Here is a 144179-nt window from a genome sequence, read left to right on the forward strand (position 1 = left end):
ATGTTAAATGCCACATCAAGGTCAATATTGCTAAGAATATCCATGAATGCTGTTTTAAAGTGTCACTATAAAGCAAAGAAAGTGAAATAGCTCTGGGGTTATTCATAATAGCCTTAGGACTTGGATTCCATGGACAAGAAACATGAGATTTTCCCCCAAGAAATCACTATTTTAGGAATCTCATTTCTGTCCCAAACTCACCTATGTATATTGACCGTCAAACCTGGACACAAGGCCTAACTGTTTTAAATGGCCATTTCTAAGTGGTATGGAATGTTTGAAATATAATATCTTTGTTAGATCTGTTTGTGATTTGACGTTCTTATAATATATCTTATTACAGAGGCTATTATTTTCATAAATCTCATAAAACAATGAATAAATATTTGTTAGGAGGGATTAATACATAACATCAAAATGACTCAACAGAGAGTATTTATAAAAACTAGGGCAAGATGCACATGGAAGAGGCTCTCAGAAGTGCTGACAATACTACTAAGGCAGATTACCTTAAAAGAAAACACATATGGTTCCGTTTTATGCCTCTTGCTCAACTAAATCTGTTTAGAGGTACAAGCTTGCAACCTGCTGAGTGAATCCTATTTTATCCACATGTGGATTACAGAACTAAAGAGGAGACAGTTAAAATCATTATTCAGTTACTTTTTTATAATTCAAGATGAAAAACATGAGCAAATATTTGGGTCTCCCTTTTCCTCCTACGGGTTTAGGCCCCAGAATTAACTTCTTTTCCTTCAATGAACTACTCGTTGACACTCCTGCCTCCCCAATCTCTGTGACCTTCAGGCCTCTAAAAATCAGTCTCATTTTGTTTTACCGTAGGACATCTCTAAATTGGGAAAGAGGACATTTTGTGTGCAGACAAATGCAACAATAGCAAATTGTCACTTCACTTTCTATCTACATCAGCATACTCTAATTTTGTCCATTCTAAAACAAATAACTCAGCCCCACTTCTCACTTCGGTTACTGTCCTATCTTCTCTCTCCTTCACAGTCAAACTTTTTGAATGTGTTATTTACCCTCACTATCTCTATTAACTTCGCTACCCATCTTTCCTTAAAATACTCCAATCTAGCTTTTTCCCAAAACTATTTTGAAAAATAACTTTGATTTAGTCCTCAATAACTTTTAAATTTTTGTCATCTCAATCTCTTAATGTCTCAATTTTACTCAATACTGCTGCTTATTCCCTTGCTCCTGATATATTTCCCTAGCTTCTGTGACATAATTTCTTTTGTTTGTTTTACTTATACCAAAGTAAAGGTACTCTTTCAGCTCATCATTTAAGCTTAAAGGGTGGGATTTCTTAAAGCTCTAACCTAGGCTCTGCTATCTACTAACCCTGCATTCTTTTCAACGGTATCCTGACCATTATTCTGGCTTCAATTACCATCCATAGTAACACAATTTATGCATCTTAGGCTAGGCTTCTCTGAGCTATAGACCAATATAGCCCTCTGCCTATTGACATCTCCTCCTCCATGTCTCAAAAGAAACTTCAGGCAGAATGGATCTAAAAGCAACCTACGCATCATGGACCACCTCCTCCATCCCAATGTATGGCATCACCCTCCTTTCAGTTGTGCAAACCAGAAACATGGGAGTAAATCTTGACTCCTCCTGTCTCCAAATCCTTATCCAAAGAATCTTCAAGGTTTTTCAACTTTATCTCCTATATGTCTCGTGAATCCATCCATTTCTCTCCGGCTTCACTACCATTACTCAATCCTGGTTGTGTCACCTATCCTAGCTCAAAAATCTCTCTTGAATTCTGCCTGTCTTTCTCAAGACTCATCATCTTCTGTCATTAACGTGAACTACTGGGACAAGCACCTAACAAGACTCATTGCCACCAATTTTCCTCTAGTTAAGAGAATCATCTACAATGCTGTCAGAGTTAACTTCCTCAAAAAACTTTTTTAATTTTTACAAAAGATAAGAAAATTATTGCCTAATTAAGATATGTGTTTGATCCCTGCTACCAATAGGAAAACTTCAAATTCCTATCTTAGCTGTGACTTCCACAATTTATTCCCAACCTAGGTCTAATCCCATTTCAGAATATTCCCAAACTTCATCAATGCTATTTACTAGCCATAATGAAGTTCTTTGTCACCTTTCATTGGGCTCGCCTATTCTTTTTATGATTCTTCAGGCTTTTATACTTGATGATTTCTTTGTCTTGTATACTCCTCTCTATTCTTCCAGAAACAAGTCAAATATCACTTGAAGCTGTCTTTGACTGCCTCAGGTAGAATTCTTTGTTAGTCTTCTGTGCTTCTCTACCTTTTGATCCATATATCTGTTTTAGTATGTACCACACTGTATTTTCAATTATCTGTTTTTATGTGTACCCTCCCAGGAAGACTGAGTTTCATGATAGCAAGGGTTGTTTTAGTCACTTTTAAGTGCTTACTACACATAATAAATGCTTAAGAAAAGTTTTAAACAGAAGTATCAGAATATTTACAAATTCATAGCACACAAGTAAAGGTATAGAGCATATTTAAGTAGGAATATTGTTATTTATATATATATGTATAAGGCCTGGCTAAATTAAAACCAAGATCACATGGTGGGGAAATATAAAGAGAGGCCAAAACCAACACCATGAAGGAAAGGCAGGTTTAGGGGGTGATTAGCTTTAGACACCAAGTTAGCACAAAGAGAAAGGATGATTTGAGCATAGTATATTGGGAGTTACTCAGTGGTAAAAAAAGGAAAGCTAGTATATATACATGCTTGTTAAGGTACAGCATCTCAGTCATGGCATTTTACATACTTTGATCACTCAACGTACTGACCCTGCCCTCCTTTCCTTTGACATCACACTTCCCAGGTTTTTGACCTGCCAAGGTCATGGATATCACTGGCTTCCTGGCCTCTACTTTGATTTTATGATTGCTGGCTTGTCAGCTTGCTGCCAAGAACTGAGAGTCTACATTATTTGATTGCTGCCTTATCCTGGGGTCTTCTGGACCCTTGGCTAAATCCTGATTTACAGCCCATTCCAGTGAGCAATATTTTGGGGTGGCCACTTTTGAAAGTCCAGATCTATACCCTTCTGAACCCTTTACCTGGTTCCCGGTGACTTTAGTCAAGTGCTTCCACTGTTTCAGATCTCTAAGGTCCAGGGCACAGAATCCTTAGTGTCCTTTCATTTTTTTTTAATACCTATGGGTCTCCAATACTTCCTCCAGAGCCCAAGTGCCTCTTTCAGGCATATTAAACTGCTTGAATATCTCTTAATGCTCCATATTCTTTTCTTTCTCACATCTTCACTTCTTTTTTGCACATACTTTTCCTCTGCCTGAAATACTCTTCCTTCTTCCTCTTTCTTAGAATTGAAGCATCAATTTAGCTTCCTGCATCTCTAGAAACTTTCCATGATTTTGAAAATTAGGTTAGATGCCCTTTTATATATGACCAGAATAGTTGGTATGTCTTCACATCATAGCACATATTACATGACTGTGTAATTGCCTATTTACTTATCTGTATCCTTTCCTAGATTATAAATAGAAGAATGAGTACTATACGCCTTAATTGTAGTTGTCTTCCCAATACTTATAACCATCCCTGGCACTTAGTAGGAGTGCAATAAATGTGTGTTGAATGATTACCTAGCATCTGTCAGAGAACACCTTTGTCCATAATACTGTATTTTGTTAGGGACCTGTCATTTCTCCCTGCTTGTGCTAACAAGTACAAGGCCACATGCTGAGCAGGAAGAGGCCAGACATAATCTCATTCTGTTCTCTACATTTCATTATTGGGGCTGCTCTCTTACAAAACCAGACATCTCAGTCATGGCATTTTACATACTTTGATCACTCAAGTTACTGACCCTGCCCTCCTTTCCTTTGACATCACAATTCCCAGATTTTTGACCTGCCAAGGTCATGGATATCACTGGTTTCCTGGCCTCTGCTTTGATTTTGTGGTTGCTGGCTTGTCAGCCAAGAACTGAGAATCTACATTATTTGATTGCTGCCTTAACCTGGGGCCTTACGGATCCTTGGATAAATCCTGGTTTATAGCAACCTTAGGAAACTTCATTCCCAGTTTCATGATCTCAGACTCAGGTCTCAGTCCAGCTTCCTGTTGGTTCCAGTCCCTTGTCCAACTAAATCTGACCTAGGTCCTCTTGCAGAAATGACTCAAAAAACTGGTACCTATATATAATTAAGAAAATCTGGACTATATCAAAGGCTGAAGGGTGGCTTAAAATAAACATCTAAAGTAAAAAGTGTTAATAAGATGCTTATTAGTCTTCCATTAACATGTAAAATAGAACTAGAGCACATTAATATTTTGTTTTTCTACATATGATCTTATGAGAGACAAAAACATTTATTGTCAGAATTATATGAGTGTTAACAAAGGAAAGTATTACTAGTTTAATGATGAATATTTGATTAAGTTATTATTAGTAGTAGATTAAGTATATGTTCTAGTTGGTTTGGTATGAGTCTGTAGGTGGGATATATGACACCTATATGGAGGCATGTGTCCAGTGCGAAGGATGGTAGGTATTTTGTCCTGAGATTATGTACTCAAGTTTGCGAGCCCCAGTTGAAGCTGCTAAAAGGCTTACAAGTCAGCAAGGCATTGGCAAAATATATCTGGAGCCAGGAATAATCATGATAAATAAGAAGATATCATTCAAGATCAGGACAGAAACTGAGAGAAAGTCCCCAACCAACATCTAATAAAAGACAATGTTAATGTCCACTGAGAGAATTTCTACTCCCATAAGTAGAGTAACGAGAGTTTGTGCATTGGTCCTGTGAGGGGAGTTCTAAGAGAATACAACAGACAATAATATACAAGACTGGAGAGGAGTGCACACATTTGGTATTTCATGACAGGGGCAGTGAGAGAGAAAATAAATTGTTTGCATAGATCCTTTGCCTTAGGATTACAATTGCCTGTAGCAAGATTACAAAGCTGGCTCCCTTGCCAAGGAAAACAAATAGGAAAAAAAGGTTTTTTTACATTTCTTTTTTCCTGACAAAGCATTTCTACCATCGTTGTTTTTTTCTTTATACATTATCTTAACCTTTCGAGACACTGACTCCCTGGGAAAGTGGCCTGTGCTGTCTTCAACTTATGGCTAATTTTTATATTTCTTTTTGTCATGGAGAAATTTAGGGCTATGTCAAAAAAATTAGATAGCACATACTGAAGATGCATTGACATCTAGAATTTACAAAGTTGTAATACTTAGGAAGTGTTCAATAATGATATTGCTTTGGAAAAATTATATTGTGATACTTTGGAAGCCCCATTAAAATACATAAATATGAAATAAGTTTAATTGGTTATGCTAAACACTACTGCAGAAATTACCCAAAGCAGAAGAGTTCATCCAAAATCTGTTATTGTAAAGTAGGTGATAGGTGGACATTAACTCCCCAAGCCTCCATGTCAGTATGAATTGATGGCTCACAAATTGCATTTTAGGTATAATTGTTTGGCCATAATATAGATTTTCTTTGAACCAAAATATTAAGCACAGGATAAAGTCAGTCAGTACATTATTTCACAAGAAGGGCACTATTTCTGAGAGCCTTAAACTTCATATCCATTTGCATTTATAATTTCAGTGGTGCTTTTGGTACCTTCATAAAAAGACCTTTGTAAATATGTAAATTTGAACTTCTTAGTATAAAAATTATGTGTTTTTTCTTACTAAGTCATATAGTATTTCACTATAATCATATACTATAATCATATAGTATAAAAAAGACACTGACCTTTGACAGTGCTCAGAGTGCCAAATTAAGGTCGGGATTCCAATATAATTTTTGATATTTGCCCCTACTGCCAATGTATGCAAGAAAAGGACTTGAGCTTAATAAAAAATTTTTCCAACACCACCTTTTGTTTTTTTCTCCCCCAATCCCCCCAGTACACAGTTGTATATTGTAGTTGTGAGTCCTTCTAGTTGTGTCATGTGGGACGCCACCTCAGCATGGCCTGATGAGCGGTGCCATGTCCGCGCCCAGGATCCGAACCGGAAAAACCCTGGGCCGTGGAAGCGGAGTGGGCGAACTTACCCACTCCGCCACAGATCAACCCCTAAACACCACCTCTTTATATTCTCTTATTTCCAAAACTTCGACAGAAAACGAATGAATGAATGAATGAATGAATGAATACATACATACATACACACATACAATTAGAGCCCTTAAATGAATCACCTCCTTGTTGTGAGTTCCTTTGGGAAACACTCTGTGGACTTCTGAGGACTCATCACCCTCTCCAAAGTATACACATGCACAATTTCCCTACCCCAAAACACGCACGCACACACACACACATATATATATATACACCCTACTGTCCTATTTTTTTTCACAATTATTCAATCAGGAGTCTTTATGTATTTTTTATCATTTTATTTGTGTTCATTTTTCCCAGTAAGCCAAATAACCCTACTGAATTCTTCAAGATCTCTATTATCAAATGCATTTAGAAATTCAATAGAACACTTACAGCAAATTTTTATAAATATATATGTACAGTAGAACACGTGTAGCTACTTCTGTAAATACATATCAAAGCATATATACACCCACACCAGCATAGAAATAGTAGAGCTAATTAACATTGGTATATATTTAGAAAATTTCTACAAAATGTACAAAGATAGAGACTTCTGAAGTAACAATCACCTTTAAAATTAGTTAAGTTTATGCTGAATGAGTATACACTCAAGGCAAGGTTTTTGCAGCTGTAATTAGTAAATTATTGAGGATATAATCCACTTTCCAGAGTTAATATAGGCATTTTTAGTGACAGAGAATTGAAGCTCTTTCAGGGAAGTAACATATAGAAATTAAAGTAGGAGCTATAAACACTATAATCCAGAAACAATTAAACATATAATAATTAAGACTAAGTACAGTCCATATATATGGACTATATATATATATGAGTATGTAACTTGAAACACTGACAAAACCTTCTTTTCAAGTATTAAACTCTACTTAAAGTAGCCTATGATGAAAATAAATGAGTTACTGCATTTCTATTTGTCCTGGCAATGGAAAAGTTGTACAAGAATTGAGAGAGTTAACGGAAAATTAATAATAAAGAAGAAGGGCAAAGAATGATGCAAGTAGTGTGTTGGATGAGATATATATATAGGGACATAGACATTTATATAGTCAAGAGAGGAGAAGATTGAAGGGGATTTGATCACAGTCTATAAATACCTTACAAGTATCTGTATAAGTGAAAGAATGTGATTATTCAAAGCATCAGACGATGGAAGGACAAGGAGCACTGATCTGAAACTAAAGAAAAAACTGTTTCAGCCTTATATTATATTAAGAAATACTTTGCAATAGCAAGAGGATTTGGCATTAGAAATAAAAATCAAGGACAATACATAAAGTTTAGAGAAGGCCTGAAAATGATGTGCCTATGAGTACAGAGAATAAATCAGAAACGATGAAGGGAAGAATGGGAAACAGGGAAGTTCACAGGCTCAGAAGATACCCTTGTTCGGGATGTGTGAAATGTGTTAGCTGCTGATCTTTTTGTTATGTATGATTCTCCTGCAAGTCTCATCCTAGGAAACCATTCCAAAACTTGGAAAGCAGTTCAAATAAATGAAGAATGTTAGCCTATACTGTGACCAACTATTCTACTATACTCTGACACGCAATAATTTCCCGTTATTGGTTATATTCTTGTGTTTAATAAAGAGCAATGCATTTAAGTGCTGATAGCTGGAGTTTATCATAAGAGATTTATATACATTTCTTGACACATATAGGGAGATCTACACATAGCATACACTTTATAATTGCTTTAATCATACAGGTTCATACCCTCTTCTAAAGAAAATGTTAAATCATAGTACAATCATAATAAAGAGATCACGAAAAACAAATATATTTCTTTTTATAATACTTTTCCATCTTAGAAAAAAGGAAAACCCAGTAGTAAACTATATATTTCCTTTTCTTAAAAAGATAATAGTATAGAAATAAATGTTAATTCTCTAATTAAATAATGAAAAAATCATTGTTGCTTTCAGACTACTTTCAATCATTTGTTTTTTTCATTGTTCAAACTTCAGATTTTACCTGCTTCCTCTATTCTTTCTTCTTATGAGTGGACCTTCTATTGCCTATCAAAAGCTCTGGACTTTTTTAGTTTTAAAAGAGATGCTTTAAGGAGTAACAAAATGCCTGCTGCTCCCTTGGCCTATGGTGTAGTCAAAGATGAATGAGGGGATTATTGCAAACAACAAGGAGCTTAGCTGAAGTCAAATGAAAGAAATTTGCTGTGGACCCAATTCATTAATTCACTTACATTAAAACAGACAGAAAAGGAAATAAGAAATTAAAAGTTTTATAGTCACTTTCTATGTATTAAGAACTGAACTAAGTAGATTTAAGAGTATGAGAAAGTTCTAGCTACAGATGATTTTGATCCAATCCAGGTGTTCATCCTGGTTTGTTTTCAGTTCCCTAGTTTCCTCTACATATTTTACTTTACAATGATCAATATTTTGCACGTGGAGAAAGTGGAGATTTATCACAGGTGAAGACTGGTTATGTAGGAAGTTTTGATAGGGCAAGGAATCTCTAGGATGCTAGTCCTTATACTGTTGACAAGGAATCTCTAGGATGCTAGTCCTTATACTGTTGACAAGATTGACTATGTTTAAAGGCTGCGTAGGAAAGTAAGCGAAACCAGAAAGGATGATGTCCTTGGAGAAACTCAGAATATTTAATAAGACCACATGATAAGGAAAAAGCAGATTCGGGAGAAATTAAAAATTGGAGAAGATGGAAATCACAGAGATAACAGTCAGAAGGAAGGTTTTAGAAATTCAAAATTATAGAATTTATAATCTGAATCAGAATGGAGTGGTCACTGGTTGCCATCATGGAGTGGAGATGCAGGTGACTGTCAGCAGGGAAGCCCCAAGTTCTTCACTGGTGAAATAAAGTATTTTAATAAATGATACCTTAGAGTTATGTGGATGTTCTTATATACTTTAAGAATTGTAAACAAAACAGAATATATCGTAATAATTTAAGTGTCCAAGTGGAGTTATTTCATCTGAATTTATCTTAAGAGCATTAAAGCTCAAGTTAACCAAATTAAATGTAATTCATTCTTCTGTCAAATATTCTTCTGCAGCACGTGATTAGAACAACACTTGATTATGAATTTCACTGTCTTGGGCTTAACACCAAAACATGTAACAAATGTTTAAAAATGAATAAAAGAGCTGGAATCTAAAAAAGGATTCAGAATTTGTAATCTTACTATGCTTTACTTTAGCTCTATGACTTCTTTTTTGCTCCTACTAAAAAATATATATATATATTGCTTTGATGACTGATGAAACAGCACAACTGCAAATTCCTTCTCTTTCTTCCTCCTTTCTTCCATCTGTCCCCCCCATTTCTCTTAATCATCTAATTTGAAATGTTGCTTAATAAGTTTAAATCAATTATGTGTCCCACACTTAAGAGTGGCCTATAATATTATTTCTTAAATCACATATTTTAGAAGACTTCAGTGCCTAACTAATGGAATTCTTGAAAAACCTATCAAAGTGTTTCAGAACATAAGAAATATATCAATCGGACAGAAACAGTTCTTCATTATGCTTTACACACAATTTTGCTCAACTGCTTATTTTAATTAGAGCAGAACTCTAGCTTCTGCTCATTGGTTTAGCAGGAGCAATAAAATGAAGTTTATTTAATTTTCTAAAATAAGTAAAGCAGAGTAAAGTTAATTAAAAGTTAATTACAGAATAATGAATCATCTACCCTCGCTGTGCTGGTGTTGCCCAGATGATTAGATGCTGTCCTTCCTGAATACATTTCCATTCCCATAAGCTGGCTATTCGCTTTGCTCAATATAGGGATCTTCATTTGTGTACTTAAAAAGTTTATGCTGCTTTTTTCTGAAGGTGTCTTTTTCAGGAAATACACACAGACATAGAGGTCCATACACACACCTTCCCAGTTTCTCTCCTTTTATATGCTTTCCTTGGGCATAATTTTCATTTAGACTTCTGATTGCCTTTTAAATTTGACAGAATATACCTATAAAATTCGTTAGTAATTGTTTCATTTCCCAGCATGGCATGTGTAGTTAACCTTGAAAGACAGATTGGGCGTTAACTGTAGTGAACCCAACCTTTGCCAGTATCACAAAGGTCATGGATCTGTTCTCCCTGGTCCTGTGTCTTCAAATAGAAGGTTTTGTACATATTGGAATTAGAATGCTTTTACTGCTCATTAATTCATCATTAAAGTGATGTTAACTAATCATTCTCTATAAGACTCTGGTGTACAGATTTTCTGGCATGAACTGCTGTAGCTTGGCTCCCAGCCACTTACAACTTGCTGAAAACAACAGCGTTCATGCTTTTGGTAGATTTAAATCTTTTTGTAAAATTTTATTGTTAAGTAGCTGGTCTTATAAATTTTCATTGGGAATATAGTATGGCTTATACTGAGAGTATCTTAATTTTTATGAATGGATATATGTATGGAAATACTTGAATTTGAACTTCACAGGAGACTTCTTGTAGTATAAGAAATAATGTATAGTGAATATTACGTCCACACCTCAATCATGTGTCTTGCATGTTGACATCATAAATACTGAGGCATTATAACAAATACTGTTACTTAAAATAGGGAAAGAAAGCGAATTAGGGTGAGTTGGGGTATTTAAATTGATACAACTCATTTGCTTTAGGTTTTTTAGTCATTGATTATGTGTCCAGTCTATGTAAGAAGGTACAGACTATTGGTTTTGCAAAATTATATGAGATTCAACGGTACGAGTGTGTTATAAGTAGCAACTGAATTCCTGAATCGTTCTTTAAAAGTATATTCTATATTCCACATCCATAATTTTTCAATCTTCAGCTAAGGGATACACATAGAGCCATTTATTTGCCCCACATGGTAATCAGATGTTAAAAAAGAAGAAAACAGGTGAAAAAGATCTGAAAATAAAGTTTCCAGAGTATCTTTTAAACAGGGACTATGAGAAGTTGGAAGAGAGGGGGCAATCCTGTTTCACAACTTCTTACTTGCTGTTGTGTTCACTGTTATCTTCACCATTCTAACACTTTTCCTCATTCTTCTTGTACGATGTTTTTCCCTGTCTTTATATTTTAGTTATATGCGCAACTTCTTCATTATAATATTCTAATTTCCTGGTTCTCAATTTTCCAAACTTTAAAATGATGAGCATAGACACTCAGAAACTGCTTCAGTTTAGACATGCTGACTTCTATTTCAACTATCATTTTCGAATGTTGATTCAAAACTTCATATTCATATCCAACTTGCAAACACAGATATTAGCTGTTCTTTTTACTTGCCTATGAAAAATATGCCAAATTAGAAAAGTGTCATTTTGTAAGGGGGGCTGTTCATCATTTTTTTCTTGATATTACACTGTTTTAATGGTAATGCTATTTAGATCCATTGGTTCAGATGTCTCTCTGCCTGAAATTCTTGGTAGAGAAAAATAAAATAATTCAACCTATGCTTTAAAGTGAATTATTGGCAGTTTACCATAACTGAATAGAAGTAAATAGTGTCCACTGAATAATGGAAATTCTGTCTTTTAGCTTTTTGGTTAGAAAGGCAGATGGTCAAATGGATGCTAAATGTGCTGAGTTTTTATAAATGGCTTCCTATTGTCTTCGTTGCTGGAGTAGAGCTGGGTTTAAAAGTGTGTCTTTCTCCACAAAGACAAGTCTGTAATTAAACACGCCAATCTTAACATCCACAAAACATTTCTATGAGAACACAATGGAAAAATTGTTATATATCGTAAAGCATTCTGCATATATAAGGATCTATTTTTTTGTAGTATTACCTTTTATTATTACAAGCAATTTTTACATATATTTACAGTTCAAGTTTTATTACTTGTATGGGATTACTCCAGTTAATGAATAAACAAACATCCAGTTGATATATCAAGATCATCCAGTTAGTTTATACATTTAACACAAAATATGACTGGCACGTAGTGATACTATCAAACACTTAATTTCTCCTCATTGAACCACATGTGTCACCTATTTGGATAATAATACAGTATACAAATATGTTCATGAGAATTTTTAATACACTCAGCCAGTTATTTTCTAGTGTTTTTGAACACTTATTTACTGAACCAGAAGTTTAAACATTCTAAGAAGGGTAAAAATGGCAGTAACAAGTGTGGAAACAATGAGAAACCATAGATGAAATAATAATGCAACAAGTGCTCATATAAATAATGGGCCAGAGTGTGTTTCAAAAAATATATATATATATACATGTATTAAATAAATAAAATGTGTTAATATTACATTAATAATAATTAAGATGTACTACAACAGCTAGTTTACAGTAATTATTAACCATATAGAGTGAGGGAAGCAAGTAGATAAGTAACTGAATTCTAACCCACTTAGGACGGTGGGGCAGAATGTGTTTCATGTGTACGTAACACAAATGAATAATGGGAAACCAACAGACATAATATGTTTGTTAACATTTTTTTCTCTGCTTCACAGAAACTTACTGCTCAATATGCTGTAAGAAAACAAAAATTATGCAGAATTAGTCTCAAATGTCTTTAACTTTGCCAGCTAAATTAATCTCTGAAGGAAAATACAAATTCATAAACCATTGCCGATCTGTGAATGTTGTTTAGGGACGTGTAACACAGTAACACACTGAACAGACCGACAAAGCGGTTCTTCTCCAATATAGTATTTGCAGACAGAAAAAACTTTTGCTGGATTCATTACCCAATATTGACATTCCTGCTTTTAGAACCCAAATAAGAATCTGTACTGCCTTTTTCCAGGCATGATGATCTCCAACTCTGTGATCAGAGGGGCATGGCATGAGCACTTCTAAAAGGGAAATGGCAAACCGATGACAATTATAAGAAGAGCATGTTGCTACAAGTTGGTATACTTTCTAACCACCATCTCTTACTTCACTTAATGTCACTCACTCCCCTCTAGTCTCGTTGGTTTCCTCTCTACCCCTTAAACACACCCGTCATGGCCCTCGTGGCTGTTTCTTCTTTGTGGAACACTCACTTCCTGGATATGTGTATGTTCCCTCCTTTACCTCCTTCAGATCTTTGCTCAAATGTCAGCCTCTCAGTGAGACCTTCCTTGACGCCCTGCTTAAAACTGCAATCCCTCCTCAGCCCTTCCTATGGTCCTTCCCTGCTTTACTTTCTCCGTAGTGTGTATCACCATCTAAGATACTACATAATTTACCTATTTGTTTTATTTATTGCCTATCTCTAACCACTAGGATCTAAGCTCCCTGCAGACTGGGGTTTTTATCTCTTTTGTTTAGTGATGTATCCCCAGTTCTATAACACTGCCTGGTACTTATGAGAACTCAGTAAAACTTTTTTTTTTTTTTTTTTTTTGCTGAGGAAGATTCACCCTGAGCTAACATCCATGCCAATCTTCCTCTAGTTTGTATGTGGGACACTGCCACAGCATGGCTGATGACAAGTGGTGTAGGTTCACACCTGGGAACTGAATCTGGGCTGCCAAAGTGGAGCATGTTGAACTTAACCACAAGGCCATGGGAACGGCACCAAACCATTTTTTTTTTTTTTGAATAAATGGATGTGAATCATTAAGATATCTCATTGAAGGAAAAAGGAGAAATTCCTTCTCCCAAAAGAATAGCATGAATATAAAATATTCCTCTTACTATTAGTCTAAGTACTACACTTTGAAGCAAGCTAAGCCAAGCTCCTAGGTCATTTCTGAGTCTATCATTGACTCAGCCAGATACATTTTTCTCTATTTGCAGACCTTATAATCTCTTCTGCTCCAGTTCCATTCATCCTACACATCAAATACTACTCTGGTTGCCAACTAGAGCTCATCACTCACCTTCATAGTATTAAGACAATGGAGAAGAATTCAAGTGGGCATCCTTCCCTTTGATGATAAAATTAAAACACTAGGGGCTGGCCCCGTGGCCGAGTGGTTAAGTTCGCACGCTCCGCTGCAGGCGGCCCAGTGTTTCATCGGTTCGAATCCTGGGCGCGGACATGGCACTGCTCGTCAGACCACGCTGAGGCAGCGTCCCACATGCCACAACTAGAGGAACCCACAACGAAGAATACACAACTATGTACCGGGGGGCTTTGGGGAGAAAAAGGAAAAAATTAAAAAAAAAATCTTTAAAAAAAAAAAAAAATTAAAACACTAGCCTGTGTTTACCCGGCTGGCCACATCCCACACTTTTTCCATTCCCACACTCCTTAAACACCAGGGAACAGAAAAGAAGCAGGACAATTTTAAGTTTAATATTAATTAAAATGATTAACAAGCCCAAGAATTTCCTACAATAATTCTTCAAGTTTTATGTCGACAGATCCATACTGAAGGCAATTAAAGTCACATACCCTAACAAAACCTAGCCAAAGAAATTCTTAAACATTTCCTTTTTCATTCAAGTATGAAATTATTTATAGGCATTAGTTGACCCACAAAAAATGATCAAATGTGAAAAAAAATAGAGTTTACTAGTTTTATAAGCAGCTACCGCCACTTGCAATCTACCAGATTAGATGAGTTGAAGACCTTAGCTCTGTTCCATATAACAGACAGGTGTCCGCATCACAGGAAAAGCCACTGCTCTTGAAACATTTTGAAAGGCTCAGCAGAAACCAAAAGGCAGACTGACCTTCAGATTAAATTAGACATTGGGATAAAAAATGTGAACCATATCATATAGGAGCATATTACCTTCTTGTTGCAAATAACAGATCAAAAATTACTAGATCAGAAGAAATTAGACCTATATTTTTAAAAAGAGACAATGACATATATTTCCATTTCTGAAAGGAAATCCATTCAAATTAAAAATAACTTTAACTATTTTACCTTGCATTTTCATGTACCAATCAAAATACAGAATAACCCCCAATATTAAAAGTTATAGAGAATAATCTAATAAGTCTATGCCTTCTTAATGCTTTCACTATGCCAAAACAATGAACTTCGAAATTAATCCTGTGGAAGTAAATGAATCAGCTTTGCTTACCATTTTAAAGACATAAATGTCAGTCACTTGAGAGGAAGTGTCCAATATTGGTTAAGGATACGGTCATTGGAGCCATTTTCCCTGGGTTTAGATCCTGCTTCTGCTAACTGAAAGCTCTGTGACCTTGAGAGAGTTACTTAACATCTCTGTTCCTCAATATACTCTCTCAAGTGACAACAGCAATAGTACTTAATTCATAGACTTGATTGAGGATTAAATGATATAAAGCAAGGAGGGCTTGTGCTGATGTCTGGGAAATAGTAACTGTTCAGTGAATAAATTTTAGTTTTAGCCAGATAGAGTAGCAGGCAGAGGGGCAGGGCTCAGCATATCCTGAAAGTTGCCACAGATTACATTTCTTACTAAAAGGAGAGGAGGAAATCCATGTTTTTCTTAAAAGAACTTCCAGGAAGTCAGTACAGAAGTGATCTTAGGCCAGGTGTTGAGGGTTAAGGAGCCCAAATTACCCAGGATCATGGAGCCTCTATGCAACGTCCTCCTCCAAACCCTACAGGTCTGTCAGGGTAATGGATTATGGAGATAAAAGAAAAGCATTTTTAAAAATTATCCCTTAACCATGACTTTACAGGTTTTTATGTATGGATCACCTTATCCAAAATTTAGCTCAGGTTAACTTCACATCTCCTTTTAAAAATATATACATTCATTCTATATACTTACAAGCAAAGTTTTCAAATAAAATGAGAAAATTGCCTCTGTTTTCTATAGACCTCAGAGTCATATAGATGTCAACTCAATTATTACACACCAATTGACTTAATAGGAAATTTTACTTAAAACATATATGCATAAAGGTTGAGAAGTCAGCACTGTCCAGATGAAGATTTTCTCTTTCGTTTTATTACGTAAATTAAATTACAGAATACACATGACAACGTGACACTAGTGAACCTGGTAAAGTCTCTTTTAGTGGCGCTCACGCAACTGTTCAACAAATACCGCCAACTCTGTAAATATTTACTTTCTTATCATAATTGTGGAAAAGTTAACAATGCCAAAGTGGCTAAATTAATTTTCATTTAAGATATTTTAAGTTTTTAATTAAAGGCTCCATACTTCCAATGTGACATCTCATACTTAGCTGCAGATATAAACTTATTTATAGACATACAAAGTACACTGCCTATTTATAGGTGTTTCTATATATTTGGTATATATTGAATGAAGGTCAAGGATAAAACCGCAAATGAGGTTTATGGGAGTGTTGTAAAGGTTCATGATTGTCATTGTGTGGGAAAGTATAATTTTCTTAAGAGAAATGATGACATATACATAATAAGGTCCCTGTCCGTGTCATGACAGCTCAAGAGCATGCCATCGTTACCACCTATGTCACACCGCAGGTGTGCCTGCTATATGGGTGACAGCCGCTGACTTCTCTGATCAACACATAATTATCTCTGAATAAAAATGCACGTTGAAGTTAGCTGGACATAACAGATTGAAGACCTGGGGCAAAATTATCTTTATCATGGCACACAGCACCACCTGGGGGTAGGAGAGGGCTAGAGAGAGGTGTTGGCAATGATGCAACCTTGAGAAGCCTGCTGTGGTGTGGGTACTTCTGGGGTGTTCATGTTTATCTGGTGTGTCTTCTTTTGGATAGAAGAGGTCACTCGGCTAATGGTTAGGATGCTCCTGGCAGAGAAAGGTCCCGCTGATCAGTGCTATTCTCCACTGATCTAACTGTATATCTCTCCCTCAGCATCTGGATAGTTTCCATTTGCAGAGTCCCCTTCCCCCATAAGATAATAAATATCATATCACAAGGATGGCAGTGCTCCTTCATGGAACACTGACTGTTTATTAGAGGCAAAAAAGTTTAAGAGAAATGCTAACAATGTTCATTAATGGCCCGCATCCAGGTTTAATGAGGCATGTCAATATGCGGACTGGGCAACATCAGTGGCATAATAGTGGTGGTAAATGGGAGTAATTGTATCCAATTGTACGGCACAGCTTCCAGGAATGAGCCCGAACTGCCAACTGACAATGACAGAGCAATTATGGGAAGGCAAGCGAGCTGTGTCAAATTAGCACTTGGTGAGAACTCATTTTTCAGAGCTGTGCTTGCTCTACACCACCACAAGTGATAGCTACTTTATTGTGAGTGATAGGAAGACCAGCACTTAGACTGATGTTCTGATTTGTCAATAGCTGTATTTGAAAGCTTAGTGTCACAAATATATAGAGATATTCAGGGAGAGAGGCACACTGCTCATGATCCGAAGGATAAGAACGTTGCCGAGAAGGTCATCTGTCAGTGTGAGCTGTCAGAGAGAGATCACACTCTATGAAAAGGGAACATTCAGCCGACTTAAGTAATTACCTTTGACTGAGATTTGAAGATGTCTTCTTTTGTTGGCCTACATTGACTGCATAATTTATAATTTACTGCAATCAGAAAAGAGCCAGGAATTGTAACTAAGAAAATTCTTATTTTATTTCCCATAATTACTTTTCTCTCTCTCCTTCTCTCTTTTTAACTCCTTTAGCACTTTAGAAGTGTAAGTGGGAAACTGACGAAATTGATTTTTTTCTTTCTTTCTTAACTGACTCAGTCTCGAGTACATCAGAAACAATATATTTACTTCCGACTGTTGCCTCACAGGGCCACAGCTCTCTACCATCACCCTATAAAAGGGAGAAAATACCCCGTCATCCTTGATGTATTTTTTCTTGCTTTGTGGGATTACTAGTTAAAGAGGATAAAGGAATAATTCAATTTTGTCTCTCTAGTGCAGAAGAATAAGACAGAAAAAAACAGATTTGGAGTACTGAGCACTGAAACTGTAATTCACATCCTTAGATAGTCATCAGTTTGATTGAGTTGTCAGAACTATAAAAAGATAAGTATTACAGCAAATATTTCAGAATTATGGATTAATAGAATTTTCAATTCTTGTTGTATTTCCCCGCCCCGGGACACATCACAAGATCAATGTTTGTAAAATAATTCCTTTGCCTTTAATAACCATATGAAAAAAAAATGTTTTGTGACCCCTTATATTCTGGAGTGAAATAAGCACTAAAATTTTATTTTTCATATTTCTAGAAAAAGTGATTACTTAATTTTCTTAGCTAAAATATAATAAGGAGTTGTTGACAGTGTAGATTTTGATTTTTTAATTCTCTGGATTAAAAGAACGACCTCTAAAGAAATATTAAATTTCTATTATTTGGCATTATCAAATTCTTGCTGCTTTGGTTTTCTTTTTCTAATAGTGACAAATTGATTAATGAATTGTAACTAAACATTACCAAGATTAGCCTGCCTTCTGGCAAACACTGTTGTTTAATTCTACGTGCATTGATTTACTGTAGAGATATTGACAAAAGAATTAATTTAAGTACTTTAAATCAATATTACTTTAGTGGAAATGCCTCCTTTTGGGTATAAAAAATACTCCTAGAACACTCTTATATGGTGTCAAATTACTGTCACATAATAAACATTCATTTCTTCCCATCTTAAAGTCTGCATAGGTTCCCATTGCTCTTTTTTTTTCCCCAAGACCCATCAAGCACTCATATTTGAAATCACTAATTGTGGGTTTTTGGGTGTTTGCTAATGTATTTAATGTTTCCTCTACACTAACAATTTTGCTAAAAAATATTTATTTTCCATGGTTTACCATTTACTACCTGAGATGATTTTAAATTATGTACTTGATGTATGTGAAACACAGTTTTTAATTATTTTTAAAAATATCTCAGAATTCTTTGGACCATTCAGTTTCCTCGTTGTAGAAAGCTGTTTAATTCATGATGCCTTGAGTACAGGCCCGTCATCTATTCTATAGTGACTGTGCCACTTAATAATGGAATAGTGCATCAAGGTGGCACTTAGGTCTCAAATTGTTATGTATGACTGTCAAAGCGGTAAGAAAAAAGGAATTAAAAAAGGAGGGGGGGTAGAAAAACCCTTGATTTGTCTTTACTACTGAAACGTGAATTTGTCAGCCAGGTTCAGAAATCACAACAGCATTGCATCCCCAGCGAGATGTTGAAAACTTGACAGGTACATATTTTTTCAACTACAAGCACTTCTATAATGTAAACTAAATACACAAATCTTATTTTATTTTATTTTTTGATCTTGACAGATAGTTGTTGCCAATGGGATTTAACGTTCAGGTTCAAGTTGTCAAGAGAAATAACCAATAAGCAATCCAAGGAGTCACCATACAGATATTCACCGGCAAAAAGCCAGGCCTCTGTGATACACTGAGAGAGTACCTGAGAGTATAATCAACCAAATCAGAACCACAGGCACTTAATCTTCCCCCGAATGGCAAGTAAAGCCCATCACAGCCTTTCTCGAGGGGACAAACTGTAACTTGTTTGGGAGTCACCAAAGCTTTTGATCATCATTGTTCTTTTTACTTCTTCATTTAAAGAGAGTTTGCTTTGGTCTGGCATTTTTTCATTTATCACTGCTTATTCTCAGAAAGAATAAAAGTGTAAACCATGATCCAGTATTGGAATTCTGTCATTCTAAGTATTCTTAAAATCTCCCTAAACACCCATATATCCAGAACAATCTACTTCTGAGTTTGATTCAGAGCATAGCCTGTACATACAATTTCTCTGGGTGTATTTTGTGCACACTGTAAGTCCCCTGACAAACAATATTAATATCCACAATGAAGCTCAATGTGTGGTGATTATTTACCTGCTGGCAGCTTAACTATACTACCAAAAACTTTATAGGTATGCCCGGATGTTCTGTGTAGAGAGAAGGGAGAAGACCTGCAGTTGTAGTGCTATTTCCTAGAAATTAGGAATTGCAACTGGTTGTCACCCACTGCTCTATATAGATCAGTCTTACACAATTGCATTCAACCATTTGCCTGGAGCAAATGATACTTTTGACAGGTGAGTGGAATTTTGCAAAGCTAGGCAACGCTACACAAACCACATATGAATAACTCTGAAAACTACAACTCCCATCATGCCTTGCAATTGAATATTAAATAATCATGATCTCGTCAAAAGTACTGTTTCGTGTTTTTTTTGAAGTTTTTTTTATTGTGGTAAGAATACTTAACATGAGATCCACTCTCTTAACAGGTTTTTTTAAGTGTACATATGGCAATATTATCTCCATGCACAATTATTACCTATAGGCACTATCTTATTGTACAGCAGATTTTTAGACATTATTCATCTTGCATAACTGAAATTTTATGCCCATTGATTAGCAATTTCCCTTTATCCCCTCCTCCTAGCCCCTGACAACCACCATACTATTTTTTGCTTCTAGGAGTTTGACTATTTTAGATACCTCACATAACTGAAATCATGTAGTATTTGTCCTTCTGTGACTGGCTTATTTCACTTGGCATAATGTCCTTCACTGTCAACCATGTTGTTGCATATTACAGGATTTTTTTTCTTTTTTAAGGATGAAAAATATTCCATTGCATGTATATATCATATTTTTTTATCCATTCATCCACTGATGGACATTTAGGTTGTTTCCATATCTTGGCTATTGTGAATAGTACTGCAATGAATATGGGAGTGCTAATATCTCTGTGAGATCAAGATTTCAATTCTTTTGTATAAATATCCAAAGGTGGAATTGCAGGATCATATATGGCAGTTCTATTTTTAAAGTTTTTGAGGAATCTTCATACTGTTTTCCATAGTGCAGCACCATTTTGCATTCCCACCAACAGTGTATAAGTTTTTCCACATCCTTGCCAACACTTGTCTTTTGTCTTTTTTAATAGCCATTCTAACAGGTGTGAGGTGATGTCTCACTGTGGTTTTTATTTTCATTTCTCTGATGATTAGTGATATTAAGTATCTTTTCACATAACTGTTGGCTATTTGTATATCTTCTTTGAAGAAATGTCTATGGAGTTTCTTTGTCCATTTTCTAATGGGTTATTTATTATTTTGCTATTGAGTTGTATGAGTTCTTTATATATTTTGGCTAATAACTCCTTATCAGATTATATGACTTGCAGATATTTTCTCCCATTCCATAGGTTGTCTTTTCATTCTGATGATTGTTTCTTTTGCTGTAAAGAAGCTTTTCAGTTTGATGTAGTCCCATACCACAGATGTTCAATAAATTGAAGCTGTATTGACTTGCTTGACTATTTCATTTCTGCATGTGCTTGCCTTCTCTCCCTAACAATGCCCAAGGTTGTTGTGACAAAGAACAGCGGTGTTCATACGACTGGAACCTTGTTTTGCTCATCAGCAGAGACAAAACCAAATTATAGACTGCTTGATTTAATGACTGATTGATTCCTTTCCTGATGTAGTCCCACCTGTCTACTTTTGCTTTTGTTGCCTGCGCTTTCAGTGTTATATCCAAGAATCACTTCCAAGACCAACGTCAAGAAGCTTTTCCTCTGTGTTTTCCTCCTGGAGTTTTACAGTTTCAGGTCTTAAGTTTAAATCTTTAACCAATTTTGAGTTTATTTTTGCACATGGAGTGAGATAAGGGTCCACTTTCATTATTTTGCATGTGGACATCCACTTTTTCCAGCACCATTTCTTGAAGAAACTATCCTTTCCTAATGCGTTGTCAAAAGATTAATATGGGCCTTTTTGAATCAGATCTCAACTCGCAGAAAAAGAATCAACATGACAGTCTTAGAAATGAATCTTAGTATAATTCAGCTCTTCAAATTATCCCAGAAGTTTCTATGTTCTCTTTCCCTTTTAGGAAGTAAAAATTAGTATGCTCCTGAAACTGTTTTCAAAAGACTAATGTAACTTTGAGTCATTTTAGTGTTTATGCTTTCAAACGTACACTGATATACTCATCTTTGATTTTTTTCTCTTTCCCTTATTGTTCATATGTAATTTATCAGCAACTCATTCTACGCCACTTTCAAAATCTCTCCAGGAATCTTTCCAGCTCCATCACCTGGATCACCATAATAACTCTTTAACCAGTCTCCCTGCGTTCACTAATGCCACTTCTGCAATTTGTTCTCCACGTGAGCTGGAGGGATTGTTTTAAAATAAAAATCAGCCACGATCATTTCAGCTGCTCCCATTATGCTTATGTGAAAATACCATCATAGGTCCTAACTGACTTGATGTTTACAGTAGAAAGATCAAATCACTTTAAAATTCTTGATAGTCCCTGCTTTTTCAGCTCCTTACTATTACGTGGCTGCTTTCTGTCTGATCCACAGTTCCACCAAACTAACTTCTCCTGCAATCCTCAATGTCAGTATTCCTCCTTTGAGGAAGATTTTACTTCCTTCTCCAACAATGTACACGAGCCCCCCGCAATGTATTGTTAGCACAGTGCCATATGTGTGCCTCTATCACAACATCTGTTATACTAAATTGAATTTTCTATTTGGGTGCCTCTCTCCCCAAAAGAATATGGTAATCTTGAGAACTGCCACTGAGTTTTATTCATAGTGTTTTCTTCTGAGACTGGCAGAATATTTGGCATTGCAGACACAATAAAATTGGCTGAATGAATGAATGAATGAATGAATCTTTCCCTGAGGCAGGAGCCATTATATTACATTTAATTGAGTAGAATTATAACATCTAAATTCAAGACCTATTTATATTACCTTGAGGAAAAAACTTTGGTTCTTGGCTTATCACTTAAAAATGGGGAAATGCCATTTGCATCACATCCCTCATAGAGTCTCATAAAGTTGTTTGGTGGTTAAATAAGACATTACAGAAAATCAAGTGCCTACTGCTCAGCAAGCCTTCAGTAATGTTTGCTTCATGTTGCTGCCTTCTCCCTTTTTTAACTGAACTCCTCTATTTAAAACTACATTTTCTATTAACTTATTGAGGAAGAATGGAACCGCTCATAGGACGATCATTGTGAAAAGAGTAGAGGACAGGAGGAAAGATATTTATTTAGTATTTAGTCTAAACATGACATAGCTGTGATTTTTTCTTATCCTATACATTTTAAATCAAATAAGTCTGATTTGTCCATATGTTTATAATAATCATGGCACTCAATTTTGACTGTTTCCTTAAAAGGCTTTAGTATTTGCTAATAAATGTAAGGTAGGGGCATTTCACTTGGCCACTTGAAATCTGAATAGCTCAAGGTTACAGGACCCAGAGAGGTAATGGGATGAGATTTGTGGTTTAGCAGGCAGCTTTCTAACATACTGTCATAAATGAACTGAATGAAATACTACTGGCTGTCTTCTTCTAAAAAAGAATCTTTCAGCTGATACTTATTTCAAAAAAGTTACAGACTTCTGAATATCCTATACATTAATGTATAAAGGTTTATAAGGGAAATCATGTGAACTAATCATTCTCACAAAGAAAATCCATGTTTATTTATCTGATAGTTTAAAGAAAATGACTCTACATTTTATTTGGGCAAATAAAAAGATAAGGAAATGATTTTCATTAAAAAGTCATATTTATACAATCTACAGAAATACATTAATATCAAAGCTATATTCTCAAAATCAGTCACTATAGGAAATTATAGTATGTTTGATCAACTGATGCCCAGTCTGGAAATTCTGCTTTTCTAACTCTTTATACAACTTGCAAGGTGTTTCAAGATTTGCAGTGCTATAAAATCTTAATGTATATGTATTTAACAAAAAATTGCACAGAATGCAAACCAGGTTAACAAGCGAGTATTTATGGCATTGTTTTTCTTGGTTTTCCTTGCAGGATTTACAATCACATATTAACCCAGTTCCTTAGGCACTCTTTCTTAAACTTGGAATGACTGTACAGAATATGGAAAACAGATTAGCATATTCAGAAATTAGCAGGTTATTTGGTCCTGTCAGATTAGCATAATCTGTAATACTATGGAATGTATTACTATAATGTAATACTATGGAAAAGTTTTCCTCACATCTTCCAACCTTCACCATTTCCATCTAGAAGGAATGTTGAACTAGGCAAAGCCACAAGTGAAAAAGTCCCTATAGATTTTTAATCCTACTAAGCTTCAGCAAAACCTTCTCTGGTTCAGAAGGTACATGAAATTAAGAAGCAATAATAATACATGGCTTGACTTATTTTTGTTTTATCTTTGATCTGGAAGACACAATTAGTCTGTCTGGTAACTGTGAAATAAATCAAATCTAGTGTGTTCACCACTTGAAGCCTAAAGTCAGTGCTTTAAAACAAACAAAAACCACAAATGTTAACAATGTTTTCCTTTTAATTCTGATACCAGTTTATTCATGGCTCTTGGAGATTAATCTCTGGGATGACAATGTCTGATGTGCCAATTTGACATCAGAGGAAGATTGAAACCAAAAGCAGGTGAACACCTATTATTTTTAAATGGTGTAATTTTTACTCAGGTAAGTTTTCCAATGTATTTAAGAGTTGACCTCTATCATGATTTTTTTCAAGAGCAAAGAGAAAATATCACAAAAATAGAAAATAAAGCTAGCCTTCATAAAGTAGAGCATGGACTTTTCAAACAGCAATTCTCTCACTTCCCTATGAACATCAATGGCATTGCAAACCAGACATATAACAAAAAAAGAGAAATACAATATACCCTGAAAGTAGAAAACAAGGTCAGAGGTGACCTTTAGCTAAAAGACTTTCTTTAGGCGACAGAGACAGCAAATCAAGCTTATGCTTTTTTTCTGTTCAAATCCTCATAAAAAAGCCTAATACCTCAGGTTTTTATTTTTAATTTTCCTTCCATGGAGTGCTATATTAACACTTTCCTGCATTGGTATTTGAAAACATATTATACATAAACCAGCAATGAAAAAGACTATTAATTAAATAAAAGGAAGAAAAGAAGGAAGAACAGAGGGCAAGAGGGCTAAAAGGAGGGAGAGAGGACAGAAGAGGGAAAGGGAAGGAGACAGAAGGGAAAAAAACAAAAAAGGAGAGGGAGGGACGTGGGTAGAGAGAGACAAGATAGAGAGAGGAGGAAGAAAAGGAAAAGGAAGGAAGAGAAGAAAAATTGGAGGGAGAGAAAGACATGTTTTATGTCAATCTGGTAAATCTGATTTGGGTAAGCAAGTCTATTAACAGAGAAATCTAAAAATGCTTCATGGCATAAGGCCACTCTAAATAATCTTACCAGGTATAGAGACCAAATTTCCATAGTTTTTCTCTTTTATCTACTTCATGATTTTGAAATTTATTATTCTTTTGTCCCTTTTATTAGATAATTCTCTCTCTTTCTCCTCCTAAGCTAAGACATCATCTTATGATAGTGATATGTGGTAATATTATTGGTTTTTTTTGTCTGGTCTTAAGGAATGGGCCAAAAGCAAAGTGGAATCACTAGGATAATAATCTATTTCAGTGCCCTGAATTAACCTTATTCAAAGCTCACCTCCAAAGGGTAGCTTGTTGTTTTATGGAAATAAATGTACTTATTCATAATCAATAATTGTGTAAATATTTTACAGTTAATCAAGAGTAATAGAGAGAGAATATAAAGCTTCTTAACTTTGATCTGTTAAGCTAATAAATAATAAATTATTTCAATCATTTGTGAGATTATTATTCACCTATGCAACTGCATCTGATTTTCACTGATTTTATTCTATTCTAAAATGTTACTAGCCAATAACAAAGGTATCTATTGTGTAGTAGCAATCTTTGTGGTGAGCATTTATTTGTATCTAAGAAATAGAGTGAAGGGATTGTGACAAAATTCATAGTAGGGGGAGGGGAGCAAATGGTTCTATTTGTAAAGAAGAGGGACACGGAACGCTGTACAACAATTCTTCCTGAAACATCTGAAAATTGATCTCAGTTTGAGCTGAAGTCCTTCCCAGCCTCACCTCAACAAAGTGCCCAAATGACTTTTTAAAAGGGTACAGCTCAAACCAGGGGAGAATGAGGGAAAGGGCAGGTTTGAAACTTACAGTGTTTCTATAATCAATACTCTGCTCCTGAACAAAAGTGTAAAGAGGCGCACAAATGTACTAAACCGCATTTCAAAAATGACATCGTAATTGCTGGCACTGCCCAGCCTACCCTGGCCTCAGCATTGCCAGGTTTTAAATTTATTTCAAACTGTTCTTCCCAAGTCTGCCTAATTTTTTTTTGTCCAAATAGCAGCAACTCGCAGTTAGTGAACAAAGCTTCAGGATTTTTTTTACTTACAGCTAAATTTAACTTTACCCATCCAATAAAAAAGAAATAAGGGAGCCTTTATTATCTCCCTGGATTTCTGGGTATGATACCACATCATAGAGAAGTGGTTATTAGAGACAATGGCCTACCAAGGTGAAGTTTGTAATAAAGCCTATTATGTGGTTTCACCATTGACACTAATGGAATGTAACAGTGATTTAGAATGATTTAATGGTTCCCAGGTTGTGCTCTAATAGTGCTCTTTATATTATGATGTATATCACAAAACCTAATGTGGCTGTTGTGATATATTGACAGTATTCATGCTGTTTCATTTTTTTAGGGGAATTTTAAAAACTGTCAAAGGGGAAAATTAATAGGCTGCAACTGCTTTATTTTCAAGGGGTTCTGTTTTTTAAATGTATGTGCATAAATTTCCATTTGGTGCCACTCTTAGGCTAATAAATTCATTTGCATTTTTATTCTGAGGTAATAAAGAAGTGTGCATGTGTGTACGTTTCTGTGTGTGTGTGTATTTACGCATTGTATAGCTATACATATATATTTGTGTTTGAAATCCAACTTGCAGAAGACTGCACTGTCATTTTACGATATGTTTACAAAATGGTTCTATTAGATTAAAATGCACCTGAAAGAATATTACAAAAGAAATCATAGTTTTATTATGTAAGATAAAATTATCTAGTTTGAATGTGAAACAAAAGGCTAGGATTTTAGTTCTAGCTCACTAACAACAAAAACCAAAACCCTTGGTTAGCTGTCATGTGAGCTCTTGGATTTCTGAGTAAAAGAAGAATAGAATTATTTGAAAAAGCAGAAGTGAGGCAGCAACTGTACTCTTGTAGCCTGTGAGCATCATGATGCCTGATCTTTAAGTATTGAGGCATATTTTGAACTTAAATAGAAGGTGGACAACATTGCAACATTTAAGCCTATTATTTGTTGAAAGTTGTAGAGCTGGAGAGTTGCAGATGAAAGGGAAAGAGGCAGGGCTTTCAAGAGCCTCCATATTCCACCTCTCAACATTTTGATCACTACTTCTTAATATCTGTTCAGTCTGTTCTCTTTCTTTGGAATGTTCTAAGTTCCCCATTTCCAGATAGTAGGCATTTCTTAAGAAATCTAAAAGACTTTCTATAAATCTTACTTAAGTTGTGAGATCATCGTCTTCCTTTCCAGCCCACAGCAATTTTCACGACTCTGATCTCCTTTTACAGTCAGTGAATAGCCAGTTCAGTCATTTGCTGTTTCATAAGTATATTTTAAGTAAACACATGATAAGAATTCAGCATATACTTTCTAGTTATTCGATGGATTGATGTAATCACATACAACTTCACCCAACGCTACTGCTATCCACCCAGACCATGCCTTCTTGTGGAAAAGGAGGCTACCTTACTATATTGGTTGGGTATGAGACCTTCAGACACTGGATTACTTCAACAAAAAATAACAACTTGAGCAGGACAAGAGCTTTTTTCTTAGAGGAAATATACTCCCAAACGCCATAATTAATTTACTATAAACTTGTACAACATAGAAAAAATATTACTTTTAATTCTTAATTGAGGTACTTAATTTTCATGTTGTTGTTGACATTGTATCTTAAATGTAATCACAGTTATATGTGAAGACATATATAACTTTTATTTTGAATCCCTCCCTCCACCTGTAGAAAGATCACCAGCTATGCAGACATCATATACACACAGGTATATATGCCCCTATGTATATAGGTTGATTTCTGGTGGGTCAGGAGCATTAACTACAAGAGAAACAGTGTGTTTTCATTTAATACATACAGAAAAACATATTTATACAAATACATGTATTAACTTCAGGGCATTTTAAAACTATAACATTTGTAAGTGTATGGCATTCAATAATGAGCTACTTATTAAATTGGACTTATCTTTAACTTTTCATTTGAAACCTAAAAGTTAGTGTATCCAACTGGCCATCTTAAGACCTCTTTGTCAAATTTGGCAAATAAAAAAAGTAAATAGAAAAGGAAAATGAAAAGAAATTTTTAATAAATGAAAAGACATCCTATTCTTGGCTGAGAACACTCAATATTGCAAAGATACCAATTTTCCCCAATGTTAATGTATAATATAAATTTAATATTACATGAATTTTGGTAAGAAGTCAACAAAATGATACTAAAGTTCATCCAGAAAAGTTAATGTAAAAAAGAATCTAGGAATATTTTGAAAGAAAAAGAAACTACTATCAAAACACATGAAAAAACAAATTTCATTATAATAGTTCATAATTAGCATCAGAACAGACAGAAAAATTTAACAAAGCAGAGTGTCCAGAAATAAGTTTAAGTATACAATGAATTTAGTGAATGACAAATGTACAATTCAAATCAGTAGAGAATAGATGTATTAATTGAGAAATGGTATTTGGACAACTAGCTAGCCATTTGGGGAATAAAAAATGGAACAATAAATAATTGCAGTATTTTTTACTCCAAAATAAATCCCCAGTAGATCAAAGATTTAAGTGTAAAAGTTGAAACCATAAGAAACCTAGAAGAGATCATCAGCTAATTAAAAAATAACAATAATTTGTGGTGATTTGAGTAGAGAAGGCCATCACAAGTATACATAAAACCCTAAAACCATACAGAAAAAAGATCAATAAATTTGGCTGAAGAAAAATGAAAAACTTTTGCATCACTAAAAAAGTATAAATCAGAGGGCAAACTAGAGAAAATAGTTGCCATAGACAGAAATCTTAGTAAATCCGTAATAATTTTTGGAAATCAAAAAAATAATCAACCCAATAAAAAACTGATCAAAGGACAGGCATATATATCACAAAAAAACGGCAAAAATGGTAAAAACTAAACATAGAACTATACTCAAAGTCAGTCATACAAAAGAAATGCATCACAGTAATAATGTGATTTTTTTCACTTGTTTGATACTTCCCAATGCTGTCAAAAGTGTGAGGAAATATGCATTCTCTATTGTTGATGATATTAGTGCAATTTTTTAAGGCCATTTGCAAATTTACCAATATTACCCAATAAACATGAAAATGTGCTTATCTTCATCAGTAATCATGGAAACACAAATTAAAACCAGATACCATTATATGCATCAAAGAATGGCTAAAATTAATAAGAGGCTTAACAACATCAATTATCAGTAGGGTATAAAACAGCTGAAACTCTCTTATACTGTTGGTGGAGGAATAAGTTGGTACAACTAGTTTGGAAAACTGGCATATTTTCTCGATTTGAACATATGCATAATTTATGACCCAGCAATTCAACTTCTAATTAAACACACAACTGAAAAACTTGCATATGTGCACTGTGTTTAGAACAGCATTATTTGTAATATCCCCAAACTGGAAACCCAAATGTTTTCATTGGACATAGAATGGATAAATTAATCAAGTGGTCATAAAATGAACACTGTATAATGATAAAAATGGCCCAACTACTGATATACACAACTACAATGAAGGATCTCTCAAATATAATGTTAAGTGAAAGAGGTCAGATACAAAATCGATTCCATGTATTTAAAGTATAAAAACCAAACAAAATGTAACTTTAAAGTTAGAAGTCAGAATAGTGCTTACCTTTGTGGGAGAAGAAGAAAAAAAGGCGGCAGTAGCAATTGTCAATGGTTCAAAGGTTGCTTTTGGATTGCTGTCAATTTTGTATTTCTTGACCTGCCTGGTGGTTATTCAGATGCTCACTTGTGCTTATTCTTTGAGCCTTATATTTATGTTTTATGCAAATGATCTGAATGTGCATTATACTTTACAATAAAAAGTTTGAGGAACAAGACAGGGCAGGTTAAAGAAAAGAGAAAGAATAAAGAGATACTATTCATAGTTTTTAATAATCAAAAAAAATGTTTTTGAGTATTATGTTGTCATAATGACCCTTAATAATAATAATAGCTTCTAGGCCAGTATTTTAAGAATAGAAATGTAAATATTGATATAACTAGTTAGTAGAGTAATCATCCATTGATTTTAACCATTTGGTACAATTCTGCCATTAAATGTGGAGTTACGAAATTCACAGAAAATGATACTTACTTTTTCATACACTTAAGTTTTCTGCCATCTTATCCTCATATTTTAATTTAAAAAATGGAAGAAACCATGATAAATACAAATAGGTTAAACATTTTGATGGCTAATAAGCTTAACGGCTTTTTACATCTTTGTACCTTGGTAAGATTATCTTCACTCTCTAGGAGTTGTGCTGGATGTTAATCTCTGAAGAAAATTCCAGGCCTGAGGAGAATAAAGATGTTTTGTAGACCCATTTAACCAGTTCAGTGTTTATTAAACTCCTGCTATATTCTGATTACAATAAGACACAGTTTTTGATCCCATGACCTTAGAGATCAATTTACTAAGAGAAGAGCCCACATAAAGATCACTTTGCTTGCACTGCACCACATGGTTGACCTTTGAAGTCTTACCTTTCCTTAAAATGAAAAATAGAATTTCAATTTGGAAGAGCATAGGCTAGCTTTCCTCACATGTGGGAATTATAGCATCATTGCTCCTCTTACAGAAAAGATGCAGTCTTGCTGGGAGAGCATAGGCCTCTGAGCCAGAAAGAACTTGTTTCAAATACAGTGCTGGCTTTGTAACAAGGTAACTTTTCTGAGCCTCAGTAAAGACAGCTTAACAAATGAAAATGAGTATCTCAGAATCCTGTGCCCATTAATTGGAGGTATTTAGGCTGACTGGCTAGCTGTAGGTGCTTAATAAACTTCAGTTACTTCTCCCCCTTCAACTGTGTGCTATAGTTATTTGTCTAGCGTCTCATCTCCCATATTGGTCTGTAAGCTTTTTGAAATTAGGGATCACATCTTATTCTTCTTTATACCCCTTATAGAGCTTGGCATAATGCCACGTACAGAGCTGAAATTCCATATTTACTGAAGGAATGAAATTTTTTCAACCACATATTGACTATGAGAAATGAAGATAAGATATATGTGCTTAATTCTGCTGAAGCTAAAGAAGAACCTACTCAACCCAAATCGAATGATTCTTTACTCACATTCATCTAGAGAAGACTAAATGTATGTTTAACAACTGTCATTAAGAACATGAGGTTATTATACAAAGACTAAGAAGTGACTCTCTGATTTTCGTAAGGAGATAGAAGAAAAAAGTTTCAACTCATTGAAGAAGGCTATAATACAACGTGTAGCTATAAAGACCGATTTTTTGTTTTGCTTGCAGAATCAAGTTATTACTTTAGAGTCATAATGCTTTTTGCAGATATACATGATGCTGAATTTTGGAATTCTGTATAAAATATATCCTCATCTGAAATAGCTTAGCTCTTTGATGCCAGGACATAGAAGGTGTAGACAAATTAACGTCCATGTCCTTTGAAGCCCTATGATTCTTTGACCTATTTGGTTTTCCCTTCTATTTCACCTCTTAGGAAAGCTTTGAAAACTTTAAACAGATAATTAGACAACTAGAGAAAGAACTCTAAAGCTATCCAACCATTCTTCTTATTCCAGAATGGTACATCATAATGAAGAGTACCAATGTTCTAGGTGACAAAGGTCACATATATATAAGATAGGTAATAATCATACCATTATGTGTTAATAGCACACTATATCCCATCCTACTGTATTTGAACTTCCTGTGAAAACAATAGCCTGTGGTGAAACAGCTTGTCATGGATACTAATGAAAAATTGCCCAAGATATCCTGATGGGAATCCTCCTGCATTCACTCTGCCCCCGAGGTCTGGGAATTCACTGAACACAAAAGTAAGACTTTCCTCTGTCTCTTATATTCTACCAAAAATTTTACACAAATTCAGAATATCTCAAGTGGGAAAAGTAGGTAACATGTGCAGAATGGTTTTAGAATAAATCATGCATTGCTTAATTATTTTAGAATGCTGAAGGACAAGAGGACGTGATGGAGGGGGAAAGTCATTTGTTTTTGACATCTATGTTATTTCAAACTTACAAGCAAATAGATGTTCACTTTTGTTTCTCATTTTGTATAGCACCTTCCCTGTAGAGAGCTGGGCAGATCCCTACAGAACAGAAAATAGGCAAAATTTCTCCCCTATGTAACTTGAATGTTCTCTGAAAATAATAGTGTATTATCATCATCGGAGCTTTCTCTTTCCAAAGATTCCATATACTAGGTTTGGAAAAGTAAACGGAGGAATGACTGAGAAATACAAAGACTCTTTGTAAGATAATAAAATAAGATTTGAATAATTATTATCTCATTTTGATTTTGCAACTATAGGGACTCTATATGGGGCAATTTTTAGTGCCTTAATTAGCAAAATCAAAATAACAAAAAATGGCAATTTCCTGTACTCTCTCTTAGGTTTTTTTCATTTGCAGCCTGTAGCAATAATTATATTTTCCAAATGCAAAACACCTCATTTAAAATGCAAGCTTCCCAGAAGTTGGCCAACTCTTACTGGCTCAAAGTGACAGAAACAAGTGAATCTTTTTTTCTGACATCTTCCCCTGTTAAAACTCCTTTTGGCATGCTTACTGAATATGAATCAGCCACCATGTAAATAAGTTTCTGTGTCAATATTTTGTATTGTAAAATATTTTGCCCATTGGAGTAAAAGAACAAGGGTTTGCAAATCAGATTACCAACACACTTCTAATTTATATCTTGCAAGGATAGCGTTTAAACCACAGTTGACCTCTTACTTTTTATATCTATATATTAGCTGGAAACAATTCATCAAATAAGATACTCCCTTTCCTTTCAAATCCACTTGTATTACTAAAAGGTTGAGTAAAGACCTCTGGGGAACAAGGGCAATTTTTGACATGGGTCTCAACAGATTAAACTATGCAGGGACAATATAGAATACATTGGAGCAATAACATTATCACATCATAGGCTGATTGAGAGGCATTTCCTTGCATTTCTGTCCTTTTACCATAAGCCAATAGTAGCCACAGGCATTTGACTGGAGAGCCTGGAGGATTGACAGGCCTGGCAGTCATTACACGCTGGATTGAATACTAGATTACTCCAAAGTGGCTGAGGGTCAGGGATCAGTGTGTTCCCTTTTGGCACTAAATGACTTTAATATCCTTACTGTATTAGTCAATTACTTTAAAGCTGCTGCTCTCTGAGCTCTCTCTGCCCCCCTGCAGTTTACTATGGACATTTGAATTGCTCCCATACTTAACCCCCACATCTGCTTTTAGCTGTCAAAAGAACAGTGCTATCAGTGGAGCTATTGACAATATGAAAAGAACTGAGATACTTGCTGGAGGTGTCAAGTGCCTCTTTCTTTTGGCTGCTTAGTTTAAAAAAATAAAAAAACTAAACTCAGTTATAAAGGTGGTCCTCAGAGAAAAGGAATTCAGAGTCTTTTCATCTATTGGCATGTAAAGTGACCAACAGGAAAAAAAATGGAGGAGTTGATTTTTTTTTTACCACTTACTTCCATAAACCATGCACCATCCATGTGGGTTTTCATTAATTTTTGTGAACACACACTTTGTACGTAACTGTGAAAGAGTGTGCACCTGAGTGAGGACCTATATCAAAGCCTTTATTTCTATTTCACAACGGTTCCGGTGATAGTGGAGAATTATGCTGCAATTCTCAATTTATTGGTGCAACACAGTGAACAATTTTATATCACAGCCACTGAACTTTAAAAGGGCTGGTGTGGCTTGGTGTTAAACCAACATGTCTAGATTAAATATGAACTAAGCTGATTTGAAATTTAAAACTACTTGAAAGTCATGCCTTCAGTGTTCCAGAAAAAGTGATATGATTCCCACACAAGAGCACAGCTGCTGAGTGGGCCCTGACGTTCTCGTGTGTTTACGTGTGTACAGAATCTGCTTGCTCGTGAGTGTCAGTGGGAGCGTGTGTAAGTCACAGTGCTACAGTGATAATAAAGAACACCACAGGAAATTGCTAAAAGATTCTTAAAAGCTATTTCATATAGAAATTTTTTAAAAAGGACAAGACAGATACTTACAGAAAGGTTAACACATTGCCACTAGCTTACTTATATCAGAATCTGAGAAAGTCACTGAATTCTTATTAAAGGGCCTCTTTTCAGTAAGATCTGATTATTTGATCAAAAAATACTCCTTACGTATTTTGCTTAAGTTTCCATTATTGATTTGACTTTTGTGTATAGTTATATATACATGTAAGCAATTCTTCACAACATACAATTTAAGCAAGAGCTTTATTTTTCTAAAACAAAGATTAAATTAACAAACAATGAAAACTTTTTACACTTGCTTCTAAAAATCTGAACCTATAAGCTATGATTTCAGGGACCATCCACCTCTCTTACTTTGAAAAGATTCTTCTCAGATATAAAAACATACCACAAATACAATGTCAGCAGAAATATGCTATAGCCAATCCAAGTCAAAAATCGTAAAGAAATTGTAAGCTTAGATTGTGCCAGTCATTAGAAACGACAGTTTTTGTCATCACAGTGGCATTTCCAAGGCAATTTTATGGGCTAACAGTAGAAAATCATAAGATTTGGCACTGTTCTAAATTATTTGCTAACCCTAAAGATTTTGATTTAATTGTTGAAAACAACATCGATCTGATTCTAAAAATTTAAAATATACCTTCAAACTTTGAAATAACACAGAACGGTTTCCAAATCTTATAATTTCAAGCCATTTTTCCTTTTAATTAAAATGTAGTTTTTTCATTAGTCTAGCTTTTATGAGTATAGAATCTAATAAGTAAACATGGAGTAAACTACATATTCTTGGGACTTTAAAAGCTGATACGACTCCTACCATAAGAAAGCAGACAGACCAGAAGACAATATATATTTCCTTTCAGTGGACATCTATTAAAAATATAAAGATCATTGCCTTGGGAAATAAATTTCATGATTTTGCTCATTTAAAAATTAGTCAGCAAAGGACCTTTAAAAACTTAATACCTCTTGGCAATCATGCGTCATTAGCACTTTCTATTCATTTATATTTTGTTGTGTTTGGGGAATTGCGTATTCTGGGGAAGAAAGGTAGTCTGAGAAGAAAGCGATTGAGTGAGCCCCCTTGATGGTTGGGATGACAGAAGGTGAAGGACAGTAGCTGCAGCTGACAACTTCTTTAATATGAATCACTTATAAATATTTACAATTCCTAATTCAACAACAACTCAATGGGTAGCACACAATCAGAAGCGTTTGATGATTTGCTTGGAATCCTGATCATTAATGTTTTAATAAGAGTGCGTTTCTATCAGGAAGTGTTTTTAACCAATTCATTTGGAAAAGTCTAGTCTTCCTATGTCTCATCTTCATTTCTAATAAATAGATAACTTCCTCTTGTAGTTTACTCATCACATTTTATTTTTGTAAGAAACATATAGTTAGCATTACCAAAGATTAACTTCCTCTTCCACTCTGTCACGACATTTAGGTGGATTCATTTAAATTATATTTTCACTGGAATATATTACAAAGTAAATGGAGTATGTTTTTGCAACAACATACACTAGTTATCTTTTAAACATAAGAATGACCATCATTGCAAAACCTGCAAAGTAAAATACTATGAATTGTCTTATGAAATACAAAAATCTACAGCAATCTGTTAGCGTAGCATCTAATTTTCATTTTCACACCTTTCATTATTGCTTCCCTAACATAACCAAGAGGTTTTAAATGACCAATGGGAGTGGATACTCCTTTCTTTCTGACCCAGTGAGTAATGAGGCAGACAACCCCCTAGCCCATTAGGCCTTCCTTGTGGAGTGGGAGTGCAGTTAGCTGGCATAGCGCAGAAAAAGGGTCATATCGCTTATGACAGCGAAAAATAAAACGTAGAATTATAATCTATGCACTGTAACAACTTTACTCAGGAATTACATAGAAAATTAACTAATAACCAGGGTCTTTAAGGGTTTCCTCTCTGTTGTAGTACAAAATGTGAATATTTTAGCGTAGTACATCATCCAATATTTTCTGATTTTAGAAAGAAGAAGGTTATAATTTCTGAAACAGAGAAAATAGTCACTAGAGGGTAATTGGTTTTAAAAACAGACTCCCTCCAAGCAGTGACAAAAGTTTACTTTATAAGTAGCATAAATAAGGATGGGAGAGCTTTTTGAAAATGTGATCTCTTCTTTAACAACTATGTCTGAATGCTTCCCTGATTTTCTTAGAAAATGTCTGTGCATGCATGTGTGTGTGCGTGCGTGTGTGTGTGTGTGCACATGTTTAGCAATTCTGGTATAAAGGAATTGACAGTTGTTTAGGGAAGTATCATTAGAATCATTTAAAATATCTACTTTCCTTTGAAGGTACTTCCTACCTCAAAAATAAAAAACTCCTCAGAACCTGCTTGTCATGTATCGTATTTCAGTATGTAAACAACTTACTAACTGGCTTTCCATGAGAGCAGGGCTCATAATTTTCAGTCTGAAAATGACATATACAAATAAAGGAACTAAAGCATGGAAAGTAACATATTTTGGTCTTGTGACTAATGGTAACCTGGTGCTACTGAATTACTGAACTGTGTCTGAGAACTAATGAGAAAATTTTCCCAGGGGAATCTTTATCCAGTGCACTTGGAGAGCACCTCGGGGACCTATTCCGAGTCTGTCACCTTCCCCGTCTCATTGACACTCCACTTCTTTACCACCATTACACTGTGCAACCATTTCACTTCACACCTCACGATTAGAATATTAAAAGGAGAGAATAGTATACGACTTGTTCCAGATAGCAGAGTTGTTTTTGACACTTAGAATAAAAATTGTCACCAGAATATCACAAAGACATGAGAGTCTCCAACTGAGTAGAACATTCTAAAGCTTAAAGCTGTTTTATTCCACAGCTAATGAAAACTTTCAAGAAACCTCTTAATGGCACATAAGTCATTTACTCAGAGTTACTTAAGGGCTGCATAATTTTAACCAAAAAGAATAATTGTACTTTTAAAGGTAGAAAAAATGAATCTGCCATAGAAATTTAGCTTGGGTCACTATTATATTGATCTTTTGTTGGTTATTGTTTGGTTTGATCTTATGTATACTTGGATAAAAGTATGTTCCTAGACAGAGGGTGGCATTCTTGCATTGGGCAGTGCTTAAGATCAACACTGTTACCACAGAGGTCTTACTGTAGTAACTAAGGACCGTGTTATTACTTCTAGAACTAATAGTGACACACTTTGTGGGATACTCCTACTTTCCGACACAAAGGAACTAAGAAAGGGGAAAGATGAGACCACTTAAAAATGTATTCCACTATTACAATGCTTTACATACACACACACACATATATACTTATACATATATATATTTGTTTTAGCAATGGATTATTAATTAAAGGATTCTCTTCTGATAACTGGGAGTTTTTATCAGAAGCAAAATCCCTGCCACTAAAAAGACAAAATTAATGTTGATCTGTTCTTTTATCCTTTTAAAAGGCATGATGACCACCTCTGTGGTTAGGCTTTGCTATACCCCTGCAGTGGAGTAAGCATTATTACTTCCATTGCTGAGGTCAAGCTCTTAAATTAAGACCATGGCACATTCCTGCAAAAGACCCCCCGTGCACATTTTGGATTGGAATTTATTAGTTCTACCAATGACCTTAGCAGTTAGCTGTGTATTTTGAAAAATATACTTTGCATAATAAATAAAATCCTCTTATTAATATCACTGCTACATTTATTTTTGCCCAAAATTAGACAATGTCCACTCTTAAGAATATACAAATTCATATACTCACATGGCCAAATGTACACAAATATTATTGGAGATAAAATTCTACAGAACAATCATCTTCCAAAGCCATTCTCCTTCCATAACAAAGTCTCTTTTTCCCATAGCTTATGATATTTCATTATAGGAACTTGTTTGGGCTAGACAAGAATGTAGTCCTGCTTTGTTCACTCAGGTTTCCACTATGAACATGCATGGGATTTGGTATTTTTTAAATTTTCATTCTACATTGACCTGCTATGTGGGTATTTCCCTGTAAGAACCTTATTGCAGAGCACAAGGGGATTAAAGCTAATTCTAAAGTTCCCTGGTTTCCTTCAGAACACCCTTAGAAAGATTTATCACTCTGCCAAAAGTAGGACTGAAAACGTTTCAGGTTCAGGAGTCAGTGGAAAGTTTAAATGCTTGGAATCCATTTGTAATAGTGGGCATTTTGGATGGAATTATCTGTGGCAAACTATCCACTTGAGGGAAGACTTGGGAAAAGTATTCATGTAAGTTTATCAGTCCAATACGGTAAGTCCAGGGAAAAGGAAAGGGATGCACTGTAATCAGCATCCTGGTGTCATTCATGCTTTCAGTGTTCACTGAACATCTATGTTTTTGCTACCTCTGATACATTTTATGTCATGGAATAAGACTTGATCTTATTCCTCTGTCTCATGGATCTTTCTTTCCATTGCAAAAAAACAAAAGAGCTGAATTCTGGCTCTTGTCCTCTGCTATGAATTAAAAAAAAATATTCGTTTGATATAAATATAGGTCTGTTACTATGTCTGTTAATTCAATGTGATAGAATCAAGAGAAAGAAGGCTAGAAAGCTCTAATTTCCGGTATAAAATTTGTATTTAGGTTCTCAAGTATTAAAGTGATATTTGCCTGGAGAGTTGACTTTAGAACGCTTTCCCACACAGGTGTCTTGAGCTTAAGCAGATGAAACCCTGTGACTCTTGAGTAGTAATGATTCAAAATATAATTCACATGAGGGAGTTAAACACACACTCATAATAAGCCTACATGAGCCGTCCATTACAAGGGTTTCCTTCATTTTCTATGCCAGAGTCACAAAATAACTTCAAACTTTGTCCCAGAGATGAAATCAAAAGTCCACCTCACACATGAAAAGGACATCTCTACGGATTTAAACCAAGACCTGATTATTCAGGAGCAGCTTATTTGGCTCGTGGCTAAGTCAAAGTTTGCTACTTCTGGGCATGTTTGACTATAGGGAACTCGCCCTCATTTTCATCCCCTAGCCTGTTCTGAAGGATGTAAAAAACACACAACTTTATTTTTACTCATGTGGTTTTGAATGGGCTCTTATTTGACTCATCTTCTTTAGAAGTGGAAAAAAAATAAGAAAGCTTCTGCATGTGCAGGGATTTGGGGATTTCTTCTCTTTCTTCTCTTTTCTACTTCTTTTTCCCCTTGACAGAATTTCTGGTCTTTAGGCATTTGTAAGGTCTCTGCTTCATTCTTTCAAACTAAATGCTGATATATGGGCGGGGAGATGGGGGATACAGGAAACAGGAAATGGTTTCCTATCCATAAGACAACTTTGAACCTTGGGGACTGCAGGTCACCACCTTGGGCAGAACCCTTCAGCTGAAAGTGTCTCAACACAGCTTAGGCTGACACAGAAGGGCAGCGTTCAAGGGGATGGGCCCTTTTTGATGCCAGTCATTGAGGTACACAAGCCCATCCTGGCACATGGCTCTACCTTGCATATTCTTTTAACTTACTGCACCTGAACCTCCTCCAGTCCATTTAAGATTTTAATTTTGGCACTAAACTAGCCATACGAATGAGAACTTTTAGGGTAAACAACAAACAAACAAAATGCACTCATCTCACCCAAGATCTAGATCAAGTCAGATGAACCACTCTCTTCAAAGGGAACAGAGCGAGAGAATTCCAGCGTTATGGAGCTCAGCAGAGTCAACTAGGAATGACTGCAAAATGGTTTCTAAAAGGATAAAATGAATGTGCCGGCAGAAAAGGTGTGTGAAAACTTTGAAAGCACTTTTGACTCAGGATTGAATTCATGCAAAAAGAGCTAATTTGAACTTCATTTATCAATCAGTTCAATTCATAGTAAGATAATATTATAAAAGGGAAGGTCATGTTTTTCATTGCTAAAGTTTTCTACATTAGTATGTTTGGTACTTTATTTTCAGTGTCAAAGAACCCAGCTGACAGTTTGAATCAGAGTCAATTTATTTCAGCAAATATCATAAATTGCTATCTGGTTTATATTTCTGTTGTTTTGATAATCCATGGCTGAACTGATTTCCCGAACTATACTCCTATAACTTGAAAGTGTCATTTGAGAAAAGAGGGATTTTATTTTCTCATGATCTTATGCAGTTGAAGAAAAAATTTCTTTGAGGTATTTTTGGAGAGATTTCCTTTTGGCTATGTCTATACAACGTCTAAATAAACAGTGAAAAGTTGAAAAGTTCAGTCAATTCCCTTTGTTATTGGCTTTCTAGACACCAAATAAGAGTTTAACTCAAAACGATATACTAACTTGTTCAATTAAAGTAACCTGTCAATTTACTCCAATTAGTCAAAACCTATGTGCACGTTGTTAAAGTCTTTGCTACTCCAAGAGTATAGCAAATTTACGCAGTTAAAGCCTCTGTACGAAATCTGAGCTCAGTACTACACAGGCCTCAGTCCAGTGTTTTTCACCTTTTTTATTTTCTTAGTTTTCTCCATAAAGTTCTAATACAAAATATAAAAATGGAGAGTAATTGGAACTTTCCCCCCACTCATTTTCCATGGAAGTCTAGATTTTGGGCGTTTTTCTGTTGGCAAATCACCAAATTTAGGAACTAATTGCTGAGAAATGCAGATAGATGAGAAACCATCTCTGCTTTCAAAAAGCTTTGCACTGAGGCCAGCCCTGTGGTGTAGTGATTGGGTTTGGCATGCTCTGCTTCGGCGGCCCAGGTTCATGGGTTCACGGCCCAGTCACGAACCTGTGCTTCTCATCAGCCATGCTGTGGCAGCGACCCACATACAACACAGAGGATGAATCGCACAGATGTTTGTTCAGGGCTCATCTTCCTAAAGCAAAAAAAAAAAAAAAAAAGAGGAAGACTGGCTACAGATGTTAGCTCAGGGTGAATCTTCCTCAGAAAAAAAAGAAAAAAAAAAAAGCTTTGCATTAGTGGGGGTAGATTGCCTCCAATTGACTTATGGAGTGTATGGAGGAATGAGCACTAGAGCCCAGATTTAAGGGATGAGATTTAAAATTTAGAGGAAGGGCATTTAGACTAAAGGAACAAGATGAGTAAAATATTAACTTCCATGAGCGTGAGGGTGAGTGAGTTTGTGTCCTAATGTAGATTGTGTGGAGAGATACAATATTTCAAAGGCTTGAAGGGGACAACACACACAATGATTAAAGCTGAAATTATTTACCTTGCTGGGAAGCAAGATATTTTATAATCTTTGGTTTAAAGCTAGCAGTGTGTGGCTAGTCAATTTAATTTGACTCTCAGGTATAATGAAGTGTTTGTGTGCTGTAAATCACTCATTGGGAATTAAATTTATCTGGCACATTATGGTGAAAAATTTTTAAGAAATGCCATAGCTGCAAAAAATTACATGTGTTAAAACTTAGTTGTTTTATATCTAAAGGGAGAAAATTTTCATTCCACCAAATATAGATATAGGTGCATTATCCATTACTCTTTTGACAGTAAAGATCAGAAAATGGATTTTCCACAGCTAAGGACTTCAGGGAGGAATCATTAAGGGATCTCACTATTCTCAAGGTGTTTTCCAATTCTCTGCGGCTCTGCTGGTGTTCTGGGAGCATTTGGCTGGACACACTGAAACTCTGTTTTGGCAATGCAAAGGCACAGTGCTTCCTGGATTCAGTCCACTTCTGAGAGTCAATGAGGAGAACCAAGGCACTTAATTTCAATCATGGAACATTAGCTAAATTGTGAAGTCTTTGTTTATATGATTCTGGGCATGTAGTCATAGACAAAGATGAAACTGAATCCTTCTCCAAAAGTCCATCAAAGCATTTCTTTCATCCATGTGTGCTGCTTTGTTGAGAAGAAGATTCCAACCACAAGGATCATACTACATACACTCTCTGCCAAACCATTTTGAGTAAGCAGCATCCAGCTCACGGGACTCAATGCTAAATTAATACTGAAGTTCCTCAAATTCATCATAATTGTTTTTAGATTTCAAGTTGCATTCTTTGGAACCTTCAATGAATTGGAGGGCTCTAGTGATGGGATTCCAAATACACTACTGTAGAAGCATCGCATCCTTCCAAGAGAGGGTACAAACTGTCCATCTTGTATGGGGACCCAGTTGTACGGTTAGAGTGGTAGAGAGTGCCGCACCAGGGACACAGGGTTGAAGCCACCTTCCGGGGAATACTAGAAGTTTCTATATGTTGGCTCTCACTTTTCCAGATTTGTTTTGTTTGTTTTTCAAATGTTTTTGGTAAGGACTTAAGAGCTTGGGTATTCACATACAAGAAACTAAAGTGTGACTTTTAAAAATCCCTTTTCTTAAAAGATACTTGACCCCCTGCCATAAGGATTTCCCACTTGCCCCTGTCCACAAGCTTCAATCTCCAATCACAGTGCTTCCCTCCTCATTCTCTTCTTTGCTTCAAATTTTTTCTATCCTGATTCATACCTTATATATATATATATATATACATATCACATTATGTATATGTTATATATATATATATATATATATATATATATATATATATATATACCCTTCAACACAGATACAGTTTTAAACAGAGAAGTTAAAAGAACTTTGTGTTTTGCTGTTCCAATCTGGATAATGACTACTTACGATATTCTCATTCCTTTTCAAATGGGTCCTTCAAACTCATTTCCTATCAACATAGTCTTCAAATATGTTTTGCTGATTTACCCCAAGAAGAACTGTAAAAAACTATGTACCACTTGGCAATTTTTAAGCTTTCATCTAAAACTTTTCATAATTTTCATAAGCTTAAGTAGTTATAAATTATGCAATTTCTAGCATATTCTAAATATCACAGTTTAAACAGCTTAAATCAATTTAAATTTGGAATAGAATAATTTATATTAGAAGTAAATTAAGAGAAGCACATTGGGAATGATGGGAAAAGAATGTCTGAAAAATCTGCTCCTCCACTGGCAAAAATGATCCAAATCAACTTTTCAGAACCATGCAAATTTAACCAAAGGCTTGCAACAATCCAAAGAGCAATTATGAAGAAAAACAGCTGAATTTCGATAAGAACAGAGAGCTCTGTGTCATTTTAATTTTCCCTATCACATTCTCCCCTCCCCAGGTCCACAGCACTCTTGAAAACCAACAGCTTCAATTATGGTGGCTCTAAAAATTAGCAACCTAGTAGCCACTGGAAATGGCAGATGGGTTTGAAGATCCTCAAAAGCCCTATTCCAAGAACAATTTGGAAGCTCCCTGAAAACCTCCATTCTCAAGGTTGACCTTATTTGATCCGACTCGGAGCTTGCTCTGTGTGAACAGTCATATTCCCAGAGCATTTCTTGAAAGTAATCACTGGTAATTACTTAACTTTAAAGCAGCCTGAGCTGGGATACTAGCTACTAAGAGGCTGACCAAAAATCTTAAAAGGGAAATCTGGGGGATGATATTTCCATAAGTGACTCTCTAAAGCTCTGATATATTCCTGAGAATCTAGGATGCCAAGCACATGTACAGAGCTGTGCACACCTTAAGGAAAGGCTGAGAACGCCCTAATTGCTCACCACTAGATCTTGAGGCTCTCCAAGAGCAGGAATAGAAGGCTAAGGCAGAGATGTAGACCGCCTGCTGGAGCATTGAAGTATGCCGTCAAACACACAGACAACCACTGGGCAAAGGCTGGGAGGATGATTAATTCAAGACATGTAAGATAATCTCTGTCTCATCATTAACTGACCCCTAAGCTTACTGAGCAGAGATTTCAATGCCTGCACACAACAAAAAATACAGACTTCACAAACCTAGTCCAGTTAAGTCACTAAACAACAAACAAGAGTGCCAAGCAAATTCAGTGAGGAAAGAACACTCTTTGACAACTGGTGCTGAGAAACTGGATATCCACATGCAAAAGAATGAAATTATACCCCTAAATCACACAATATGCAAAAATTAACTCAAAATATATCATTGACCTAAATGTAAACACTAACATTCTAAACTTAAGAGTAAATCTTTATGACCTTAGGTTTGGCAATGTTTTCTTAGATATGACACCAAAAAACACAGGTGACCAAAAGAAGAGATAAATTAGATTTCACCAGTTTCTTCACTTGTAAATAATAATAATAATGACTGATTATCTCAACCAATAAGATACTGTAAATCTTAAAAAAGCATGCATGCATATACATATATTACTTAACACAATGTCTACCCCAGAGTAAAGCACTTAAGAAAAGTTATATATTGTTTTTCAAATTTCTTAATTGAATTTACAAAATATTTTGGGGAATAGTTTTAGATTCAGTATGTTTCTACTTCAGGAAAACAATTATTGAAGTGTTCTTTTTCTTCTTTCCAAATCCTTACAGAGTTGTTTCAAACAAGTTTGGAACATATCTTCATCTTAAAATCATTTATAGGTTTTATATATTTTCATTGCTTTGTGAATGAGAAAATTTGCTATTGTATTGACTAAACTTTTATAGCGATATATTGCAAACATACTGATTTTCATAACTGATCACATTACTGATCCTCCTTATTAGGTCTGACACTTTTAATCAATTATTCTGAGTTTTCTAACCAATTTGTGTGATTTCTAGCAACGATAATTTTATCTCATTTCCAATATTAACATCTCATTTTTTTCCTCCCTGTATTGCATTCTTTAGAACTTTCAGAACCATCCTGAATAATAGTGATAATGGACATCTTCATGTTGTCTGGTTTCTAATTTTAATAAAAAAGTATTTAATGTTTCAAAATCAAGTAAAATGCTGGTTATTGTTGGAGTAAATTTTATCATAGAATTTTTTGCTTTTAGTTTGTGCCAATTTTTTTTAGAAAGGGATATTGTATTTCATGAAATCTTTTTTTGAAATATGACAAAATTATGATATTTCTTTTTCAGAATTATTGATTCAATGATTTACTCAAATTGATATCTCTATTTTGATGCATCCTTGCCTTCTTGGAAAAAAAACATTACAACATAAGTACTGAAACCAGACTCCCTATGTTTCCACACTGGCTCTGAAACTTACTAACTATATAATTTAGGGCCCATTAACCTCAGTTTCTTCAGCTATAAAAAGGGGATAATGTCACATTTCTCATGGGATTGTTTTGAAGCTTAAAGTGTTAATATATATCATGGTGGTTTATTTTTAATATTCTTTTGGGTATTCTCTGAAATTATTTAGTAACATTTGTATCTAGATTTGGAAGTGCATTATACCACATATTTTTGCATACTTCCCTGGCCAAGTTTTGGAACCATTTCAAGAGATTCTTGCATTCTTTCAAGTTTTCAAAGTATTAGCATTAAGCTGTATTTAGTGATCCACTAATTTTAATCCCACCCATACATATTGTTCTAGGTTCAGCCTTATCTTTAATTCTCCTTATGAGATTTTTTGTTTTCCTTTCTTTTTGTTTTAGCTGTATTAATTTCTATTGCCACTGTAACAAATCACCACAAGATTAGTGCCTTAAAGCAATATGATGTTATTATATAAAAACATGATTTTCATAAATTACATAATCTGTTATGTTTTATTATATACAATATATACTTTATTTTATGTACTATATATATGCATGTATATGAGATATAATTATATCAGAAGTCTAAAATGCGTCCACAGGGCTGTGCTCTTTTTGTAGAGGGCTCCAGGGGAGATCCCTTTCCTTGCCTTTCCCACTTCATAAGGCTGCTCCTATTCCTTAGCTCATGGCCCCTTCCTCCATCTTCAAAGCCAGCAGTGTAACATCTTTTCTCCTCTCTAACCTCTTTTTCAGTCCTTACATCTCTCTGACTCTCCTGCCTCCCTCTTACTGGGAATCTTGGGATCACATTGGGCCCACCTGGACAATTCAGGATAATCCCCCTTTCCAGATCCTTAACTTAATCACTTCTCCAAAGTCATTTTTACCACATAAGATAATATATTCACAGGTCTAGGGGTTAGGATGTGACATCTTCCGGAAGCCTACTGGATCGGCTATATTACAGATTTGCATATTTTTCTTTTCTTCAAAGAACATTATCTGGGAGAAATTATTTTTTTTTCATTATTTATTTTATATTTTTCGGCTTTTTCAACCCTGGTTACTTTCGTTTGTCCAACTGTTTAAGTTAATACTTATTTTTTTTCTTATTTTTAAATTTAAATTCTCTTTAAATTGTTTTAAACTTTAAATTCTCTGAATTTTTCTCTGATTACAGTTTTGGATGCACACTATACATTTTGTTTTGTGATACTCCCATTATTGTCATTTTAACAATTGATTGTTTCAGGCTTGACATTCTCCTTAATCTTAGCATTACTCAGGTGAGAACATTTTTTCTTTCTTTGTTTTTATTTGCTGAGGAGGATTAGCCCTGAGCTAACATCCACACCAATCTTCCGCTATTTTTTAGTATGTGGGCCACCAGCACAGCATGGCCGATAACAGTGCAGTGTAGGTCCATGCCTGGGAACCAAACCCAGGCCACCAAAGCAGAGTGTGCTGAACTTAACCACTATGTCACCAGGCCTGGCCCTGAGAATTGTTTTTTAATTGCATGTGACATTTTAAATTTGTACTTTGTTATTAATCATTGGTTTTATTGCATTGTGTTACGCATTTTGAATTTTTTTAGGTTTTATTTGCAGCCTAATTAGTGACCAGTTTATATAAATTCAATATTTACTTTTTGGTATGATATAGAATGTAATATCTAGATATTAATTAGCATATTAATTTTATTTTATATCCAGTGTAAGGTTATTTATCTTTGCCTAATTCATAGGCTTTTAAAAGTCCATTATACTGCCATGCATTAGGAAATACGGCCATACTATAGGAACACTGAGATGCTGTTTTCAGAGAAGTTTTTAATATTTTAGATAAAAATTGCAATAAATATAAAAATAGAAGAAAATAAAGTGTACAATTGTGGACAATAAAAATTTATTGCTTGTATGCTTACCTCACCGACTTTTTGCACATGTGCACACCAAAGCACATTTAGGGAAAGTAAAGCTTAAATTTAAAAGAGTAAATAGTTATTCTTTTTAAAACTACACCTATTTAATCTGTCTTGCTTTCTATCTATCTTCTGAAAAAGCTTTTGACTTTGCCCATCCATAGTGGCATTAGAAACACCAAACAGTGACACTTACGGCATTACGTAATATAAAATATGAGGAACTTACTTAACAACAGATAACTGCTATAACCACTATCCCAGCAAAAGCCCAATGTTGGTTTTAGCTAGCTTTTCTTTAACCTCTGGACTGCAGCAGAGAGCTGATACTGAAACCATGTCTGCAAGTTCTAAACTAAATGAGTTTGATGGTGTCAGCTTAACTGGAGCCAAAACAAGCCTACAGTATATGTTTATAGTCTCTGTTTTATACATGTCTGGAGCAGAGGAACCATTGAAGTTGAATTACTTCTCACCCCTGGAGAGGGTAGTCCTTCAATGTCATGACGAGGTCACTGACAGGTCATCATGGAGGAGCCAGCTTCTGGGTATCAGAGTACAGTTTCTAAAACCTGTCAATTCTTCACTTTCACAAAAAACAAATTGCAAAAATATTTTTGGAAGAAAAGGAACACACACATATATTTGTGCACATTTACATGTTCAAGTTTAAAATACTTATCTTCAATGTGTGTATGGAAAATTGTGAATTGTACCTGAGAGCTATTATTGTATTTTGAAGCAATTTTTACTTTGAATTCTATGGAACATTACTAAACATACGAAAATTTTCCTTACATATCAATGTCAAAAAAATCACAGCGTTGCCTAGGTTAACAGTGAGCTTGACTGATGGGTGCCAGAAGTTGGTGAATCAAGTGTGAGGAATATAATTCCCAGTTCAAAGGAACAGAACATTTTTCAAATCTTTCAGCATACATAAAGGACATTTATTTTTATATAAATTGGTCAATAATTTTAAATTTCATTTCTTATCTGCCTCTACTTTTTTAAGCAGAATGATACTACAAATGTTGATTTTCTTTAAATGTACATATTATAAAGACAAATTACTTAAAGGATGTTCTATCCTAATTATTAGAAATTTCATCTTAATGTTCAAGATGCTGGTATGTGTAAATAATAAGTACGTGATCTAATGGTCCACTTTCAGTATTGATCAACTTATCCATGTGATGTCTTGTTGCTGTTGCTATACTGACCTCTGCAGGCTCTAAAGTTGGGAACAATTGTTTACTTTGTGTATAGCGCTGCCAGCCGTGGTAGAGTAAACTGAAGGAGTTTGTAGTCACAAAGGACTTGCACATGTCAAGTTACTGATGAGGTAAGATTTCTTTTTATTCTGCCTTTGATAGAGAACTTTGTGTGTGTGTGTGTGTACATATATATATATATATATATATATATATATGTTTTGAAGAATGCTTTCAAAAGTAGTACTGGTCATTTTCAGCTACTAGAGAACTTTCTTGCCCAACATTTAAGTTGAAAAATCTCCCTTTAAAATTAACACTTAAAAAAATCCTTTTACCTTTAATAGAGGAAAAGATTATTGACGAGTCAGTAGGTGCAACCATTTATGTGAAAAAAAAATTTCCTTTGCAAATAAACTATATGTTGATCCTGATTTTATCAGATGCAATTTGGTTCTATTTTTCCACGTGTTTCTACTTAATCAGCACTTTCACTTGTAAGTTAGGGCACCGCTCGCAGACCTACTGAAGCTCAAATAATATCGTCTATAAATCCTGATATAAATATTACAAATAGGAAATGTATCTTCACTGAACTCATTTTATCGGGTAAAACTGTCTGTTCTTTCTAGCTTAAGTCTTCTTACTCTTCTGTAGTTTGTTTCCAACATTTGGTCATGCCCAACTATAACTTTCCAATTAGTCTCTGACACTTCTTTTATACATATATATATCATTTGTAACTCAGGGGCCAGTCTGGTAGACTTGCACAGCAGTGCCCCAAACTTTATTTATGTTAGCAACAAAAGCATGTTAAGTGCGGCTCTGTGTATGCCTATTTGTGATTTCACAAATGACAAAATACAGAATACTTAAAAATTTGGTCCTGGAAATGTATTTTGTCTGGTTTATGTTTTCCTTTGCTTTCTTTGCATTTACTGATTGTAGTAACTATTTCATCCATTTCCTCTAGCTACCTAAACTATTTTCTTACATAGATATAGGGAATATTCAAGCAGTTTTCAGCTCTCCATAAAGTAGTGAAGTCATTTATGAAATTAACTTTCACAAATGAATCTTTGAAATTGACTTGGGCTATGTTCTGCCAACTTTTCTCCATTTACAAAACTACTGATGACAGTGATTCTGAAGTAGCTCATCTCATTCTAGCTGTTGACAACTGAGGCCTGTGTCCTAGAATTTAAACAGTCCCAGACTTTCATTATAAGCCACTGTCATAGGAAACACCTATTGTTGTTAATCGTATTTTGATTAGTTCAGACAAAAAATGCACTTGTACATGAAACATACAGAAAAAAACAGGGCAAAAAAGTATCCTTAATATATTACCCTTATGAATTTTTGGAAGAATAATTGGGAAATTTTTAATATTGACTAGGTTTTGGAGAATCTTAAAGGATTACTGTTAATGTTTTATATGTGTTCCAGTTATCTTTTTTGATAAGGCCATATCTTATAGAGATACGCACTGAACTGTTTCCTGATGGAACTATATAATGTCTGGAATTTGCTTCAAAACATTCCAGTGGTGGTGTTGGGGTGGTGCAAGGAGTGGTTGGTAGAAATACAGATGAAACAACATTATTTTCAATAATCTGGGGGTGAATAATTGGAAGTTCACTATACTATTCTCCCTACTTTTTATGGGTTATTTTTTCCAATAAAAACTTGACAATAACAGTAATTAATTCATATCTTTTTTCACAATTATTCAACTAAACCATCATCTCAAACCTGGGTCCCTGAGGTTCTTCTTTATCCGTACTTTTCTAATACAAAAGACTATGCACAGTAGATCTGGCCAGTTGTACATTCACCAAGGACACTACCTACCCTTTCTTCTACTTACAATGCAGCATTTGATTTCCCAAATACACTGCTCTATTCTATACCATGCTGTTTCATGCCTAAAAACCTTTGCCTGTATTATTTCACCCACATGTGTCTACTCTTCTCCCTGTTCCTTCGAAATTGAAGTCAGATATCTCTTCTAGAAAATCTTTCATTTAGCTAAAATCTCAAAAAAAATAGCTACAGAGTTACACATTACATCCTCCTTCTGTTACAGCTCTACTTTGCACTTTTTTTATTGTATACTTAATTACACATTGTATTTTTATAAGTTTACACGCATCTTACCAAGTAGTTAAGATTTCATTGAATGCATATAATGCACAAATCTTATTTATAATTACGTTTTATGTGCCTACTCTTGTTTATTCTCCCCTTCATCATTCTTACCTGTTTTATAATCCTGTTATAATGTTACAATGGACTTTTTAAGGAAACCAAATTATTTTTGGTACATTTTGGAGCAAGCATAAATGAGCAAACAAATAATCTTCCTCACTAATTGTGAAACTTTTCAGGACCACTAATGCCTCTTGTTGACTTTTGTATACGCAGAAATAAACCGGTGTTCAACTGAACTGAAAAAACAAACAAAGAAAATTAAAAAGAATAGTTGGTAATGTGTTTACTGCAGAAGGAGAAGGAGCAGTGAGGGGATTGCTGGAATTACCCAATTTGTAAAATACTCTAAAATAAATTTCCAAAACTTAATTTTCCATTTTTTTAATGCATAAATTGGTACTTTTTGTTACATGGAAGTAGATGTACTTTGTTAATTTGGAGCCTAGTTATTGTCACCATTCATCAACTATTCGTTACAATTACGTAGTATTCTTTTTGTTGTTGTTTTGCTTTAGAAAAACAGCTATTTAATAGTTACAGTGGTAGACCAGAGTACATATTTCTTCACAGGTTCGTTTGTTTGTTTCTTGACAAATCACAAATTATCATGAGGATACATTTGTTCACATGCTAACTTACAAACACATTTACAAAGCTAGCTACAGTTTTCATCTTAAACAATTAAGTATTCTTTCAATTATGGGAAATTAATAATCAACATATAAAAAGTAATAGGAAAGCTGAAGATATAATTCTGCTCTTAAGTGTTTTTATATAATTTCAATTCCCTTTAAATAATATTCCTGGATTATGAACAATTATAACTGTGGGCTATAAAATCTAACCAACTTTATTAAAATTCATAAATTTCCAGAATAGGACAATGCCATATGCAAATATTTTTAATACAGTAGATCTTTACAGTAGTATTCTGTCTAAAATTCAGTAGAGCTATTAGATCACACTTAGTGTGTAAATTGTCACAGACACACTTGCATAAATACCAATTGGAACAGACAGAAACTTAGTTGTTTTAGGAAAGAATGGAGATATTACTGTAATCCTCCTGTCCATGAAATTTACTTTTATACTAACAGTTTTTAACATGACTATAAATAGAAGCAAAGGGTTCACTTTATCACCCGATGAGTTCAAGGCACCTTAGGACTAACACAACTGAAGACTGATTAAAACATGTGTGTCCATCAGCTGCCCCTTCTCTCCCTCACCACTGCTGCATAGGGACTGTGCTGTGGCTTTCAGATCAGTATTCAACAAAGGAAAACAGAAACTCCAGTATAAGAGATCATTTGGCAAATTCAAGCTTCTCTCTCAAAGCCTGCTTCCAACTCCTTCTGCAACATTATCAGGAAAGGGTATATGGGTGAGACCAGAGGGTCCCCTTGAATGCTCTCCTTCCCTCCTAAACTGGTTAGGAGTGGTGGGTAATAACAATAATAAGGACAATCATAACATTTATTCCCAGCTTATTGTTGCCAGACGCTCTGCTAAATTCAAGCTTCATAATCGTTTGATGGAAATAATTTGCATGATTTCAGATTGCAAGGCTTTATCTGAATCTTTGCCTCTTGACTTATTCATAATATTGTTTGGATTAATAACCTGGAGCTGGGCAATAAACAAAATAATTTGTTTTAATTTTCTAGGACAAATAACAGTTTCAGACAGGATAATATTCTTCTTCCACATTGAATCCAAAACTTAAGCCAAGACATTTTGAGGGTTAAAGCATTCTTTAATAATTCCTTTAAATTTTTATATCTGAGATGAGGTATGATTTTATAATCACAACCCCAGATGTGCAAAATTATATTATTCTTTATTTCTCTATAACTTAGCTGAGGGCCCTCCATTTTTACATAATCTTGTCATTTTAAGGTACATTCAGCTACTTTCGGTTTAAAGTTGACATTTCAAGATCATGTCACCTTTTCCCATTTTTCATCCTATCTCTGCATGATCAATCCAAATTTAAGGAGGTTGGGAGGAGCTAACTTGTCCATCACCATCCTCCAATTTCTCTAACTTATATAATTCCCATAAAGGCATTCATTTTCGGCACCCAGTCCTTCTGCATCCACACTCTCCAGTCATCAGGGTCTTGAATTCTCTTTCTTTAAATCCCAGTCCAAAAATCCTTTAAATTCATTGCCAATGCGCTACTTCTATGGTCCTTCCACACCTCACGAGCGGCCTAGAACCTTTAATATAACCTCCTGTGTACGGAATTGAATCCAAGAGATTTTGCATGCCTACCTAAGGCCAATCTAAAAGAGTAAAAAGAAACAGGTAAAGTTAATTGATAATATATTGTATTTAACTCATAGCTTCAAATACTAATAGAAAATTGACCTCAATTTTGAACAAAAATTCCAGAGCCAATAGAAGCTTTATGAAATCCCAAAGAAATTTTGTTTTTAGTAATTTTTTTTTGAGGAAGATTGTCTTGGAGCTAACATCTGTACCAATCTTCCTCTATTTTATGTGGGATGCCACCACAGCATGGCTTGATTAGTGGTGCTAAGTCTCTGCCTGGGATCCGAACCTGCAAAACCAAGGCCTGTGAAACAGAGCCCACAAACTTAACCACTACACCACTGGGCAAGCCCCTGTTTTTAGTAATTTTTATTCCAGCTTTAAGGATGGCTTTTATAAAGCTTGATAGACTTTTTTTTTAAAAAAATGCATGCTTTGGTAATTTATTAGGATCTCAATCACTCCTTCTATCCACCACCCACTAAAAAAAGAAAAAATCCTGTATTGTGCTTCATCTAGAGATAGTGTGGGCTACTCATACATGGATGCAATTAAAACCTCAAGAGATTATATCCTGAGGTCTTTATAAAGGCAATATGACTGTTAGGGATAAAATTAAGAAGTAATATTTATAAGGATTATGTTAACCTTACTGTGTGATGTTTGACTAATGTCCAGTATAGCCTACCACCTTAAACTTTTTTAGAAGTAAATAAGTAACTTTTATTTTATAATTATATTGCTTTAGATTCACTTGATAAGTTAAACTTCTTACAATTGTATTTATTCTATTTATGCTGAATCTGATTAGCCCACTTTTCAGGCTAATGCTAGATAGCAAGCTACTGTTGAGCAAGTTATCATTCTATTATAACTAGTTAACGGTATGGACAGCATACCAACAGAAGCAACTTCTCTGTTCCGTTTATAAGGTGTAGTGGGGGTCATCCTCAACCTATCTCCCTACCAATATGACCACCACTGCCACCATCTACACAGTGAACCACCTGTGTTAAGGGACCAGAATCTCAGGCATGTCATTTACTGTAAACGCAATGTACTTCTTTGTCCAATAAGAGATTAGAGCGTCATCCTGCTGATTCAACCTTAATGGAAATTTTATCCTACCAACACATGTAACTACTTAATTCTTTACCTTATTTCAACTAGGGTCAGAACAGCTTTACTAAATGATCAAATTTCTCTATGCTTTGGTCTAAAGTGTAAAAAAAAAAAAAAAAAAAAAAGATGGTCAAATAGCACACATCCAAAGTATTTTAAAATGTTGATAACTGTGCTTTAGAAACTGGATAATTTTATAAGTGAAAGGCTCTGTATTACTAAAACTTAAAACATCTTTATTAGGGAAGAAAATTTGCTGTTATACCCATTAGACCACATAAGTCAGCACAATATGCCTGTTTTCTTAGCTGATTTGAAACAATTCAGCTGTGTCAGATGGAAAGGTCATAAAAGAGTTTCAAATTCTGAGTGAATGTGTGATTGGTGAATTAAAAGAAAAAAGTGTGAGACTGACATTCACAATATGTTTTCACATTTATATTTTTGTCTTTTCCTAGTTCCTTTTTTCTGTTTCTTGTGCTTTATGACACAATGCAGAGTGGCAGGAAAAATGTCTATGAATCACAAGTCATGTGTTCTACCCACACCATTAACTAGTTGTCAAATTTGTGATAAGCCTATTAACTTCTTTGAGCTTCACTTCTCTTTGTGTTTAATTTAAAACATTAATAATATGTGTATTCCTTTAATATAATATACTTGACATCTTTGAGCTCTTGAATAAAAGGAAAGGACTATATTGAAAGAGTAGCCTCCAGGTTTAGAAGAATGGTCAGACAGTTCCTGGACCCAGTATCCACATCACAGGAGCAGATAAATAATAATCCTGATTTGTTAGTTGACTGAGTTAAATTACAGATTCAGCTCAGTAGAATGGTTCTCAACTTATAAAGACACAACTTGTGTACTCCCAGAAACTAAGGGATTCGGAAGATACTTGAACATTTATCTTAGATACCGCAATAAAGACTATATCTCAATAAATACTGTTGTTTCATATAACAAGGAGAAATTATAAAAGACATATTTGAAGTCAAATAGTTTCAGTTACATGCTACATAGGCAATGGGCCCTTTTTTTTCAGCTATAAATCTAGAAAAAAAAGCATTATCTGTCCAAATTTGTGTTTGATGAAACTTGAATCCATCTCATCTCTCTAATTTTACAGGGGAAACTCCTCCCTTCCCAACTAGAATAACGTAAAAAAAGCAGTGTCAGGGGCTGGCCCCGTGGTCGAGTGGTTAAGTTCGCGCGCTCCGCAGCAGGCGGCCCAGTGTTTCGTTGGTTCGAATTCTGGGCGCGGACATGGCACTGCTCATCAGACCACACTGAGGCAGCGTCCCACATTCCACAACTAGGTGGACCCACAACGAAGAATATACAACTATGTAACGGCGGGGGGCTTTGGGGAGAAAAAGGAAAAAAAAAAATCTTTAAAAAAAAAAAGCAGTGTCAAAGGATAAGAGGAGAAGCAGCAGTGGAACTGGTTTGGGCTAAAACAAAATAGTGGAAAACAGGACATCTCACTTAGGTGAGAGTTAGACTGGGTAGAGGTTGAGAAAAAAAAGCTCTACATAAAAGCTTGCCTAGAAGTTACTAGGTGTCAGGCACTGTTCTAAGCACTTTGCATATTAATTAATTAATTCTCACACTCAGTAAGATAGGTTGGATTACTATCCCCCATGAGGCACAGAGGCACCGAAGGGTTAAGTACTGTGCTACAAAACATCAATTTTTTTATCGGTTGCTCATTCCAAAACTACTGTATCTATCCTTTCAAACGTTTTTCACTTTTTTCTTCTTGTATCCCCATAGCAGCTTCTTATTATTATTTATAACACAAAGTTTTATAAATCATTGTATTTTAATTCTCCATATTTTACATATATATACATTCTTCTTAGAATTTCAGAGCTATTTTCTATTGAGTCACAAGTCTTTGTTCCATTGCAATCATAAGGATTGAAGTCATTTTAATGAACCTTGATCTCTAACTTCTAAAATGGACATCACATTTATAAGAATTTATGTCAAGAATCAGACTGGTGTAGAATGCCGTAATTAGGTGTATAATAAGAGCATCACAATTTGCAATGCATCCTACAGAGGAATAGCCGCCTACTATGATTTAACTAGGGTTGGGCAAATGTGCAGCCCTCAGTGCCATTTATGAATTAATCAGGTGCACAAGCACCTCTTAGGAGCCTTCACACCGAGTGAGGAAATCTCCTAAGGGACATCATATTAAAACAGCCCTACAAAACTCATTAGTAGAAACTGCATCTTCCTATTTTTAATTTAAATATATAATAGAAAAAGAAACAATCTCTTTCAATCTATCACTGGACCTGAATTAAGGTCATTGTAATGCAGAAATTACTAAAGTTTTTTGTTTAGTTTCTGAATAAATGCATATTTTATATCCATGCAATTTCAGAACTAAAAGAACTGTGAAAAAAAGGCATTTTTGATGTAACTAATAGTGTACCTAAACATATATACCTTACAAACTTGCAAACAGAGGCACACATGAATGCTTTAATTCATCCTGAAGGCAACACAAAATATATGTGGTTAAAACGATCCCCTTGCTTAATTCAAGCCAATGCCAATATCATTGACTTAACTATTATCAGCTTTGAAATTGAACCAAAAATAAGGCAAAGTTGTAAAACGTCACTCTTTTTTTTTTAGCCTAGCTATTACAGAAATACTTCTTAATGCTTTCAGGCAGAGCAGGTAATATAAAATTTCCAATACTGACTTCAACTTGAGACAAGGATACACTTTAGGAGTTATTAGCACTCTGTAAAGTGTGTTACGTCTGACATTCATGATGTCACGTTATTAAATAGATACTGGTACATACTGATTTTCTTATAAAACTTAATAATGATAATGACCTTTCCTTTAGGAATTGCGTTTCCATGCTGAAAACACACGTAGATATATAGAACTTGATGCCAGACACAGACTGTAGCAGGTTGTTGAGTTTTTATAAAGAGAGAAGTTAAAACACATTTTTCACTTTGGGCTTTGAATATTGGTGCGCCATCACGGCCATCAAATGTATATATTTCGGTTCATAGTGAATATAACTAGTGTTACACTCAATTTATTACCTGATTCATTGTTCTTATGCCCCATTGCATCATTCCACTGTAGTGATTTGCACACCAGAGAATCCTATTAATGGAAGAGCAGCTGATGGTACACATTTTTTTTATGTCACTTTGCTCTATTTAAAAAGCAATATTCAGCCAAATTTTTATGACCACACAGAGGTTAGTGACTTATAGATATGATGCCACAATCCTTAACCTTATTCACAATCCAAGATTAAAGCTTATTTCAATGACACAATTAACAATTTAGTGGTCCAATTAGTATTGTTTTCTCCAACTGCAGAAATTCTGACAATCAAAAACTAATCATATCATTAAATATTTCACTTAATTTTAAATGTGTGAAACAGCTATTAATGGCCACCATATATTTTGGGCCCTGATGTAGTGAATTGTTTTGTGATACATTAAGTTGTATGTTCAAGGCACAAAGGAAGGAAATCAATTGTAAAATATTCATATTTGTGCATATCAAGAATAGGGAGAAAATTTAACAGTCTCTTTGCATTCAAAAACATTTTCTCAGTATTGTAAAGTTTAGGCTCCTCTCTAAGCCTGTAATATTGCCCTGTGCTATATAGCTAATATTTTACCTTAACTCCAATCACTCGCACAAGTTGATTATATAATTAGCAGTCAAAAATAGACATCCACGTATCAATCATCTTGAAATTGTCTTAAATTTTGTAAACATAAGACAGATATCATATAATAATTCCTATTTTGTAAATGAGGAAAGCTAAGCACAGAGAGGTGAAGTTACGTGTCCAAGGTCACAGGGATAGTAACTGGTAGAACTAGAACTTGAACCCAAGATACTGACTCTAGAATCCATGTGCTTAATCCCTACATTGTTCTGCCTTAATTTTAAGACTTAAGTCTTAAAAAGGATATGAAAATTGAGTCCAACTAGCTCTGAACCGAACTCAAATCTTGGCTCTTGTTTATCACCTCTATTAATTCCCACAACCTCTTGAAGCCTGTTTTCCATTAACTGTAATGTTTTCAGTCCTACTAGTGTGTTTGTGCAGACATTCTGTACAGCATGAAATGTTGTGCAGACATATGCTATAATTTGAATGTCCATCCCTTTCCTAGATGCTGGGATCATCCTCTATCATTAGGGAAATTCACTTTCAAATATATTTTAAAACTGTGTTGACTCGGTCTTAGTTAGCTTGTGCATGGAAAGCCTACTCAACTGACAAGCAAATGAGAAAGCTAAAATTTATTTCTCCTTCCACATGAGCCATAATAATAGATTGGGAGGGAGAGGCATTTAAATATAGGAATATTGTCAGAAGATATATCTCTAAAGTGAGACACTGGGCTTACCTGGAAATTAAAGAGTAAAATATGTTTTCATCTTGCCCAATAAGGGCCCAAACATTTGGCACTTTGAGAGAGCCATGGGGGTGAGTGTGCTATGGACAAGGATCCTTGGTTTATAGTGTTTGCTGAAGACTAACAAGCTGTGTTACCTTAAAAGTGGACCATTTACCAACTCTAAGCCTCAGTTACCTCATCTGTAAAAGAATGCTATTGTAATCAAAAGAAGGGATTTTTAAACTTCTCTCTTTAGAAATTCGGGAGTCTATGGCATAACGCAGAGGCCTCTGAGAGAGGTAACCAAAGGTAGCATGGGCAAAGATCCAGGCCTTCTGCCTCATTTCAGTAACATCAATTTGTTACCTATTTCGAGATTCCCCATATGATTTCTTGCGGAAAAAAAAGAACAGTGGGGGAATGGTAATTCTGTTTAAAAAATCAAAACCACTGTTCCTACATGATCTCTAAGTTTCATTCACAGTTTAAAAATGCCATATTTTTTTTCAACATTGGAATAACCATCTCTTATCTGAAGAGTTATAAATCATCTCACCTAGTTACGTATTTACTTAAACACTTATATGATGATTCCCATGTGCCTGGTTCTATTTCGACCACTTTATAAATATTAATCAATCTACTCCTCATAACAACCTTGTAAGACAGATATGTATCATATAATGATCCCTATTTTGCAAATGAGGAAACTAAGGCACAGAGAGGCTAAGTTATGTGTCCAAGGTCACAGGATTAGTAACTGGTAGAACTGGGACTTGAACCCAGGCTACTGGCTCTAGAATCCATGTGCTTAATCCCTACATTGTTCTGCCTCTCATATATTTCAGATGTATTAGTCATATATTAATGATATAAATGTGGATTGCTGATTAAGATTCTTTAACAAGTCTTTAATGATCAAAAAGTCTAAGAGCTTTTTATCTCTTCCCAACAATGGTAAAATTTGACTTTTCTAATATAAAATAATGGCACAAAACCTTTGTAGAACTGTCAACTACAAGAACATATTCATCATTCAGTTTGACGCTCTCATGGTCAGATTAACATAAATGAGTAACTATTTATATGAATCACTTTTAGAGAAGATTTCTACTGGAAGAATGGGTTAGGAGCTGCTGTTATCAACCACAAACTATTCTTGGTAATTAACCCAAGGCATAATTTCCATTAGCACAAACAATGAGATTCACTGGTAATAAGTAATGTTTATTAATTATTATTCCAATTTTTCAATTCAAATTTACCATATTCGATTCTTAAGGCATTTTATAGTATATGCTTATGATCTGTAGGTGGGCTGTCTATATACAAATATAAATATGGAAGTAGATGAATTGATACAAAATGATGAACCATCCTCTTACTAGTAAAATATATATATGTATTTTGTCTTTTGACTACTTGTTTACTAATGGACTGATAAATAAATGTAAAGTACTCATGAAACTGAGGTTTACCAAATTTGCTGACAACGTTGAAGATTATACTTTGTGGAATATGGGTATATTGCTTAAAAATAGATGTTGAGTTTTGATACTCTCAATTCTTTAGTAAATGAAAACAGAGAAACATCTAATTCCATTGTTTTAAAAAAACTAGAGATAAACTACAGAAATATTATTTTGAGACGCCTTTTTAAATTGTGTATCTCTTAGGAGACATAATATCCTGTAGCAGATATTGAACGTTGCCAATTATTTTTAAAAATAGAGGTTTCCTCAATTGTAATATTAATACATGTTAGGAGAATATACTCACAAAGTGTGTCCTTTATTACTCTTCTCACAATTTTTTTTTAACTTTTTTGACAAATTGTGGCAAAATGTAAGCTTAGATTGAATCACTTAATCCATAAAATACTTTGAGTTGGTTAAGTGAGGAAGGTACATAAACTTTCACTTAGTTTGAAATTTGGTACAGCAACTCTTGATTATTTAGGATGGACCCAGAGATGTGGAAAGGAAGGCTGAACAACTCCAATGAGTAAATTAAGTAAAAATATTAAAATTATTGGTTATGACTAGATGTTGACTATTGATGATTTAATTATCCATACTATACTTGCTTTGTTATTACTAAGGAATAGCAAGAATTTTTTATGATATCATATATATTGGTGAATATTCACACAATAAAGAAGAGAGATATCTTAGAAGAGAGCATGTTAACATACATTTTGTAATTTTCTTACACTGTTATCATAAGTTGTTAAGCGTTAATTAATTATTCTGACATTTCAGGAAACCCTTCTACTTCATCTTTATAAAGAACATTTTTAAGTTAACATACAACACATTTAAAAGTTATGTTAATAAGGAGAACACACACCATCAAAGCATTTAATAATAATGTTATATTTTAAAGTCTCTACTAAAAAGATAACCTCTTATCTCTGGATCTTTCTTCCAGGATGACTTGTTTCAATTATTTGCTTACTCATTAATTCTTTTATTCATTTCCATTTTTTCCCCAAGAGGTTTCAAGACTCGTTACAAAAAGGATAAATCAAACAAAAGTAATATGGTAGAAATAAAAGGAGGAAACCAGGGCTAAAAACAGAAAAGCAAGCATTCCAACATCAAGGATCAATACTGTTGCTGTAACTGAGCATAAAAGCTGCATTAAGTTTCCTGGCAGGCAAGGTAAAAAGTACAAAGGAGCAAGTTACAAATCTCTCGGAGAAAGGAAAATATACCTATGATTTTCTCCTGAAAAACAAAGCTTTTCCTAGTGATAACCTACAAGAGAAGTGATGCACGTGAGGCAGTGTTTTGCAAATTGTAAGTCAGTCCATGAAATAACTTCACTGGGTCCTCACTAGAATTTGTTAAATTGAAATACAATACAGTTGATTTTTGTCATTCGCAGTGGTTATGTTCTATAGAAACCCTACAAACACTGACTCAGCAAATAATATATCACCGCCTCTCGGGGAAACACAAGATTAGATACCTACAAGGCTCTGGCACATTCCCCTAAACCTATCAATACATAACCTTGTTTTATGTCTGTTTCTGTTTAAAGACACTTTATTGAATACATATTGTTGATTCATTAGCATTGACCTCATAGCCAACAGCACTGTAACTCATGCCTGAACTAAGTTTATCTAATACACACATTTTGTCAGTAAGGCACATCGCAGCCTTCTTGTGCTTAGGAGCACTAGACAGTGATTCCGTACTATGCTGGGGGCCATTTAAAACAGAAAAATCACCAAAAAAAAGCACAAAAATGCAAAAATCTTTTACAGTATGAAAGTTCAAACAAAAAGGCAGTGCATCTCGCCCTGTTTGACCTCAAGTGCCTATCTGGTGACTCAAATTTTTCACCATGCTGCACATACACATGTCCACAAATGACTATGAATGTACTATGATTATTGACTTTAGGTGTACAAATTTTTCGGGTTAGGCAAATTTGCAAAGACAGAATCTACTAATAATGAAACTTGATTGTATATTAGAAAAGAATGCAGATGAATAAAGTAGAAAAAATATTAGAGCCCATCCCAGGCAGTAAGAATAAGCATTATTTCATGGAAGATTTTTCAGAGATAATATAGATACAGATGTATACATAAAAATGCATATTATAGATGCACCAAATCACAATGAAAAAATCCTCACTATTGAACTTTTTTTACATTTAGAAATCACTGAAATAGAGGATATGCAGTGATTCAATGGACAATTCATTAGCAAATTCTGAAACAACTCATTGACTAAGTTTTTTGGAGTTACTTATAAAGACCCATTAGGAAACATTTCAAGAATCCCTAGGTCTCTTCTAGGGTAGTGACAGTGGAAAAGAAAAGAACAAGGCAGATGTGAGACTAGTGATGAAACAGAAGAGCGCTTGTTAACTGCCTGAATGTGGAGTGGAGGAAGAGCGAAGAAGAGACAGGGATAATTCAGAAAGGGAAATCCAAGCTACCCAGAATCATAGTTCCACTTTGGAAGAAAGGAAACACATAAGTTAGAGCCAGGTTCTTTTCTTGTTGTTGTTTTAAGGAAAAGATATTAAGAAAATGAAAAAAATGAAGCAAAAGGTTAAGAAAGGATTAAATTAACATAGTTAAAATATTTTGATTTCTTTCACTGCCTCCTAAAAGAGCAAATAAAAATTAAGTAATAAATAATGTAACTTAAAAACATTCTAAATATTCTGATGGAAAACATTATTACTATAAAATGCCTAGCATGTTGCAATGACCTAAAGAGAGGTGAGTTACCTGTATAAAGAGGTACGCCAACCATGTCAAGGGTCATTCCAGGGTGGGGGGTTATATCACAAAAAAAAAAAAATCATGTCGGAGTTTAAAACAAGAGATAAAAATATTATTTCTCTTTTTTAGCTCAGAAGAAGTGAGGTACTGTGAGGAATGTTGAGAAAACTACAGAAATAAAATGGAGATAACCTGAGGCAATGGAAATCAACTTGCAGTTATACAATTAAGGAATCATCCATCTGTCCAAGGTCAAATCATATTGTTGCCTTCCTCAGAATACCCCAAGATGTTTTTAGAAATTATAAACCTTCAATGTAAGAAATTCTACCAGAATCAATGCATTTCTTTTATTTTATTTTTTTAAAATTTTTTTTTGAGGAAGATTAGCCCTGAGCTAACTGCTGCCAATCCTCCTCTTTTTGCTGAGGAAGACTGGCCCTGAGCTAACATCCATGCCCATCTACCTCTACTTCATATGTGGGATGCCTACCACAGCATGGCTTGCCAAGCGGTGCCATGTCTGCACCTGGGATCCAAACTGGCAAACCCCAGGCCACTGAAGTGGAACGTATACACGTAACCACTGCGCCACCGGGTCAGCCCCCGTGCATTTCTTTTCTTCCTTTCCTTTTTATTCCTTTATTTTTTCCTTCCTTCCTCCAAGACCAATTTGCTAATAGAAAATGGACAAAGTGTTGTAAGAACAAAAACATGTCGCTTTTCAGTGTCTAAATTCCCCACGTGTTATTTCATCATTCAACAACACGTTTTGGATTTGCTATGGGTGACCAGGGGTTCTCACTATCTATTATTTTCCCTTAGTTATTATGAGATTTCTGTCTACTAGGTGTCCCTTGGCATTGGTGTCTAACTTGCCTCAAAAAAGTGAACACATTCCCTCTGCCCACCAAAACCAACTTGATGACAAATGTCTAATGGGTACAACTACAGTTCTCCTGTTAAGACTTCCATGCATTTTTCGGATGTAAATACCAATCTCACATAGTTTCAGTTCGAAAGGCTCTTAAAATTTCCTAGAGTTTTGGTTTCAGTTAAACATACCCAAAACATGTTTCATACAACAGCGATAATATGGTGTTTAAAGCTAAATTATGAAACTATTACTAATTTAGAGCTACTGAATGTAAAAAGGTGCTGTGGAGATAATATTAGTAAGATTTTAAAATGTTTTCTCTTGGGATAAAGAACTTTATCAAATAAGGTAAACACAAAAATTCTGGGTTTACTGAGATTCACCATGAGTGTGAATTTTAGATCTATTAAAAAAGACAGCAATTTGTTCACTTGCTTATGATAATTTAAGAAAATACATGTATAAACTTACTTTAACATTTCAAAATCTGCATGAGAATTTTGTGACATACTGAATCATAGTAACAATATCCTTTGTTTTTACCATTTATAACTTTTACTATCAATCTTCACCATGTTATTAAAAACAAAAGATCTTATTTTCATATCACTAAAGAAAATCTATTGTTTCCATTCCATATTAAAAATATATTCAAATTTTATACCTCACTTTGTTGAAAATTCAGTTAAGCAAAGGGGAATTTAAGCAAAAATAAACCATCTTCCAATACAGAAATAAAGGGGGGTTTCATTTTTCATTTTTTCCTGTGCTCACGTCAGCCTTAACCAGTGCCCAACTCCCTCCCCACCATGACCCCAACCTTCTGCCCCCACCTCTAAGTACTAAGATTGGCTTTGTCTGTTCTTAACATTGAAATAGTGCCTTAATATTATTAGACAGATTTATTTAATAAAAACCACATTATTTCTAAAAGGCATTCACCCTCTCAGAAGTTTAAATAATCTGCCAGAAATTTACCCTAGCACTGACCCTGCTTTCTTTAGTAGAATACAAGCTTTCAATAAAACACTCTGACAATCAACAGCTAAAAGCTGTTTGTCTCACCTGAATATATAATAACAAGGATAAGTATCCTTTTACTACTCTATATGGACGTATTTAGATAAGCACATAGACTTTTGGGGTTGTCGGTTAGTACAAAACTACATATTCCAAATGCTCCTTACATTCAAATCCAGCTAGTTAGGGTTTGTTTGGATCTTTGAAAATGTGCTTGAAAATTTGAATGTATTTGTGAGCTTACTTCACATATTATATGCAGTTAAACTTTAATACCAACTGACTTTTCCCCTCTACATAGCCACTCTCCAACTGCTGTTCGTCAGCAGGCGCTCTGAATATCCAGACTCATGTTAACAGTGGCCTTTAAAAGGATGTGATTTCTACCCCATTCAGCTACAGAAAGCCCAGATTGTATGTCAAACCAAAAGCTTCTTTGGAGGTGATCCTTTATTCCCTACCTTTACTACTTACCAGCACAAGTAATCAATCTAAAAGGGAACTGGATATCCAACTTTAGATTTGGAACCAAAATGTGAGTGTTCGTTTCAACAAAGTGTATGTACGCTTGTATTCCCGAGAAATGCAGGAATGGGTGGGCACTTATGAAATCTCCTTCTAAGAAATCCTATGAAACTAAGAGATGGTTTAATTTGTTTCCCTCCAGAGAATGGATTATCCAATATCTAAGTTTCTCCTGGGCATATGTTTAGTTCATGAACTTAGTCTTATATTCGATGTCAAGGTGGCTTAAAATGGCATTGCATCCTTGCCCATTTGTTGAAGGCCTACCAACCTTTCAGGACTCAGCACAAACATTTGCTTTGAAACTTTCACTGACTCCGCCAAGCACATTTAGGTATTCCTCTATAATTCTCTGCTTTCAGAGAAGTGTTTCTTAAACTTCAATATTTATCTTTGTGGTCATGCACAGCATCTGGTATATATCTTTGAACGTATTGGGCACACAAAACAGAACTGTTTACTAACTGTTTTAAAATGACAATCTGCACTCATTGAAATGTAAATCCTATTCTATGCCACCCCTCTAGGAAATGTCACTTATCACCCAAGCCAAAATGGCTTCTTTCTTCTCTACATTCTTCGTTACACGTCCAACTCATCTGTTGTTCCCACTGTTTTATATTGTAGTTCTCTCTGCCCTCATAATTTTTACCAACAAGAATGAAAATTTCTGAAAGGCAAGAATAGTCTAGCACAATCCAGAGTCTAGTGTATTACACGTAGTAATGGTTCAGTGCACTGAGTAAAGAGTCAACCAAAATTTCTTAAGTAAATTCTAGCTATACTGACCTGATAGCAGGTGGCTTTATTTATTTTTTTAAACTTAATCTGGTATCAGCCTGATGTCTTTACTATCCTTGACTACTAGTGACCAGCTAGTTCATCAATGATCAAAACAATCTTCACCAAGGGGAAAATCTTTCTTCCAACTCACATCTTCTCTAAAAAGTCATAATGTCCCTACTGTGTTCATTTAATAGGTGCTTCCAATGTGAAGTTGAAGGTATGCCTTGCTTCCAGATGTCAAATCTTTAATAAACTAGCCAAAACTTTAAAACAGAAAAACAGGGAAATATAGGTTGTGGTTTATTTTGGAGGAATTGCTATTAGCCTGACTACAAGGCTAATCTTCAAACATGACACTAGAGAAAAGGTCAGCAGCCTGAACTCAAACAGGAATGGTTGTTAATAGATGAATGCAATGATGAGGGCTCTCGGGGGTGGGTCAGCTCAGTGACTTTTGACCACCTCAAAAACACAAGCTGTGAAAACACAAGCATTCCTTCATTTTACTTATCATTTCGATCCTAAGCTCCGATTCACTTTTTTCAAAACTTATTTTGGAGCCAACAGCGATTGGTAAGTGAAAGGCTACCTGGGGCTGATTGTCATCAGCAGCAGGGCCCCGCATCGAGGAGAATTATTGCCCTTGTTCACAAGAGTATGTTTATAATACATCTGAAATTGCCTGGCAGAGGGTCTTTGAGGAGACTGTGGAGCAAGGGTGGAAAGAGATAAGAACATAGCTTGAAAAAGACACTTTCGTGATTTAGAAAGTTCTTTGGGGGAATATTTTCCCTCTCTATTCAGTCTTTCCATTCTTTATCAACTCAGTTTTATTTAGTATCTGTGTATGAAGTTTAAAACTTGCTTTCTAATTTTTTTCTATCCAAACAACGGTGTGCAAGGCCTAGATGTTTCTTAGCAGATCACATACTCTGTGTTTAATACTCATTTAGTCACCTAAGAACAACTTGCCTTTAGACACCTGAACTTCATTTGCTAGCCCTTAGCAAGTCATTGCCTGCCCAGGCCTGAGGAGTGAGACAGTGTAGCAGGCTAAAGCAGACCTGGGTTGCTGTTCCTCAACTAACTGTGTGACCTTGGGAGGGACACTTATCATCTCTGAGTTAAAGTCAAAGTACTGGAAAAGAACTGGGAGAGATGAGTGTGACAAGTATTAAAATGCAAGTGCCACAAATTACATTTCACAACTAGTCTCACCAGAGAGCATCTTCACAATAGACAAATTTTTGACTCTCATGATGTGGACACTTACAAATGATTCTGTAGGAAAATCCTGTGGTTTTACTTAACAAAAGTGAAGATTACATATCATTCAACATATCATCACAAAGCTCTTTCTATTTGAAGGGGCCAAAGTCTAGATATAACTTGTAACCCCACTGAATTCTATGCCTGAGAACAAAGGGTAATTTCTACTCAGCAATCCTCAGTGGGTATGTAAATGTACGCTGCTGAAATATTCAGAAGCTGATACCAACACAAAGTGAAGTGTAATAATCTAAATGTGCAATTGCTTCCCCCTGCTACTAATTACTTGCTTTAGGCTTTTTTCACCAATATTTTGTCTCCTTGCCTTTCCTGTACAGACTGAATGGCCACCCAACTATATAGGATCACTACAATTTCTAACCACAACTTTCAAGTATTTTTATTTTATTGGCTTGGTTGCTGCCCTAGCTGTGACCAGTTAGCAGAGCTGGTTGAAGTGCAAAATGGCCAAAGTCCCAATTTGTATGGGCTAAGTTACTCTTTGTTCCATAAAAATAGAAATCACTCTGACAACGAGGAAAACATTCATTGTTTAAAAGGGAGATGAAAACTAGGGCACCTCAAAAGGTATGTTCACCCAAAGACTAACAGGTAGTGTCCTATTTTCATATAATGATAGCTCACAGGTAGCTGCCATACTCTTAAATAAAACTCTTAACGTAATGTGTGAATTTGTATTTTGTTTATACTTTCTTAGTCCCTTGAGAAAATGTCCCCTTCCTTAAGAATGGAGTCCCAAGAGGACTTCTGCTGTGTGTCCCAGAGCATGCCCTCTCATTCAGCATGTGCCAAATTCAGCACTTTGCTCATCTCTAGTCTCCATCAGCCACAGCCTGCCACCTCTATCTAGCAGCCTAACTGCTACTGATTTGCTAAAGATTTGGAGGACACAAAACGAAACTGAATTGTCTCGTCTTCAATGCAGTGAAGCTTGAAATAATTTCACTTTGCATGAAGTAATTCTTTCCATTGTTAATTACAGCCACTCTGCCTTTATCCCTGTTTCCTCAGAAGGACTCAGACTTGCTGATTAAACTGAAAGGCAAATCCAAAGGATATTTAAATGCTTACTGAGAGACAGTCTCTCCTTCTGGACACAAAGGACTTGTGTCTGGCAAAAGCTTGCTGGCTGGCTTTCCCTTCCATCAGGACAAGTTCTGTCCTTAAGAGGCTCTTCAAGCTCTCTGGAAAATTAGTTCCTGATGGACCCACTCCTCTAACACTAATTTAATAGGCATAAATCTAGAGGTTGATTCAGCTTATGCTCGAGCCATATTTGGAGCCATCAATCATTAACCTTAGGATAACTGAGAATAATTTTCCTGTTAACTATTTTATAGGGCTTTCAATATTGTTTTTATATCAAAATAATCCTTTTTCAGATGACTCCCACTACATAAAGTGACGGTAGGAGATGTGGATACGGAGATGTATGAAAAACCCAGAGCTGCCACCCCAACTTCTTTCCCCTACAACCACCTTCTCTTTCAACTCAAGGGAAAGTGGACTAAGTCATTCTGGTCATAGAATCACATTCTCTAAATCATGCACGAGTGTCAGGAATTAGAAGAACTAAAAGAATAAATAAAATTTGGGGAGGCATCTAAATATTATTATTAATTTATAATTTTTACTAAAATGAAGCAGCAGAATAATACTTACTAATATTATTAGTAATACTTACCATGTTTGCAACCATGCTAAACACATTACATACTTTTTCTCGTTTAATCCTAACAACTAACAATTGATAGATGCTATTATTATCCTCATCTTATAGTAGAGAAAAGTGAGTCTTAGGTAAATAATTAATCCAAAATCAATCAAGTAGTAAATGGAATAGCTAGGACTTGGATACAGGCCCCTATCCACTCCAAAGTTTTTTATCTCTATTCTCTATTGCCATTTTCATTCATTCATTTATTCTTTTTTTGCTCAAAAAATGTTTATCAAACATCTTCTAAGTGGAGGGTTGTAGAATTGATGTTATAAAGTATACCAGAAACTATAAGAGATAGCTTTTGTCTTTAAAGAATTTATAGTTATTTAGAGGTCATAGAGCGTTTAAAGGACTCAGAGTGTGTAACAAGTATATCTGAATAACTATATAATTATCCTGGGTTGCACAAATTTTTTTTTCCACTTTCCAGATACTAACATCTTGGAAGAGATCTGGAAGGGCTGGCAAAGATCCCACCAAAAAAGTATCATTCTGAGCATAGGTGCAAAGGGGGACTTGTGGGGAATTAATCCAGAATCAAATTGTGCCTGCCTGGAATGGCTGGATAAGTGCTCAACATTTCATGGAGCAGCCTCAGTTTTCCAGAAGGGAAATTCAGTATTTAATAACTTTAGCTAAAATATAAAGTAATTCAAACTTAGACTATTCTCTCTTTGTGAGGACATTGATGGGTGTGATTTAGGAGACAGGATGGTGTCAGAGAAAGAATATAAACTGTGGAGTCAAAAAGATCTGTTTGAATCCTGGTTCATCCGTGTTCTAAGCAAAATACTTAAATTCTCTGAAACTTCTCAGATCAGTAAACTAGAGATGATAATAATGGTATCCATCTTACAGGACTCTTGTAAAATAATAAATATAGTATATGAAACACTTTACATGAGGGAGATAATCAGTACATGGTATAGCTTTTACCGTTGCTTAACCTACACACTCTTATCATCAGGAATATCAGTATATATAGGTAGGTGCCCTCGTCTTCCCTCCCTACTGTGGTGAATTCCTCCTAAAATTGCATACTCAGTCAAATAAAAACAACTTTAAAAAAAATTTTTTTATTGTGGTAACATGATTTACAACATTATATAAACTTCAGGTGTACATCATTATATTTCAATTTCTGTGTAGATTACATCATGTTCACCACCCAAAGATTAATTATAATCCATCACTACACACACATGCCTAAAAACCCCTTTTGCCCTCCACCCTCCCCCTTTCCCCTCTGGTAACCACCAATCCAATCTCTGTCTCTATGTGATTGAAAAACAACTTTTTTATGATAAAATAAAATAGAATTAACTCTAGGGTACAGGAGGTATTAGTCCTCCCTGATGAACTTTTCAAACTCAAACTCAACTCCAAAACACCTCATTATCATACTCAGAAAATAGATTGTTTTCTTTTTCTTTTTTAAAATCAGGTTTATTGAGGTATAATTTAAAGTACAGTAAAATTTACCTTTTTTATTGTATAAGTCTATAAATCTTAACAAACACATATAGTCATGTAACCACCACCAAAATCAAAATATAAACAGTTTCATCACCCCTTAAATTTCCTCTTGCCTGTTTTTGGTCGATCCCTCACCACACCCAAAGCCCCTGGCAATTCTGATATGTTTTTTGTGCCCATACTTTCACCTTCCCAGAATGTCATAACAGAATCATCACGTATTATAAGGCAGTCTTTCGAATTTGGCTTCTTTCACTAAGCACAATGCATTGAGATTCATGCAGGCGGCTATATGTATCAGTAGCTCTCTCCTTCTTCTTTATGATATTTCGTTGTATGGATGCAACAGAGTTTGTCCAGTTGAAGGACACTTTGATTTTTACAGTGCGGGGCAATTATGAATAAAGCCACTATAAACTTTCACTTACAAGTATTTATGTGAATATAAGTTTTCGTTTCTCTTAGGTAAATATCTAAGATTAAAATTGCCAGACTGTATAGTAAAGGTAGGCTTAACTTTATGAGGAACTGCCAAACTGTTTTCCATAGTAACTGTACAATTTTGCATCTGCACCAGCAATATATGAGAATCTCAGTTGTTTCACATCCCCAATAGCACTTTTTAAAAACAGGCATTCTAATAGGTGCACAGTGGTATCTCATGATGGTTTTAATTTCCATTTCACAAATGATACACAGTGTAAGTCTGACTGCTTAATGCCCCTGCCTCACCTGTTGTGAAATGTTTTCCACATCACACCTTTATGCCTTACCATAACTTAAGGTAATGGAAAATATATTAAGATCATGTAAACCTTTGTTAGATAAACAATATCCCACTGCAGTACTCAACTATTCAATTGCACCTCAATACATGTGTGTATGATGTTGCTACAAAATTTTGCCATTAATTCTACATTGCCACGTAGTTTTCCTCTAATTTGTTTTTCATCTGGGAACATTATGTTTTCCCAACTAGACTTGAATCTTCAAAAAGACAGTGAATTAATGATATCTAGCTTAAATTTACATTATACTAAGAACCTTATTCCACAAGTGCTTGTGGAATGAATTGATAGCATTTAAGTCACAGCTTTCTCCTGTCCTTCTCCAAGCTAAATGTCACCAGTTGCTGAGGGTCAAAACTGAACAGAAAAGAAGACAGAGAAGGAAGTGTTAAGGGCATGAAAATATTTGATAGCCTACGTGGGGCTTGGATAGAACACTAAAGAAAGTTGAAGAGAAAGTGCAAAGTGAAGTATTACACAAAAAAAATAAAAGAGTCACAGGCAAAAGTAAGGAGCATTAGAAAATAAGCAAAGGGAATATCGAAAAATATAAGAAAAAGAAATAATTCATCATATAACAGGGTAGATCTGAAGAACAGAAATATATGCCAAAAATACCTGCACAGAAATACATCTAGTTTGTTGATAATACTTAATCCTTTTGGTCTATAAGTTAAATATTTTTAAGTTAAATCAACCCTTCTGATTGAGACGTAGAATGGTGGAGGAGTAATATATTATTGGATACATTTCTGGGGATAATGTTTAAACAGACCTTTTTTTCCTATTAACAAACCTCCTGAACTTTTATTAAAATTGAAAACATTAATATAGACTCTAAAACAGTCAAGATACTATCACGTGAGTAACTCTGGGGAGAATATGGAGGGAACATAGTGTTTCCCTGGTGACCAGCATCCTGGTACTGTGGCTTTAAATACTACTGAACACTGACAAGAACTCAACCACTATTCCAAACTCTGTGTATTCAACTGTTCACTCACTATTTCCACTGGAATATTTGATAGCATCTCAAATTCTGTCATGGTCAAAACAGAATTATTTATGTGCTCTTCACATATGCTCTAACTCCAGTTTCCTCCAACTGAGTAAATGGCAACTCCATTCTTCCATTTGACAAAACCTTAGAGTCATTCTTCACTCCTTTTTCTTACATGCCACTCTAATCCATCAACAAATTCAAATAACTGAACCTTCAAAATACACTGAGAATCCTACCACTTCTTATCACAGTAGTCAAAGCTACTGTCTTCTCTTATCTAAATTATTGTAACAACCCCCTATCTGGTCTCCGTATTTCACCTCTTGTTTCTCTGGGCTTAGCTCTTATCAATCCCTGCCTGGCTCATTCTTTTCTAGCCACACTGCCTTCCTTTTTCTCTTGGAACATGCCAAGCAAGCTCCTTCCATACGGCCTTGGTACTTTTTCTTCACTCTCTCTAAAATTTCCTCCCCCAGATATATACACACTTCTGTCCATACTTTCTTTCAATCTCTGCTCAAGGGGCATCTTTCTTCTCAGAAAGGACTTCCTGACCATTTAGCAGAAACAGCACTCTCCTCCATTTTTCCAAATTATTCTGATTTACTTTTCTTAAGAGCACTTGCCACCACCTAACATTTTATATGTTTGTTTGTTTACCATTTGTTTATTTTATCACCATTTGGATTCCCCCAGTAGACCCTAAGCTCTGTGAGGAATCTAGCCTACTTTGCTCACTATTGAATGCCCAATGTCTAGAAGAATGAGTGGTTCATAGAATGTGGCAATATGTATTTGTTTAATCAATGAATGAATGATTTAGGAGCCTGAAGTCAGGTCACATCAAGTGAGCATATGAACTCAGCACTTTGATTCCAGATCAGTGCTCTTAACCACTTTGTTTTACTGATCCTGAGAGAGCTATTGCAAGGATTAAAAGACATAATTTGGGTCAACTTTCCATCACAGCATTTGATACATGGTAATTACTGAATAAATTACAAATATAGTTTTATTTCCAAGACTTTTTCAACTTCAACCCCTCAATGGTTGGTAATAGATGAAATCTGTCAATAGTCATTGGTTGTTTAAACATCCAACTTGAAATCTACTTCATATTTGGCATAGCAGAGGATAAGGATGTGAATGTCCCTCAAATTTGAGTAAAATGGGGCTTCTGCCACATTATATGCAATTCCACAATATACATATAATGTCCCTCCCTGACTCTGTGGCCAACTTGACTTCTCTTCTAAAATTCTGAATAAAAAGAGGGCAGAGCATGAGAGAGTAACAGTATAGGACACACCAAGATAAAGTACAGCTAGAATACCCCATATACCCCATATATAGATAGAATATAGATAGAATGTACCAAGCATAGGCTGCAATCATTTGAACAAGCAACCTTCTGATTCCCTTGGCCTAACCTGAAGATTAAACAAAATTATATGCCCAGAGCCACAGCAACGTTGTCTTCAGCTCTGCCTCCTGCTTCAGCATCTCACTTCTTTCCTCATCCACACTATTGAGTATTTACTGAGGTCTAGTCAAAGTCAGCAGCAGATGGACATCTGGAACTTTGTGGAAATATTAACAATATGTAGGTTTTAATGCATAAGGAATTTTTTGAAAAACTAAATTTATGTTGCACTAGTACTGATCCACAACCTTCAAAATCCCAAATTAAAGCAGTGGGCCTCCATGTGTGTGCAGAACCTCTAAGTGTAGTATGAGTAATCTACTGGGTAGACAAGAAGAAAATACTAGAACTGCTATGTATTTTTATCTTTGTCTAACAAAAAGGAAAAAAAATGAGTTTCAGGGATAATTAATCCATGGTTTTAGGGTAGTAGTGTCCATAATTTATAAATAAATATACACATATTGGGGTGTAAGGTAAAATTATTTTACTGATCGCAGGATCATAACAGATTCGACCATATTAATTTTCTTTTTTCTGAGGAACAGATTACCACCAATTTAACAGCCTAAAACAACAGATAATTATCAGTTTTCATGGGTTCTGAGGACTTGTATGTTTTAGCTATGACCTCATTTGAAGTCTCGACTAGAGAAGAATCTGCTTGCAAGCTCATTGAAGGCTGTTGGAAGAATTTTTTTCCTTGCAGTTACACGACTGAAGCTCTCCCATCTTAGAAATCTTCCCGCCATGTGGCCCTCTCATAGGCAGTTCACAATATGGCTGCTTGCTTCTTCACAGCCAACAGGAGAATCTCTCTGGCTCTAGTCTACGAATGCAAAGTCTTGTATAACAAAATGTAATCACAAGAGTGACATTCTAATGTTTAGAAGCAAGTTAGAAGCTCCGTCTGCACTCAAGGTGAGAGGATTACACAACAGTATGGCTCATTGGGGGTTACCTTAGGGTGTGTCTTCAAAAGAGACCATTCTTCAAAAGGAAATCTAAAGGGCTTTTTACCTTCAAAAATTAGGATTAGTTTTAACTTTTAAAAATTCTAGCTAAAATACACCTTTTCTCCTGGAAAGTTTATTGTATAAGCCCAGCTCAACTCTGGTCACTGCCTACACTGGATTTCTTCAACAAGTATGTCTTGAGCTCAAACTGTATTAAGTTATACTGGTTAATGGATGCTAACAAGTGTGTTTATGAAGTTTGGGTCTCTCTAACAGATATACACCTCACAGATATGAACGTCTATTTCTCTTATAAATACTAATATTGCTATAATAATATTGTCATAGAGGGCAACATTTTTCATCCTCCCTTCCTGTGTTCACTAACATTCTCCAAGTCTGGAAATGGAAATTCCACATCTTGCATAAGACAAAATGGAGACAGAGGGGTAATGTAATGTGGTTGAAACACAAAGCAGTAGTCACTGACAGAGAAAGGATTAGACCTTAACGTTTGCAATCCTTTATTCTTTGTTCATTCCATTAGGTCACAGTGTTTCCAATTAACTAGGAGAAATCTTTAAAGGAAGAAATGATCTTCAAAATAAAAATGAAAGCCTTAAGAATGCAGTCAGCACTAAAAGTTTCCAATAAACCATCTGGATGAATAATTCCATCTGGAGAGGTGGGGCTTTTTTCATTTTTAAATTCTCAGGGCAGGTCATTAGACCACTTACCTTTGTATAACTGTGCATTAAAGAGTCTAACTCCTCTGGATCAGAATTCTCAAGAGAATGGGAAATCAAGTTCAGTTTACAAGTCAGTTCTATGCAGTTGTTTAAACCTCGAAAACAATTCCTTCAAGTTGACTCATTATTTGTTTTCAATCTAGTCTCAACAAGTAAAAAAATAAATTTTAGGTTATATATTAATGCAATTTGATCTGTAATTAATCCAATATAACTGAATTTATTTGGCAACAAAAGCAAATGAATTAATTCTATCCCATCAATTTCTTGACTTTTTTCCTTCATATAGTTGTAGGGGAAAACCCTGATTAAAAAATAATAAGCTGTATGCCACAGATAAGCAGGGCTTGTAACATGCCAAGACAAAAAAGGCAAGAGCAATTTATTGAATATGGTCCTTTTCCAGGACAAAAATAGATGAGTGCAAATGCTATGAGAATGTATTTCTGAGGCTTCAATAAAACGTCCACATTACTCAAGAAAAACAGTAAAATTGGTCCTAGCAGTGTCTTTTTGAATACCATATCCACTCAGGCAAGGGAAACAAAAGAAAAAATAAACAAATGCGACTACGTCAGACTAAAACGCTTCTGCATAGCAAAGGAAACCATCAACAAAATGAAAAGACAACCCACCAACAGGGAGAAAATATTTGTAAATCATATATCTGACAAGCAGTTAATTTCAAAATATATAAAGAACTCATACAACTCAACAACAACAAAAATGAACAACCTGATCAAAAAATGGGCAGAGGATATGAACAGACGTTTTTCCAAAGCAGATATACAGATGGCCAACAGGCACATGAAAAGATGTTCAACATCACTAACTATTAGAGAAATGCAAATAAAAACTACAATGAGACATCACCTCACATCTGTTAAAATGGCTATAATTAACAAGACAAGAAATAACAAGTGTTAGAGAGGATGTGGAGAGGAGGGTACCCTCATACACCACTGGTGGGAGTGCAAACTGGTGCAGCCACTAAGGAAAACAGTATGGAGATTTCTCAAAAAAATTAAAAATAGAAATACCATACGATCTAGCTAATCTACTACTGGGTATTTACCCACAGAACATGAAATCACTAATTCAAAAAGCTATATGCACCCCCATGTTCATTGCAGCATTATTCACAATAGCCAAGACTTGGAAGCAACCCAAGTGCCAACCAAAAGAAGAATGGATAGAGAAAATGTGGTGTGTGTGTATATATACACATAATGGAATACTACTTGGCCATAAAAAAGCAAAATTGTGCCATTTGCAACAACATGGGTGGACCTTGAGGTGTTATGCTAAGCAATATAAGTCACACAGGGAAAGACAAATACTGTATGATTTCCCTCAGATGTGGAAGATAAAAAAACAAACACGTAGATAAGGAGAACAGATTGGCAGTTACCAGACACAAAGGGGATACAGGGAGAGCAAAAGGGGTAAAGGGGCACATATGTATGGTAATGGATAAAAAACAGACTATTGGTAGTGAATACGATGCAGTCTACACAGAAGCTGAAATATAATAAAGGACACCTGAAATTTACACAATGTTATAAATCAATATGACCTCAATAAAATAATTTTTTAAAAAAATTCTATCATTGCCTCTGTAGCAGATTTTCCTAGGTCCTCAGTCATTGAGCTCTCATATCCACAAACATCTGCCTCTACTCCTAGTAGTTTCTCTCTGTGGTACGCAAAGAGCATGATGCAGGCTAGGCTGTGGGGATACAGGGATAACACAAATACTAGTAGATGCTGATCAATGAGAAAACAGTAAAATCCTTTACCTTCTTTCTCTTGTGTAGACAACAACAATACAAAGATAATGGCTATATTAGCTTTTGTTACAGGCAAATCTCTGACCTGCTGTTGCCACATTTGGGTCTGTTTTAAAACTTTTCGTCATTTCAATTCATATATAGCAAAGAATAAAAAGGAAGTTTGCCATTTCTCATTTGATCAGTTACCTAAGAACAAAGTGAATTTCTTCAGTATTGTAAGGTGCACATGGTGAGCACTAAGAGATCTTTTTAGGAAAACAGAGTGTTGGTTAAGTCCTTTGTTATATTATGAGCACATTTTAAATCGGTAAAAATGATCTTTAATCCTGATTTAACATAATTTCTAATAAATTCAAACATATATTTGCTCCTCATTGAATTTTAATGTCAGTATTTTGTAAATGAAATGCCACTATTTTTCTAATTGGTTCACAGCCAATTTTTTTAATCATCAACTCTATGATACATTTTGGGAGTTCAGCGTGGGGAGTACACACACATTGCATTCTGTCGGGTTTTTTTAAGTCCTCCTTAATGAATTCTTAATTACATTATTCAAAAGATCCATTATTCAGCATTCATCTCACTTCTAAATGAAAGTCTTTACCTGACATGTGAATGAAATGAGTCTAAATGCTTTCTATGCCACCTAGGGATTCTGAATAGACTTTTAGCTTCATGACAGCAATGGGCTTCATTTCTGTTTTAAATTTGTATGGATTGTTTTTAGAGATGGGTAGCTATGTAATAGTCTACCAATCTGAGCAGCATTTGACTTCCACTGTGTTGTCAGGCTTACCTTGGGCCAGAAAAACTGCAAGCAAGGTCAAGTGAGTGCTGAAAGTGGAAGAAATGCCATATGAGATTGATTTAACCCATATAAAGATTTTAGATGAATACATGCATCACCTACAACACTGACTAACTTCAGATGAGGAGAGTGAAATTCCTCAGAGCTCCTTGTAAACTTTCCCCTTGTCATTTCTCATCAGGAAAAAAAGTGCTAAGTAGTAGCAAGAGGAATTCAGAGACCCTTCAACAGATAACAAGGTCCTTTTTTTTTTTTTTTAACACACTCCCATTGCTTTCAATAGACTAATGCATAATGCTGGAGGTAAGAAAAAGTCTCAGCTTTATGTGCCTCTTACAGTCATATCTAAAAACGAGCCATAGTTACTAGTCTACTTGTCAAGCAATCCCCATATCTCCAAATGATACCCCCAGAAGGTATCTACCAAGAAGGTAAGCTGAATTATGCAACACTTCTGAGTGGGCTCTAGAACTCTCTCTGGTTTTACAGAATATAAGCAAATCTGCTGGAAATTGTACATTTAGGGAAAGCAAAATTCATATTCTAAAGAATCAAAAGCAACAAATTCAGACCCTTCACTCTCACTCTGCCCCCAGCTTTGGAAAAGAATTAGCAAGAGTATCTAACAAGACAAGCTTATTTGACTGGGTCTGATTTTGTTTTGATTTTCTAGTAAGAAACATAGCTGAAGACACTGTTGCTCGCTTTGCTAGGCTTGGGGTGTGTCTGTGTGAACGTGGGTACAAGTGCAAGCCCTATGTCACATTCAGCTCCGCATAGCTGATTGACTAAATGACTTCATACTCTTGCATCTAACATTGAGTCAACAAAAATATTAACGAAATCTTTTGGATCCCTAAGTCCATCTGAAAATATCATTCTTAGAGAAAGCGTAAGTTAATAGTTTATGATTCAGGGCTCTCTTTGAAGATAGGAGGAAATATATCTAGGCAGAAAAGCAATACATTTCTCTTGCAGGATTGTTTTTATAATAACCACCATTGTAGCCAAGCCTGGAGAACAAATTGTTCTGCAATTGCTGCACAGAGTGAAGAATCTACATGGAGGAGAGATTTCTGTATAAAATTACTCCAAATACAGAAGGGTTGCTATATCTTCAGGGGAAAATGTATTTTAATGTTGTCATACTAACATTAACTGAATATCTTGAAAATCAGTGATAAATATACACATTTTTAAAGTCAATGTCTACACAGTTTTAAAGAATACAGAAAAAATGACAGTCCATGATAAGATAAAGGATATGTCAAAGAAAGGGAAAATCATTAATTCAGTAGATGCCCTAAGTGGAGAAGATTTACTTCTTTCTCATTTCAATTAAAATCAAAATTTAAGATTTTGATTAAGATAATCAAAGTTTAAGATTACTGCATCAGTGGAGGGTTCAATCTTAAAATATATTTCTGAAGGGCCAGAGGTGACACTAAACGTGTGACCTCAGACTCAATCCCTGTCTGATTGGGAAGAGGAGTGAATGGTTAAGATCTCCTTGAGAATCAGCCTCATTGTGTACACTTCTTACCGGAACAGAATGCCCACTTTAAACTAGTCAGGCATTAGTTAATGAAACACTTGGTATTTTCTAGAAAGAATGCAATACCTCCTAGCTGCAAGAAAAGAAAGAAAAAAATCCATCCTTTAGAATACATATGAAATATCAGAGGAAAGCCCACATTAATCTTCTCCTCTGATGGGGAATGGGTGTGAGTGCAGCTCACGGGGCCTGCAGCCTCCCATCTCTACTCAATGAGTTGCACCAATTGGACATCCTCTGCTGAGGACCCCAGTCCACTCTAGCTCCTGGGGTTAGGAACTCTCAGAGCAAAGAGCTAAGTCAACATAAGACTTGAGTAAAGCTAGAAAACTTGAAAATTTATCAAATGAGTCTAATCAAAACAAACAAATTTACATAAGGATGAAAATAGCAAGTAATTTAATACAGCATTTGGGTACTCTCAGCTCCTGAGTCAATGAGATAAAGATTGGCACAAATGTTATTTTCAAAGTTGATGCTGCATATGTTAGAAAATAAGTTCCACGGTAAAAAATGTGATTCTCTGTCATGAGAATGATGGGTTTCAGGGCAGCAGCCCCAGAATACGCCCTTTCGGCACAAAGATTATTTTGAGCTGAAGACATTCAAGGCCCAAAAGACTCAGAAAGAGCTTTTTACCTCACTTTAAACTGCCTAAAATAATTTAGATAGACAGCCTGGTCCAGGAAGAGACCTACCACCAGATATAACTACAAAGAGTATGGGCTAGGTATGGTAATCTGGGGGGAGCTCAGCAGAGCCTGTCTGTTCAAATTCCTTTCTGTGTCCCATTGTCTCTTCATGGCATGACAAACATTGTTTACCAAACATTTGCTCTTCTCATCTTTCTATGAATTGTCTTCCTTCCCTTTGAAGCCCCAGACCTCTACTCCTTTCTCCTTGCCTCAGGATAGCATATAAGCCATATAAGCCTCAACTGCCTGACCGTTTTTGAAACTTTCATGTCTATGTGAGACTCCCACATGTACAAAATTAAATTTGTTTTTCTCCTGTTAATCTGTTTTACATCAATTTAATTAATAGACCAGCCAAAAGAACCTGGAAGGGTAGAGGAAAATTTTTCCTCCCCTACAAGAGCTTCTTTCATTTTACAGAAGAAAACAGATCAGACTTCTCTCCCAGGGAGGGCATGTCCCCACAGCCTGGCTAGACTGTTTTATGTCTTGCTGCCCCCATTCCAATGCAGGTGGAAATAGACTTTAAAATAAAAGAAGCAGACAAAGAACTTGCCAAGCTTCCACCCACGATATATGCAGGTTTGCAGAAAATAAAAGGTGTGTTTAGGGGGGAACATTGAGACTGCTTAAGTTAAGAGTGCTGAGGGAATGAGTAACCCCTGGCTTGGTGTCTGGCTCTACACAATTATTTTTTCATCTGTAGTGTAAAAATCCATATTTGTCTCTGCTACTGCCAGGAAAAAATATCCTAGTGAAGCTTATGAATAATATTTAAAAGTGACAGAAGCAACAACTATTTAATTATCTTGTTTCTTCTTATAGTTATAAAGGCCAATGTTACTTAAAATGCCAAAAGCTCCTTCCTTGCTTTCCCTCAGAGCCACTGTAAACATCAACTATTGTTTACCAGATGTAACTTATTACTTTGGAAATGTCATTCTATTATATTTAAACGAGGTAATTTGCAATTCCCTGTACCATTCATCGGTGTCTCTTTCTGAGCCCCTTTAAAAAGGAAATTCATGAAATAACACATGTGTTTTTATATGATAAATTCATTTATTTTAACCAATCTATGCTGCACTTTAACTTTTTGATTGTTTACCCTTTAAGTATTTATCAGATAGAGTAACTGCACTGTAGAATATTTTAACTTTCTATACTAATAATGATAAATAGGATTAAGAAAGAAAATGAGACTCCTTTGATAAAGGGCATTCCTTCACAATATGATTGTTTCCTTCCCTTAAAAATAACAGCCATTTCCTGTTTGTCCCTTTTCTTTTCAATTAAATAATTCTTACCGTTTCAAATGGAGAAAGGTTTCTTTCTTTTTTTTTTTTTTGCCACTAGCAAACCAGCATTTGAACTTCCTCCTAATTTGATAACACTGGCCTATAACATGCGAGTGTACAGCAAACTAATATCAAAGCCTGCTTCCTATTTTTGGTGGCAATTATTCTGAATTAACATATTCTTATATTTAGGGCAGTTAAAAAATTATCTCAAACAAGCTAAATATTTAATTAAATGATTTTCCAGATTATTTCTCAGCCCCAACCCCACCACTCTGTGTAGCATGAGGGGTATTTACAATCCTTTAAGAATTTCTGCTACTTTTTTTGAAGTTTTTGTGAAATCATAATGTAGGAGTGTGAGTTTCTCGCAGTCATTAATGTGTTACAGCAGATGTACACTAGAGGCGACCCTTACAGTTTAAACTTAGAATTACTGATAGCTATAAAAGCCCTGTTTCAAAACCACCTAACCTTCTTAGCTGGTTAGAAGAGCATGATCCTCTCAGTTATTAGACCTTTGAAGTGAAACACAGACACTCAGCCCTTCTGCCTGTGTTTAAATTCTCTTTGACTATAGACAAAAACCACAGGGCAGTGAGGGCTCAGCCCCATCTGTGTGGTGAGCAGCGAATTACTTTACTTGAACTTTGCTCCAATCAGGACATTTTAGGGCTTATAAATCTTGAATCCATCTAAGTTCACCTTAAATTAGCCTTGCAAAAACACACTCCAAACTCCAGTTGTCAGCCTGGTGGCTTTTGGCCAGATGCCACTCAGCAGCTGAAACACTGATTAATTGTCATCTCCTCTTTCTCTTCTTTTGTCTTAGACACAATATTTAAGGGAAAAACAAGAATATGAAAGCTAATACAATGTGGAGAACAACTATAGTTGAATAACGGTGCTGTTAGCAGGTACATTTTATATTTAAAATACATGTGTTGAAAACAGAGGGCTAGGCAGCCTAGCTGTGGATGCAATAATGCTATCTACTGCTCAAGAAATCTGGGGCTGGGCCAGGGGCTTGGCTGAGCCATGCCAAGATACAACAGATTTTTCAATTTTCCAGCAAATAGAAACAAAATACTTGTTTCAGAAGGTGTACTCAACAAACACTTCCCAATGTGTTTTTGATTTGTGGTCAGAATGTTTTTACTGCTGGTGCCCTGCACTTTTGAGACATTTATTTCCTAAAAGAAAGATTCCTTTCTATAAACCTCAACTGTCTGTTTTTCAAAGCAATTTAAAATCAAACACACAAATAAAATTCTTAACATATGGAAACCTTCATACAGGGCCTTACGTATTCAGAGTTAAAATTGTTTTATAAATTGTAATGCTTTGCAGATGAAAACACAGAGAGGATGACTGTTTTTAGCACTAATGCTTTTTGACAGCGTTAAACCTTGTTTTAGTAATTGACATCAAAATGTTTGGTGGTTTTAAATGGACCATTAATAAAAATGGCATGTTTTAAGTTTTTTAGAAATTGCGCTTAATACTGTGAAGTGGGATAAAATTGCAAATGTAATACTGTGTTTTTATTATTTAAAAAAAAATCCTTATAACAAAACAACCCTCTTTCTCCCATTATGTCTCTAGAGGAACTTCTGAAGCTCAAAGAGAGAAAAGACTTCGTCTTCATCCATCCTCCAAATCTCTACAGAAATGGATCTTTTGCTGGTTCCAGTTTGGAAAAAAGACAAAATAACAAAACAAACAAAACAAATTGGCATCTTCTGCCACGAGGACTCTAGAAGGCTGCTGAATCCAATCGGATCCCACGGAACCATGAAAATATAATCAAAGGTCTGCACCATGAATTGGGAAGTATATATCAGAAGATATGAATTTTAGCACCACCTCTGTCACAAATCATGTTGCATCCAGAAAACCACTCAAACTTCTCTGAGCCTCAACAAATTTATCTGCAAACTGAGAATGGTAATACTTACTCTGCCAAAGTAGAAAGACTATTGGGACAAGCTCATAAAATACTGTATGTGGAAAATCTTTGTAATGAAAGGCTAAATTATTCAGTTTCATTTAATTCAACAAGCATCCACTAAGTATCTATTATTTCTCATCCACAATGTATGGGAAAGAAGAAGTGGATATGAACATTATGGATATTATCCTTGTGAAAATTTTAAAGAATGAACTGAATGAAAGTAGACAATGGGATGAAGTTGTGGCTAAAGAGCCATTTGGTTCAGAGAGAAGAATTTGAGAATGGAAATGAGGGTAGAAAATATCACAGTGTGTTTCTGGAACTTCAAACGAGCCAGCATTGCAAAATGAGGATGAGCTGTTAAACAGGAACAAATATGTCTGGGCTTATACTATGTAAAGGAACACTGTAAAAGGTTATTATTCATTTGTTCATTCAACTAATATTTATTGAGGGCCTGACATGAGACAAGAACTGTATTATTCAGTCAGTAAACAGAGGTGAAATAGAGAGACCTATAGGACAGGCCCTAACTTCATTGTACTCATAGTCTAGAGTTAGAGACCTTGGACCTGACTAAGCAGGACACTGGCAAGTTGCAATTCACATTTCATAGAGACCACACCGCCAACAGTGTAGGGGGTGGGTTCTAGGGGATGAGAAGTGGAGATTTATGTTAGTTCATAGGCCTTTCTTTCCACTGCCTCTGGATCCCCCGCTGACCCCTTCCTGCTTGGTTCCTAAGCCTTTGAATATGTTAATAAGAATAATGAGGAGACAAATCTGCCATAGTGGATGTGATGAAGACAACAAAGAGGATTTACCAGCGAAATGAGCAGAACGATTAGGTATTCTATAGGAGGCAGGGAGAAGCAGAGGAGCTCAGAACCGCCAGGTTATATTTTGAGAAGTTTAAGCTAGAAATGGAGATACTGGGAAGGAAGAAATTTGAGGACGAGTAGCTGTCACCTATGGAAAGAATATTGAAGTATAAGAGATGAAAAAGAAATATTTAAATATTACAAAGAAGTGCAAAAAGTGGCCCTCATTATTTTTGAAATTTCACCAGAAAAACAAAGGAACGTGGTAGAGACAACGTTGAGGTTGGAACTGCAGTTTGGGGGAGAATGGACAGCTCAGGAATTACTGCTTCAGGCTGAGACCCAGACAAAGGTGTTCACTAAAATGAAAAAGAAGTATAAAAAATGTCCTTGGGAATTTACATCAGTCAATAAATACTGAGGTACTTTAGAAATACAAACAGAGATCCAACTCTCAAGGAGCCTGCGTTTTAACAGGACTGGGAGACGTAACATGTTTATAAAAATACAAAATCCTGGGGCTGGCCCCGTGGCCAAGTGGTTAAGTTCGCGCGCTCCGCTGCAAGTGGCCCAGTGTTTCGTTGGTTCGAATCCTGGGTGCGGACATGGCACTGCTCATCAGACCACGCTGAGGCGGCGTCCCACATGCCACAACTAGAAGGACCCACAACGAAGAATATACAACTATGTACCGGGGGCTTTGAGGAGAAAAAAAGGAAAAAAATAAAATCTTAAAAAAAAAAAAAATACAAAATCCTTTCAAGTACTATTAAGTAACCAAAACAGAAAAATATGGAGTCTTCTCTAGCTAAAGTAGTTGGAGAAGACTTCTCTAAAGATATGCTTTCTGAATTAAGTGTTGAACGAACAAGGAGGAGACAACAGCAAAATATCCCACATAGACGAGCAGGAGGACACAAGGCTGAGAGAGGAAAATGTTGGGATACTGAATACTCAGGAACACAAAGAAGGTGCCAATAAAAATATCTGGGATGCAAGAATTTAGTTAGGAAAACTCTGTTGCTCATGCAGTTTGCAAACCGGGGAGATGCAGCCTCCGAAACATAGAAAGTACGCTCGGGGCAGAATGTGGGAGGGTAGGCTTATGAAGGCAAAAACCGTAGACCACAGGGATTGTTTTGAAAGCCCTCTGATTCGTTGGTTCCCCTACAGATACTGATGTTCTAAAATCAGCTGTATCAGGCTTCTGGCCAGGCGTCAGGAAGGAACACTCAGGTTCAGGTACAAGTTGTGGTTTTTCTGAGAACAGAGTACGTGACTGCACCTCAGTCCTGGCATGGCCACTTGACTCTGTTTTTGTTTTAGGTCCTGGTTAGCCACACAGAATACAGTTTGTCTTTCTCTTTTAGTGGCCCTCTACCTTTTGTTATAATTCTACAAAGGCTTGTGTGGCCAGAATGTATTGAATAAGAGAGATAATAGAAGGAAATGAGGTCAAAGATACAGGCAACAGCCAGACAGCACAATCTCAAAGGCCACAGAAAAGAGTCTGGATTTACTTCTGGCTATAAGGTGAACCACTGGAAGGTTTTAGGTGAGAAATGACATCTATTTTATGTTTTAGAAACATAGCTCTTGCTGCTATGTGGATAAGCTTGTGGTGGTAGTGGTTGGGGTGGGGGGTAGGGGTTGTGAAGACAGAATAAACTGTTAGGAGGCCATCTGGGCAGTACAAGCTGCTGGTGGCTTGGGGGAGGAACATATGTTTGATGGGAGTGGGAAGGTGTGAGATAGGAAATCAAGAGCTCTGTGTTGGCCATGATAAACTTGTATGCCTGTTAGACACATAAATGAGGAGATGAGAACTAAAGTGAAAGGTCTGTGAGAGAGATATAAACTTGAACATCATCAGCACAGAGATTAGAAGCCAAGACTGTAGACAGAGAAAAGAGAAGGTAAAGAGCAGAGCCTTGGGCAACTCTAACATTTAGAAGTCTGGTGTAGAAAGAGAAACAAGGGAAGGAAATCGAGGAAAAGCCACCTTCAAATAGATAATGTACTAAGTGTAAAAGAGTGGTCAAATAGTTAATAAACTGGTGAGAGGTCAATAAAAATAAAAACAAAAAAATTATCATTAGTTTGGCAAGATGAAGAAAATTGGTGACCTTAATAAAACTCATTCAATATTGTGATGAGGGTGACTGAAGAGTTCTGACTGAATGGTAGAAGTAGTGACATTGAATATAGGCTCCTCGCCTGCCATTCTCTCAATAAAAGGGGTTTTACTCCATTCTAAGGGGAAATTCTTCCAGTCATGTGCCCTAGATGCCATCTCCTCTTATCTTCCCTTGGACTCTGCTCCTGTAGTATTCCCCTTTCACTCCTGGAACCTCACTCCTCATTGTTATAACTAAACCTTCCTATCAGCATAATATGGCTTAATTTTCACCAATCTGACAATATTTTCCTAAATCCTACCTCCCCATTCCAGCCATTGCCCAAATTTTCTGCTTTCCTTCATACCCAAATTATAAGCTGAAAATTGCTTTTTAAGCTACAACACATTTATTAAGAAATTAGAGTTATCCTTAGAAGGAGGACAGAAACATGATCTCCTGGAGACTCTCTATCCACCTGGGGGTCAGATAGGTTGCAGAATAACTGTAATAGATTAACTGTTACTATAAACATGGAATCAGGAATTCACAGGGATCGCCATGCCAGAGATCCAAGAAAAAACAATTTACTTCATGATGAGAACATATCGCTGAAATTTTGTGGGAATGGCAGGCATCAGAGGCAGAGGAATACTGACACCTGAAGGGCACATCCAAAGGACCCAGGACTGGAGATTACTCACGGACACAAGGCCACCAGAATCTCCATTTTGGTGGCAGATTGTCCTGTGGTAATTATAAATCAGGGTAGAGAATGTCTGAAACTCCTGTGTTAAATTCCTAACCATGCACTAATCAACAAGGAAAATGCTTCACCTTTTTTAAAAAATCAGTTTTGAAGGACAACCACAGTGGCCCATACACCAGGGAATCAGAACAGTCTGGAGCATGTCCTTCTGAAAAGATTTGCAGTAAACAATTGAACAGTCTATCTTTACTCTTAAAATCGAGCTAGCCCTAGTTTTCTCACTATTGGTGAAGTTCATTAATCAGCAGTAAGGAGGAAAAAAGACAGAGTTGCCCTCAAGAATGGAAATGGAATCCACGCAGTGTTTCAGGTATGCTTCAGCCTCTTGAAATAAGTCCCTGAGCAGGAGAATTTGCAGTAGGTATAGATAGGCAAGTGTCTTGGTCCTTTCGGGTGGCTATAACAAAGTACTATCAACTGAATGGGCTCATAAGCAGTAGAAATTCATTTCTCTCGTTCTGGAGACTGGAAGTGTAAGATCAGGGTGCCAGCATGGTTGGGTTCTGATGAGAACCATCTTCCAAATTTGCAGACTGTTGACTTCTTGTATCCTCACATGGTGGAAAGAAAGCAAGGAAGCTCTCTGGAGTCCTTTTATAAGGGCACTCATTCCATTCATGAGGGCTCCACATTCTTTACCCAATTACTCCCAAAGGCCCAACCTTCTAAAACCATCATTGGGGGTTAAGATTTCAACATATGAATTTAAGGACACAGACATTCAGTCCACTGCATCGGATTTTCCATTATCCACCAGGAAAACCCCCCAAAACAAACTACACCAAGTTTGGAGAATGAGCCTAACAATTTCCTTCTAGTGTGGCAGGGTAGGTCACAAGCAGGATGTCAATGACCACGAATCTAACTCTGGCCCTTGCCGACATGAGAAAGCCCATAGAGATGGCCCGTATTTACATCAGTTGTGGCAGAGGCACATTGCATGCCTAACTGAACGTTTAGAAAAAAATAACTTAATGAATCAGCCATAATCTTATCCCTCAGAGACCTAGTAAATCAAAACACTGGCATGTTAGCTGACTGGTGTACTAAGAAGAATTTGGAAGAATACAACCAGGTAGATGTAGGCAGTACCACCACAGACACCAAAACTAATGCAATTTGACCTAAGAGAAGGGAGTAGGCAGGATTTGTGTGGGGAATGAAAGGAAGCTGATGGGTGAGGAATGACATGAGCTTCCAAGTAGCAGGAAGAGGTGTCTGGCCCTTCATTAGTTCCCTAGAAGAAAATGTAGGAGCCTTAACAAACTAATACCTTCCTTGCTCTTCACGACTTCCCTATTTCTTCTTTTCTTCTCCAACTTCTAAGGAAGCGTTTGTGTCTTTCTGCACAGCACCATGGCTTTCTGACAGACAACCAGGATAACTGGGGAAAAAGACTGTGTCAGTAAAAGAGCTAGTTAAAGGGTTTATATTGGAAAAAAGGGAAAATCACAATCAGGAGAAAAGGATATACTAGAATTGAGCTTTGCATAGGGACGAAGTGTTTGGGAGAAGCAGCTGTCTGTCATCCACACGGAGGGTGGAGCACAGAGGCAGAGATGGGGTGGGGAGGCTTAAGTGCAACTGCAGTTTATTAGCAACGTACTTCCTCCCTCTCGGTATTTTCTAAGAGACAGTTTGGATTAGAGATTAGAATTTCTTTTGCTTCTGGTTTTTCTTTGGACTGCTGTTTCTTCAAATGTGATTTCTTGTGGGGGTTAAGGGTCCAACTTTATTTGGATTATATCCTTGATAATCCAAACAAGATAAAATAAGAGCATAACTAGGCTGCGGCCTTTGTGATTTTGAGAGTGGGACAGAATGAAGAAATATTTAGAATATATAATCAACTGGATAATTGCCTTGGACATTAAAGGGAGAAGAGGAAGAAATAGTCTAGGATGTTTACCAGCTTAGGTGATTAGTTCAGTGAGAATGCCAACAACTATGGGAGCTAGAGAAAAAAACAATAACCTATGCTGAAGATAACCAATAGGCAATGGGATATCAATGTTTGAAGCTCATGGCAGAGTTAGAGCCAGAGATAAACTCGTGGGAAGACATGAGACTCTCTAAGGCAGATAAATCAGTCAGGATCCCAATAGGAATTCAAAGGCATCCTGAGATTAACTGGCCAATTGTTCATCGAAAATCTAAAATGTTTGCCACAAATGATGTTCTTCAGATAATGTAGCAGTGCCAACATGCAGGGAAAGAATCAATTAATATCATGAATTGTAGCTGCTACACTCTTCACTTCTGCAGCAGGTCACAAGTTCTAAGCAACTCTACTATGATTCTGTATTCTCGCTGCCCTCTGCCAGCCCCTTCAGCTAGACAGGGTTTGGATCTGGCGGAATAAGTCATATCTTTATTCTTATAGATTCTGAGCCATTGGCGTCACGTCTTCCTCGGCTTAGCACAATTTTCTAATGCTCTCAGGCGAAAATGTAAGTATCAACTGGTACCCCAGTGATTCTCCTGAGTTCTGAACATGGTCCCTTTTCCTCTATTCTGTGACAATACATTAATTTCCTCCTGGTTGTGATAAATCACCCAGGGCAGTAGAGTGAGCTTCACGTTCTTTACCTGATGGCTCAGCAGCACGAGAAGCCCAAAATGTTCAGGGAGTAGTCTCAGCTTTCAATTTATTGAAAACATGTTGATGCTTCCTTGTGAAGCATAGCTTTCTTAGGCACTATGACTTTCAAATTCATTGAACCATACTCTTAGGGGCAGAAAGGAAAAATTCTTCTAGTGTATAATTAAGAGTAATTGCAAGAGGAGCCACTCCTACTTCTATGCCTTAACTCTCAGACTACACACCCCATCTATGGAGCCCATAATGGCATTGGCTGCTGGTTTAAGGCATACATCTCATCACTTAGAAATATCATTCTCTTCTCACAACGCGTTTTCTCTTTATTTGCACTACAACTGAGGCTTTAGCAGGCCATTTCACTGTTCTGTCAAGCCAGCTGCTTCTGGATGAGGTATGTGGTAAAGATTAGTGAATTCTGCAGTTGTGGGCTCACTGTCGTGAAATGTGATCCTAGTCAGACAAGATACATATGAAAAAAAAATGACAGTCGATAAGTCACTCTACAAATTCATGAACAATGCTGCTTGTGGAAGCATTGCAGGCCGTGAAAGCAAATTCCCACCAAGAATAAGTTGGACACTCAGCAGTGGCAGTAGCCAAATGAGCCTTGCCAGAAAACCCACGTGGAACCTCTATTCCTGGTGCTATAGTCATTTTAAACACAATACATTGAGTAAGCATGAAGCATCTAAAGAAAGGTGACTGTTATCCACTAGGTAGGTCATCTTACCTAACTAATTATTGGGAGCCTCTTCCACAATGGACTACCTCTGCTGAGCATTACATGAAATACAAATATTGCCACACTGTACCTTTCCACATACCCGTCCCCCGCATCTTTTTTCAATTTTTCATTTAAAATTTTTTTCTTTCAAAGTCCCTGATAGCCAAGTAACTTATTAGCCACTACCAACACTGCCAGTGTCGACCTGTTCCTCAAGCCATCTCTCCTTCCACGTGGAGTGGACAACTAGATGGACAGAACTAGGATGTCTTCACCCTGAGTGTGAATGTAGTACAATATCCACCCATTTCCTTCCATCTTTCTTGCTCTGGAAAATGGTGTCCCTGTGCATCAGAATTAGCAGGATGCCCATTATCCAGTCTCCTGAGACTAATATTACAAATAATATATTAAAACATTAGACATCTCTAAGCCAGTCATGGAATTATGTTTTTCTTGCCAGGATAAGTAATGAAATTTTAACTGAGACTTCAAAGAATTATGCTTAGGAACTTCTTGGAAATGAGTCCTTCTCCTACAAAGTTATGTGTAAAAGGAACAGATCTTTTTTACCTCTGAATATTGTTGTGTGCATGTGACATCTGAATTTAAAGCAAACACTTTGGGAAAAAGAGGGACATTAGCTTAAGAGTACAAGCTGACAACCTGAGGGTGGCACAGCGGAAAGAATCTGGTTCCTTGATAACGCTGTTGAGCCAACGAGTTAACCGAGTTAACCGTCCTTGGAACTGCTTTGCCTCTGGACTCGTTTGCAAGATAACTGATTCAAAAATTTGGAAATGACTGAATGAAAGAGGTAGGGCAAGGGCAGCGAGGATCTCACCTTTCCAATCTAGAAGTTTGGGAAACTTGAAGAGGCAGAGAAGGGAAAGATAATTAGGCATAAAATTAATAAAATTGGAGCCACTCGTTGAGTGCTTTCCAAAAAAGATAAAGGAGTCAAGGGGCACAAATGTAGGACTATGGGTAGCTCCTTCCACCCAAGTCTGTGGTTTAAAGCTCTCATGAAGAGGCCATTAAAACTGAGAACGGTGGAGTTGGGCAGAAAGGCTGAGAATTCTCTAAATGTAAAAACAACTCTAGGCTTTTTGCTATCACTACATCGGCATCATCAGGGAGTTTATTAGAATCACAGAATCTCAAGCTCCACCCGGTTCTACTTAACCAGAATCTGTATTTTAACAAGATTCTCAAGTGATTCATAAGCACGTGAAAATTTGAGAAACATTTTGCAAGACAAAATTTTGGGATGTACTTATTAGCACATGAAATTGACCAGAAGAAAAGAGACTGAAAGCTTATTAAGTTATTAAGGGAAATGTATTCCCATTGGGTTTTCTATTACTTGCTGCTTAAGGCAAACTCATTGATACAGAAGGGATAGTTTTTGAATGGTAGAGGCTTAAACATATTTATAACCTCTTTTTTTAGTATAATAAATATATTTGGATTATAAAGTACGGAAACTATAAGGAGCATTAGCATTTGAATTCTGACCATCGTAATTCTGTAAGATGAGGAAACAAGTGTAGAGGCTTTGAAACATACAATGTTTAAATAACTGTTTAAGACAATAAAGTAAATATCACATGAAAGCGGACATGATTAAAGAACAAATGAAAGCAATTCAGTGTTATAGCCAGGCACTATCTATGCACTAGGGATAAAATTATGAATGGCATAAACCTCGCCTTAAGGAAACACACAGTCTAAATCAAGCGTAAGCCAGGTCTCAGATCGAAATGAGTAGGACCAAACAAAGGATATGCTTTTGACAGTTTTTGGCATGTACATCTCCAAACAATAAGTAGAAGCCTCAGCACCACAAATTTCCTTTAAGGTGCCAGGCCTTCTCTATTTTCCATGCATGTGGTTCAAATTAAGCTACACCATTGCTCCAGGGTAGAAGCATGAGATATAGGTCTGACCAATCAGAACATGTACAATATATTATAGCATTATTTCCAGCTATCATCTCCACCCTACTCCCAACTCCCACAAGAAGAGTATACATGCCATAGTACTTGAGGGGTTGTCCTGCTCGTGGAATATAGTGGAGTGGAAGAAATCACTATCCAGAGTTGTAAGTCTGAGAAACTAGAAAAATGGTTCCATCTGTAGTGATAGAAATGTCAGTAAGTGACGAGCATTTGGGAAGGAAGACGAAGAATTCAATTTTAGATAATGAGATTTAATTTAAAATAATACTTATTATTTCTTTTTTATTAGAAAAGTAATGTCTGGTTTTATAGATAATTTTGAATATAGGGAAAGAAGGAAGGAAGACATTTAAAATAACCCTGTTAACATTTTGATTCACTTCCTTCCAAGCTTTTTTCCCCTCTCACACATAAATATATAAAACCAAAGTGGGATTAGATTTTATACACATTCTTGGATCCTGCTGTTTTCATTTAAGATTATGAGTATTCTGATGTAAAAAATAAAATAAAAAAATTAAAAACTTGACTATAGGACTTATAATGTCTACATATACATATATTTTTTTAACATTTATGTGACTTCACTTACTGACAGATTTCTAACTATTTTTATAATTACAAATGTAACTCTAATAAGAATACTTACATTGAAACCTGGATAGACCTCTAATAATTTCTTAGGATGAAATTCTAGAAATGGAATTATCAAGCCACAGAATATGAACTACTTTAAGGCAATGTAGAGATGCACAGTGATTTCCCAAGAAGCTTCTTCATGTAAAATGTCAACAAGAACATAGACGGTAATTCCTTATTCTCTCACACAAAATATTTTCACGAAAATGACATATATACACAGACACACGTGTGTGCATCAAATTGTTAAAAGAAACTGGGACACTCCATTAAATAGTCTCTAACATCATAGTATAAGGGTAAGCTTTCTGTCAGGAGGCACAAGCAGAAAATCAGCCTGAGGAGTTTTCTTCCTGGACCAGGCGGTACTTGTAAGCAGCCGGCCAGCATGGTGAGGTTTTGTAATGAGTAAGAAAACAGAAAAAAATTGCTCAATATATGTAGAGAAAATGTAGCCAGAAAAGGGGACATTGCTTTGAATACTTAAAGTAACCTTTCTCTCAGAAAAAAATTTACTCTTAAACCTAGGAGATAAAATATTCTTACGCAATTCTCAAGAGGCTATTACATCTACTAAACTATAGCATGCAGTTTGTGAAAAAGAAAGAACCTGAGTTTTGTGTAGACAGAGATTTTAAAACACACAACGACGATTTGCTCAATTAAAAACTATACTGGAAGGACTGAGCCTCAACATGTCGGACAGAGCACAAAGTCAAATTAATGAGATTAAACCCCAAGATAGCAATTTCAGATGGATAAGGAAACAAAAATCAAGACAATAAATCGTAGGAGCCCCTCACCAATCACTTGACGCGCGGTTTCCGCTCCACATCCCACAGACGCCGATCCCGCGGCGGGAGATGCCGGGCACCTACAGGCCCGGCCCGGGCTCCCATCACGGCGGCTCTCTGGGCTTCCTGTTTGCGGCCCTGGGCTGCCCTGCTTATCCTTGCGGCCGCGGTCTATGAAGGCCGAGTGGGCAAGTTTGGAGACAGCAGTATGTTGGGAAGTTCAAGTTTGCCTCCTTGGAATTTTCCTTTGGATCCAAAAGTTCATTGTGGCTACAAAGAAGAATGAGATTGGAGCATTAAGTACTCGGACTGGGAGATCTTGTGGTGCATGTTGACAAGGGCACGGCAGAAGGGACTGTGCACAAGATGCTACTTGACCGAGAGGATGCAATCACCGCGTCCAGTGGAGGCTGAATCATGCGTTCCTGGGAGACTAACATCAGCATCAGGGGCCTGAACTGGGAGATTGCCCTGGACAGTGGCAGTTTCCAGCTCTTGGACTACAGGCCTGAAGGAGTCAGTGAGGTGCATTGCGGTTCTGAAAAAGACCACTCTTGCCCTCCATCACCCCTCCTGCGGGCACCTGGAGTAAAAAAAGAAAAGGGGGAAAAAGGAAAGAAAATAAAAGAAGAGGGAGAGAGAGAAGAGAAAAAGTATTAGAGTCTCAGAGAACAGATCTAGATGATCCAATATTTATATAATAGGAATCTTAGATATGAGTAAACCAATAAAACGGCCCCTCCAGATCAAGAGGGCTCACTGGGAACCAGGAAAACCTTTATCAAACTTCACAGTTAAATGCATGGCGTGATACTGGATTGGATATTGAATTAGAAAAAAAAGTTGTAAAGGGCATTTTTTTTGTAAAATTAGCCTTTGAACTAAATGTTAGGTAATATTATTATATCAATATAAAATTGTCTGCATTTGATAATTTTATTGTGGAGATGTGAAAAGTCCTTATTTTTAGAAGACATGTACTGATATATTTAGGAGTGAAATATCATGATGTCTAACTTCCAAATGATTCAGAAAAAATAAACAATAGAGACAGCACACAAATGTGGCAGCATGTCAACTGACGAATTTAGCTGAAAGACATAAGGTTGTTTTCTGTAGTATTCTTGCAACTTTCTGTAGGTTAAAACTTTTTAAGATATTTTTAAAACATAAAAAAAAAATTCAAAGATAAAACTGAGATGCCAAGTGAAATATTTAACTCTAAAAGATAAAGAAAAAAGTTCTATAGATATCCAGGAGGAAAACAAGCAAACAAAAGGAAACTCATAAAGATTAACATCTTCAGTATACAAGCAAGAAAAAAATGGAGCAAGATCGAAGAATGTCATGTTAAGTAGACGTACAGAAACTTGGAAAATGTATCCTTCTGCAGGTGGAGGTAGGAATGTTTCCAGCCAAGTAAGAAATAAATGCATACAAAACAAGTCAAGTTTAAGAGAGTCAAATTATAGGGGAAAATACTTTTAAAAGAAAAGATAACTTTATATAAAACACGGTAAGAATCTATTGGTCTAGTCTGATTTTCTAATTCAGCTTGGTTCGGTATAATTAATATTTCCTGAAAACTACCTTTCCTTCCATATTTTAATTTTTGCTTAGAATCCATATCTGGTGCTATATCCCTCAAAGCATTCCCATTTTTTGTATTTGGGTTTTGTCTCTTTCTTTAATCTGTGAGAGATTCCTTAATTCTTGTTTTTTTTCAGATACTCCTATCTCCAGGATATGCTGAATAAAACTGGTAATGGGGGCACCATTATATTTTTCTGAACATCAAACATAATTTTACAATATTGGAACATTAAATATAGTGTTTAAGATAAAGTTTAAGAGCCTTTGCTTTTTCAGTTATAGGGGGTCCCTCTGTGAAATGAATGTTCAAGTCTATTACTCATTTTTCTATTGAATTATTTACCTCGTTCTTGTTCATTTCTAGGGGTTATTTAAATATTCTGGATACTAATCATTTCTCAGTAATATGGATTGGAAATATCTTCTCCCTGTTGGTAGCTTGGCTTTTTACTCTCTTGCTTGTATAATCTGATGAAAATAATGAGAATTTTAATGTAGTTTATCTTCATCTTTTAGTTTATGTTTTATACTTTTTATATCTTGCTTAAGCAATGCTTCCATAGCCAAGATCATCAGTTATTTTGCCCTATTGCCATAATTTTCATAGATTTGCCACTTAGATTTAACTGTTTAATCCAGTTGAAATCTATTTGCATATATCAGTGAGGTAATGATCAAATTTTATTCTTTCCAAATAAATAACCAATTGTCACAGAATCATTTATTGAAAACTAATTCTTTCCCCATTGATCTAAAAGGTCATTTTGCAATATTAAAACATTAAAATGCTAACATTTAACATTAAGTGCAGTTTCCTGTAGTTAATCTGATAAATATTCTTTATCAGAGTTAAGGAAATTTTCTCCTGTTTCTAGGTTACAACAGATCTATCATGAAAGTACTTTATTAAATACTTATTTTGGATCTCTTCAGGTTAACATATGGTTTTTCTCCTCTTAACGCGATCAATTGCAAAAATTGGTTTTTTTAGAATACGGAAAGCAACCTTGCATTTCTTGCCCAGATTCAACTTTGCCTTGCTCTCTCTATCTCTGTCTTTCTTTCTCTTTCCCATTCCTCTCTACTTCCTTCTGTTTGGTTACACATTTTGGATTTAATGCTTGATACTTTGTCTAGCAGTTTGGCATCTATGTTTACATGTGAAATTGGCTTATAATTTTCTTTCTCATCTTCATTGGGCTTTGCTATCAAAGTTAAATAAGCTTCATAAAATGAATTAAGAAATATATATATATTTTTTTAATATTCCTGTAAGAATTTGTGTAAAATTATTACATAAATTCATTGAATGTTTAGAAGAACTTAGTAAAATTGTTTAGGCTGACATTTTCCTTCTGGGAAAATTTTAAACTAAAAATGTAATCCTGTTAAAGGCTATAAAATTTTTCACCTATCCATTTCTATCTGTTCTCTTATCCAGACTCATCATTTACTTTGATGAGTTATATTTGTATAGAAATTTGTCCATCTAAGTTTTCAAATTTCTTGTCATAAATGTATTTCTATTATTTTTATTATCTTTTTATCACCCTATTTTTTGTATGTATGTCCCTTTTTATATTACTAAAGTTGTTTTTACTTTTCCCTTTTTATCGAGGGATTTTCCAGAGCTTTTGAACTTTGTAAATTTTTGTGGGGAAAAAAAGCAACATATGGCTTGGTTGATCCTTTTTATGTTTCTTTGGTTTCATTAATTTTTCTCCTATCTTTATTTTTTTCCTTGTTTCAGCTTACTTTAGGTTTATACTGCTCTTCCTTCTCTAACTTAAGTGGATAATTTGCTCCTTAATTATCAGCCTTTTTTCTTTTCTAATTTAAGCATTTTAAAGCTATGTTCCTCTAATTACTGCTTACTTGCATTCTATAAGTTTGATTAGTATTTTCATTATTATTCTTTTTCTAAATATTTTCTAATTTCCATTCTGATATTGCCTTTGATGTATAATTTATTTAGATATGCAATTTTTAATTTCATAGCATATTGGAGCTATTAAGTTATGTTTTCAGCACATACAAAAGCTAGTTTCTATGCCTGTTTCACATTCTAGTTTTCTGTCTTCCCTCAGTTTTTGGCCTGATATTTCTTTTCTGCCTTGCCAGCTCACTGAAACACCCAAGACAACTCTTCAAAATATTTTTTATCCAGAATTTTAGGTTGTTTTCAGAGGGATGGTCAACCAGATTGTACATTTCTCATTTTGTGGTTGTAGATACTTTACAATTTTTAAGTTATTTTCTGTGTTAGATGTGTATTTTGCGATAAGGTACTGGCACAGTTTGCTTAGTACTGTTGCTTTATTTTATAACTATCCCAAGAAAATAAGACATAAAGAAAATAGGAAAAATTTAGCAAATTTTCATTGTCTAATTAATGACAGATATTTTTAGGATATTGTATTTGATTAGTGATTCTAACGACTTGTTAGCTTTAAACAAAGATCATCCATTGTAGTAGAAAAATAAATTTCCACAAAAAATAAACCTGTTTAAATATAAAATCTTTACAAGGAATGTAGGTTTTAAGGCTACAGAAAATGGATTTTTAAAAACAGTTGGTATTGTTTTTAAGAGTGATGGCATGCTTAATATTAAAAACATCCATTTTAAATTAAAAAATATGAATGCAGCAAGAAAAATAAGAAATATTGAAATATTAATTTTTAATTTAAAATAACATTCAGAAAAGTGACAAAATATTTACATTAATGACACTCAAGTGTGAAGAAAATATTTTGAAGAATCAATATTCTGATATTATATAAGCCTATTTTATGATATAATAAATTCCAACTGTACCAGATAGAACATACCTAATGAAACAGAATTCAAGAGAGTGTCTAATCTGAAAATGTCATCAGTAGTACCTCACATTTCCAAATTATGGATATCAGGATCTTTAATGTCAGAAGCACTCTTTATGACATAAAATAAAATATCCAAGTAAGATAAAAAAAATACCAAAAACAAACTGTGCCGTGTTAACTGTAGAACTTTTCCTGGAAGAGAGTTTGCACACTTCTTAAATTTTCCTGTCGTAGGCAGAATGATGGTCTGCCAAAGATGTCCAGGATGGACCCTAATCCGTGGAGCCTGTGACTATGTTAGGTTACATAGCAAAGATGAATTAAGATTACAAATGGAATTAAGGTTGTTAATCAACTGACTGTAAAAAAGAGAGATCATCCTGGATTATCTGGATGGAGCCATTGTAATAATTGAGGCCCTGAAAACATGGAAGAGAAAATCAGAAAAGGGGCCGGAGTCAGAGGATGACTTGAAAATGCTAAACGGCTGGCTTTGAAGATGGCAAAAAGGGCCAGGAGCCAAGGAATGCTGGTGGCCTCTGGAATGTGGAAAAGTGAGAGAAATAGAGCTCCCCTATTGCCTCCAGAAGGAATGCAGCCTTGCTGACATCTTGATGTTAGCCATTTCTGACTTCTGACCTCCCTAACTATGTAAAAATTAGTTTGCATTGTTTAAGACACTAAAGTTTGTGATACATTTTTACAGCAGCCATAGGAAACTGATATAATTTAACTTCTTCAAATGTATTAAGATATCTTGTATTAAGAAATCTTAAGATATCTGAGAAGGTTATCATTAAAGACTTTAAAATTGGTAAATTTGTGCATATTGGAGGCATCAACTTTCTTCATTCCTAACAAATTTACTTGAAGCTCGATATTATTTTTATACTTGATCCACAAATTACTACCTAGGCTATGTTTCCATATGAAAATCTACTCAGGAAGATATAAGTTTTCAAGCTAATTCTTATGGGAACAGCTTCAACGGGTTGCTGCTGGTTAAATTGAACAGGAGCCTTTGAAAACAAGGTAAGAACAGTTCATCTAAAAAGCTATAATTTGGAGATTTCACTGTGGAAATTGTTGTCACCAATAATTCAAATAACACTTTTTTAATAATTAAAAAACTTCCCTTAATTTGACATTTCTGAGCCAGACACTTTACTATCCTCCCAGGTTAATGCTTTGAGAGGTCAAGAGATTATTTTAGAAAAGAGAGTAAACTGCTCAAAATTGTGTTTTAGGAAAATAAGTAGCAATGTAGGAAACAGTTTGGACTTCCAGCCAAGATGACTCTGTAAGTTCATGCTTTTGGGTAACTCTACGGTTCCAGTCATATACTGATGACATATAAAGTGAAAAAAAAAAAGAATAGAGATGTAACTTGGCACAAAAATAAGATAATCTTCCCCGTAGATCACACAAACCAAGGCAGAAGCAATTAGCCTGCTGAAGTCAAGGTCCAGAGAAAGCAGAGGTAGCTGGGATTCAGCTCATGTGGAGAAGTGGGATAGAAATGCTTCCTATTTGGTAGGAGAATTCCTTGGAAACAGAGGATAGCGTGGATTCCAAGATGCTGATGATACAGGAACTGAAACTGTGCCTTATTTAAAGCTTCAAACCTAGAGAAATAGGTGAAAATACACACAGCATCACAAGGAAACTGAGGAAAATGGTCTGGGGAGTGGTATGCAAGAGCCCCAGTGGTACCTTGGTGCAGAAGGCATTTCAGGATTTGCTTATAGATTTGGAATCACAGTAAATGAAAAACCGTTAGACAGAGATAATGAGGAAAGAAAAAGAGTGAAAGGGAATGGAGAGGGTGGGAGATGAAGAAGAGGAAAGGGAGAGAGGGAAGGAGAAGAAGAAGTGGTAGTGGAGGGGGAGAAAGGACGAAAAAGGCTAGAGGAGAGAAGAGAGAAAGAGAGAGAGAAAGGGAGACAGATGGTACAAAAACATTAGAAAGATAGCCAAAAGCATACAACCAAAGGTCAATTCATCCTAAACGAGATTAAAATAATAGAACAACATGAAAAGCATGTTTTTTTACATTTATTTTTATTAAAGTAATGTTGCTTTATAACGTTTACAACATAATTTAAATTTTAAATTAAAGGATGTTTTTTAGTTACTAAAATTTATAAAGTTCAGGTGTGCATCATTATATTTTGACTTCTGTATAGACTGCATCGTGCTCATCACCAGAAGTCTAGTTTCCATCCGTCACTGCGTAAATGGCCCCTATGCCCCTTTTATCCTTCCCTCACCCCCCTTCCCTTCTGGTAACCACTAATCTGCTCTCTGTATCTATGTGTTTGTGTGCTGTTGTTTTATCTTCCATGTTTGACTGAAATCATAGGTATTCGTCTTTCTCCATCTGACTTATTTTGCTTAGTATGATACCCTCAAGGTCCATCCATGTTGTCACAAGTGGCAAGATTTCATCTTTTTTATGGCTGACTAGTATTCCATTATATATATACCACATCTTCTTTATCCATTCATATGTCAATGGGCACTTAGGTTGTTTCCAAGTCTTGGCTACTGTACACAATGTTGTAACAAACATCGAGTGTATATATTTCAAAAAGCATGTTTAAAAAAATAAGTTTAGGATGCTAAAAATCTCATGAATATCCATGCAAAAATAATTAGCACAAGGCTATGAAAAGAGAAAATTGGAAACAAAGAAGAAAGAATATTGTAAGACGTGGAGAATAGATCAAGAGCCTCCAATAAGTAACTAACAGGTATTCCAGAATTACAAAGTGGTCCTGGGACTGATGGTGCCCCCAGAAGGCTAGCAAAAGCAGGTTCAAATACTTCTGGAGAAACCTATCTCCATCCCCATTCTCTCTGCACTACCACAGATAAAATTTCAAGGAAAATAAGCTTTTAGTCAAAATCTACAAAACAAACAAGGAAATAAGATACCATGAGCAGGAGGGAGCAGAAACAAAGATGCAACTGAATAAAATTCCAAGTCTTCAGCTATAGGAGTGACTGAGAAACAGAGTATAAGCAAGTTTAATGTGCTTAAATATATAAAAGGTATTGGAAATATGAACAAAGATTAAGAGACAAGAAAATTATCTAGGAAGGAAACAAAGTGAACTTCTAGAGAGGAAAAAACATATAATTATTTAAATGAAAAAATTAATGGGCAGGATTAACAGCAATTTAGGCACAGATAGATAAAAAGAAAATTAGTAAATGGAAAATACAGATGAAGAAATTACCCAGAATATGGCACAGAGAGTCAGAAGTAGAAAATATTAAAGAATGGTTAAGAGACACAAAAGATAAAGTGAGAAATAGGTATATATTTATAAATATAAATAAATATAATAAATTAAATATTATGTATAAATTGGTATATACATGTAATATACTATATATGCATAATAATATATGTGTAGTATATAAATGTAATATATATGTAATATACCAATTTAGAGATGGAGATAGCCCAACGAATTCCAAGGAGAGTAAACTTAAAAACATAAACGTTATAATTCATCATAGTGAAATGGCAGAAACTAATGACATAAAGAAAATCACCTAGAGAGAAAAGACAGATTATCCTCAGAGGAATGGCAAATAAAACTATACAGAACAATTTATATTAAAGTCTTGGGAAAACGTATGTCTCCCAAACACTAATGAAATAAACTGGTTTAGTAGTTTTTATACCAGACAAAATAGAATTTGGAGAAAAAGCAGGTATACAATGTCAGCACATAATAATAATAAAAAATCCATTGGGAGTTACAATAATCTCAAAACTATATAGAACTTACAAAGTGGATTTAAGAACAGATTGGAGAGGGGCCGGCCTCTCTGGTTGGATTCACGTGACCCACTTCAGTGGCCTGGGGTCCATGGTTTCAGATCCCAGGCATGGACCTACACACTGCTCATTGGGCCATGCTGTGGCAGCATTCCACATACAAACTAGAGGAACATTGGCACAGATGTTGCCCCAGGGACAATCTTCCTAAGGCAAAAATAGGAAGATTGGCAATGGATGTTAGTTCAGGGACAATCTTCCTCACCAAAAAAAAGAGAATAGATTGGAGAAGGAAAAGTGTTAGGTTTGATGAGGAAGATAAGGAAAGAAGATTGTCAGTTGAATGTGGTATTATGGAATTCAAGGATGATCTTCAAGAGAGCAGTGTTAGTGACTGATTAAAGAATGAAGCCGGGGTCAGCCCTGTTGCCTAGTGGTTAAGTTCAGCGGGCTCTGCTTTAGCCACCTCAGTTCAGTTCCTGGGTGCAGACCTACATCACTCGTCTATCAGTGGCCATGCTGTGGTGGTGACCCATATACAAAACAGAGGAAGATCAGCACAGATGTTAGCTCAGGGCAAACCTTCCTCAGCAAAAAAAAAAAAAAAAAAAAAGAGTGAACTGGATTGCAATAGGAGGAAGAATGAAGGAGAGGTAAGAAAGTGGAAACTTCAGAATTGTGTCTGGGATGTGAGACAGAAAGCTATTACAGAAGCCAGAGGGGTACATGGGGCTAAGAGGTGTATTTTTCTTTAACTTGAACATCTTTTCAACAAATGCTTAGGTTTTGTGATTTTTGCTTAGCAATGTGAAACATTATAATGTACTTTTCTTTCTTTGTCCTTTTCTCCTCTGTCCACACAGCTGGAGGAATCAGAAAAAGAAGTTCTTTGGGGTCAAGCCCTTGGGTCATGTGCCATCTTGTCAGTATGAGTGCAAAAGGAAAAGTCAAGAGGCTGTTGGAGAACCACACCCACATGCATGACCTCCTACTGCCCTACGATGCCATCTAGCAAAGGAGCTCCATCAGTGTCCTGGGAGCCAAGCAACCAGATAAGCAACTTGTCTTTCAAGGGAAGTGATGGTGAAGAAGTAAGTGAGAGGTTGTTATGGGCTAATTGTGCCCCCTCAAAATTCATACATTGAAGTCCTAACCCCCAGAACCTCAGAATGTCACTGTATTTAGAGATAGAGTCTTCAAAGAGGTAAGTTAAAATGAGGTCATTAGTGGGCGCCCTGATCCAACATGTTATAAGAAGATGAGATTAGGACACCAACACAGAGGGAAGACCTTGTGAAGACACAGGGAGACGATGCTCATCTGCAAGGCAAGCAGAGAAACCTCAGAAGAAACCAACCCTGCCGACACCCTGTCTTAGATTTCTATCCCTCGGAATTGTAAGAAAATAAATTTCTATAGTTTAGGCTTCCCAGTCTGTGGTCCTTTGCTGTGAAAGCCCTAGCAAATGAACACAGAGAGAAGGGACGAAAGGATGGAATCCTGGACTCAGCCCTACCTCAATGCCCCAAACTTATTGTTTTTATTTTTAAAATTTAAGATGTAATAGGACATTGCAGTCAAGCTCATGGTCAGCCCAGAGATCAGAATCAGAGATTCAGATCAGTAGATCAGAGAGGTTGGTCCTAAAGGTCCCAGATGGAAGTAAGCACAAAGTGACACTCGCCACCATGCTGAACAATTATCCCTTGTTCTATTTCTCATTCTTGAATTGTGTTTAAATAGGTTGTGCCACTCAATGCACCAGGAATGGAGTTTGTAATGCCCAGGTGACAATGTAGCCGAAATAATAAAACCCTAACAATTTTTAAGTTCTCGTGTTGATGAACAATAGCCCCATTCCATTGTTAAGAACCCACGTAAAATGCTCGTCCTCAAAGAAATTTCAGTCCACGTAGTGAAAACTCTCCCTTCTTGTTGTCACAGAGAAATATAAAATATTGTGTAAGTAAAAGCAATTAGAAAAATAAAGTCAAAATCCAAAAAGCTGTATCATTGTTTATTTGCTTAGAAATATTAAAGTCTAAAATATAAACTTCCCTTTAACAAAAGCCTTGTGAGATTTCCAATAGTTTCACATACATTTGGGGATAGGATTAAAATTAAAATAAATGAAAATAGCTTAGTAAACGGTCCCAGGCTTTGGAATTAAATCTCACGTGTTTGGGGCCAGCCCGGTGACGCAGCGGTTAAGTGTGCACGTTCTGCTTCTCGGCGGCCCAGGGTTCGCCAGTTCGGATCCCGGGTGTGGACATGGCACTGCTTGGCACACTATGCTGTGGTAGGCATCCCACAAATAAAGTAGAGGAAGATGGGCACGGATGTTAGCTCAGGGCCAGGCTTCCTCAGCAGAAAGAGGAGGACTGGCAGTAGTTAGCTCAGGGCTAATCTTCCTCAAAATAAAATAAAATAAATCTCATGTGTTAGAATCATGAACATGTGAGCTATTAATGGTGTAATATTTTGTGAAATACTTTAGTTCTCTGGCTTTCGGTGTTTTCATGTGCAAATAAGAATAATGCAAAGCATCCATGATGTTCAAAAGATCAAATAAGATAGTTTGTGAGAAACCATTCTGTTAACCATAAGGCACGCTGTTAGGAATATCATTCTGCTATTATTATTTTATATTTACCTTTGAGTAAGTAAAAAAGCAGCCTTAGGGAATTTTTCTTTCTGAAATAGTTTGATAAAACCTCTCTCATATAGAATCTAGAGTGTCATCTAGAATCTTATGAATTGGTCACTGTTAACTTTTGTCACATTATATTCTGAACATAGCTTGCTACCAAAATGTCATGAAACCCAATTTTCTCCATTTCCAGTGCCTCAGACTGTCCGTGTATTACTTCTTGCTGTATATTTTTTAAGTAGATAATAGGAAGCAATGGCCATCTTGCCTTGCTGCAGCCAGAATTGTACTGTTACAGACAGATGCTTCTGACACCCATCCCTCACAGGCCAATGCAAGGGAGCCCTGAAGATCAACCTTCCTCTCAAGGTGTGTGTCAAATGAAACACTGCAACAGGCCAATGGAACATAAAATGTCCTTTTGTGTTTTTTGAGGAAGATTGGCCCTGAACTAACATCTGTTGCCAATCTTCCTCTTTTTTCCTTTTTTCTCCCCAAAGCCCCAGTACATAGTTGGATATCCTAGTTGCAAGTCATTCCAATTCTATGTGGGATGCTGCCACAGTATGGCTTGATGAGTGGTGTGTAGGTCTGTGCCCAAGATCCGAACCAGCAAACCCTGAGTCGCTGAAGTGGAATGTGCACTTACCCACGCAGCCACACGGCCAGCCCCGAAATGTCCATTTTTAAAAAGAACCCAAGAATTTATCTTTGAATCCAAGAATGTGTGACAGTATGTTATAGATTGGAGGGGGGGATTTTAAAGTTGAAGCTCCAAGTACCCCCTCAAATTTGAAGCCTCTTATTCTTTTTTTTTTTTTAAAGATTTTATTTTTTTTCCTTTTTCTCCCCAAAGCCCCCCGGTACATAGTTGTGTATTCTTCGTTGTGGGTCCTTCTAGTTGTGGCATGTGGGACGCTGCCTCAGCGTGGTTTGATGAGCAGTGCCATGTCCGCGCCCAGGATTCGAACCAACGAAACACTGGGCCGCCTGCAGCGGAGCGCGCGAACTCAACCACTCGGCCACGGGGCCAGCCCCAGAAGCCTCTTATTCTTTTGACGGTCAAGCAGATGTGGTATACTACTTCTCTGGAACTTAATGATCTAGCTTTTCTACCCTTTAATATTTATGATGCTATATAAAGGCTGTATGTACTTGACATTTCCAGGGCCATTTTTTGCAAATGGTCTTAACCCAGCCTCTAAATTTGCAAACACAAATTATTTGGGCAAATATTTCTGGTAGTTAGATGAAAATGCTGTGTTTGAGGATATCATTTGATACACACAATTTTAGAGGCCATCCTGGAAGAAGCCAAAGTAGTCTCCCTAAAAAAATCCTTGAAAACCAGGAAATATAGTCATATTCATAAAGTTTTTATCTAAAAGAGGAAAAAGTAGGATAGAACTGAGAAACAGTTTATAGAACACGTCAGATGACGTCAAATCTCCACTCGTGTCATTATTATTTGCAATTAGCTTCATAAAAGCAGACAGGTAGCATATACTTTTCTATTTTATTCCTGGGGATTTGACTCATCTCATCTCTCCCCTTACAGATAATACAGTAAAATACCAAAAATTAACTAAGAGATTACAGGCATCAAATAAGTAGAAAGGGATGCTTGCTTCCTTCCAGGTGCCTGAATGGAGGGCTCAGGGGACACTTTTCCATGATCAACTGGCCAAGGTTCTATTTGTCTCTATCAATGCACCCATTTCAACATCAGCTTAATATAGTCACCAGGCTTCTTTCCAAATTCTACTAATAAAATCAATATAAAATGGAATTTTCCAATCTACATTTAATTTAATTGTGATTTTCCTTTATTTGTGTTCTTAAAAAATCTTTTCTAAAGCTCCATAAGCAATCTGCCCAAAGTGTAAGTGCCTGATTGATTGACAGATTATTTTATAACTAGTACTTATTATTCCTTTTTATTAAGAGCTGAGTGGCTTTTAGAGTAAAAACAATAGGGTGAAAAAAAGGTCTTTGATTCACTTATTTCAAAGAGAAAATTGGAGTGAAAAGAGTTATAAAGTCAATGATTTTGACAGTATGTGCATTTCTTGCATTGTATATTAATTGACAGTCAGAAATTGTAACAGGTGGACATACAATGCAAAAGGGAAAAGGGAAAGATGTAGTGAGGAATTTTAAAGGTGCCATGCAGTAAATGGTAACTGATCCTCCCTTGGTTCTTATATAAGGGAGTTTTTAACTACAAAACTAAAATAAATAGTATGCGGGGATTATGACTTCAGTGTATATTTTATGAGATTACGAATTAGTTTATATGTAAAAGGCAGGTGCTGCCTTCTCCTTTATAATGTTTTTATTTTTCCTTTAAGGATAGTTGGATATTTTTTGAAACGAAAATAAAATGAGTGACTTTTCCAAAATTTTGTTGATATTCTTTGTCATATGATTATTTTCTATATTCCACATATAGCTTTCCTAGATTGCTTCATGTTTTATTTACCCTCAGTTGATATATGAAAAAAGAGGGGCTGGCCCAGTGGGATAGTGGTTAAGTTCACGCACTCCACTTTGGCAGCCAGGAGTTCGTGGGTTCAGGTCCCAGGTGCGGACCTAGCACATGCTCGTCCAGCCATGCTGTAGCTGCATCCCATATAAAATAGACAAAGACTGGCACAGACATTAGATCAGTGACAATCTTCCTTAAGCAAAAAGAGGACAATTGGCAACAGATGTTAGCTCAGGGCCAATCTTCTTCAGAATTAAAAAAAAAAAAAAAAGCAGTTTGGTAAGATTCTTATTTTAATCCCCCATGGACCCAGCAAAGCCTATCAGCTGCATTCTCTTCTTATTGGGCTAACTTTAAACAATTACATAGTATCTAAGAAGATAGAAACTTGGTATAACTTCTGATGAAAATAAACAAGACAAAAATTTAGCCAGTTTGAGCAAGATAGGCTTCTGGGTTAAACAAACTTTTCAAAAATCAATCCTTTGAAAAAATTTCAATTACCTGATACAGATAGTAAACTAGAACTAAACAATCAGATATATCTGGGCCATTGGTTTATGATGCTTCATGTATTTGATATATCTATCTGAAGCTTGCTAATCAGCAATGTATGAAACATAAGAGAGATGAATAAACTAAATACATTACCCTGCTATTTGCAGATCATTTGTATTTCTTGGTCATACATCACCATGGCCACTACTCCAAGAAGGCTATTCAAATAGCAAGACCTTCACACGAATGATCACTTCTTATATAGTGATGGCTGGAGAAAAGCTTACTGCAATTGCTGTTCATTATGCTCTAGTCTCATAAATGGGTTTTAAGAAATTCCTCAGGCAAGTGGGGTAGCTCATCGTAACAAGCGGGGTCTAAATTCCATGTCACCACATATGGCAAACTCTCCACAGGTGCAAAATGACATCCATGACCAAATTGAGCCAGTAGGCAAGAATAGGAAGTCAATAAGTACAGCTGAGTATTATTTATTTTTTAGAGTTGTTCAAAGAGTTATTTTTAAGCTCATGCTGCAAGTGTCTTTAAAATGCTTTTTTTGAGGGGGATGTGTGATTAATTTTAGCCTTGGGAGACCGATTTAGAGCTCCAGATTTAGGTGATACTGCTGAGCTCTTGAAATTGACTGAGGGAAGTTGTTGAATGTTTGGCCTAGAAACAGAAACATGTTACATAAAGAGAGGCCACAGCGCTGAGGCAGCAACGCGGGAGGCAAAACCAAAGCGAGCGCGCACCTCAGGAGTTCAGCACACGTGGGAGGAAAAGGCAGAGTAAATTATGTACTTAAACCAAAACCGGGTTAATGAATGAAAGAGTGATTGATGAACAAAAGCGGGGACGAAATTCACATTAGTCTATTAGCAAGTGAGGGAGGGAAAAATGATTCGTCCTAGGAAGTAGTTGTATAAAAGTATGATTTCTTGCTTGATTTTTTTTTTTTTTTTGTGAGGAAGATTAGCCCTGAGCTAACATCTGCCACCAATCCTCCTCTTTTCACTGAGGAAGACTGGCCCTGAGCTAACATCCGTGCCCATCTTCCTCTACTTTACATGTGGGACACCTACCACAGCATGGTGTGTCAAGCCGTGCCTTGTCCACACCCGGATCTGAACTGTCAAGCCCCTGCCTCCGAGAATCGGAAGTGCGAACTTAACCACTGCGCCACTGGGCCGGCCCCCATGCTTGATTTTTAAATGGAACTCATTTAGAGTAGGCAACTCGTGACTGCTCCCTGGCTGCCACTATTCCTTTGCTCAGTGTTTGCCCTGTCAACCAAAGTTTCTAGGCATTCACCTATTCTGGATGCCAGTCACCAACATGCCTCCATTGTTCTAGCCACATTCCTATTTGTCTTTGATGCCTCTTGCTCCCTTGTGCTTAGCTCTCCTTTTCCTTCTAAGGCATCTTGTTGGTTCATATTCCTTTTTATCTTTTCCTTATCAATAGCTGCGTTCAGCCCTTATTCTGGGAGCTATGATGGCCATTTCATGGTGAACTTATTTCTTTGGTTTGAAAGATCACCCTGTTAAAATTGGGTAGAGTGGACATACATTCAGTTATTAGGGGAATTTTTCCCAATAATTTCACATGCTGTTCCAAAATAGTCTTTTAGAAGGATTATACTTTCCCTTTTCTTGATTTTTGTATATCTATGAAAAATTAAACAAAAGACAGTTAAATAAAAGGAGGTAAATGTAGAGGGACTGAAGTTGCCGTTCACTGCTGATGGTGCAGACTGTAAAACGGCACCACTACTTTGGAAAACTGTTTGACAGGATTTAATCAATTTTAATATATGCCTACTCTATGATACAGCAACCGCACTGCTAGGTATATATCCCAAAGGAATGAGTGTTTATGTCCACAAAGAAAGATTTGTGCAAGAATGTTCATAGAAGCTATCCACATCCTAGGCAAAAAACCGGTAACAATCTAAATGTCCACCAATAGGAGAGTGAATAAACAAACCACAGATACACACAATACAGAGGAATCTCAAAACAACTATACTTAGTGAAAGAAGCCAGATATAAATGAGTACATAATGTATGTTTCCACTCGTGCGAAGTTTAGGAATAGGCATAAATTAATCAATGTGATAGAAATGAGGATAGAGCCCACTCCTGAAGGCAGATTATTACCTGGGAAAAAGTAAGAAGGTATCTTCTGGGGAATGAAAATATACTAGTCTGCTCTGAGTGATGGTAACTTGAGTGCAAATATACACTGAAATTTTCCAAGCTTTGACTTAAGATTTATGTATTTTACTGTATGAAAAATACACCTTATTTGAAAAGAAAAAGAAAAGGAGTAAAAGAAGATATGGTAAAAAGAACACAGATTTAGGAATAACACAGACCTGGATTCGGAATCATAGCTCTCATTGAATAATTCTATGATTTTGAACAACTTATTTAATCTCTTTGGACTTCCATTTCCTTATCTGTAAAATAAGGAAATATCACCTACCTCATAGATATTAACCACATTAAATTATTTAATGGCAGTCAATCAATAAATATTAGTTCCTTTCATGTCCCCTTCTTCCTTGTTTTGACTAACTATTAGCAGCAGCATGATTCCTAACTAGTATTCTTTTTACTATGCCACCAAATAGATTGGTATGCACATTTAGTTTGAAGAGCACTGCTTCTGAAGATTCCCAGTGTATATCAGCACATTCAAGGCTCTGATAAGTTATAGTGAAATGATAGTGTAGGGAAATCTGTTTAGCACTGCTTGAAACTATATCTTCCAATCTTATTAGATCAAAGAACTGACCCTTAAAACATATTTTTGGGGGGAAGGGAGGAAGAGATAACTATTACCCCACCACAAGATTTAGTTCTAAAGAAAACACCTTGAGAAATATGCGTGTAGCACATCTCCCCAGTTCTGAATAAAATTTTTGGGTATCCCCTGGCACATTCTGGAAATGTTGAGTTTAGGGTAAGTCTGCAGGGTACAACTACAACTCTTAGAGCCAATTAATTTGTCACTTTGACCCTATTAATACATATGTGCTTGGATAAATAACCTAAGTAAGTGATCCTCAAATGTGAATGAAGGGCATATCAGAATCCCCTGGTGAGTTTGTAAAAATATGCATTGATGTATCGCTGAGATTCTTCTTGGGAGAAACAGGAAAGGCAATATAATCTATAGGAACTTTTGAAAACACTGTTCCTGGTCCCCATCCCACATTCTGTGCATTGTGGAAGATATCTTCTAGTGATTACAATGTGCACCCCAACCCAGGTGAAAACTCTTGGTTTAAATAAATATTCCTTAACTCTGGTTGCACACTGGCATCACTCAAGCTTACAAACACCAGTTCCCAAGGTCTACCTCTAAGGACTAATTTAACTGGCCTGGGATTAGACTTGGGCACTGGCATGTTTTAAAGCTTCCCTGGGGACATTAATGTCTAACATGAGCTAAGAACCACTAGTCTAAGAAAAATAACAGTGTTCCCTTGACCCCATTGCAAAAAATGCCCATCATTTTGTTCTTAAGTAAAAAAAATAAAGTGATTTCATTGGTGGGTATTAGTCAAAAGAATGTCTATGCTGAAATTTCTGATTTAGGGGCCCTTGTCTCTAGATGGAGTACCAATGAACATCAAAGTGGTATTTCAGAAAGCAGAAGTCAGGGAGTTGGTTGAGAATTGCTGCTCCGGCTCATTACGATAATATGAGGATCTGGGCAGTTTGCACGCTGCCCTCCATCCATATTCATTCAGAGCTTGAAAACTGGATATTACATACCAGCAATTTGTAGACATCTGGGTATAGAAAAACCTCTAAAAGCCTTTTTTCATTGTCTTCAAAAATAATCATTTTATAATTTAACTTCATTTGAACAATTTTTAAGTAAGTGCGGTTACCAGAGAACTAGTTTTTCCCAAGTCACCTAATTCATACTAAGCAAAGGTCATAGCAAGGCTTTTAAAAATAGGCATCATCCTTCTTTCTGAGAAATAATCCATCATTAACAAAAATGTTTTTAAAGCTTCCATCATCTAATACCTTTAAGACTTCATTTCAATATTTATTATAAATTAAAACTGGTACTCAATTAAATGTGTAAGTAGTGAGTGATGAAAAAAAATAGGAATGCCTTATCTAAATTATAGCTTTTCAAGGGCATATTTCTTGTTTACTTGGCAACCTTGTGCATAAATATCCCACTTTTTTACCATTTGGGAAAAAAAGAGACTCATAGGTATAGATGAGAGTTTCTGTGAAAAAAGAAATATCTATTTACTTAAAATGTACCAATACTACCCAGTGGGGCAGGAAAAGCTTGAATAAGCCTCCTGGGAGATGACTTAATGTGAGTTTCTTAAACTATCCCTCCAAACTGTGTTGGCATGAACCTATTGGAAATCTGGGCATTGGCGTTTTGTGCAAAGAAAGGGTATGTCTTTACCTTGCTTAACTGGATTATTAAAACATACATGCACATGCAAAATTCCTCTAATTGTCAAACGATAGATAATAAATATTTATTGAAGTATGCAGTATAATGTTTTTTTAGTAATGGTAAGTATAAATTGAGACAGTCAGTTCTTTTATCAATTGAAGGCATCATAGCATTGCTATTGATAGAATTTTCTGGACTTTACCTTATATAATTTAAACGGTACTGGTCACCAAACCTTTACAAGGTTTAATTGCCCTTTAGGGGAACAGTGTGGAGCAATTATATGAATGATACCAGAGCTCAACGATTAAGTTATGTGAAAAGACTGGGAAAGTTGAGCAAATTCTCAGTGGAAAAGAAAAGACTTCATGTAACCCAATTGAAGTTTTAAAAATTATAAGGTGGATTGATAAAATTGATCCAAGCAAACTCTTTATGCTTCAAGACCAGAGAAGTGAGTAGATATGATCTGAAAATTAGAAAGTTGGGAACAAGGAAAGAAAGAAGAGGCAAAACTCTTTTGCTCAAAGGATAATAAGCATATGGAATAAATTACTATAAAGGGCCCCTGAAGCAAGGAGCATCATTGAATACAGGAGGGAATGAAATGAATTTCTAAATGAAAAGGGAAGTTAGAGAAGAACAGGAAGAAAATAGGCTAATGGAAATAAGGGAAACTAAAAAGCGGGTGTGATGAGCAGAGAAAACTTTCATTGGGATCCCTTCACTTCTTTCTCATAGTGCTGTTAAATGGCTTTTGGCATAGCCTGTAATCTAAAATAATGTCATAGCGTGGTGCTCCATGCTGTCACACTTAACCAAATGCAACATGGCATTTAACATTCGTCTATCTTCGGGGACGTCTAAATACAAATCTATGTAATGTAATTCTACTCTGCAAATAGATGATTTGGGAACACTACTCACCTTTGTGACCAATGAAGTTCAACTTTTCTACGGATGCTGCGTATTCAAGGAATTTTTCCTTAGTCTGTTGCTTTAAAAAATAAATTAAATATTGCCCATAAGCACCTATAATCTAGTGCATGTCTTAATAATAGATGAGATGATTTTCAACAGGACATGCACAAAATATGAAGGCGTATTAACCATTTGTAAACTGTTCATAATGGAACTGATTGTCTCTCCTTGAGCACACTGTCTTCCATTATATCTGAAAAGAACCCCCTGCCTTCTTAGCTAGAAGCATGAATCTTTTTTTAGGAATGTGTGCTGAGGCTGAATTCAGGATTTCAAATGATGGATGATTTGAAACATTAATATGTAAGGTATTGCTAGCTAATTATTCAGCGATTACTTCAGTGACTTAGATGGGGAATACGTTACCTTTGGGAGTCAGGATTCTGCTTTCAAGTGGCGCTAACTAAAGTATTATTATTAGAAGTTATATAGTACATGTTACTGCTAATTCTCTCCCAAAATGTATAGGCACACAGCTTCCTGGTCTAAAATATAATGTGCTTCATATAGGAATAGTCATCAAGTGCTTAGAAAGTATCTACTTGGTTAAAACAGACAAGAAAAGAGCTTTTTCTTTAATTTAGGCTTAATTATGAATTTTACATATGGCTTTCATAGGTATAGTTTTTTTCCAGACACTTGGACAAGACTCTCCTTCATCATTTTCTAAATACCAACAAAAAGCACCAGAAAACACAGAGCGGCGCAATGGTTTATTAATGACTAACCCAGAACTTTTCGAACTGCTGAATCGTAAGGGGGCATTTCCAAATGGAAAAGTTCATCAATAACTCATTAAGACCATTTTCAAAGTTTGTTGGCCTGAATGTCTGACTTTAAGATTCCGGTCAGACATGGGACACGCCATTATTCGCAGGCAGGGTTTGTGTAAAATAAATTAATAACAGATCACAATCTGCCAAAATGCCCAAAGCAGATTACAGTTTTAAGAATTAGAATCTAAGATGCCACAGTGAGTTGATCAAGCGAGGTTGACAGGTAAATGGGGAAGACAGGCTCCATTAGACTCCTAGATTTGGGCATGAATTCTCTAACCTATAAAAGAGTGACTGGCAACTGGCACAGAGAGTGAATTAGGTCTAACCATCTAGCACTTCATTCTGGGGCAGAATTGACAAAATCGTGGAGCTGGTCTCCCTACTCCCATTCATCCTTCCTTGAGTCTCACCTCACCCCAAGCCAAGCCAATGAAAGACCTTGCTAAATAATCAGGGCGTTCTTTCCCACAGAATTAACAAACTTTCTTAAAACTATCCTCCCAGGAGATCCTCACTGTCTTATCAGATTTGGCAGTGGAGATGAAACCTATTTGACAACCCTTGCACAGGTCTTTACGTAGATATAAACTCAGAATGGGGCCTGAAAAGAATGTCTATGGAAAGTATCAGGGCAACTTCGAGCAACAGAACAGGCCACTTTCTTACAAAAACGGTCTTTCCTTTCTCATCTATTTCGTAAAGAACAATAACGGGTGTGGAGGGAAAAGATGTTTTGTGTCAGAGGGCACCAAAAGTTAGTAAGACATATTTGTTTTGTGGAGACATAACCTCAGAATGGATTTTTGTTTTCTCAGTTGGGGCTTTTTGGCTTCACTTTCTGAAAAGTTAGATATAGACTAGTAGGCAGGTAAGTAGCTGGGGGGACATATGTTTACATAAGAAGATAATAGCACTGATTCATTTCAGATGACAATGCTTTGAGATATTTTGTTTTGCAAGCTGATTGTGTGTTAGAGAAATACATAGACAACAATACCACGAAGAAACATTTGTCCTGTGTTTGAATTTTAGGGGCACAAGATTTACAGTGTATAGTTACAGCAACACATACTAGTATATTGTGGATGCTGAGATTAATTTTCAATATGCAGTCTCCCTTGGGATATTTATATTCTTCCAATCAGCATGGAACTGTCCATCAAAACTAACATTATAAATTTTTTTTTAACTTGGCACTGCAAGTGTTTCAGGGCTTTCTTTAAAGAGCTCTAGACAGATTAGCAATCTTCCTGTAAAAATGACCTCTGTCATTTTCCCCAGTGCTGGCTAGTTATTTCAATGCTGTTGAATTCAGAGGAGGAGAGGTGTTTCCCCTCTTATGCTCCCTCTCCCTTTTAGACGATTTTAGAACCATTTGTTTAGGGTATAGAACTTATGGCTATTTCAAGAAAGTACTGATATTTACTTGAATGCAACGTACATTGTGGTTTAAAGTTTATTTCTAAATTAGATGAGAGCAAAATAGCTTCCAAAAGGGAAAACACATTTTTTCCCACAAATTGCTTGTATTATTTTTGAACCCTGCTAAGCATTTTTAATAGATATGTGCCCTTAGTTCATCTTTTGCATGCTAACAATTTAATCTGAATACCAATATAGACACAAAATAAACGATTGTTTCCTGCCAGAGGTATCTGCAGAAGAAATCTTGGAGTAAAACATTGTCTTTGCAGCTCATTGTGTCTCTAATTAGAGTGGAAGGAGGCAGAAGCTTGCTGGTGTCAGTCTGTGTTTAGCATGCCCTGGAGCCTCAAACTCCTGTGGGTATCAAAGTGCACTAATTAAATGAGGGGTCCACAATACGGCACTAAACATCAGAGTGCGAGAAAGAGTCCAGTGTCCTCAGTGCCTTTGAGAATCCATGGCCCACGCTAATTACCCATTGTTGAATTGACTTTCCATTCTGTGAGGAATGAATGGCTCCACTCTCCCTCCTCCCTCCACCCCCTCCCCCTTTCTATTTTACCATCTTTGCTTTGGCTGCCTAATTAATCTTATGGAAATCTCCCGAAGCCAGATTCCAGCAAGGTTGCCCCGATGTTTATAATTTGATTTGTGATGATAAAAGTGAAGGCACCCGGTGATGGAACAGTGTCATTTTCAACACTCTTGAGAATCGAAGAGGCTATCAATCTTTCCCACGTGCACGGCAAACTGATATCCTAGAAAATTAACTTCAATTAATAACAGAAATCCCTAGACACATGGGAAAGTGGAACTGCTTTGAAAGAGAACCTTCAAAGATGTCTCTGGACTGTCTTTTATATGCACACCCTTTTTTATATAAGAGATCCTCAGTGAGAAAATATATATATGTGTGTGTGTGTTTGTCCTTTTTTTTTCAATGTTAATTTCTGGAAGATATGGTATCATTCATATCTAGTGTAGAAAGAATTTAACCAAAGTTCTCTAAGTTTAATAACAAAGCATTCTTGTCTTTAAGCTCCAACATTTAGTATCATTTTTTTCTTTTGACTTGATGAGCAACGCAATTTTAAACATCACTTGAAAACTTTTCTCCTCATCCATAAAGACTTTATGTGGGAAATCAACATCTTAAATTCAATAACAAAGTATAAATGTGTGTCAAACATCCATAAACAGATGAAACTCATTGAAATGTATGGCAGGAAACTCTTCCACAGAACTTTTCCAATATATTAATAGCTGGATTGAATAAGGAATAAAAACCTCCTTTCCACAAAGTTTTAATATCAAATATTACTTGATTCAACATTAGTTTCTCTCCGTATGTCCAATTATATGCTCCAATTATGGATTGTACATTAAAAAAGAAAGAAAGGGCAATTATTCTTGGATAGCACTATTTCAGTTTATTGATTAAAAGATTTAAAATGTTCATAATATTTAATCACAACTAGGATGAATGCACCATCCAGAATAATCTCATAGATAAATGCCTAATTCCTTGTCTACTCCCCCCACCCTCTTCCTCTTCTGCTTCCTTTTCTGTTTATATTTCTACTTATTTTATTTCTTTTTAAAAGCTTTTACATTATTAAAGCATAATTATCAAAATATTAAAATAAACACAATTCTCACTAACAAATAGTGAATACCTGTCAATATTTTATTTAACTTATTAATAAGAGAAAGAGCAGGATGGCAAAACTAGTTTAAAAAAGATGAGAGGAACTAGGCTTGTATACAGCCATTGAAACAAAAATGGTGAAACAAGATTAGGAAATTACAAAATTGATTAATCCTATGGCTTAATGAATATGTAACCTTTAGAGTTAAATTTTCTACCAGACGAAAAGAAAATTACCACATCTTAGTTTCCTGAAAGTTGACTTTTAGCATTTCAGAGTTGTAAAATGCTCTAGTCAAGTGTGAATTCTAAATAAAACAAAGTTACATTCCTCAAGAAAATCAGACGATCCTCAGCCTCAGGCAATCTTGTTAGATAATTCTCTAGCATGACATTAAGGAAACAATTATTTTTCTGTTTTATTTCCAAAGTTTTGGATAATTCTCTTTGACAAGGTGAATACACTCACCAGTTTTGCAATTAAAATGGAGGACCAGGTTAACGCTGTTTTCACAAGTCAAAAGCAAGAAGACATGGAGATTCTAAATCGAACCAAAAAAACCCAAAAAAAAAAAAATCAAACACTTAAGTCCTTGTTTTAGTAATAAGATTGGGTGAGTTTGTAGAATTTCAAGTTCTTCTTGGAATTATTGCCACATGATCAAATTCATTTTGTATCATTTCTTGTTCCTTCAAGTCAACAACAGACATGGGAATCTATGGAATTAGCAGACATAGGAATCTCATGGAATCAATTTATTTTGTTTTTGTACCATTCTACCTTGATCATTTGCGTATCCTGTAGGTTGGAGGAACTTTACTAGCTAGGGTGACTTGTTTAAAAGGTGGAATTGCAATCTAAGTGAAACCCCACATATTAAAGTAGACAAATGACATATCATGTAAGTTTTCACTTGTCAAAGTTAATAGTCTGAAATCTCTAGCAAGCAATTAAAAATTACTTTTTCAAAAGGAAAGGAGTAATATCAACCTTCCTGTTTTTAGTTCCATGTATGAACTGCGTGTCTCTTAAGTCATAGCTGAATGCTGAATTAGGTATCAGGACTGACCATTTGTACAGCTTTTCATAAAAAAGTCTTATGTGCCAGAAGTCTGGAAATTCATTGACAAGTAAAGACATTCTTTATTATAATTTACTTATACTCAAGTTGTCTTTGGCGTGTATAACATCAGCAAGGATGATTTTCAGAAATGACTTAAACTAACCCTTAATTTACTTCTTATAAAATACAAGTCATTTTTTTGAGATATGCTTTCATTCTGAACAGACAGAAACATTATTTCCAGCATATTTTTATCATACATCATTCAATTATAAAACACTACTTAATCTGACACTATATAGTATGCTCATAATTACAAATAGGATTTTTTTCCCTATGAAATAAACATCTTCTCATTATGATTGGTTTTAATAAAGTAGAAAGACCTGAGACTGAGAATAAACCAGAAGTATCATGCAGATTCACGAATACTATTAACTTGATTATGCAAACTCTGCTCATGGACACCCTGACACAGAAAGAGACAATGAAATATAAGTGTTTATATACGTATTGTTCTGATTAGTACAAACTTTATCTGAGCAATTGTATTGTGAAAGTCTGAAGGTGATGTTTAAATTATCAAAGCTTTATACCAAACATCAAAAATGTGAGAACCAGAATTCAAGATGAATGTCAAAAGGGTGCTTACTCTGAGGGCTATTAGGTCGTGCGATGCCTACCATGTGCTAAGAAAAAACTCCCTTATGTACAGGGCGATGTTTTAAAACATCTTCACAAACCTACAACTTAAGTCATCTAGGATTTTTTACTATTTTTTTTTGAAGATTGATGTTTTGGGCTGCACTCATACTCCCCAAAAGCCAGTTAAAAATAGGATATATATTTTCACCAAATATTAAAAAAATCATGCAAACATTAATTCAGTTTTTGCAGAACTGTGTAAAAATTCTCACCCCACAGATAGGGCTGTATTATTTTACGGTATCTCCAGGTTAGTACTAAAAGGATCGTTGCTGATCCAGTGGGTTTCCCATTTTGCCAGCACTGGGCTACCTCCACATAGCATGATTAGCTCTCATCTTAGAAATTGTTTAACACTTTTCACGTTAAATAAAAAGGAACTGGATGATGTAATAAATGTTTTATATTCAATAAGATAATCATCATATTTCAGACATTCATTCTTACAGAGTACCTGTTTCCATCCTTCAGAAATGACCTGCAAGTAGCCTAGCAATCATGTTAACTCTATATGGGCTTTATTCTTTGCTCAGTTAATCACACATTCAATTTACCTATCTTCCTGCCCATGTGCATTATAATGCAAATCAATTCAAGTAGAGATGTGAGAGCTTAGGAAGCCTGGCCTGGCAAGCAAGCTTCCTTTATTTCTTGCCTTAGAGCTAGCCAAGCTCCAGAGATGAAGATGAGCTTAATTAGAATTATAGAAGGATTTAAAAGTCAGTTAAAAAAATAGAAAACTATCCAAGCTGAATATTCAATACGCAACAAAGTAGAAGAAAGTCTTAGTTCCCTATGTCCAAACATCTCAAACCTGAAAAGGTCAGAGGACAGTTGTTAAGGGAAAGCAGTTCTTGGCATTCACTGCAGCCTTCCCCTAGGAAGAAAGGTACTAAACAAGTTCCAGGCCATTGCCACATGGCAGTCAGGCTGGTGAACAGCTGGCAATGTTCACCTCTCTCATAGTTGCAGTTCTGTTTCCTTCAGGCCCAAGGTAACCCAGGGCTGTGACACACAACACTACAGGTTCTAAAGGTCCTGGAGTACCAGGAGATACAAGCACAGGTGCAGCAGAGTCAGAAAATTTTAGATCCAGCTAAAGAAAACAACTTCTAATCTGACAATGTTGAAATTTACTCAAGCCCTGTGCTCCTGGAAAGGAGTGAAGGATAAGAAATCCCGTCACTCTTTTGTGTTCTGGAGACTTAAATAGGACTCAGTGATGCCCTCCCCACCTTGTTTACCTGTAACGAGGCCAGACACAGACCCTCCAAATTCCAATTTTTGTTCAAAAGCGATTAGCTTGTTCCCATGAATCAATCAGCACAAAACGCTGGTTGATCAAACTTTGGTTAAGAGTCTCTCCTCTCAGGGTCCTGAATTTTGGCCCACTCTCCTCCTGAGCCAGCATACAACTCCCCACGAGAACAGGCTAGCCTCGTGGAAAAACATTCTCTGATTCCCTCTCAGATCCTGCCACTCTTTCATCCCACTTCCCCACACCCAGTGGTTTACCCCTCTCGACACAAAAGAAACTCCTTTTGTCAAATTCTTGAGATGCTTGTGGGTCTTACTGTCACCGTGTTCTCCCTATTGTAATAGTCCCTTTCCCTCCTCTTGCCATAATCATTTTGAATAAAGTCTTTCCTTAGTCCTGGATTTGTTTTTCATTTGACAAACCTTATCAATGTCCAGGGGCTTTGGAAAACTTTAGGTCTGCTTGTCACTCAGGGATTGGATTTTCCTAGATTCCCAGCAGTAAACCCCTAAAAGATCCTCTAGATCCGTGTTTCTAAAAATTGCACACACATTTCTGTAGGGTATGCTTTTTGTGGCCAACCCTTCTAAAGAATCGGTTTCATCAGTGATTTGGCAGGAGGGAGGGATTTTTTTTATGTGTTTTCCTTTTCACACAAGCAAAATCTACAGAATCCTAATCATGTAGGTCAGTCTTAAGAATTTCGGTAAACAATTTTAAAATTCTAAAATATTCTGTATGAATGGTCTGTCATGGTGGAAACCAATGATATAAGTATTGTAGTCACATCAAAGTAGGGGAGCATCAAAATGGAGGCAAATTCTACCAGGCTGATGTAAACTTCTCAAGATCTTCCTCAGCAGAGGAGCTGGAAGCTGGACCAGTCTGAGCAGTTGGTCTTTGATGACGGGGTAACTTGAGTTTGGGCTTGAGTTTGTAACTTTATAAACCAGTCATTTTATTCATTTGTTGTGTTTCCACCCGTAAATGCACACACACACACACAATCATTGTCTCCCATAAATTAGTTTAACTTCGGCCACGATTGTTCTGAAAACATAGGAATACAGTATCGAAGGCTCCATATATTTTTAACAGTACCAATAATTTGTTTATATAAAAGTACTTACATTGCTCTTTACTTACCCTATAAAAGGTGTGGTTATGCCTAAGTTAAATTTCCAACAGTGAACACATATGAATTCATAAAAACAGACAGAATATATGTTACGCTCAGTTTATTAAAATATAAAAAAGAATAAGAGAAATTTAAAACAACTGAAAATCTAGGGTCATATCAGATCAGATGCTTTCTCTCTCATCTCCCAAAAATGAACTTGGCAATGCAGATGAGGCTAAATTACCCAGATAATAATTTTAATTTATCAATAGAAAAGAGTTGCTTCCATTCAAAAAGGTGTAGGATGCACTTAGACTCCTATTTAACATATGTATTTTATCATCTAGAGGCTAACAGGGTGTAACTTTGGTATTTTTCGTGCAAAACTATCCTGAACACTAACTACATGGAAGCATTCCTCTTTTAAAGGATTTTCAAGTTTGGAAGAAAAATCACTATAATATTTTATGACAACAAAGAGGAAGCTTGTTGGGAGAAATGACATTGCAGCACAAAGACGCAGATAAAGCATTGCTTGACAACCTACAGGGAGAGAGTTTTAAGGACACATACTTAGGAGACTGGGAGGTACCTGCCGCAGCTGAGGAAGAGCAAGGAGAGCAGGGGAAAAGGCATACCCTTGAGACTCAGACCCCCTGTGCAGCGCAAAGATCTATGTTAGAAGATTAGGAAATGTCTCTCTCTCCCCTCACCCTACCACCAAGCTAATAGGACTTCAGTAACAATAACAGTAGAGCGCAGCTGGGAGGACCATGAGAAGCAGAATTTTTCTGAGGATCGGTACAAAAGGAAACACCAAAGACAAGCAGGGAGACAAAAATAAGACGACAGAGTGATGGCAGGAATTTGAAGGCTTTGGTGCCCAGAGTTACAAGAAACATCAAATACGCCACAATCGTTGGCCAGATTAACATAAATCTTCACACCAAACACCTATTTACCTTAGCTTCTGCTGCCTTATACAAAGTCTTTTGCTTTCCACAAAAAATTACATGGTATGCCAAAAGACAAGAAAAAACACAAGCTGAAGGGACAAAGCAATCATCAGAACCATGCTTAGATATGACATAGATGTTAAAATTAAAAATTTGAAGAGTTTATTTGAGCAAAAATCACTTCAAATAGGGAAGTGCCAAACCAAAAGTGGTTAGGATCGCTCCACAGATGGGTTCAGGAAGAGAAAAGGCAGAAGCAAAGCAAGGAAATTATTTAATTGACTGTGTTTGCCTTATTTGGAAAAGCCTCCTTAATTTAATTAATTTAACAGAAAAAAAGTAGAGAATAAGCAAGACTAGCTGGGCAATGTCAATAAGCCACAAGAAAGAGTCAAAAGTAAATGCCAGAAATCATAAATACAGAAGGAGAAGTGGAGAATGCCTTGGATAGCCACAACAGAGACTCAACACAGATGAGGAAACAATGAGCACGCTTTAAGACAGGTCAGGAGGTCTTACCCAAACTGAAGCACAAAGAGAAAAACAACAAAAATGAAAACAAGCGAACATGCCTTCAAAAACTGGTACAATACCAAATGTTGTAACGTTAGCACAATCGGAGTACCAGAAGAAGATGACAGAGAGAACAGGGCAGAAGAAATATTTGAAGAAGTGTAGCTGAAGACTTTCCAATGCAAGGGGTGCTAACTCAATCTAACTTGAAGGTTTCATCATCTAGGTTTTCGGCAGTTGCTTGGAAAGCTAGATGTCACACCTTCTGGTGTGGAAGGGAAACCTAGCCTATGTGAGGTGCTGACCAAGAGAAAGAAGGATGTGGTCAGGAAAATCTGAGAATGTGCTCAAGGTTTGCATCTCCAAATACTTAACTAATTTTTTAAAAAAAACCATTGATCATGCATCTGTGAGATGTAAGTTTTTAGTAAGTAAGGAATTGACTAGAAAAATGTAAGTACTGTCAAGAACTGTGAAGGGTCTAAGATTTGGCTCTATTTGCAAGTTAACCAGTTAGGCTGCCACAGTTTCACAGATGCTAGCAGAAGACACAGACCCCTGAATCACAGAAAAAAGATGTTATTACTCAAGGCTCACAAGCAGCATGAGCATCATCACAGGTGTATCAGCTTCCCTTGCCTCCCAAATCTCACGGAAGTGAAGGAAACACATCCAAGAGGATGCTGCATCTGCAGAGGGTTTGTGTTACAGCTCAGGAATCCTGACTTTAGGAGATCACAACCTTTTATAACAGTCTGCAAGGAAATGTGCCTGACCTTTTCCCAGAGTGTGGCATTATCTTTATTATAATGGACTGTAGACAAATCTACCCTTTGCTCTGATAGACACTATCTCTATTCTTTCAAGGTTGTTTATTTTACAAACATTCCAGAACAAAGGCTGTCAGTGGCTCTGCTCACAAGTTGTGCATAAAAATGAGAGACCTCTGGAGAATTGTCTCCCAACCGGGATCTATGTGTGCAAGAGATCAGATAAGTGGTAGGTCATAATCTAAAAGAAGGACATGGACCACTCTAAGGGCGCCAGTACCTTGATTCAAAGCGTTTTCATACTCACTCTTAGTGTGTTTAATGGAAAAGAGGTGTTGGTAGAAATAATTTTTAAAAAGTAGTTTAAATAGACATATTTATAAATGGTTTTAATGAAATGAGAATGACTTTGAAAGATTGTTTTAGAATTTTAGAAGTTAGAATTTCTTCATGGGGAAAAAAGAGGATGATGTGAAAAAATCCCTTGGTAAGGTGAGTGCATTTATTGTTTTCTTTACTCAATGAAGACTGTCTTTTAACGTCGCTTCTTTCACAGTTTTTAAGGCTAACCACTCTCGGTGCACAGCTAAATAGGAGAAAAAAACTCGAGTTTTATGTTCATAATTCAAATAAGAGCACATTTCGTCGTTGATCGAATAGAGTTTACCATGCAGATTGAGTCATTTAAAATCCTAGTTAATTTTTGTGGGATAAAAATTACAATATTTACAACAACAACAAAAAACATCAGCAGTCATTATTCTTCATGGAAGATGTCCTTTGGTCACTAGGGTATTAGAAACTCCTAATATGAGCAACTTAATCTAGCAATAAAAATCTAGATACCCAAATGTCCACCAATAGTAACTTGAAATAATTCCACGTGTCCCTTTGGATGCCAGCCCTGGTGGTCTAGTGGTTAAGATTCGGTGCTTTCACCACTGTAGCCTGGGATTCGTTTCCCAGTCAGGGAACCATATCACCTGTCTGTCAGTTGTCATACTGTGGTGGCTGCATGTTGCTGTGATGCTGAAAGCTATGCCACTGGTATTTCAAATAATACCAGCAGGGTCACCCATGGTGGACAGGCTTCAGTGGAGCTTCCAGACTAAGACAGACTAGGAAGAAGGACCTGGACACTCACTTCCGAAAAAATTGGCTACGAAAACCCTGTGTATAGCAGTGGAACATTGTCTGATACAGCACCAGAAGATGACAGGATGGCACAAAAAGACAGGGTAGGATTCTACTCTGTTGTACACAGAGGCTCTAGGAGTCAAAATTGACTTGACTGCATGAACAAAAATTCCTTTGGAGGCTCTCTTCTCAGTAATGCCCATTATTGTGGTAGACATCCACACACCGGTGGGAAGTCGGGTTCCCCATGTGTTTGATACCAAAACAAAGAAAAGAAATTGCCTGGATGCTGTATCTGACATATAATGTTAATTATCCATTTTCCAAAGTAAGAGCTTCCACTCTTCAAAATCTGTTGAAATCTGAAATTATTTAACCACAGCAAAAATGGTTTGAAGTCATATTCAGTCATACTACTTATCAAGGAAAGACTGTAAAAATTAAAACACTGACAATATCGCATTCAAATAAAAGTATAAATGGTGACAGCTGAGAAAACAATCAATATACATTTAGCAAGAACTAGCAGGTTGTGGGTACAATGCAAGGAGCTGAAGAAAAACTTTACACTAAAAAATTTACCATGTATGAAAGTTTCACTCAGTATCACTGAGATGCACTTTCCTGATCTGTAGAGCTCAAAACTAGAAAAATTGGTGTTATGCTTCTTCCACATCTAAGATTCTTTGCATCATGTACCTGCTTGGCCTGAGTTTATGAGCCATATTAGTCCTTCCAAACTATATGAAGTCATCAGCATTTGTATCTAGTATGCTTTCGCCTGCCACATTCTTCTCCCAGTCCCTTCTCTCTGAGCCCCAGGGCCAACGTGCTGTCTAGGTTATCTGTATTTCCTCAACCCTGTACAAGTCTCAGGACATTTCAGTTTCTGGACCTTTCTCATACTCACTTGCTTATTAAAATTTTAAATTTCCCTATATGTTGAATATTTTGTTTTCTATTGGCCAAAGTGATGAAAGATTATGAGGAAAATTAGTCCCGCTGTAAGTTTTAATATCTGATATGGGATTTATATATTGCATTTCCCAGGGGAATTTTTATTTTAACAATGAATTCTTGGAAATGTACTTTCTAACTTCAAAGGAATATGAGACATTTTATCCATTATTATCTTTTATCCGAACATAGAGGAAATTTATAACATGCCCAATAGAACAACGTAAAGAAAAGATGTGTTTGGTTTTTATAATGCAGGATCGAGTCATCCTGACATGATGATTTCTCCCACTAAGTAGACTTTGCTGGGAGCTGGCATTCATTTTATTTTATTTATTTATTTATTTATTGAGGAAGATTAGCCCTGAGCTAACTGCTGCCAATCCTCCTCTTTTTGCTGAGGAAGACTGGCCCTGAGCTAACATCCATGCCCACCTTCCTCTACTTTATATGTGGAATGCCTAGCACAGAATGGCTTTTGCCAAGCAGTGCCATGTCCACACCAGGGATCCGCACCAGTGAGCCCCGGGCTGCCAAAGCGGTATGTACGCAGTTAACTACTGCGCCACTGGGCCGGCCCCTGGCATTCATTTTAAGAAGTGGAATGAATCCTATTTAATTACAGGTAACAATAAATCCAGGCAATGTGCTAGTAGTAGAAAAAAAGCATGGAATTTGAAAAATAACATCAACAAACACCATTCACTATCAATTTTTCTTAAATCTTATTTGTTTTTACCCTTCTCCTTCCATTTCTCTCATCAGTAAGATTTATAAAGGAATAATATTTGACCTATTATGTGAATCAAATATGATTATCTGGTACACCATGCAAAAGTCCATGGACGTGAAGAATTGGATATTACTAAGGGGAAGAAATTTGGAGGATGAAAACACAGAGTATGGTAAAAAATAATAATAATAATAATAATAAAGACAAGAAAATGCTATAGGGAAGTAAAAAAAAAGAGGTGTTCCAAATTTATTTTCCCTAAAATAAAACAGTAGGGAAGCTCCACATTCTCATTCTAACTTCTCATTTTGGTGGTTCTTAACCAAAGGTGTCCCTCAGCATCACTTGGCAGTTTTTCCAAAATGCATACCCTGGTGAAACCCAGCCATGGCACATCATGAGTATTAACTCAAGAGTTGCTGCAGTATATGTATCTTCAGGGGTACCTGTTCCGTGCTGTATTCACGTGCCATGAGACTAGAGCAGTATTGGCAGCAACGTGGAATTTCAGTGAGGAACATTCCTAGCAAACTTTGAATCTGCTTCCCATGGATTAAATATGGTTCAAGTCACAATATATGTCAAAGGCCTGGGTGACTAACAGGCCATGAGTTATACACAGGGATTGGTGCTTCATTAAATAGAGTACAATAAATTTTAAAAATATATTTTTCAAATCTGGTTCCACTCCCTCCATCCAAACTAAATTTTTCATTGAAATATTGTTCCTACTGTGGAAAATCTTTGCTCTCAGGAATCATATCATGTGGGATATTAACTTCTTGTGGTTACCATTTACTAAGCCACTCAATTGCAGAAACTGTCACTTTACTGTCCAATGATCGTGGCTCTTCCTATTCAGCATACAGTTGATAGTTTACTTCCAGAATGTGAATTGTTCACCTTTTGTCTCCAGCAGCTAGAGCTGTTAAATTTTCCATTATAATCTAAACCTAAAGGACCAATTTTTAAGAAATTCTTAATATCCCAAAGCACCTTGCTTCTTTAGACATGAATATTAAATAGGGTGAAAGCTTAAAACACTTGATGGCAAGTCCCGTCAAGAGAGGCCACATGAGGACAGTCGAAATACAACTAGCCAACTCACATTCTATTGTGGGATTAATTAGCTGTGAGCTACAGAGTCAGCGTTGTAGTAAAGGTACTTTTCCATAGAGCTTTTGTCACATGCGTCTGCCAGGTCCATTTATTTTTTTCTCACTCTCAAGCCATAGTCTGAAGAAAAAGCAGCTGGACGTGCTGGAAGGAGCAGGAGACAGAGGAGGAGGGTTCTGGATGATCCCACTCTCTTTACATTACACTTTGCCCAAACAGCTACTGACTAGCTACTTCCTCTGAGAAAGTCTCTTTTTCCAGATTGACACCATTAGAGGAAGCTATTCTTAACCCCCGGATCAAGTAAGCTGGCTAAAAATGAAAGAGAAATCTTTTAAGTTAGAAAATTTTATATCATTGTCAGTTTGGTAGAAAGGAAAAAGAAAAAAAAACACTCTCCATCTAGCAGAGAGAAAAAAACTCCTTTTCAAACTCGTATGATCTTTTTTCAGTATGTTGCTCAGAATTGACGAAAGGGCCCATTTCTTGACTAACGCCATGATTTTCACTGAGATTTATATTCAAGGACACCTGAAGATTACACATAAACCCTGACACTATTGTAGGCTAGATCCTATTGCATGAACTATAAAAAACGATGATTGCAGATGCATCAGAGGGCTAATTGGAAAGTCTTTTTACCCCTCTGCCTGGCCTGCACTCGTGGTCTCAGTTGCTTTCTTTGGCGGCATGTCTTCCCTTTTTGTTCTAGACCTTTCTATAGTTTATAAAATTTTTAAACGCATTTTCTCCCAAATAAAACAATGTAATAAAAATGAGATGATTGAAGAACTATGTGTTTTGCTGAGCCACCAACTAGCATTATTATTTTTTAATTGGCACATTTCTATTTATATCAGACCATGCCAATTAGACCAATTGCACCATGTTTCAAAGCTTTTGGTAATACTATTTAATAGTTAAAACTTTTTCTTCTTTGGTTAAGAGATTGAAATTTATGGCTTTCGGGTTCCGGAAAACTCTACATGTTCTGACTTTGTTTGTTATAGAGTAGATTATTTCCCAGAAGTTTTTAAACATTGTCTGATTCATAAATGACTATACTAAGTACAGATTTTGTGGGGTTTTGTCATACCCTACTCAATTCATCTTTAAAAGCCACCTAGTTTCAAAAAACTACAGTGATGAGAATATATGATTAATTATGAGTTCCACTGACAAAGAATCAAGCCAAGCTACATTGTCATTTAATTGAGTGTACTATGATAGCTAAGTTATGGGCATCATGTAACATAAAATTATTGATTAAAATGCAATCACAATGATTGTGAAAACTGCCTTTTGCTTTTTGAAGTAATATCTTTTACTAAGACTAATGTGTTTAACTACTGGCATTAAAAGCTATCAGCTATTCTGTGAATATATGTACATTAACCCATTTTCTCTGTTGTACATGAATCACCATTATCTTCAAAATGCTCTCTTCCTCTGGTCTTTTGAAAGCATCTCAGGCTCTAATAATGAAGTGAATACTTCACTTTTGTGAAAGGAAGATTCAGAAGCAATGTAAAGTCAGAAAGAAAAGAAGTTGGTCTGTACAGAATTGAGACAGTCCAATTTGCCAAATAAAAAACACAAGAGGCATTTAAAGGAAACAAAAAGGCAAGGTGGGCAAGTGCACACTAATTCGTTGTTCAAAAAGGGACATATTTTCTCCTCATTATCGTATATACAAAAATAATGAAATATCCTCTGACAGCAGCAATGCAAAAGTCAGTGATAATGTTTTCATTATGGTAGCGGTAACTTGCAGGAAATGCTCAAGGTTTCATTTAATTTGAGGACTAGAGTTAGACAGCAATCCTTTTATTTTTTGTTATCTCAACGTGCAAAGTATGTGCTTTTTCTGAGTGTGGGATATGTTGCCTGTGTCTATGCACACTGCAGTAGGACCAAAGATCAACTTTTCTTCCAAGGTCTCTAATTGTAGGCAGATGTCTAGCCCTAAGGCATAGATATGACTACACACATTTTCTTAATTAATATAATTAATTTGATATTTTATTTGATCAGTTTTATTTATGGGAGTTAAAAAAGCGTAAATTAAGACATACAAACCTCCTTAATATCTGGCTTTAAAAATGGAACCATAGGATTCCAAGGCTTATGAGTTAATATCTATGTGGAGGATTTGTAAAAGCTCTAGGATTGTATTTTACTGTTACGTCTCAGAAATGTATTTTTGCTTTTATAAGCTTATATACTGAGATCAGGAGCCAAGAATCATCAAAATCACATCTACCAGGTTTTGTCTATAAAATCGATAACCTATAAAACATATGACCAATTCTTTCTTAAATATTCTCAAGTTTGTCAATATTCTTGATCTCTCTGTCAGAAAGTAACATTCTTGACTATCTGTGACTATGGGATTATATGTGTCACAGAACAAGATCAGGCCATTTTCTTGAGAGAAAATTATAGGCATAGTTTAACACCTGAAGCATAGCTCCCATTTCTTATAGAGGGATTGTCATACCTAATTAAACAAAATATTTGTCATGGTAGGGTTGTAAGTTTTTTAAACTTTTTTTTTTGAAAGAAGCAGAGTCTCACTGAACCTATGTAAATAACTGCACAGTCAGGAAAAGTATAGGAACTCGGTAAAGACACTTGGTATAAGATTTAACTATTGTTGGGGCTGGCTGGGTGATGCAGTGGTTAAGTTCACATGCTCCACTTTGGCAGCCTGGGGTTTGTGCATTCAGATCCCAGGTGTGGACCTACACACCACTCATCAAGCCATGCTGTGGTGCATCCCAGATACAAAATACAGGAAGATTGCCACAGCTGTTAGATAAGGACAACCTTCCTCAAGCAAAAAGAGGAAGATTGGCAACAGATGTTAGCTCAGGGCCAATCTTCCTTGCCAAAAAAAAAAAGGGGGATTTAACTATTGTTTTAAGTAATCCTGTAGACAGGACCCATTGATATGTCTTTGTTTCTTTTTGAGGTAATACACACACAATAAAGTGCTAAAAGCACTCTAATATTGTGTACATAATATGAATTTTTATGGAAGGATACCACGTAACCACCACTCAAATCAAGACGTGGACTATATCTAGCTCTTCAAAATTTCTCTCGTGTTTTATCTCAGTTAAGTCCTCCACCTAGAGGCAACGAGTGTTTTGACTTCTATTACTGTGAGTTAGGTTTGCATGTTCTTGAGCTTAATATAAGTAGATACATGGAGTGTAGGCATAAAGTTGTTCATGATTTCTCTTTATTATCCTTTTATTGTCTGTAGACTCTTCAATGTCTCCTTTTTATAGCTTTATGAAAATTTTTAAAAATCTTTTCCAGGAACCAACTTTCAGATGTAACAAGTTTCCCCATTATTTTTCTCCTTCATCGATGCCTTGTCGTATTCTTTCTTTCTTTCTACTTTTTAAAAATTTTTTTAATTTGCTTTTCTCTTCCAGGCTTTTTGGGCTGAGATAGTAAACAGCTGATTTCAAAATCTTTATTCTTCCCAAATTATCTAAAATTACAACATTCCCTCTTAGCTCTGCTTTAGCTGCACACCACAGACTTTCATATGTTGTGTTCTTCATTTTCATCTCTATCGGATTATAGTCTTCTTTTCTAAGTGATTCTTTTTAATCAATTCAACATTTAGATGTGTGTAACTTAATTTCCAGATATTCAGGGATTTTCAGATATCTTGTTACTAATGTCTAACTTAATTCAGTTGTGGTCAGAGAACACATATCTGAAAAATGCGTGGGTGAATATTCTTCGCAGGTGAGAGGTACAGATGAGAAACAGAATAATTGAAATGAACCCAGTGCTTTCAACAGGGTGACAAGAGTGAAAGACGCTAAGTAGTGGCATTTGTTTCTTCTGCCTTCTTTTGTTTCTGATTTTAGTTCTTTGAAATTTATTGAGACTTGTTTCATGGCCAGCACGTGGTATAGCTTGCTGATTATTCTACATGCCCTTGAAAAAATATTTATTTTGAAGTTGATTTGTGTAGCATTCTCTAAATGTCATTTGGTTAAGTTTGTTAATGTATTTGTTAAAACCTTCTATACTCTTTTTTTTTTTTAAAGATTTTATTTTATTTTATTTTTTTCCCCTAAAGCCCCCCGGTACATAGTTGTATATTCTTTGTTGTGGGTCCTTCTAGCTGTGGCATGTGGGACACTGCCTCAGCGTGGCTTGATGACCAGTGCCATGTCCTCGCCCAGGATTCGAACCAACGAAACACTGGGCCACCTGCAGCGGAGTGTGCGAACTTAACCACTCTGCCACGGGGCCAGCCCCAAAACTTTCTATACTCTTAATGACATTTTTTTCTCACATGTTTTGTAAATTACTGAGAATGGAGTGTTAAATTCTCCAAGTATGATTTTTGGGCTTATCTATTTCCCTTTTTATATCTGACTATCAGTGCTTCCATCTTACTCTTTGTCTACTGTTTTCTTCATCTTATTTGTTTCTCTTTTCCATTTCTCTTTTCCTACTTCCTTTTGTATTAAACTGTTTTAGTATTTATCTCTTATTTTGGATTTTTAGCAATAAGTCTGTTTTGTTGCTTTTAGTCTCTGGGGATAATAATGAACATCTTAATGTATTACAGTCTAACTTGAATTATGTTTATCCTAATTCACATTTAATATAAGAAACTTACAATACCCCTGGGAATCCTTATGTTATAAACTCCACCGTACACTGCTAGTATTTTACTTTAGAGAGTCAATATCCTTTTAAAAAATTAAGAAAAAGCTTTTATATATACTCACATATTTCTGGTACTCTTATTCTTTCTTGTAGATCAAGGTTTCTGCCTGGTGGTAGTTCCCTTGACCCTGTAGAATTTCCACGGTGTCATTGTTTTGGTTAACTATTGTTTTCATTTACTATTTCAGCATGATGAAGAAGCTCCAGCAGTTTCTACTTCCTATGATGAAGGTTCTGACTCTATGGGTCAAGGAGTCAGTGTGGGGCTTCTACCAATTTCTAATTGTACCTATTTCAATCTTACACTCAAGGGTGCAAAAAGTAACCACAGAGTGATGTCAAAGACCCACTGAAACAACTTTGAGATAAGCACAAAGCAAAACTCCATTTTTCATCTGACCCCCCCCACTCTGACCAGTGATGTTCTTTGTCTCCAAGGATTAATGCTAGTTCAGAGCCAATGTCCCATAATCCTGAAAGGTCTGGGTACTTTCCTTTACTCAGTGCTCAGTTACTCTGGTAAATAGCTGCAGGTAGGAGAAGATTTATGGTAATATATATATTTATAGGATCTTCCCCCAGTGGTATCTACTTTACCAGTAATGGGAATTGCATGGGGAATGTAACTCTCTTTCATGAAACTTAGGTCAAGGTTTTTTCACCAAACCTAAAGTTATATTTATTAAAAAGACCAAGAAGTGCCTCAGTGTACTTTTCATCTACTTCAGTCTTAGAGACCCCATGATTCCTTAGCCACTAGCAAAGATCCCCATGGATGAAACAATTCTCACTCCTGTTCCAAAATTGTGTCTGTCGTAGTAACTCTGCCTTCATTGTCTTTGGCAGTCAAACACTACCATAAGGATTTCATAATTCCTGTTGAAATGGGGGAGGAGAGGATAGGTAGAGGGTGAATGAGTAGATTGTACATGATTCATCTATTCCAACACCCCTATCGCCCCAGGTATTGGTTTCCTTCTTGTAGATAATATCAAGGAGTGTTCATTTCATCTAGTATAGACCACAGTTGAATTCTACTTTTAGTTAACCAACTAAGGAATCACTCTTAACTGCTAAAGCTAGCACACTGAATCTAGAATCTTTGGTAAATGACTCCTAGTGATAAATTTTGACTTATCTAAAAATGTGTTATTTTTCTCGATGGTCTATCTATCAGTGAAGACCCCACATACATATTCCCCAGGTTTTTGCCAATACAATTTAGCTCAGATTCGAATTCTTTTGACATGTAAGTTTTCTATTCTTGGTTTTACTTTGTAAATGGCTCCCTGGGACATACTGAGATCTGGCTCTGGCTAGAAGATTGGAGGTTATGGGGCATAGTAATGGTAGAGGATAAGGGTAATGAGCAATAACTCTCAGTGAAGTTATTTTAGGATCTCCAAACATGGTAAATCAGCCTTCAGACTGGAAGGTGGGGCTGCTTCTGCTCAGTGCAGTTTGGGGTTGGGATACTCAACCATCTGAATCTTTCCACATGTCACTACTCCAATTCTGAGAGCCTTGTATTTTTTTTTTTCTCCAAATTGAAGCCCTACCTTAAGATAAAAAAGTATGGCTGTAATTCAATCTATATCGTAGATTCTCCAACTTGTAGAATCAGATTCTGTGCATAAATTTGTGATACAAGAAATGAAATGTTCTTTTCCTCTGACGTTGCCCTCAGCTGAGAACCTAGAACCCTGAGCTTGTCATGTTCTTCCTTTAGCTCTCAAGTACAGTTAAACACAGTCAGGCTATCCAAAGTTTTTGTGTTTTTCACACACATCATTCTGTGATGTGGCAGTTGCCATGTGGTCTGCCAAAGTCGTGCCTTTAACAGACACTTTATGCCAGCCAGACATTTCTTCCTAAGGAAACGTTCTGCCATGGTAGACAAAGACTACTAGTATTCTATACTTTGCTTGTAACCAGATCCTCATGCCTTCAAATCCAATTAGGTCAAATGACCCATTTCAAACTCTACTGATCTTCTTTCTAAAAGTCTCTTGCCTCTAACATAACAAATATTATATCAATCAGAATTGAGTTGCAAAAATCAGAAAACAACTTATTTTTTTAAATCATAAGGAATTTACGAGAAATTAGGAATTTACAAAATTGATGAAAGTGTTAGAAGAATCTAGGCTAGATCTCCAGGAATTATTACTTGAAAAACACCACAGGATGGATCAAACCAAGAGACTTTTACCTGTGACACAGTCTGTAAGTTGAACCAGCTTGAAGATGTCACTGCGTCAGTTGCAATTCATGAAACAGAAAGCTGCCCCAGTCTGTTTCTACTAGGAGGACAATACCTTAGATGTGCTTAATGGATTCATTTGGAAGTTGCCACCAGAATTTTAGACTCCAGAGTTAGACTACATTTGCCGCATTTCTATGACAGAATAGGATTTCTTTGTTCCAGCTACCTCACCTCAGTTGAAAATCCACATCAGTATGAAAGCACATACTTTGTAAAATCTAAATCAGAAACCAGTCTGCATGGAATTCTGGGAAATATAGCATTTATCGTTACAGGCTCTATTGCACAGAAGGATACACTAGATGTTGAGCAAGCTGATCTAGCATATTTGGCAAAGTACCTTTCTGTTGTCCTCAGTGTTTGAACTGAGGATCACACCCTTCTCCTTGAAACATCATCCTGTCTTGTGTTCTATGCCACTACTATTTCAGGTTTCCTCTCACCTCTGAAATACGTCCTTTTCTTCTCCACTGCTGTGTCATTTTCCTCTGCTTACCACTAAATAATGGAAGTTTCACAGACGTCCATCTCAGTGGACCATTTCTTCTCTTTCTCCAGATAATTTCATTAATTTATCACAATTCCGTATGTCCAGCTCAGTAGACTATTGGAGCTTTAGTTTAGCATATCTAATCATCTGCCAGTTATCTCCAACTGCATGTCTCTTCAAGGTCCCTAAATTTGCTGCACAAAAGTGAGCTTTTGAATCTTCCCCTATCATACCCATCTTATTTAAAGCTATTCTACTTCGTGGTTATTACATTACAACAACTAGACCCTTCTTTCAGTTTCAAAACGGATCAAGCTCTTTTCCATCTCAGGGCCTTTTCCTATACTGTCCTGGATTTTTGCATGGCTGGTTCATTTATGTCTTTTTCGTCTCATCTAAACTTTCATTTTCTCTTTGAAGTCAAAGAAGATTCTAGCCAATTTAACTAAATGAGTAACTCCATTCTCTAACTCAGAAACTTTTGACTGCATTCATTTCCCTTATTTTGAGATTTTTACTTGTTTACAATGTGCCTCCCCCATTCTACTGCAAGGAATGGGTAACAAATTGATCCATTGTGTTCAATACTACAAACCTGGTACCAAACATAGCATGTGGAACACAGTTGAATTTTAATATTTGTTGGATAAATGAAAAACAATGAGAATAGAAAAGGTAAAGATTTCTCTAAACACCAAGTCTATCTTCTTCAAAGTAATACATTATTATAAAGTAAAAATGAAAATATTTGCTGCTTTTCCTTAAAAAAAGAACATTCATCCAATTTTCAAATGAGTCTTTCTAATAGTCTTTCTTCTCTTCCTACTTTATTCATTTTACATGCCAGGGCAGCCTATGCATCTCTATTCCTACCTGAGTCTAGGAGATTTATTTTATTGTCAGAATTATAGTTTTTACAATTGGATGTTTCTTCCTATGTATCTTTGTTCATCAAATCAATGCTATTAAAAAATTCTATCTGAACATGGAATTGTCAAAAACTGTGAAGGGTGTACGTATTCTCTCTACTTGCAAGGAGCAAGTTAGCCTGCCACAATTTCATAGGTGTTGGCAAAAGAACAAGACAACTGAGTTAGAGACAAAGAACAGGTTATTACTTACAGCTCTAGCAGTAGCCAGAATATCATCATTTTCTTATTCTGGTTTTCGAAGCCCAAATTCCCATAAGGCAATGCAATGAGGCCCGTGGATGCCTGCAGATGTAGTGGGTTACAGGAAAGAGACCCTGAACTCAGTAAACCTGATCTAAAATGGGCAATAAACAAGTTGCCTGACTTTTACCACAGAGGGAGACATTAGATATCCTGGATAGTAAACAAACCTGCCATTTTCTCCAGAGGGAGGCATTATCTCTGTCTTCCAAGGCTGCTCTGTGTACAAGCATCCTTGATAAGATTATTTGTGCTTCTGCTTCAAGATGTGAAGAAATGTGAGACGTATGGAGAATCATCAAACATTTAGTAATTATTGTAGGTAATTCTCTCATTAAACTGTAAAGTATAAACCATTCATTCATTCATCAAAATGTATTTATTGAGGATCTATTATGTTCCAGACATATAACCATAAAAAAAAGGGACATAGCCTCTGGCTTTATAGAACTTCCATTCTTTCATGGAATGTAGATATAACAAATATGTAACACAATACAATATGGCATGATAAGATATATATATTGGTGCGATGTAACGTAACATAATAAAACAGAGTATCAGGTAGTGTGATAATTAAATTTGCCCCTGGATCCATTTTCTATCTAAGGATATCAGGGATACTATTTTTTTTAATAGAAAAGATTCTTTCCAAGGCAAAGAAAATTCTAAAACTATACCTCCATTGTTGATCCTATGTGATTTACTCCCTTCTTTAAAAAACTGACATTTATAAATATTATTTCATATTTCATTAATTAAACTATTTTGTAGTAAACTTAAAGCACATTAGTGAGTTGTAATGTCAAACGACTAAGTGGAAAATAAATATGAAAAATCTAAAGTAAATTAATAATGTACCTCATTCCTTGTGAGCTTTAAACAGTTAATAATGCCTGACTGCCTCATATCAGAGTGCAGCCTCCTTTGCAAGGCTGGGCTGGTCATACCACCCACACGCTTTTGATCATTACCTAGATATGCAGTGGTCATGTCAGAAGCTAATTGCCCACGTTACCTTCTTCATTTTTCTTGTTAAAGAGAGATTTTTAAAATGAGTTCAATATATCAGCCTTTTTAACGGAATTATTAATAATATGTACACTCTCATTTGTTATTTGGTCATTTTTTTCCTGAGCTCTTCTTTCCCTGTGAAATCTGTAAAGCCTCTGGAAGATGTTAGAAGTCATTTTGCTCTCACTTCACCTTGTTGACGCTTTTACCTAAAATGACAACAAATAGAAGTCCTTACAGTTTATTCTTTCTTAGTTATTCTGGCCTGAAGTTGACCTCATTTGCCAAATATATTTATTTGAATTTTTAGCGTTATATTTTGACCACAAGCTGAATGAGATAAGACTATTTTAATGGGTAAATATGAAAAATGTGAAATAAAATCAGCAAAGCATAAGGATCAACAAAAACATGCAGTGATGTAAGTGGAAAGTTGGCTGTAAGTTCTTAGAAGCAAAGTTCAAGAAGGAAATATGAACTTTTTAAAAAAATCAATTTCATTATATTCCCCAAACAGTCATTTTTTTCCTGGTGCTAAAGTCTAAAAGAAATTTCCCCTTTAAATCATTATACAGGAACATTGAATAATATAAGTATGTGATTTTCACCAGTTACTTAACTTTCCTGCCTCATGTCCCTCACCTGCAAAATGGCTTACATGTTGTATATCTTGTATATCTTCCAAGGTTGGTGAGATAATGAATTACAAAACTGATTTTTTATTCAAGAAATATTTACCAAGTTGCTTGGTATTTCAGGCACAGTTCTAGGTACTGAAGATAAGCAGTGAACCAAAAATCAGTGTCTGCCATCATGAATTTATGTTCAACAGGAAAATGGAGAAAACAAGCAAATGAAAAGATCACAGCATGCCAGATAAAGGTAAGTGCTTTGGAGAAAAGTAGTGTGAGCTAAGGGCAAGATGGAAAGGTGTGAGTTTTGAATAAGCTGCTCAGGCAAAAACTCTAAGAAGGTGGCATTTGACCAGAGATTTGAATGAAGTAAGGGAGAGAGCCACATAAAGATCTAGAGAAAGAGGATTTCTGCAACAGAGAATGGAAAGAACAATGTCCTTGAAGTAAGAATGAAAACAGTAGATTTGGGCAATGGTGATAACGCTAGTTGGCCAAAAGAGAATAAATGAAGAGAAGAATGGACTAGAAGAAGTGATCAGAGACGTAGGCTGGGACTAAATAACGTAGACTCATTTTGTCTATGGTAAGGAGTTTGGATTTTATTCTGAATGGAATGGAAACCATTGGTGGAATTTGAGCTCTGATATGACTTCATTTCCTTTTTTAAAACAGGTCACTAGGATGGATTTGTTGGGAACTGACTGCAGCAGAGCAAGCATAGACCTGTGGAATATTGCTAATTACCTATTAGAGTAGCTCAAGAGACTTAGCCCAGGAAGGTTGCCTAAGATTGTGGGATGGCGTTGAGTTTATGCTATATTTTGAGTTTAAATGTGAGATCTGATGCTAATGGAGCAGATGTGGTGTATGATGGAGAGAGGATTCAAGTATGACTCCATGGAGAATCAGGTTTCCAGAAGGAAATCCACAGTTCTAGTTTAGACATTTTAACTTAGGCATAGCCATTATTCATTCAATTGGAAATGGCATGAAGGCAGTTGAATATACCAATCTGGACCTCAGGGAAGATTCAGGGCTATAGGTGGCACCTAAAGCCATAGGATTATTTATATCAGCTAATGAGTAAACATACATAAATAAAAGGATGAAGAACTTAGCATTGGGGCACTTCAACATTTAGCCTTGGGGCACAGGACAGAAAGAAGATGAGAAGCCTGAAAATGTGACCGGAAACTAGTATTCAGTATAATAAAAGGGAGTTTTATTTATAAAACCAAGGGAGTTAGGCATCCTAGAAGATGTGAAAAAACTTGTATCAGGAACAAAGAAGTGGCCATTGATGAATGTCAAGTGCTTTTGAGATTAAATAAATAAAGGCTAAGAACAGATCTTTGATTTGGTAGGATGGGAACCATTGGTGACCTTGATAGTAAAACGGTGAGGTTGAAAGCCTGAGTGAAGTAAGAGCAGGAGAACATGAGAGGTGAGGAAATGGAGACACCAAGTACACACAACTCTGATGAGTTTTGCTGGAAAGATCTTCACACTTCATTTACACTCTCATAGGTTTATCTACATGCCTTTTCCCAGACGCCCTTGTTCCTAATCTTCTAATCTTTCTCCTTCCCAGTCCCTGAACAACCACAGCCTGTGAATCTCTATATATACCCATCTCGATCACTTCACTTTCCATACAAAGCAGATAACCAGGAGCATCATCCCTAAAGCTCAGCCCGTTGGGAGGAGTTCCCCTCACCACTGTCTCTCAAGGTCACCCCTGAGTTGAGCAGCGGTCTCTTCATAAATTAACCATGAACTTTTTCCTCTTCTATCAACTGGTCACATGGGACCCTCTGCAGCCATAGGTATGAGCAATAGGTATGAACAAGAGGCACAGGTACAACATGGATGGATGACATGACAGTCTACCCTTTGGCCCCGCTTTCACCTAATGTACCACTTCCATGTTACAATAATTGCTTGGCCCACTAAACCTTATGCTTTGGGAAGACTAACAGAGCCCAGTTCGTGATGGTCAGCTCTGGCTGCAATTCAATTCATGTAACATGATGGGATACTCGTCCTCTACTGGAGCCCAGGAGCATGCCAGCTGCTATTTTTTGAGTGGTGTATAATTTTCTGCTAAAGATGTCATGGTTTTGCTCCAGAAATCAAGGGGTCTATATTATGATTATCCTCCTGGGGGCTTGCTATAAATTCCACATGACCTCTTTATCTGCCCCGGATATATCTAAAACCAAAGTCTGTAATCCCCATCTCAGAGGCTGCTTCCTGAAGAGCCCAGTTGCAACAGGTCTCTAATGTCTTTCATCTTTTAAGCAAATTTTAAAATAATAGATATGCTACAACAAAACCGTTATACTTTTACATGATAAAGACTAGACAAGAAGTTGAGAGAACTTATTGAGTCAAATATAAAGTTCATATAATGCACCTAACTATAAACTAGTATTGACCTGCTGTCCTTTATCAGAAAGATTCCACCACTGAGCCTTCATCAATATTTAGTGTTTTAGGGGTCTGAGTACATAGTTATCCTGACTAATGACAATGATGAACAATAATAAATAGTGAGGGTATACTCAGTTTAGGAGCACGACAGTCAGTTTTCAGAAATTTTTTTCCCATTAATTGCTGAGAAATAACCTAAAATATGGCAACTTGTGATTTGGAATTGAATCAGCCTTTCCATTTCTTTTTGTATTATTTTTTTTTTCCTGCTTTTTTCTCCCCAAATTCCCCCAGCACATAGTTGTATATTTTAGTTGTGGGTCCTTCCAGTTGTGGCATGTGGGATGCCACCTCAACGTGGCCTAATGAGCAGTGCCATGTCCGCACTCAGGATTTGAAGCCTGGGCTGCCGAAGCGGAGCACATGGACTTAACCACTCCGCCACGGGGCCGGCCCCCAGTCTTTCCATTTTTAGATTGCATAATCTCAAATCTAGAATCTGTCTGTCTGGTCAATGCAGAAAGAGAGTTCTAGAAGTTGGTCCCTCAACCTTGACATGGTTCATATATTTTCTTGATGGAAAACTACCCATCTTTAATTACATCTCAAGTCAATTTATTTAACATAATACTATTTTGCTGTAAAATTCATGCAACACAGAAGAAACATTTACAGAATAAAAGACAGTAGCTGAATGTTTAGTTATATTATCTCTAGAAAATATTGTAACTCCAACACACAGTTTTCAAGTCAAAAGTTTCCAGAAGAAAGGATGTTACATGAGCCCTAAACTGTAGAGCTGAACCTGTGAAGTCTCCCAGTTCAAGATAAAGAAAAATATTTCACTTCCAGTTAATCAGCAGATCATTGACAGTAAAATAGCTAATAATACGTTGAGCCCTAAAATTGGATTTCTTTATCTGCTACACCAACCAATGTTTGTCAAAATATGCTATAAGAGAAGGTGAAAATACATTGGTCAGGGTCAAATTCAATCCTATCCCTATGCCACCCTCTATAAACAAAACAACTCTGCTTTTGTCCACTTCATATTGTAGGCTCTTAAAAAAGCATACCTTTGGAAGATGATCTTGGAGAGCAAAGGTACAGCTTGCATACCTTGCCCTAAGCCTGTTGCACTGTATGTACAGCTGAGTTGATCTGTGCTAAAGCTGTAAATTTCTATAAACCTATTCTCCAAGGCCAAAAACCTGTATTAAAGATTTGAGAGTTATAATCAATATCTCTATGTTAGTTTACCCTCTTGATTATATTAATGAGAGTTTTTGGTGGAGCAAAAGAAGGGGCATCCAGAAGGTGAGTTTTGTATACACAAAAGACTATTCAGAATTTTGGTTTGGGAACTAAGAGTTATTATTCAATTTAATAAAGCTACACATTCAAAACTCCAGTTTTCCCCTAATCTTTAAGTTCAGCTTGCAAATTTTAATATTGTATTTGTAATTGTGCAGATTTTAATAAACATTTTTAAAAGGTCTTTGAATAATGTTTGTTTTCATTACACACAGATATATATAGACATATGTATCACATATTGCACATACATATGCAAAAATATACACAGATAGATATATTTATATATGTACATTATGTATATGTATACATCTATATAGACGTGTATACGTATTTATCTTCTGACATGTTTTAAATGGTTTTTATAAATTTAAATATTCTTTTTTATTTTTAAATACTTTAACTCAATTAATAAAACAGATCTTCCCAAATACTAAAATGATTTTATTATTCTAAAAATTAAACATAAAAATGTAGTGAACTCTAGATTTTCTTGGAAGTTCTAGTTCTGTAAAGAAACACAGTAAGATTTCTATTTAAAATTATTTCTAAATCAATTGCTCAATTACACATTTTAAGTTAAATTTATAAGGTTTTACTTTAAACAACAAGATTCTCTTAGATATCAGAGTAATAAAATGTCAGTCATACACAAATTCCTTCCTAACAAAATATTTACATTATGGTTTTCACTTCCTTTCATGGTAGATTCTGTGACGTGTTGCTGTGGCAGATTATATTATCCAATATTGGTCACAGCAATATTTCTGGTCATACCATCAAGTGGCAGGGTCTATTTCCCTACCTCCTAAACCTGGGCAAGATTTTGCCATTGCCTCAAAAAACAGAATGCAGAGGAAGTGGTTCTGCCACCATGTTGTGAAGCAGCCCAGGCCACAAAGAGAGGCTGACAGCCCAATCTCAGGTCTTGCCTGACAGCCAGCATCAACCACCATACATGCAAATGAGCAAGTCTTCAAATAATCTCAGCCCCCAGCCGTTAAGCTATTGCAATTGATTGTGTGGGACAGAAAAGAGTTATCGCCACTGAGCCCTTCCCAAATTGCAAATTTGTGAGCAGAATGCAATTTTCACTGTTTTAAACCACTAAATTTGGGGGAGGTTTGTTAAGCAGCAGTATCTAACTAATCCAGTTGCTCAGAAATCCCATTTAAGACTGTGGCACCCATTTCTCCAGCTGGTGGGAGTATGGGCAGCTGATGTCAGCGAAGTAACTTTCTGAAAATTGCCCTCAGCTAAAGAAGTTTGCCACACAATGCCCTAGGTAACTTGCCCTCCTGGAGTTCTCTCACATTAAATGACAGTTAATGTAGGAGTGTTAACTAACATCCTCTTGTCCTAAACGCCATCAAAGTGGAAGAATTTGAATTGCTCTCTCAGTTCCTGAGCTCTCTGTGAGACCCTATGAGACCTCCTTGGGATGCATTACACATCAACTCCTCTCTTTTCCCAGTGTGACTTTCTTCATTCCCCAACAAGTGTTGATTCTGAGAGCACTCTCCAAAAGAGTTCCTATTCACAAGTCTCCATCGCAGGCTCCCTTTCCCTGGAATCCAACCTAAGATGCTTTTTTATATTTAATTGAAAATCTTCCCAGAGTTAAAAGGTGCACTCTCACTAGTGAAGACATCTCTCTAAGCTTTTGAATGGGAGGCTGACTAGATTCTTGTTGGCTATCCTGATGTGATATACTGAGCCCTATTTATATTCACTGTGTCAATTACTCAAGGAGTAGTAGTAGATAGTACTACTCAAAGGAGATGATTATGATTCATTAGTCAAAGGAGACGATCATGTAGTCCCATTCCTTTGATTCAGTATTCAGAGAGGCCTACAAAACCTATGCAGGTACATCATTCATGGTCCAATCAAGAGACAGTAACCATAGAGTTTATTTAAATTTAATAAAAAGAATTTTAACTAGTAGAAGGTGGATAAAGGGTAAAAGAAGACTCAGAAGAAGCAGATACAAGAAATCAACTACTGCCTCTAAGTTGAAGGAGTGTGGACAATAAAACAAAAACAAAGCCAAACCAAACAAACAGAAAAATGAAAGACTAGGAAAACCCTGCCCTCAAGGTTGGGATTCTGTTCTCTTCCAATAGTTCAAACAGGGAGACTCCTGGTGACAAAGAAACTTCCCAGAGGTTGTGAAGGGGAGTTAGGCTGTAGAAGTGGCCTGCAGTTGCTGGAGCTGCTCAGAAGTAACCACCGATGGGGATATCATGACCAAAGGGCACAGCCGGATTGCTTCTGCAGGAGGCTCCTGGGCTCTCTCATTGACTAATAACAATGGAAGACCAGAACCCTAAAGGAGGTGTCTTCCTCTGTTATAGGCCTGTAGTATCTCTCCAGTGCCCTCTACTGATAATGCCTACCAATTTTGCCACTTGGAAGTATGTTAACAGGGTTTAGTTTCCTCATCATAAAGCAAGGGAAAGAGATGGGTTTGGAGCTGAAAGAAAATAATTGATTACTGACACACCAGGTTAATCACTTGATTGGATTCTGCATTTCTTTTGCTTTTTATACCTGCCTAACCAAAAGCTTAAAGACCTTTGAACTTTATAGAATTCTGCACAATTTCAAATGCTCAGCACCAAACAATCTCAACTGCATTTATAATGCTACCTGATTGAATTTTGGTTACCTCACATGTCTGTATATCTGATTTTTGCACTTTATAAAATCAATTTATGGTCATGCTGCATGGTACAGTTTCTGTTACCTCAATTAACAGGGAATTTATTTCAAGGAAGTACATGATAATAATTACTACAGGAATAGGAATCTTAGCCATGTGAGCAGTCTTCTTTATATGTGAGAAAAAGAGTCATGTAGTTATTTAGTTGTTTCTAAAACCAGAACACACTTCACGTGGCAAAAGAACCCAACGTTG

The sequence above is a fragment of the Equus asinus genome, chromosome 1, assembly GCF_041296235.1.
Source record: "Equus asinus isolate D_3611 breed Donkey chromosome 1, EquAss-T2T_v2, whole genome shotgun sequence".
NCBI lineage: Eukaryota > Metazoa > Chordata > Mammalia > Perissodactyla > Equidae > Equus > Equus asinus.